Source organism: Trichosurus vulpecula, chromosome 9 (genome assembly GCF_011100635.1).
Source record: "Trichosurus vulpecula isolate mTriVul1 chromosome 9, mTriVul1.pri, whole genome shotgun sequence".
Lineage (NCBI taxonomy): Eukaryota > Metazoa > Chordata > Mammalia > Diprotodontia > Phalangeridae > Trichosurus > Trichosurus vulpecula.
Genome location: NC_050581.1, coordinates 154,290,244 through 154,431,261, shown reverse-complemented (window position 1 = coordinate 154,431,261; position 141,018 = coordinate 154,290,244). Strand labels below are relative to the sequence as shown.

Genomic DNA, 141,018 nt, shown 5'->3' with positions numbered 1-141,018 from the left:
TCCTTCTCCTCCTCTTCTTCCTCCTCCTTCTCCTCCTCCTCCTTCTCCTCCTCTTCTTCCTCCTCCTCCTTCTCCTTCTTCTTCTTCTTCTTCTTCTTCTTCTTCTTCTTCTTCTTCTTCTTCTTCTTCTTCTTCTTCTTCTTCTTCTTCTTCTTCCCTCTCTCTCTCCTTCAATATTCCATTATTTTCCCTTCAATTTACAAACTGAGCCAGATCTTCAATCTATAATCTTTTATGTCTTCTCTCTTTTAATAACTGAATTCTTAAAAATAATTGTCTATGCTTGTTGTCTCCATTTCTTCACCTCCCAGCCACTTCTCGGTCCCTTTTCGTCTGAGTCTTGGCTCCATCTTGCTACTGAAACTGTTCCCTTCAAGCTTACCAATGACCTCTTATCTGCTAGGTCCAACAACTTTTTTCCAATTTTTCAAGAGATTTTTAATTTTCCTTTTCAATATTATGAACTTAACTAACACAAACATTTCCATTTTGAAGAAGACTGCATATAAAACCATAAATGTTCACCAAATAGTGCTTGTTTTCATGGTACTTCCAACATTGGTTTTGCTTGTCTATATCCTTCTAAAATTCGTTCTGCTTTCTTCTATGGATTCTTAATAATCAGTGAGTTCAGCAGCCATTCCAACTCTCCGGGCACCCTTGCAGGCCACCTACAGCTTCAGAGATGTTGCCTACCTGTGCCTGCCTTCCTGTGCAGTCATTCTACCATTCTGCAGGCACCCTCGCAGGCCACCTACAACTTCAGAGATGCTGCCTACCTGTGCCTGCCTCCTTGTGCAGTCATTCTGCCATTCTTCAGGCACTCTCTCTGGCCACCTACAACCCCACCGCAGTTGCCTTACCCCTTCCCTGGCACCCTTCTCTCGCTACCCCAACAAATTCCAATTACGCACCTGACACCTGACACCCTAGGACAATTCTACACCAAGTCTGAATCCCTAGGGATAATGATAACCTACCTGAACTCATTCCTTAATGATTAACATACTTTCAACTCATCTTACATCCACCTCCCCATCCCTGGGATTCTGAATTCCTGGCTGCTATTGTTCAAACCCCATTCTTCATCCCCCACTGACTTCTCTCTTATCCTTATCCCCTTCAACGCAACCCTGCCAATGCCCATTTAAGATAAACTAGCGTTTATCTTAAAGCTTTTCCTTACTTACTCCCTCCATCTTCTTGTACTTGCTGAGACCTGGCTCCTTCCTGATGACATAGGTTCTCTGACTGCCCTTTTCAGCATTGATAATTGTCATGGAGGGGGAGTTGGAAGACTCTTTGCTCTCTATTGCCACCTTCATGCCTTCCCCCTACCACCATGACTCAATAACCTCTTCTCCCTTGACATTCAATCACTCCATGTTCATTACCCAATCAAGATTCTGGTGGTGGTTGTCTGTGAACCTCCAGGACACTCTCCTTTCCTCATTGATCCAATATCCAGTTTGCATTCTTTCTCCTCTCCCCAACATCTGCCTTCATAATAGGGGAATTCAACATACATACATTTCTTATCACCTGCTCCTCCAGCTCATGAGAGTGTCATACAGAAATGGTCATCCTCTTGATCTTGCTATCACCCCAAAGCATTCCACTTCCACTGTCATTCCACCTCTGACTCTGCCTTCCAACTCCAATCCCTGCTGTTTGTATTCACTTTGACCTTCAATCCCTCTGCCCCTCAGTTCTTTCCCAGACTATCATCCCTGCTCTAACTACAGTCTCTTCTCTTCTCCATTTTGGCCCCTTGGTGAACCAATTCAACTCTAAACTGTCCTGTTCTCTTGAATTCCTTGAATCTTTAAACTATCAAGGACCTTGCCCTAACAACAGCAACCTTGGATTACTTCTTCTATCCACTTTCTTTGTTCCTATTCATGTGTTTCTAAATGAAGCTAGAGAAAATCACAAAACTGTATTGACACAGTCTATTACAAATTTATTTTTTTCTCTCATTTCATTTTTCCTCAATTACATGTAAAAAAATTAACATTTTTTTTAATTTGACATTCCAAATTCTCATCCTCTCTTTTCTCTCCCCTCCTTGAGAAGGCAAGCAATTTGATAGAGGTTATTCATGTGCAGTCATGCAAAACATTTCCACATTAGCCATGTTGCAAGATAAAACACAGAGCCCCTGCCCACCCCCCAAAAAACAAGAAAAATAAAGTTTTTGAAAGTATGCTTTGATCTGCATTCAGACTCCAACAGTTCTTCCTCTGGAGATGGATAGAATTTTTCATAATAAGTTATTTGGAATTGTCTTAGATCTTTGTATTACTGAGAATAGCTAAGTCATTCGCAGTTGTTCATTGTACAGTATTACTATACAATGTATTACGTACAATGTACAATGTTCTCCTGGTTCTGTTTACTTCACTTTACATCCATTCATGTAAGTCTTTCTAGGTTTTTCTGAAACCATCCTTCTTGTCATTTCTTATAACACAATAGTATTCCATCATAATCATACACTACTACTTATTCAGCCATTTCCCAATTGATGGTCATCCTCTCAATTTCTAATTCTTTGCTACCAATAAAAGAGTTGCTATAAATCTTTGTGTACATATAGGTCCTTTTCCTTTTCCTTTTATCTTTTTGGGATACATACCTAGTAGTAGTATTGCTGGGTCAATAGCTATGCACAGTTTTACAGCCCTTCTAAGTTCCAAGGTGCTCTCCAAAATAGTTGGATCAGTTCACAACTCTACTATAGTGCATTAGTGTCCCAATTTTTCTATATCCCCTACAACCCTACAACATTTGTAATTTTCCTTTTATGTCATATTGGCCAATCTGATAGGTATGAGGTGGCACCTCAGAATTATTTTAATTTGCATTTCTTTAATCAGTAGAGTAAAGCATTTTTTCATATGGCCATATGTAGCCTCGATTTCTTCTTCTGAAAACTTCTTGTTCATATCCTTTGACCATTTATCAATTGTAGAATGACTTGTATTCTTATGAATTTGACTCAGTTCTCTATAAATTTGAGAAATCTTCTGTAAAAATTTCCCCCAGTTTCCTGCTTTCCTTCTAATCTTGGCAACATTGGTTTTGTTTGTGCAGAAATTTTTTAATTTAATGTAATCAAAATTATCCATTTTATATCCCACAATGCTTTCTGTCTCTTCTTTGCTCATAAATTCTTCCCTTATCCATAGATCTGACAGGTACAGTTTTCCACGTTCCCCTAATTTGCTTGTGATATCACCCTTTATGTCTAAATCATGTACCCTTTTGAACTTATCTTGGCATACAATGTGAGATGTTGTTCTATACTTAGTTTCTGCCAAACTGCTTTCCAATTTTCCCAGCAATTTTTGTCAGATAGTTAGTTCTTGTCCCAAAACCTTACCACTACAAATTTATGTTACATAATTCTAACTGGGCCCTTACTGTGGCAAGGAAATCCTTTCTATCTACCTAATTGATTCACTATCCCATTCACCACAGTGACTTTTACAAACCTTTTTGTCCCTCCTTAAACCTCTCATAACTCCCCAAACCCCGCCCCCAATCCTAAAGCTGAAAACCTTGCTTCATATTTCATTGAAAAAAAAAGAGGTCCTTCACTGAGAAGCTTCTTTTCTCCCCTCCTCCTCACCTCATATCATTCAGAAGCTTTCCATCATTCTGTCCCTCTTCATCCTTGTTTCACATGAAGAGATAACCAGACAAGGTAAACCCTTCCATATGCATAAGTGATCCTATTTCATCCTGTCTTCTCCAGTGGGATTGTCTCCTATTTTCTCAGTAATCTTTCATCTGTCCCTATCTACTGTCTGCTTCCCTACTGTCCACAAACACATCCATGTCCCCTCCATCCTCAAAAGACCATCACTTGATCCCTTCCATTCCCATTATCTATCATCCTATGTCTCTCCTGTCTTGGTGGCTAAGCTCTTTATGAAGGCCATCTGTAATCAGGGGCTCCACTTCCTTTCCCCTCACTGTCTTCTTCACTCTCCAGTCTGTCTTCTGACCTTGTCATTCAACTGAAAATACTTCTCTCCAAAATTACCAATGATCTTTTAATTGCATACTCCAATGACCTTTTCTCAAACCTCATCCTTTTTGACTTCTCTGCAGCCTTTAAAGCTGTTGACCACCTCTTTCTCCTGGAAACTTCAGGATGCTACTCTCCCCTGGTTCTCCTCCTACCTATCTGACCATTCCTCAGTCTTCTTTGTTGGGTCTTCAATCAGGTCACACCCACTAACCACAGATATCCCCCAAAGCTCTATCCTGGGCTGTCTTCTCTTGTTCTTCTAACTCATTTCACTTGTTGGTTTCATCATTGGATTCAGTTGTTTTTCTCTATGCAGATGATTTTTAGATCTATTTGTCCAGCCTTAACCTTTGTCCTGACCTCTAGTCTTGCAACTTTAATTGCCTATTAGTCATCTCAAACTGGATGTCCTGTAGACATCTTAAATTCAGTATGTCCAAAACTGAACTCATTATCTTTCCCCCCAAACCTTCCTCTGTCCGACTTTTCTGTTACTGTGGAAGGTACCACCATTTTCCCAGTCACCCAGGTGGCTCACAACCTAGGTATCATCATCAACTCCTCCCTCTTATCCTTTAGATCCAATCAATTGCCAGTTCTATTGTTTCTACTTTTGCAAAATATTTCACATTCCTCCACCTTCTCTCATTCTAACACTGACACTATCCTGGTGCAAAACCTCATCATCTAACACCTATAATTTTGTACCCTAAGGGTCTCTGGGTCTTTCCAGCTGTGCAACAGATGAAACCTCACATTCTACTGGGGAAGTGATAGATAGATAGGTAGGTAGATAGATAGATAGATAGATAGATAGATAGATAGATAGATAGATAGATAGGAGATAGAGATTGATATGGAGATAGAGATAGATACAGGGATACAGATATAGCTATAGATACAGATACAGATACAGACAGTGAGCTCCTTGAGAGCAAGGACTAACTTGCTATTTTATTTGTATTACCAGAATTTAATACAGTGGTTGGCACATAGTAAGCGCTTAATAAATGCTTTTCCATTTATTCATTCAACAAACATTACTCTGTCTACTATATGTAAAGTACCATGTTAGGAGTCAGGGGTACAAAGATAAAAATAAAGCAGTCTTTGCCACCAAGAAGTATTTTTTCCATATTAATTTTTTTAATGTTTCACCTAATTATATGAATTATCCTATTAGTATTTTGTTTGGTTCAACAAATCTATGGTTGTGGTTGTTGTCTTTTGTTCTCGAAGAGGACCAGAATGACATCACTAATGCTAAAGTCAAGTTTCAATGTGTCTGACTGTGGAGGATCAGACCAATATGAGCTCAGAATGCTCTACCACAGCGGGCACAAATAGTCCATGCGAATTTTGGGGGTAGATTCTCTAAATTGGTGCTTCTCATGTTTCTTTTGAGCTGCTTTATTCTGTTTTGCTCATAGAGCACAGCACTTTCTCTTATGTGAGCACACCATGCTGCATGGTCCTGTGCCAGTGTCTCCCATGTCACACAATCAATTCCAAAGTTCTTACGAGAGACCTTGAAAGTGTCCTTGTATTGCTTCTTCTGAGCACCATGTGAACCCTTATCCCGTGTGAGTTCTCCATAAAATAGTCTTTGCTCTATTAGCAACTGTCCCCATGTGTATTTAATATCTCCAGAATTACTCAGTTCTTTCATTTCTGTAAAAAGTATTTTGTAGTTGTATTTATAGAAATCCTGTCTGTATTGTTAGCTCCCAGATATTTCCTCTTTGTTAGCTATGTATAGAAATGATAATTTCTTTGCACTTATTTTATATCCTATTTTGGTTTTTAAAAAATCGTTGTCTTGACTAGCTTTTTCTTTTATTTTCTTAGATTTTACAAGTAAACCATCATAGCATCTGCAGAGATTTAAGTCTCCTCTTTGTCCATGCTTATTTCCTTTTATTTCTTTTTCATATCTTATTGCTAAAGCTAATATTTCTCAAATTATGTTGAGTAATATTGGTGAAAATAAGTGTCCTTGTTCCATCCCTGTTCTTAGTAGGAAATTTTCTAAGATTTCTCCATTAAAAATGCTCCCTCTTAGTTTTAGATTAATATGTTTTATCATGTTAGGGGAACTTTTAGTCTTTTAACATAGATGAGTATTATATTCCATTAAAGACTTTTTCTATATCTATTGTTTTAATCATGAGGTTTTCATGGATATGATTTATTAAGGTAATTATTTTCTTAATGTTGAAGTATGCTTACACTTCCAGCACACATCTAACTTGGTCATAATGAAAAAATTGTTTTATATACATATGTAATATATGTGTGTATGTATGTATGTGTGTATATATGTATGTATGTATATACCTCTGTGTGTGTATTTGAATTGTATTTGTCAACATAGTGCCCACTGCTCACAGTGGGCTGCCAGAAAAATTATTCCAGGTTTAAGGTACTTTGTGGGTCACCACCCACTCAAAACCACATGTACATAGATCATCACCTATTCCCAATAATATGTTTATTTTTATCAGACAGCCAGAGAAACACACTAATTCAAAACAACAACAAAAACATAGCAAATAAACTGAAAATAAATGATTCTCCTATGTACCCATGGGATACACATTCCCACAGGTTACCACACCCTCAGTACTTATAAAGGAAATATGACCAGTGAATAAGCATGGAGGGCACACATGTGAGAAACATGTATGACCAGGGAACGTAAAGAGGCATATAGCAGGAACCCATACAGTCAAGCCACATGCTTAGCCAACTCATGTCTTCAATGCTGAAGAGCTACTAATGTCCGCATTATGGGCTCTCTATTGTTTTTTTTCCTGGGCATTCTACCTCTACTATACACTAGGCATATTGTCTTTGGTGGTCTTAGGCCTTTGACCTGTGGCAGAGCATTCCAAGCTCATACTGGTCTGACAGCAACATTGAAATTTGACTTTAGCATGGTGTTGTCGTTTTGGTCCTCTTTAAGAACAAAGGACAATAAACAACCATATCCTTGCTAATGGTTGCATCATCTTTGGGGGGAATCTCCACTGGTATGGCCCCAAACCACTCCCTCCTCCCCTCCCCAGTGGTATAAGAGCTAGCTATAGCTCTACCTGCTAGAGAGGGCTATAACTCTTTTGATATATACCTAAGAGTTCCAAGGTACCACACCCAGGTAGGCAACAGCTAACCAAAACTAGTAAAAAGTCCTAGACTAAGTATTGCTTTTAGCTGCCTATTTTTGCTGATTTGAAGTCTTTAGTACATACAAAATCTGACAGGGTATAGAAATTCCTTTTAATCTTTGTTTCACCCCATCAGAAACCAGTTCCCTTAAACATATTCAGAGATTCTGGGGAAAAACTTCATAGGAACTTGGTAGAAGCTGAGAATCTAAGTTAAATATTAATCCTAATGTCCTCGATGATTGGCTTGTAAATGAATCTAGGGTCCAGAACTAAAGCTAACTGAAGGCCATAATCCCCTGGGCCACATTACCACATTTAATGTGCATATTTCTAGCAATAAAACCTTACTGTTCCCTTTTATTTACTTCTGACATGCAAAAAGGATACTCTTTCAATATTTTAATACTAATGTTTTTGCATTAATAACATTAGTGATACCAGTCTGTTTTTTGTTTTTGCTTTGTCCTTTCCTGGTTTGGGTATCAAGACTTCATCTTTTAAATATGATTAATTCATTGAAGTGTCATATTTACTTTTTAAAACTGTTTTATATAGCAAAGGGACTATTTGGTTTTTAAGTGTTAGGATTTGCTTGTGAATTCATCTGATGCTGGTGTTTTTGTATGTAGGCATCCTTGTAGGGTTTGTTTAATTTTGCTTTCTGGGGGGGGGGGGAAGGTTAATTTTAATTGCAAGATCCCAATTGTTTAAGGTAAAAACTCACTATTTGGCAAAAACTGTTGGGAAAACAGGAAAGCAATCTGGCAGAAACTAGGTATATAGACCAGTGTTGCATACCATTTATCAAGACAATCTCCAAATATTATATGATTTAGACATAAACATCTTAGGAGAACATGGAAGAAATCACTTGTCAGATCTATGATAATGGAAGTGTTTATGACCAAACAAGTGATAGATATTTTACCACACAAGAGGTAAAATAGACAGTTTGAATTATATAAAATTTAAAAGTTTTGCACAAGCAAAACCAATTCAGCCAAAATTAGAAGGGAAGCAGATAATTGAGGGAAAATCTTTGTGACAAGTTTCTCCGATAAAGATCTCATTTCAGTTTGTCAATCAATAAGTATTTATTAAACACCTACCATGTGCCAGACACAGCGGTAAGCCCAAGGGATACAAAGAAAGGCAAAAGATGGTCCCTATCCTCAAAAATATCCTTAAAAAGAAGCTGAAAAGATGTGTGTCCAAGAGAGCAGGATGAAATTGCAGTGCAGGTGGGAAATGATGAAACTGCCACCCTGGGCCCCTTCCCTAATAGAGGATGTGAGAGGCGCTTTCAGATGTCCATCCTCTACCCTTTTCAATCAGAGGAAGGAGTTCCAAGGGCTTTGAGTACTAAGGAGCTCTGTGGAATTTCAGAGCTGATTCCATCTTGCAGAATGATGAGTTTCTGGAGACCATGATGAAATCTAGGACAGCAGTCAGGTAGGAAATGATTTCTAAAATGTATAGGGAACTGATTCAAATATATAGGCACAAGAGCTATTCCTCAATTGATAAGTGGTGAAAGGATGTGAATAGTTACTTTTCAGAGGAAGTTAACTAAGCTAGCAATAGCTGTTTGGGGTGGGGGGAACAGTCCAAATCACTAATAATTTAGAGAAATTCAAATTAAAATAACTGTGAGGTATCATCTCATACATATCAGGTTGATAAAGTTAATCAAAAAAAGGAAAATGACAAATGCTGGCGGGGCTGTGGGAAAACAGGTACATTAATGTATTATTGGTGGAGCTATGCACTGGTCCAGCTGATCTGGAGATTAATTCAGAATTTGGGTATTTTATATTTGGGTAAGTATTCAGCCATTTTCTCTGAGTTATCCATTTTGTTGACATATAATTAGCAAAAATTATTTCTGATACTTTACTTCATTTGTTGTAAATTTTTTTTCATTTTTTATACTTTATCTTGTTTGGTTTTCTACTCTTTAAATCAGATTAACTATTTTAAAATTTTTATTAGTTTACTCAAAAAATCAGCTGATAGTTCCCTCTCATTAGGCTTTGAGCTTTTTGAGAGCAGTCATTATCTTTTGCCCCTTTTTTGTAGCCCCAGTGATTAACAGTACCTACCACATAGTAAGTGCTTAATAAATGTTTATTGATTTATTGAAATTATGGTATATGATTGAATGCTATTGTGCTATAAGAAATTATGAAAACTGGGAAGACTTATATGAACTGATGCAAAGTGAAGTGAGCTTAACCAGGAAAACAATTAACACAATAACAATAAAATCACAAAGACAAACAACTTTGAAAGACTTAGGAATTCTGATGACATAATGACTGACCACAGTTCCACTAGACTCATGATGAAACAGGCTACCCACCTCCAAACAGAGAGGTAATAGATTTGAAGTGCAAATTGAGGCATATATTTATAAAAACAAAAAAAGGGCTTGTTTAGATGATCTATTTCTGCCTTTATTGATGTGAATATTTTATATTGTATATTCATTTCATTTAAATTTTCAAATTAATACGGTTGTTTTTCTTTCGTCTTACCTTTAGTTTTCTTAATTACCTGTTTTGTGCTTGCTTTTGGTATATTTATTTCTGGATTTTCTAGATGCGTACTCAATTTATTAATCTTCTTCTTCCTCTTTTGTTATTATAAACAAAAATCCAGATATATGAACTTGCTTTTGCAAAGCACATACCTAGCACATAATAGATGCTTAATAAATGTTTTTTGGTTCTTAAATAAAGAACAGTTTAAGTAAGTGGAGAGCTATTCCAGTTCTCATGACCAGACCCCACAAGGATAATCAAAGTGATGATGCTACCCAAACTAAGTTATAGATTTAACGCTTCTCCAATCAAACTACCAAGGAGATATTTTGTGTAACTAGACAAAATAATAGCAAAATTCATTTGTAGGAACAAAGACCTAATATTTCAAGAGAAATAATTGGGGTAGGAATGGGGAGAGGAAGAATGAAGAATAGCACTTCCTCCTTCCTAAAATTATATTAAGCCAATAATCATCCAAATTATTTGGCACTATTTAAAGAATTGAAAAGTAGATCAATTTCACAGACTATGTAAGGAAGAAGCAGAAAAAAATATAATTTAATAAACTAGTGCTTGATCAACCTGAATACATAAGTTGCTTGGGGGAACATAACAAGAATTGATAGAAAAACTGGAAGATAGTTTGACATAAATGTGTTTTGGATCAGCATTTTACACAATAAAGCCCCTGTAGGGTGTATGATCTGGATATTAAAGGTGATACTATAAGAAAATTAGAAAAGAACTACCAGATAGCTTTTACAATTGTGACTAGAGAAAGAATTCTTAACTGAAGGAAGAATAGAGATGACCATAGAGATAAAATATATTATTTCAATTACATGGTTAATTTCATGGTCAAATGATATGAACAAACATTTCTCAAAAGAAGTGTAGACAACATGTTAATAACAATATGAAAGTCTGTTCCAATTCACTAATAAGAAAGTGCAAATAAAAGCATCTCTGAGGCTTGTTGTTATTCAGTCACTTCAGTCCTTTCTAGCTCTTCATGTGATCCTATTTGGGGTTTTCTTGGTAAAGATATTGGAGTGGTTTGCTTTTTCCTTCTCCATCTCATTTTTATGGACGAGGAAACTGAGGCAAACAGAGTTAAGTAACTTAAACAGAATCACACAGCTAATAAGTGTTTGGGGCCAGATTTTTGAATTCAGGAAGATGAATCTTCCTGAGTCCAGGCCCAGGACTCTAACCACTGCACCACCTAGCTTACAACCTTCAAACTGGCAAAGATGACAAAAGATGGGAAGAGTCCTGGAAGAGTTGTGGAAAAACTGGTAAAGTAATAAGCTAATGGTGAAGCTGTGAAAGCAATTTGGAATTACACTAATAGAGTGAATCAAATGCCCACGCTTTATTCCACTACTAAGTATATATCCCCAAGAAGGTAAATGATGAAAAGAAAGGTCTTGTGTACGCCAAAATATTTATAGGGCCACTTTATGTAATGGCAAAGAGCTAGGAACAAAATAGAAACTTATTGATTGGAGAATGGCTAAACAAATGGTGGCACACAGTGACTGATACATAGTAGGCGCTATATAAATGCTTATTGACTGAGTACAAGAATGTAATGTAATGTTATGCTATTAGAAACAATAAATATGAATACAAAGAAGCATGGGAAGACTTATGTGAACTAAAGATGAAAAGTGAAGTAAGCAGAAAGAGGAAAATAGTAATTGCAATACCTACAAATGACATTAATTGAAATAACACCAACCAAACGACTGAATGCTGTGAATTGTGGAAGAAGAGAGTTGAGAATGTACTTCCCTCCCTTCTTTGAAGAGGTGGAACACTATGGGTGGGGGACACTGCATATAAAATTGGTCATGGCTGATGTATTGGTTAATTTTGAAAAACTATTTTTTCTTCTTTGTTATAAGGAGTGGCTCCCTGGAGGAGGGGCAGAGATAAAGGATGTGCTATAAAATGCAAGTAAGGAAAAATAAAATATATTGATAAAAATTTAAAAGCACAGACAAATGCTGTTTGGCTTGATCTGGATTAGACCTGGTGAAGTTGAGTCAGAACCAAACAATCTGTAGAGGAGCTTAATAAAATGCTGTTTGGTTTAGATTGGATTGGATTGAACTGGTGGCTGTGGAGTTGAATAAAAAACAAAGCAGATGAGCACTTTCACCACCGTGAGCCCAACTACTTCATGCTTTCTCTTCTAGAGTTTATATTCCTCTCTGGCTTACATACAGAAGCTCTTTGTCCCACTTATCTGCAATTGTCTGGGTGCTGATTTTGTGCTGTCTCTCCATCTCCTCACTATCCAAAACATACACACAGACCTGGGAGCCTTGAAAGAGCTCTTGCCCCCTTCAATGAACTTCAGATATGTCATCCTGTTCTCTGCCTTAAACCCTCTTGACATTCCCCTAGGTCCCCACCACCATCAGACACCAAACTTTGAAATATTTTCTGCCTCTTTCAGTCTCAGACTTCCCTCCCTCTTCTTCTGACTCATACCTCCAGATTCTATGCTCCTACACACACACACACACACACACACACACACACACACACACACACACACAAACAGAACCATATACAAACCTCAGAGCTATCAATCAAAGGCACTAGGCAGACTTGGATTTCTTTTTTGGGATTAAAAAATGTATTTATTTTTAAAATATGCTCAGTTTTCCTGCATAAGTAATTTGGATGTTAGCATCAATTTCCCTTGATTATTGGCATATATTATTTCTGGTATATTATAATTAGCATAGATTATAACAATTACCTAAAGAACTTTAACCGAACCAGTGAGTCACTTACCTTAACAAGGAGACAAAAGGAGCCTAGAAACCAGCTCAAACCACAAATGCTAGATCTCCTTGATAAAGCAAGAAATATGTCAAAGATAACAATAGAACATAAACTTGTTTATATAATCTTATGGAGCACAGTGTAGTGTTGCATGCCTGTAATCCTTGCTAACTCTTGCTTACATCTTCTGCACCTCTTTCTAAAAAGTCTGAATTGGTTCATGAGTCCCCAGTGCATCCTCATTGGTCTCTTTGGTCACTTCCCATGTTTCTTCATCACTGGAATCCTTTCACTTTTAGCCTTCAGAATTTCATTCATGAAAATGTCCAAACACTCTTGGACTGACTTCTCCTGTAAAATTTTGGTGCATGGGATCCTACTCATCCTTCCTCTGAACTTTCCTAAAATCTAAGGTATATATCAGTCTGACTTTCCTCTCCTCTGTCACAAACCCTAGGAGGAAGTGGGCACTTCTACTCAGGTTCCCTTCATTTCCACCCCAGAAACCAATTTTCACTGATGGTGAGAATAAAATTAAGAAGTCATTAGCTGCTCTGCTTTCAGCAGAGAGAAAGCTCCAATAGAGGTCTGGGTCATTGAAATCTCTCATCACTTCTATAATATGTTCCTATACCAGGCCTACCAGCTACTTCCCAAACTCCTCAGTTATTTTCTCTTTCTGTCTGGGTGATCCATAGTATCCTACAGCTATCTTGTCCACATTGAGACTTTCCCCATTGAGGTTTGGATATATTTTGGGTCAGCATAAGAAATTAAATGGGAATTTTAGGGGATTTTGTGGAAGTCACAGACAAAATGTAAAGGCCAGCAGATGACAGAGCCTATGACCAAATACTTAACCCAAATTTTACAATAAGGTACTGTAAACACTCCATAAAGGAAAAAGAAAAAAAATCAGACTTCTTCTCATGTATGAATGGAGGGCCAAAAATTTTTACATAGATTTTCCAGGTTGTGGGGACACTGCACCCCTAACCCCAGCAATGCGGAAGGGATAACTATGCAATATTACTTCTGTTTCTTTCTCCATTGATATTCACGTAGATACTTTCCACCATGCTTATCCCCCTCTTATTCCTGAATTTCTTCACATGATTATAGCTTCTGAATAGCACAATGCTATCCCACCCCCAGCCTCCTCTTACGTATCTTGCTTTTTTGAAGGGCGGGTGGAGCCAAACGGGGTTAAGTGACTTGCCCAGGGTCACACAGCTAGTGTCTGAGTTCTAACTCAGGTTCTCCTGATTCCACGGCCAGTGCCTTATTCACTGGGACACCTAGCTGCCCCTATCTTGCTTCTGGTTTTTTTTTTTTTGAGCAGGGAAGGCAAAGTATTTGGTTTAAGTGACTTGCCCAAGGTCACACAGCTAGTAAGTGTGTCAAGTGTCTGAGACCACATTTGAATGCAGGTCCTCTTGACTCTAGGGCCAGTGCTTTACTCACTGCGCCATCTAGCCGCCCCTATCTTGCTTCTTTTGACAAGAGTACACCCAACCAGAGCCACATTCCAATTATGAATTCATCCCATCAAGTCTCAGTAATTGCTGAGGTCAAATTTGCCTCTTAGTTTTAGGATCATCTTCGTGCTGTGCTCTTCTTACTTGTTGCCTAAACTGTGGCCACTTATGTTTAAATATTTGAGATCATGAATTTTACCACTGGCTTCTTTCTTGAATTTTGTCTCCTATGAACTTCTAGGCATCTCATCTGGTATTCTCCTTCCTTCATTGTAAGTATTCTCTAGGGTGTCTAACTTGGTGGATATACAGATATGTGTGTATATATATGTGTGTGTATATGTATATATATATATGTGTGTGTGTGTGTGTGTATACACACACTATATATACATATATACATACACATATATATATATACACATCTATTTGTATATACATACACACACACACACACACACACACAGTGTTCTAAAAGTTTTAAGCTACTAAACCTCACTAAAGATGTCCTCCAAAAACCTTTCAGGTTACACTACCAACTGTGCCACCTAGTTCAACTGTGAATAAAGGCAGCTATATAAGAGATAAGACAATTCTGCCTTTTATGCTCTTACTCTCCCCGGTCCCAGGAATGTTTTCCTAATCACTGGGCCTCAGTAAAGTCCTTTGTAAAGTGAGAATTGGCCCAGATGATTTCTAAACTCCCTTCTAGCTTTAAACCCATAATCCATGGTCCTATGAGGCTCTTCCTCAGTTTCTCCCTCCTGCCATGAAGATTCCTCAGACTAGTTTTTCCACCTTGGATCCCAAGATCTCACAGTAATCTGCTTGGCCTTGATTATTCTCCCCATCCTACTCCCAGAATATATAGAGTCACTGTCCAGAATTAAGTCCATTATGGCATTTAAAGGTGAAGAGTCATGGTTTTCTCGTAATGTAGAGATAGGTGGAAGGGACTGAGTGAAGAGGGGAATGAGAGAAGGGAGAGGTCAGAAGAGTTTAGCTCAGAATGTGGAAGCCACACCAGCATGGTGTGATACTGAGCCCAGTTCCAACTCTAATACTAACCTACAGATCTCCAGAGGCAGCTTAACAAATTGGTGTCTTGTCCGAGGCTGGCTTCAGCTTCAAATAAGAACTAGCTATGTGACCCTGAGCAAGTCACTTAACCTCTGCTTCAGTTTCCTTGCATGCAAAATAAGAATAATACTAACACCTACCTCCCAGAGTTGTTGTGAGGTTAAAATAAAACAATATTTTCAAAGCACTTAACACAGTGCTTGGAATGTAATAGGTACTCAATAAATACTTATTTCCTTCCTTCTTTGGATGGTTTGATTAGAGACTCCAATAAATTACCTCCCCCATTAAAATATAGCTCCCACCCACACCTAAAATTCCACCATTAGAAATTTATTCCTTTAGGTTCATTTTTTTTTCCTCTCTCTCTTCTAGCTCTCATTTAAAAAACAAATCCTGGGGCAGAGCCAAGATGGCAGCTGGAAAGCAGGGAGTTGCCTAAACCTCTCCCCCAGGACCCTCCAAACACCTATAAAAAATGGCTCTGAACAAATTCTAGAACTGCAGAACCCACAAAATAGAAGAGGGAAGCAGGGCTCCAGCCCAGGACAGCCTGGACAGTTGCTGGGTAAGCTCTATCACACAGAGCTGGGAGCAGAAGGGAGCCCAGCGTGGGCTGCCCAGACCAACCAGACTGGGAGCCAGACAGAATAGGCCCTAGCGCCCTGAATCAGTGAGCTGTGGCAGTTACCAGACTTCTCAACTTACAAACACTAAAGACAACAAAGAAGGTTAGTGGGAAAAACTGCGGGGACAGAGTAAAAGAAGTTTGAGGTAGGCCACCACCCTGGGGGCTGCAGAGGTGGTGCAGCTCTGAGGCTGCTTACAGAGCTACAGCTCCAGTTGCTTCCAGCCCCAGGCCCACCTGGTGGGAAGAATTAAGTGGCAGATCAGAGCAGGAGTGCAGAGCCTGCTTAGATCTGAGTCATGGTCCAGGTTGGGGGTTCTTGGGGGAGGAGGAGTGCTGCTGTGGCAGAGCTTGGTGTGTAGAAATAGCTTTGAAAACAACAGTGCAGCCCCTTAAGCTTGGGACAAAGTACTCTCTACTCTACAAGCAGTCATACCCCGACCAAAAGCTCAAGGGTCAAGTAATTGGCTAGGAACATGAACAGGCAGCAAAAATGGACTCAGATTCAGACTCAGACTTTGGAATCTTTCTCTGGTGACAAAGAAAACCAAAACATACAGTCAGAAGAAGTCAGCAAAGTCAAAGAGTCTACATCAAAAGCCTCCATGGTCTCAGGCCATGGAAGAGCTCCAAAAGGATTTGGAAAAGCGAGTTAGAGAAGTAGAGGAAAAATTGGGAAGAGAAATGAGAAGGATGCAAGAAAACCATGAAGAACAAGTCAATGACTTGCTAAAGGAGATCCAAAAAATACTGGAGAAAATAACACCTTAAAAATAGACTAACTCAAATGGCAAAAGAGCTCCAAAAAGCCAATGAGGAGAAGAATGCCTTGAAAGGCAGAATTAGCCAAATGGAAAAGGAGGTCCAAAAGACCACTGAAGAAAATACTACCTTAAAAATGAGATTGGAGCAATTGGAAGCTAGTGACTTTAGGAGAAATCAAGATATTATAAAACAGAACCAAAGGAATGAAAAAGTGGAAGACAATGTGAAATATCTCATTGGAAAAACCACTGACCTGGAAAATAGATCCAGGAGAGATAATTTAAAAATTATTGGACTACCTGAAAGCCATGATCAAAAAAAGAGCCTAGATATCATCTTTCAAGAAATTATCAAGGAGAACTGCCCTGATATTCTAGAGCCACAGGGCAAAATAGAAATTGAAAGAATCCACAGATTGCCTCCTCAAATAGATCCCAAAAAGAAATCTCCTAGGAATATTGTCACCAAATTCCAGAGCTCCCAGATCAAGGAGAAAATACTGCAAGCAGCCAGAAAGAAACAATTTGAGTATTGTGGAAACACAATCAGAATAACCCAAGATCTAGCAGCTTCTACATTAAGGGATCAAAGGGCTTGGAATATGATATTCTGGTGGTCCATCCGGAGCTAGGATTAAAACCAAGAATCGCCTACCCAGCAAAACTGAGTAAAATGCTCCAAGGAAAAATATGGATTTTCAATAAAATAGAGTACTTTCAAGCTTTCTCAGTGAAAAGACCAGAGCTAAATAGAAAATTTGACTTTCAAACACAAGAATCAAGAGAAACATGAAAAGGTAAACAAGAAAGAGAAATCATAAGGGACTTACTAAAGTTGAACCGGTTTGTTTACACTCCTATATGGAAAGATGATGTGCATAATCCATGAGATCTTTCTCAGTATTAGGGTAGCTGAAGGGACAGAGGGCACAGGGTGAGTTGAATATGAAGGGATGATATCTAAAAAAATAAAATCAAATTAAGGGATGAGAGAGGAATATGTTGAGAGAGGGAGAAAGGGAGAGATAGAATGGGGTAAATTATCTCACATAAAAGTGGCAAGAAAAAGCAGTTCTGTAGGAAGGGAAGAGGGGGCAGATGAGGGAGAATGAGTGAATCTTGCTCTCCTCAGATTTGACCTGAGGAGGGAATACCATACACACTCAATTGGGTATCTTACCCCACAGGAAAGAAGGAGGAAGGAGATAAAAAAGGGGGGACGATAGAAGGGAGGGCAGATAGGGGGAGGAGGTAGTCAAAAGCAAACACTTTCAAAAAGGGACAGGGTCAAGAGAGAAAATTGAATAAAGGGGAATAGGATAGGAAGGAGCAAAATATAGTTAGTCTTTCACAACATGAGTATTGTGGAAGGGTTTTGCATAATGATACACATGTGGCCTATGTTGAATTGCTTGCCTTCTTAGGGAGGGTGAGTGGGGAGGGAAGAGGGGAGATAATTTAGAACCCATTTCTGCTTTTAAAAGCAGATGTTCCAAAAAAAAAAAAAACTTTTTACAGGCAAATAGGAGATAAGATATACAGGCAATGGGGCATGGAAATCTATCTTGCCCTACGAGAAAGTAAGGGAAAATGGGATGGGGGGAGTGGGGTATCAGAAGGGAGGGCTGACTGGGGAATGAGGGCACTCAGAATATATGCCATCTTGGAGTGGGGGGAGGATAGAAATGGGGAGAAAATTTGTAATTCAAACTCTTTTGGAAATCAATGCTGAAAACTAAAAATATTAAATAAATTTTTTAAAAAGTAAAAAAATAAAATAAAAACAATCCCATTGGGAGAAGGGAAATACATTAAGTCCCCAACATCTGTCATGGATTCATAGAATGTCAGTGCTGGAAAGGAACTTAGAAGTCTAGTCCAAATTCCTCATTTTATAGATATGATTTCAGGGACCCATATAGGTGACAAGATTTAGCCAGACCACACTGCAAGCTAATTGCTGAGCTGTGCTTAAGTATGAATGTATTTAGTAGCACCTTCTTGCCCTAAGAGGAAAGACTAAGGCTGGTAGAGAGAGGTCTGAGAAACAGGTCGGAAAGTAGGGAAAAGGCAAATAAGAGTACATTTTACTGGGGGTGGGTAATGGAGAGGAAAGGAGATGGGAGAAAAGCCGGATTTCCCTTGGCTCCACCACTGTTTTTGTTCTTTCTTCCTTACTTGTGTACATTGTAAATATTGAATCTATGTATTTATCCTAGGTTAGGAATAAATATTTGCAGAAAGAACTGATGAATGAATGGTCAGTGTGTTCTCTGTATAATCCTCAGTCCTTTGTTTCCCCCCCAATATTGTTACATCGTATACTGTGCAAAAGCAAACATTGAATCTTATCCCTTTGTGTTTTTCTTCACTGTTCATCAGTCCATTGTCTCAAGGAAGAGATTTCCAATTTGATCTCTTTCAGTGAAATCCTTGGATTCTGCAGAAATATTTTGCAGGGGGTGTTGAGTATCTTTAGGAAATTGCTGAGTTTTTCCACACTTTAAAGTTTGTGTAAGGCTAGGCAAACATGAGAAAGATCCGTGTGATTTTTGCCTTCCTGGGGACCTCCCTCCACCGGTCACAGTCCCTTAGTATGGAAGTACCAGGAATTTAAAAGTTAAGCAACTTACCCAGGATCACGTGTTAATAAGTGTCATACCAGCATCTAAACCTAGGTCTTCCTGACTTCAAATGCAGCACCCTAGTCAAATGCAGCACCAGGCTGCTTCCTGTATAAGGATATTCTTTTAAATCCAGCTGCCTCTGCTTCCAGGGATGTGGTGTGTCAGAAACATCCTAGGAGTGTAAATTAGGAACCTTGAGTTTCTAGCCCCAACTCTGCAGCTTGAATAGCCTTAGACAAATTGCTTCCATTCTCTGTAGTTAGATTCCTAGTCTGTAAAGAAGTCAATGGGACTTGATGATATAAAAGGTCCCTTCCAGTTCCAATAGTAATGCATTTACATATTCAATGCCATACCAATCAAACTACCAAAGGATTACTCTATAGAGCTAAAAATAGTAATGATGATGAAATTCACTGAGAGGAACAAAAAGTGAAAAAGCTCAAAGGAAATAATGGGGGGGTGGTGATTGGAAAAGGATGCCTTGTAGTGTCAGGGTACAAAGCCGTAATCATCAAAATAATTTAGTGCTAGTTAAGAAATAGAGAGGTTGGGGGGCGGAGCCAAGATGGCAGCTGGAAAGCAGGGACTAGCGTGAGCTCCCCCTCAAGTCCCTCCAAAAACCTGTAAAAAAATGGCTCTGAACCAATTCTAGAACTGCAGAACCCACAAAATAGCAGAGGGAAGCAGGGCTCCAGCCCAGGATAGCCTGGATGGTTGCTGGGTGAGGTCTTTTGCCCACGGACTGGGAGTGGAGCAGAGCCCAGCGTGGGTGGCACGGACCAACCAGACCAGGAGGCAGGCGGAGTGGGGCCCTAGCACCCTGAACCAGTGAGCTGTGGCAGTTGCCAGACTTCTCAACCCACAAACACCAAAGACAACAGAGAAGAACTGCAGAACCCACAAAATAGCGGAGGGAAGCAGGGCTCTAGCCCAGGACAGCCTGGATGGTCTCTGGGTAAGGTCTATCCCCCCACGGACTGGGAGCGGAGCAGAGCAGAGCAGAGCCCAGCATGGGCGGCGTGGACCAACCAGACCAGGAGCCGGGTGGAACAGGCCCTAGCGCCCTGAATCAGCAAGCTGTGGCAGTTACCAGACTTCACAACCCACAAACACCAAAGACAACAGAGAAGGTTAGTGGGAAAAGCTGAGGGGAGTGGAAGGAGTTCGAAGTTTGGCCACTGCCCCGGGGGCAGTGGAGTTGGGGCAGCTACAGAACTACAGCTGCAGTTGCTTCCAGCCCCAGGCCCACCTGGTGGGAGGAATTAAGTGGCAGATCAGAGCAGGAGTGCAGAGCCTGCTGAAGATCTAAGTCCAGTCTGGGTTGGGGGTTCTTGGGAAAGGAGGAGTGCTGGTGTGGCAGAGCTGGTGCATCCCCCCAAGTGTGGAACATAGTACTCTTCACTCTACAAGCAGTCATACGCCGCTGAAAAACTCAAGGGTCAAGTAAGTTGGCTGAGAACATGGCCAAGCAGTGAAAACGCACCCAGATTCAGTCTCAGACTTTGGAATCTTTCTCTGGTGACGAAGAAGACCAAAACATACAGCCAGAAGAAGTCAACAAAGTCAAAGAGCCTACAACAAAAGCCTCCAAAAAAAACATGAACTGGTCGCAGGCCATGGAAGAGCTCAAAAAGGATTTGGAAAAGCAAGTTAGAGAAGTAGAGGAAAAATTGGGAAGAGAAATGAGAAGTATGCAAGAAAACCATGAAAAACAAGTCAATGACTTGCTAAAGGAGATCCAAAAAAATACTGAAAAATATACTGAAGAAAACAACACCTTAAAAAATAGACTAACTCAAATGTCAAAAGAGCTCCAAAAAGCCAATGAGGAGAAGAATGCCTTGAAAGGCAGAATTAGCCAAATGGAAAAGGAGGTCCAAAAGACCACTGAAGAAAATACTACCTTAAAAATGAGATTGGAGCAATTGGAAGCTAGTGACTTTAGGAGAAATCAAGATATTATAAAATGGAACCAAAGGAATGAAAAAGTGGAAGACAATGTGAAATATCTCATTGGAAAAACCACTGACCTGGAAAATAGATCCAGGAGAGATAATTTAAAAATTATTGGACTACCTGAAAGCCATGATCAAAAAAAAAAGCCTAGATATCATCTTTCAAGAAATTATCAAGGAGAACTGCCCTGATATTCTAGAGCCACAGGGCAAAATAGAAATTGAAAGAATCCACAGATTGCCTCCTCAAATAGATCCCAAAAAGAAATCTCCTAGGAATATTGTCACCAAATTCCAGAGCTCCCAGATCAAGGAGAAAATATTGCAAGCAGCCAGAAAGAAACAATTTGAGTATCGTGGAAACACAATCAGAATAACCCAAGATCTAGCAGCTTCTACATTAAGGGATCAAAGGGCTTGGAATATGATATTCTGGTGGTCCATCCGGAGCTAGGATTAAAACCAAGAATCACCTACCCAGCAAAACTGAGTAAAATGCTCCAAGGAAAAATATGGATTTTCAATAAAATAGAGTACTTTCAAGCTTTCTCAGTGAAAAGACCAGAGCTAAATAGAAAATTTGACTTTCAAACACAAGAATCAAGAGAAACATGAAAAGGTAAACAAGAAAGAGAAATCATAAGGGACTTACTAAAGTTGAGCCGGTTTGTTTACACTCCTATATGGAAAGATGATGTGCATAATTCATGAGATCTTTCTCAGTATTAGGGTAGCTGAAGGGACAGAAGGCACAGGGTGAGTTGAATATGAAGGGATGATATCTAAAAAAATAAAATCAAATTAAGGGATGAGAGAGGAATATATTGAGAGAGGGAGAAAGGAGAGATAGAATGGGGTAAATTATCTCACATAAAAGTGGCAAGAAAAAGCAGTTATGTAGGAAGAGAAGAGAAGTCAGGTGAGGGGGAATGAGTGAATCTTGCTCTCCTCAGATTTGACCTGAGGAGGGAATACCATACACACTCAATTGGGCATCTTACCCCACAGGAAAGCAGGAGGAAGAAGATAAAAAGGGGGGATGATAGAAGGGAGGGCAGTTGGGGGAGGAGGTAGTCAAAAGCAAACACTTTTGAAAAGGGACAGGGTCAAGGGAGAAAATTGGATAAAGGGGGATAGGTTAGGAAGGAGCAAAATATAGTTAGTCTTTCACAACATGAGTATTGTGGAAGGGTGATACATAATGATACACAAGTGGCCTATGCTAAATTGCTTGCCTTCTTAGGGAGGGTGGGTGGGGAGGGAAGAGGGGAGAGAATTTGGAACTCAAAGTTTTAAAAACAGATGTTCAAAACAAACAAAAAAATGTTTTTGCATGCAACTAGAAAATAAAATACACAGGCAATGGGGCGTAGAAATGTATCTTGCCCTACAAGAAAGGAAGGGAAACGGGGATAGGAGAGGAGTGGGGTGACAGAAGGGAGGGCTGACTGGGGAACAGGGCAACCAGAATATACGCCATCTTGGAGTGGGGGGCGGGGTAGAAATGGGGAGAAAATTTGTAATTCAAACTCCTGCGAAAACCAATGCTGAAAACTAAATATATTAAATAAATTAAATTAAATTAAAAAAAAAGAAATAGAGAGGTTGATCAGTAGAACAGGGTAAGCATATAGCATACAGAAGCAAGTGAGCCATTAGTCTGGTGTTTGATAAACCTGAAGACCCCAATTACTGAGGTAAGAATTCACTATCGAAATTCCTGGGAAACCTGGAATGCAGTAAAAAGTAAGTATAGGCCAACATCTCGTGACATATACCAAGAAAAGATCCAAATGGGTACATGACAGATACAAAGGATGACATTACAAACAAATTAGAGAAGGAAGGGGATTCTGGGAAGATGGTGGGGTAGGTCAGAAATCTTTCCACTCTCCAAGTTTCCTCCACAGAAAAAGACAGAACATTGCCTCAGAGGGAATGTTGAGCGGCTAAAATAAACAAAAGTCAGGGTAAAGCAGTTGCTTTCCAAAGAAAACCTAAGAAGACCCCAGGAAAGACCTGACTTCCAGGGCAGACGTTAGGCCTGAGTGAAGTGCAAACACCTCCAGGCTGACTCTGCAGAATCAGCAAACAACAAGCTCTGGGGGCAGCTGGGGTTGGGAGGCAGTTGCAGCCTTGAAAACTTTCATCTCGCAGTGTGAAGGTCTGATGGCTGAGAAGAAGACTGAAGGACCTTCCACTGTCCAGTGATGCCAAGCACAGCTATGATGACCAGACACATCCTGGGTCAGGCTGTCACAGCCTGGGAAAAGGAGCTAACACACACCTGGTGAGTGCAGTAGCAGAGGGGCAGGAGCCTGCTGGCTGTGGAGAGCAGGAGAGGACAGCAGGAGAGCAGTCTCAGGTTTCAGTTTCAGAGAAGACAGGACAGCTGTACTTTGCAGCCATCAGAGGGAGACTGAGAGAAGTAAGATCATTTGTGGGACAGTGTGACCACAGCTCTACCTGTGGCTTAGGAATGGAGAGGAGAGCCCAAGGTTGAGCCCTGGGACAGATCTCAGTAAATAATAGTAAGAAAGACCTGAGGCTTGGGGCATTATTCCCCATACCTCAGGACTAGAACTTGAGCACACTAATAGTTGCTAAAAATAAAATAAAACAAACAAAAAAATGAGTAAGCAAAGAAGAAAGCACCCAACCATAGATAGCTACTTCTTGTTGCTTGCCCTTTCTTCTCAAAGAGACTATGACATCAGGAAGGTGATGCCATGACTTGCAAGTGAATTAGATTCAAGTGAGGGAGGGCTGTGCAAAGTCTCTAGCCTCACTTTCTCCTCCAGAGCCATCTGGATCCAGTGGCAAGATATAGATCAAGAAAACTGGAGATGGCCCCCAGATAGCTACTGTAGGGATAGAGAAAATCTGGTTTCATATTCAGAGGAAGTTAATGGAGCTTAAAAAGTCACTCCTTTTTCAATGAGAAATGTCAAGTGGTCCCAAGCGCAAAAACAGAACTTTAAAAGGACTTTAAAAATCAAATAAGAGAGATCGAGGAAAAATTAGGAAAAAAAAAGAGCAATCTAAGAAAATCAAGGAAATTATGAAAAGAAAGTCAACCAACTTGAAAAAGAGAACCAAAAACTTAAGGAAGAAGAGAATTCCTTGAAAACTCAAACTGGACAAAGGGAAGCTAATGACATTCTAAGACACCAAGAAATAATAAAACAAAATCAAAAGAATGAAAAAATAGAAGAAAATGTGAAACACCTCATCAGAAAAACAACTGATCTGGAGAACAGATCAGGGAGAAATAATATAAGAATAGTTGATAAAAATAGATATGATAAAAAAGAATCTTGATATGATATTACAAGAAATTATGAGGGAAAATTGCCCTGAAGTTCCAGAATAAAAAGGCAAAGCAGAATTTTTAAAAATCCACTGATCACCACCTGAAAGAGATCCCAGGAGGAAAACTTACAGGAATATCATAGCCAAGTTTCAGAGCTCCCAGGTTAAGGAGAAAATATTGCAAGCAACAAGAAAAAAAATTTAAATATCATGGAGCTACAATAAGGATTACACAAGACCTAGCAGCTACTATGTTGAAGGACCATAGGTCTTGGAATACTATATTTCATAGAGCAAAAGAGCTGAGATTACAACCAAGGGTAACTTACCCAGAAAAGTTGAGTATAATTCTGAATGGAAAAAAGAAATAGACATTTAACAAACTGATTTGTGGTATTTGTGACAAAAACAGCAGAAATAAAGGGAAAATTTGACATATAACATCCAAAAGAAATATAAAGTAAATGTTAAGGACCAATTATAAGGAATGCAATAAGTTCAAATCATTTACTTATATATGAAAATATTATCAATTCTTCTATGACATTTTTATTTAGGTAGTTTGAAAGAAAGGCTTGGGCTGAGATGAATATGATGGGATGATTCTAAAAAAATAAAACAGTTTAGGGAGAGATAATAAGGAGCAATTATCTCATACAAATGAGGCAAAAGAGGAAAAATTGATACAAAAGAAGCTAGTAAGGGGAGGACAGGTAGTGCTGAAATCTTACTCTCATTGCAGATGGGTTAAAGAGGTAATGACATATGTCTAGAAGGGCATAAAAGTCTTCTAAATTCAGAAATAAGTAAGAAGGCAAGGGAATAGGGTAAAGGCAGAAGATAAGGGAGGGATTCCTGGAGGGGTGGGCAGGTTAAAGAATAGAAGGGAAAGGTAACAGGTAGAAGTAAAGCAGAGGAGGGAGAGGGATAGGAATAGGGTGAGAAGAATAGTGAGGAAAAATAGGAAGGAGAAAAATATACAAGTAATTATAGTTTAAAATGTGAATGGAATGAATTTACCCACAAAATGGACACTGAGAGCAGATTAAAATTTTGAATTCAACAATGTATTGCTTCCAGGAAATGCTATTAAAATGAGAGATATACACAAACAAAATAAAGGATAGGAGTAGAATGAATTATATGGAAAAAGCAGGGATAGTGATTCTGATTTCAGACAAAGTTTAAACTAAAATAGATTTAATCAAAAGAGGAAAATAGGGAAACTATACTATGTGTGAGCCATATTATTCAATATTGTTTTAGATCATTTAAAATTACTAGACAGTATAAAAATAACTGCAAGTATACCTGCCAAAACAGGCCCAGGAACTATATAAATATAAACATAAAACACTTTTTATACAAATAAAGTTAGATCTAAATATCTGAAATAATATTTATTGTTCATGGGCAGGCAAAGCCAATATAATTTTTTTAAAAGACAATTTTACACAACTAATCTATTTAAGTAATGCCATCCCAATTAAATTACTAAAAAAAAACCTATCTTACCAAGTTAGAAAAAAATTAATAAGAAAGCTCATTTAGAAGAATAAAAGGTCAAGAACTTCAAAGAAACCAGGAGAAAAAAAAAAAGATGTAAAGGAAGCAGATTCAGTAGTATCAGACCTTAAATCATATTGTAAGGTGAGTGTTGTTGAAGTGTGAAATGGGTAATTTTGATTACTTTAAATTAAAATTTTCTTTATAAAAACATATGCATCCAAAAATAGAAAGAATGCAGTAAATCAGGGAAAGACTTTCATGGGCAGTCTCTCAGATAGAATGTGATTGGGTTGGAATATTGCTGTGATATAGGAAATGATGAGCTGGTTGACTTAGAAAAACACAGAAAGGCTTGGACTTATCAAAGAAAATGCTATCCACCTTCAGAGAAACAGGTGACAAGTGGAAATAAGCAATGGTCTCACATGTATGTATATGAGTGTATATGTGTATATATGGGTATGTTTATAGATGTTTGTGTGTGTGTGTGTGTGTGTAGCTTTCTTTGGGGGGTGGGGATGGGAAGGAGGGGAAAAAATAAAGTAAAAAGTGCACTGAAGAGAAAAAAAGAAAAGCTGGACAGCTTTGATAACAACATGTAGTATTTATTAAATAGGTTTTCTTGAAATGGAAATTTATTGCTTTATAATGAATCCTCTCTTATGTTCTGCTGTGTACATGGCAATGTTTTTTTCTTTTCTTATTTTGTACTTAAGTTTAAAACAAATTTTTAAAAATTAAAATTTAAAAAATCAAATTAGAATATATATAAGAAGTTGCCTTTCAGACCTATGAATAGAAGGAAAGTTCATGACAGAGAGAGAGAACACAGAAGATAAATCAAGCAATTTTGGCCATATGAATTTTTTTTTTAATTTTCACAAATAAAACCAGAACTAGAGAAGCAGGCAACCGAGAAAAAAGCCTTTTGCAGTAAGTTTCTCTGCTAAAAGTCTCATTTCTAAGATATATAGGAAATTGAATCAAACTTATAAGAATTAGAGCCATTCCACAACCGGTCAAAGGATATGACCAGGAAGGTTTTAGTAGAAGAAAGCCAGGTTGTCAATAGCCATATGAAAAAAAAACGCTCCAAATCACTAATAATTAGAAAAATGTAAATTAAGGTCCCTCTGATATTCCATCTTATACCCATGACATTGGCAAAGCTGACAAAAATGGAAAATGACAAATGTTGGAGAGGCTGTGGGAAAACAGGTACATTAATGCGCTGTTGGTGGAGTTATGAATTGATCCAGCCATCCTTGAAAGTAATTTGTAACTATGCTCCAAAAGTTACTAAACTATATATAACTTTGACCCAGAGATACCACTACTAAGTCTATACCCTAAAGGGATCAAAGAAAGAGGAAAAGGGCCCATATGTACAAAAATATTTATAGAAGCTTTGTTGTGGTGGCAAACAACTGAAAACTTTTTGTTTAGGCATGGATTAGACTAAATGACCCTTGAGGTCCCTTTTAACTCTAAAAGTCTATGATCTGTGATGTGGCTGTGGGAGGAAACAGACCTCAAGACAGGAAACAAGATCAAAAACAATCTGGGTCTTATGATCCACTTCTTCCCTAGAGCTGAACTGTGTTCACCCAGTGTCCTAGTATACTTGTCATCATTAGCACTAAATCAGTATGAAAAATAAAAGAAAAGGTTTTGCTGTGGGGAGGTATAAACAAATAGGTAGGAGACAGAAAGAAAAAACTGAGAGTGTTGGGGGGAAGAAAGAAGTGAAATAGCTCTGGATCTATAGATCTCTCTAACACAAGAGAAGTACTTCTCCCTGTCATGGCTGTGCTCACTAATTCCTCCCCATCACTGCCACCTCTGGGAGAATGCCCAGGACTCTCTCTCTTCTTTTCTCCATTTCCTTCTCTGATGCAGCCTTCCCTTCCTGCTGCTGTGTCTAGAACAAAATTCAGGGAGGGGGGAGTCCCTGACCCCATTGCCAAGGCTGTATCCAGAAAAAAAAAAAATGAGGCTTTCTTAGGTGAGAATTTTTTTAAAATCACAGTTTAAGAGGGGGAGTTAGGCCCTGAATAATTGACTTTCTTCAGCTAAGATATAATCACAAATTATGTAGTGCTAAAGTACTTTTTCCCCTCCCTTTTAATTTCTCATGGTTAGAAATTTTTTTGCTTGTGACTATTTCCTCACCAGGATTATCCTCCCTCTTAACTGTCCCCTACCCACCATGTATTTCTACACTAAATGGTTTGTATGGGTGGGTGTGTATATTCAACCCTCTTTTGTCCTTTTCGGATAAGAATGAGATTCATCTGATGACTGCTCCCCTCAGTCCTTCATGCCTAGTTGTATATTCTTCTTCTTATATACCCCATTCTAAGAAATAGCAAATTATCCTCTTTCTCCTTCTTTTACCTTTCCTTCTTTTTCTGTTTTTCAAACCCTTAAAACAGAACCAAACCAATCCCTAGGACTTTTGTTTTTTTCTTAACTCCCTTATTATCCTTTGAAGACATTAAGTTTCTGAAGAGACTATTCTCACCCATTAGAATGTTAGTACTACATCATCATACAATTCCTTCCAATCATTCAAATAAACTTATTCTTCTAAGTTTCTCTGGACTTTTTTATCTATATTTCAAAACTACTCAACCCTAGTCTTCTCATCAGAAAGGTATGAACATACTCTATTTTGTTTCCAATCCAATTTTTCCCCCTAAAGGATTATACAGTCCTCAGTTTTGCAAGGTATGTTCTTGGTTGTAAGCTTGTATCTTGTACCTTTTGGAATATTGTATTCGAAGATGTTCTTTGATTTTTAGTAGATGCTGCTAGGCCATGGACAATTCTTTTGTACTTGAACTGCTTCTCTCTGTATGCTTGCAGTATTTTTTTTACATGGGAGCTCTGGTGCCCTTTCCAATCTTATCTCCTATTATTCCCCTCCATGCACTGTGTTGCAGCAGAACTGGACAACTCTCTGAGCTCCCAACATGCTCAACATCTCTCCATGCCTTTGCTCACACTGTTACCTATATCCAGGATACACTTTGTCCACTTGTTGAAGTCCTGACCATCCTTCAAAGTCTAATTAAAATTCTACTTTCCCCAGGAAGTTTTCTGCAATTAATCCTGACTAGTAATCCCCCACTCCACCTCTTACAGCACTTTTTTGTGTAATTCTCCAATATATTTATCATGCTATATTGTGCATTATAACTCTCATGGGAAGCCTTCCTCAGTTCCACTTAGTTACTAGGGCTCACTGCCTCCTCAAATTATCTTGAATTCTATTTAACTCTCAAAGGGATAGAAAGTCCTTGAGGGAAGGAATCTTTTCATTTTTGTCTTCGTATCTTCAAGCATCCTTTGCATATAGGAATTGGCATTGAATAAATGTCCGAATTTAACAAAATCCCTTTTGGTATCTAATGACCCCTAAGGAGGGCAAAGACTGTGTTTTATTTAAATTTTCTATCTGCTTTAAAACCTAACAGTACTTTGCATGCAGTAGGCATTTAGTAAAATTTGGTTGAATGAACAAACCTAGAATTTCAGAGCTTGAAGGGACCTTAGATATCACCCAGTCCAAACTCCTCATTTTATAGAGAAGGATACTGAGGTCCAGAGAAGGGAAGTGACTTGCCTAAGATCTCACAGTTAACAGGACAACAATATTTCCCTTTGGAAGTCAGAATGAGTTTTCTCATAGAAACAGTGTTACAACTCATCCTTTGTTTTTCTGTTTCTACTGGCTTCCTGTGGGCTTCAACTACATAAATATGCTTTTGTGGGCTGGCCTGGGAGCTGAATCACTATCTCTATGGAAAAATGCATCTGTATATATCCGAATACATTCCAAAAAACTGACTTAAGAACTTTTGGAAGACAACTGATCTGTAAACTGAGGGCCACTCCACATAAATTTAAGTGCTTTAATACATGCTAAGTGGTGGAGAGTCAAGGAAGAAGTCAATTGGGTAAGGTTTCCTGGAGAAGATTAGCTCAAAAAAAAAATGTCCTAGCCAAATCCAGATCCTTGAAAGCCTGGGGAGAAGGGATCATAGTCATCCCAAGAAATGGGAATGAGAAGATCAAATGAAGCAGAATAGAAAGTAAGCAAATAAGTTTTCCTTGTGTATACAAGACAGGGAGGAGCTCACAATTCAACAGTCATTTCACCAAGCATTTATTAAGCACCTCTTATATGCGGGCACCAGAGATACAAGAGCAAAAACTGAACTAGACATAAGCAAATATGATGGATATACAAAGTAATTTCACTGGGGAGGGTTCAATAGGAGTCAGCAGCTGAACTGTGCTTTGTGAAGGAAGCTAAGGATTATATAAATCAGAGGTTGAGAAAAGCAGTGCATTTCAGACACGGGGGATGCCCACCCTGTGCAAAGGTAAAGAGTTGGAAGATGGAATGTTGACTATGGAGAATAATTAACAAGCTGATTTGACTGCTATAGAGAACGTATGAAGGGGAGTAATGTGAAATAAAACAGGAAAGGTAGGTCCACAGCTAGATTGTGGAAGGCTTTAAATGCCTCTTAAATAGACCCAGCTACCGCCCCAAGAGAATGTCCACTTCAATTGAGAAGATGGGAAGTACATACCAGGGAAATGTTTTAAATCCCTTAAAAGCACAAATAAATATTAATTTGGTATATATGAACATTAGTGCTGAGGAGATCTGAATAAATCATATTTTCATTTCTATATTTCATGATTTGCCAAATCTGTCACATTGTTGGTATTGGTACTTCTCTCCTGTGGAGCAGACAACAGCTCAAGCATACCTTTCCATCCTATTCAGGTCTTCGATCTCAAAGAGGACCATGACATCAGGAAGGTGATGTTATGACTTGCAAGTTAATGAACTGGTAAAGAAGAAGTTTGAAGTGGTAATACTGGTAAAGATAATGAATTGGGTAACTACAGAAGAAGCAAACAGGTAGAAGAACCAAGAGAAAAATGGTGTCCTGAAAGGTAAAGGAAGAGAAAGCGTCCAAGTAGGGGGAGATACTAACAATGCTAGAGGTGTTCTGGGATGGTCATTTGCACAGAGTATGAACACAGGTTGGGATTCTCAGTTAAGCTAGACAGCCTCAAAAGCCCCTTCCAATTGTAAGATTTTCTGGGTTGACAGAGTGCTGGGCCTGGAGTCAGGAAGACCTGAGTTTGAGTGTGGCCTTACCAGTTGAGGTGAGATGATTTGAGTTTGTAATGGCCCCACTCTGCATTTCTTCCAGCAACATGAGAATCCGATAACAGCCCTGTGATCTGGGCAGAAATCACGGTTATTTTCCTTCGGTAAATGGGGAAACAGAGGCACAGAGAAATTAAATCACTTACGGAAGCTGACCAAACAAATTTGTGGGAAAGTTGGGACTTGAAGCTGAAGCTAGGTCACTGGACTTAAGTGTGCTCTTTTTAAACACATCTCACCGCCTTCTGAACTCATAAGAGAGTTAGGGTTTGTTAAACCTGAAAATTTGGTTGAAGGAAACAACAGAGCTAGGTGATAGAAAAATCCATGTTGTTTATTATTTTCCCTTAAAGCATAGCGAAGCTAGCTTACTTGTACGTACAAGGAGTCAGAGTATAAACTCTGGCTGCCTGAACAAAGCAATGAGAAAACTTATATACGTTATTTTAGCAGAGCTAGCAAGCCTGTATGACCTCATTTTTATGACCCCCATGTATGTTTAACCATGATACAAGAAGAGGATTTTCCTTAATGGAATAGAGTTGTAAAGGATGTTGACAAAAGTCAGTTGAAACTACAGCCCAGCGTCTCTGTGTCTCATTACATTCCATAACATAGTATGTACCTGTAGAATATTAAGCAAGGTAATCTCTCTTGGGGTTAGGGTAATGTCCTTAATGATCTGGCCTTGTTGACAGAGGTAAGGGTATTGCCTGAGCAAACTTTTAGAGAGAACAAAGAAGCCCAGGTCCTGGATCTTCATCCAGTTACTCATTAATTCAGGCTCTGGGTCTGGTTGAAATTAGAAATATTATAAAATAGTATAATATTTTCCACAGGTTTTATGGGGCTAAGTAAGGAAGACTTTGGAATAGGTGAAGTAAGAGGTAGACATTCCTGAAAAGACAACTCCCTCGACCTTTGGACCCTTTCTGTCTGTCTCTCCCTCTGTATATGTACATGTCAGTGTATGTATGTATGTGTATGCATGCTCACACACACATACACACACACACACACACACACACACACAGAGGTCCTTTTCCTCTGTCTTTGATTTTGTTGCATTATAAGTTCATTACAGTATTCTTAGGTCAAAGGATATGCAAAGTTTAGTGACTTCCACCATACTGCTTCAAATTGCTTTTCAGAATGTCAGAACAACCCATGCTCCAGCATTAGCGCATTAATGGACCTGCATCTCATTTTCCATATCTCTAAAGTGATGGGGGTTGGTTTGGACTAGATGGCTCTGAGATCTCGTTTAGAGCTTTCTCTCCATCTTCCCAGCCTCCTTTCCCCTTCTTTCTGCCCCCCCCCCCCCGTCCCCCACCCCCACCCCAGTTTGCATACTGTCTCCCAGCTCATTACAGAGTGAATTCTTTGAGAGCACAGACTTATCTTTTGGGCTTTTTTTTTGGCATCTCCAGCACTTAGCACAGTGCCTGGCAAATAGGTAGCGCTTAATAAATGCTCCTTAATGGCTAATATATGTTTTGCTTGACTTCACAAGTTTAATGGATAGCCTATTGTTTTCCTTTTCAATGGGTGGGGGAGGGGCCAGAAGGAGGACTTTTAAACTCCAATTTTTAAATGAATGTTAAAAATAATTAAATAAATGACTATTAAAAAAAAAACTTGTTGATTGAGTGGCCCACTCCCAGCTCTGAAGTTTGTGCTGTTGCGACCCAAGCCAATACCCTGAGGGCACAGCTGCTCCACGTGTCAAGGATTAAAGTCTCCACGCCGGGGCTCACTCCAGATATGGGGAGCTCCTCCCTTCGGGCGCTTCCCCCCCTCTTCAGCTCCAAAGCGGCGTCGATGGTTTCGACCAATTTCCTTCAGTCCACCAACACGTGAAAATCATCCTGCCGCCTCTCCCCCGAACTCTCCACACGTGGTTTCTTCCACGGCGAGGGGCGGGGACAGGGACGAGGGCGGAGGTGGAAGGGGGCAGGCCGTCATGGGGCGGGGCGCGCGTTCGGGACGCCGATTGGTCGGGGCCGGAGTAAACATCCGGTGTGGGCGTCGGCGGAAGTGTGAGCCGTTCCTGGCTGGGACTGAGGCGGCGGAGGCGCGGCGGCCGGGGGGTGGGGGGGATCGAAGGCGGGGCTGGGTCGGTTCCGGTCTGGGTCCGGAGCGCGGGCTAGGCTTGGGCAGGACTGGGCTGGGCTGGGCCGGGCCGGGCGGGCTGGCGGGCGGGCAGGTAGCCCGGCGGCATGGGCTGGTGCGCGGCGCGCTGAGGTGGACGCGAGCCTGGGGCATGGCTGGCGCTCGGGCCGCCGCCGCCTCCTCGTCGCCCTCGTCCGGCTCCTCCTCTGCTTCCTCTTCGTCGTCGTCCTCGTCGTCGCCGCCGCAGGAGCCGGGGCTGGCCGAGCTGCTGGAGGAGTTCTCCCGGACCCAGTACCGGGCCAAGGACGGCGGCAGCGGCGCGGGCAACGCCAAGGTACGGCGAGGGATGGGGGCCCGGCCACAGTGCTCTCTTCCTCTTTCTGGCCTCTTTGTTTTCTCCCCAAGCTTCGTGCTGGCGGCTTCACTCCGCTCTCCAGCTTCTCGGTGGGCTCCAGGTCCGCCGTATTAGACACTCAGTTCCTCGAGGGCAGGGACTGGTTTCGCTTTAAGAGCTACGAACACAGTAGGTGCTTAATAAATGCTTGTTGACTCGGTGCCTGCGAGTTTTTCTCCCTTCTGGTTCCTAAAGACCCCTATGCCCACGCCACCCCACGACCCCAAGTCACTCTGGGAGATGATCAGAAGGGGTCTCCTAACTCGTTTGCATGCTGTCTCCCCCATCAGAAGCTCGGCATAGATATTAACTGTGAGATGACGGGGTATCCTGTCTGTGTCTTGTCTGTACAGGATCGTTTTGGCTGTCGGCTCTCCCATCAGACTATCAGCTACTTGAGGGCAGGGACGATCTTTTTGCTTTTCTGTGTATTTTCCCCGTAGCTTAGCCAAGTGCCAGGCCCCCTTAGACGCTTAATAATCAGTGTCTGTAAAATGAAGGGGTTAGACTAGAAAGGGCCGAAGCCTTCTTTAGTGCGTTTCCTCTGAAACAATACCCAATTTGTCCTGTCTGTGTCTTCATACTTTGGGGAGGGTGGGGGCAGCGTGTCTCCCCCATTACACTGAACTCCTGGTTGTCAGACACTGTCTTTTTCCTTTCTTTGTATCCCTAGCATGATGCCTGGCGGGTAGTAATGGTTTAATAAATGCCTGTTGCCTGTCAGACTGCATATGATAGTCAGGTGTACCAGTAGGTATTTCAGTGAGTGCTTTTGGGTGTTAGATGGGCAAGCTCTGGCTTGGGCCAGGTAGGCAGTCTATTTTCCATACCTGCCCAGACATGCTGTTAAAACCTTTTGGGGTTGCAGGTTATTCAGTGAAGGACTCCTTGGGGTAGGACAGTATTCTACATCCTTCTGTATCTCGGAATGTCCAAAGTGAATTTGATTTTCTGTTAACTCTGGGCTTCTATCTCTGTATTTAGTTTATGGAGGGTCAGTTTTATGTCCACAGAGCATCTGAGAGTTTTATCTACTTCTAGAAGGCTCAGCAATGGAAATACCTTTAATGTTTGCTATGGATCCTACTATTGACAACTTTTATGTAGGTGACAACACTTTCTTCAAAATCCTAGTACAAGTGCCATACCTTTCATTTTTACTGCTCAGAAAGGTTGTGACTTACCCTCCTAATTAAGATTTACTGAGGTCACATCTACTACTTACATGATTACTGTTTTGACATCTGTTTGAAGCAGAATCAGTTATTTCTTTCCTTGCAGTCTTTGACAGATATCATATATCATATAATTCATTCTCGGCAAGCCTTTACCTAGCTTGTAGACAAAACAAGTGATGATTTCCCTCCTATCAGTAAGCAATAGGTTATTAAAAACTGTGTGCTCACACTGCTGCCTCTGGGGATCTCCTTGACTAGATATTTGTCACTGCCAGTAGCCTGTCTGAAAAATCTAGGGCCAATGAGTTATGAATTAGGACAAATGTGATGACCTATAGCTGCAGTCCCGGCAAGGACTAGAAAGAGACTCAGGGTGGAATAATGTACACAAGCAAATGTATATTTCAGGTAAGTTAGCCTATTCTACAGTGACAAATTCTTCCAGGTAGCTTCAGCTATGTGCCCAGTAAAAACAGTACTGTGTGCTTAGTGAGGTTTTAATCTCTTTTCAGGTTGAACGAATTGAGAAGAGATGTCTAGAGTTGTTTGGCAGAGATTACTGTTACAGTGTGATCCAGAATGTGAATGGAGAAATCTGTGGCCACTATCCCCGGTACATTGTGTTCTTGGAGTATGAGAGCTCTGAGAAGGAGAAAGACACGTAAGTGGTTACTGACAATAGATATGTAAGACACTTTCTGAGTTTTAGCTTTGAGGCTGGAGCTGCATTTAGGCAGCTCTTATTATAGGCTAGCACCTTCACTGGGTTGTTGAGTACTTTAACTGCCTTGTTTTCTTGTTGATAGGAAGCTTTAGGAGTAGGAGTTACATAGTACCAAAGATTTTTTAAAAAATTATGATGTTATCCTTGTTCCACTTTGGGGCTTAAGCTGATTAAAGGAGAAAAAACCCCACCAATAATATGACTGAAAAACAGACCCATAAGACTTCATGAAGTCATCACCTTTGATGGGGAAACCCAGTCATCAGTTCCCCATTTGGGAATAATAGATGGAATCTTTTACCGAATTAGGGCCTAAAGAGCATTGATAAAGGTGTCCATGGTTCTTTGGGGAACCAAAACAGGGTTTATACAATTACTAGGAGTGTTCAGGCAAAGGAAGAATTATTGATGAGTCTATAAGGGCTATGTCTCACACATACTAACAGTCCAAGGGCCTTCCCTTTTCTCATAGTATTGTACTTTGTCATAGTTATGTTGGGCGACCTTTCCTTTTCCCCACTGTGGGGCATATAAATTTAAATTCCAGTCTCCTTACTTAAAGTTGAAAGAAGAGCCTTTCTTATCCTTTTAGTTGAAGGGTAATAGCAACATTGGTGGCATTCTCTTCCTAATCCCAGCCTTAGCCAGTTTGGGGGGAAAAGGTAGCTTCTTTTGGAGGCCCACAGCTACTAGATCATTTCCAAGAAAGGAGTAAGTTAGACATTTGACCCAATTCAGTTTTCTAAGGTTTAGCTTTGCCTTTTGTTGCCCTAATCCAACACAAAGGGCGGGGTTGTTGTAGCACATCAGTGCTACTCTGTCCATATCACTGGAAGTAGTGGTAGGGTTTCTGTGTTAAAGCCTTTATACAAGAAAAGCTTGTAAAGTTAGTTTTTACAAGACTGTGTAATAAGGTGCTTGAGGTGGCAGTGAGAGTGGGTGTTGCCCTTGAAGGGGAAATTAGGGGAAGAGATTGTGCATGTAAAAGCGAAGCAGTATGATTTTTGTTTCTTAGACAAGTCTGGCTTTGATCTTGTTAGCTGCATTTTCTTCAGACTAAGCTAATAGGCTCAAACTCGATCAATTTTAGGAATAGTCTAGGAAGAAGGATTGTATCATTGCCTGCAATAGAGAGACAGATTTCTAATCCCAAATGCAGTGGATAGAGTTGAGGGAAGAAAGCCAATCTACTCAGAGTAGAGGCCTAGACAACAGGTGATCCAACATGGGGAAAATTCAATTCTATATCCCAATTTCCCTATATCTTGGAGAAGAAAACCCCCATAAATGGGAATCTTCTGGGGAGAAAGGTTATGAAAGTTTGAAAACTGTGTGGCGAGTGAACCTCTTTATGTTTTTAAATCTTTACTTTTGCTGATAAAGTTGTGTGGAAGGGAAAAGGTTCTGGCTCACTCCTTTATTTAAAAAAAAAAAGTAAACTTGATTATATCCCACTCTTGACTGAAGGAAGCAGTCCTGTATGAGGAAATTACATAGTGACTTGGTTACCTCCCCCCCTTTTTTTTTAAAGTAGCTCATAGACATTAGAAAGAACAAGAGTTTATATTAAGGGTTGAGTCCTGGGTGATCTGAGCTTTTCTTGGTCAGAATTTAAAACCCGTTGGAAACAACTGGGGATAAAAATTAATAAAACTTTTATAATTCACTGAACCATTAACCTCTACAAGTGATTAAGAACACCACAATTGTATCCCTCCTCATTTCTCTATCCCACCTAATCTGTTTTAAAATATTTCTTGCAACTAGAAATTATTTTCTTCATTGTATTCTCAGGCCCTGACACATAGACTTAGTAAATACTCGTATGATTGTTCTGTTTAGAAGAAAGGGGGAAGGGATTTAGCTTCTTTTTTAAAAAAAAAATTTTTGATGGAGTAAGAGGGGAGACCACACTATTGCTTCTCTTTGGCCACCTCCTATTACTGGAAATGAGTAATGGCGGTCAGTATGGTATATTTACTGGGCAAAGATGTGTGAAAGCGAGCCTTTGTTTTGGGGAAGTGGCATTTGAGAGTGTGTTCTGCTTTCATTCAGTGCTGAAACTAGTTCCTAGGTATATTGAAGGACACCATTACTAAACTCAGCATCTAAGCCATCAGGCCAAAGGCTGCAAGTGCAGAGCACATCTTCCTGGTAACTTGACTGTCCCATTCTTCCTTCTATCCCTTTGCTGAGTCCCATTCTTTTTTTCTGATTTGAGCCAGTCTGTTGTCTGCCACTGGGCTCTGAGAAAAATGTTCTCATCAGAAATGGTCTTAGAATGCTGTAGGAGGCAATGTTCTCCTTTCATACATTCTTCTTTATTCACTCAGGCACTTGAAAGTTCAAAATGCAGCCAAATGACTGCTTCTAAGTCGGTCATATCTTTCCCTCCAGCCTTGGGGCCTGAGCATGGTCAGAGTACTAATTGCTCCCTTTCTGTTGAGCAGATTTGAAAGCACTGTGCAGGTGAGCAGACTTCAGGACCTCGTCAATCGAAGCAAGATGGCCCGGTGCCGAGGGCGCTTTGTCTGCCCAGTCATCCTCTACAAGGGCAAGGTAAATTTGTCCCCAGGAGCACCTAGAGTGTAACCAGGCTCCTCTGGCCGTAGTGCTGGCCACCTTAGGCTTCACTGCTCCCACATCTTCCGGGGTAATGATATGCATACAGCACTCAGACATTTAGTAACTAGTAGTGGGCCAATTAGGAATAAATTAATTACTAAATTAGGTAGCCCTGATTATTGGGGAGCAGGGGGAAGGAAGAAGCACTTATTTAAGTGCCTTCTAAGTGTCCAACACAGTGCTAATCAGCTTTACAAATAAATATGATCTCATTTGATTATAGGAGTGCAGAGAAGGGATTGAGCCAAATGGATTGGGGTACTTAAAGAAAAAATAGAAGGGAGTGTTCTCAGTGTGGTGGGGAGTAGCATGAGCTGAATCTAGAAGGTAGAAGGGATAGTGACTTGTAGAGGACAATATGATGACCAGTTTGATTTAGGGGAGAGGATACATGTTTAACATATTGGAAGATATAGTTGGGTCTGTGTTATGCACGACCTTAAAAAAGCTGGGTGAAAATTTTGGACTTGGTAGGCATTGAGGAGTCCTTGTAGGTTCTGGATTGGGAAAGTGACTTAATGAAACCATTTTTAGGAAAATTATTCTGGTAATAATGTGCAAGATGAATTGGAAGAAGTTAAAAGCATGGCGACTGGCATAGAGACTGTTAGAGTGATCTAGGTATGAGTACTTTGGTTAGGGTAGTCAAAGAGGGAAGTGTGAGAAGATTGCAGGGAGAAACAGCAGAACTCTGTGCTGGCTTCATTCTTTTTCTTTTATATGTAAAAGTGACCACAAGATTACCATCTTGAGGCTAGAAGAATGAAGAAATAGGATAGTTGGAAAGGGAAGCCAAGCCAATTTAGCTGGGGGAAAATAAATTCAGCTTTGAACAAATCTAGTGTTAGGTGATGGGGGTGGGGGGAAGGCTGGTACATTTAAGTTGAGAAATCATAGAGACAGGTGGAAATAGGAACTGGAGCCCAGCATCTGAGATGTAGACTTGGCAGTCTTCTGCATAGTAGTAACAGTCAAAGCCATAAAGAATAGATGAGCCTATGAAAAGAATATATATAGAACAGAGGTTCTTCACCTGGAGTCTGTGAATGTGTTTTTTTTTAACTTAATATTTTTTTCAATTAAGTGTAAAAATAATTTTAATATTTTTTTCAAATTTGGAATTCTAAAATCTCTCCTTCCCTCTCCTCCCCCCCTTGAGAAGGCAAGTGATTTTATGTACGTTATACATGTGTAATCATGCAAAACACATATTTTCATGTAAGTCATGCTGTGAAAGAAAACACAGACCAAAAAAAAACCAAGAAAAATAAAGAAAAAGTGTCTTCAGTCTGCAGTCAGACTCCATCAGTTCTTTCTCTGGAGATGGGCCAGACCTATCTTCATAAGTCCTTCAGGATGCCTTGGATCATTGCATTGCTGAGAATAGCTGAGTTATCCACAGTAGATCATCCTACAATATTGCTGTCACTGTGTATAATATTCTCCTGATTCTGCTCGTTTCACTTTGCATCAATTCATATACATCTTTTCCAGGTGTTTCTGAGAGTATCCTGCTTGTCATTTTTTATAGCACAATAGTATTCCATCATAATCATATATAACAACTTGTTCGGCCATTCCCCAATTGATAGATATCCCCTCAATTTCCAATTCTTTGCCACCATTAAAAGAGCTGCTATAAATATTTTTGTACATAGAGGTCCTTTTCCTTTTTGTTTTTTATCTCTTTGGGATAGACCTAGTAAGTAGTATTGCTTGGTCAAAGAGTATGCATGGTTTTATTGCCCTGTGGGCATAGTTCCACATAGCTCTCCAGAATGGTTGAATCGGTATACAACTTCACCAACAGTGCATTAGTATTTTAATTTTCTTACATATCCTTCAACATTTGTCATTTTCTTTTTCTGTCATATTAGCCAATCTGATAGGTGTGTAGTGGTAGCTCAGAATTGTTTTAATTTGCATTTCTCTATTCAGTGGTGATTTAGAGCATTTTTTCATATGACTACAGATATCTTTGATTACTTTGTCTAAAAACTGCCCATTCATATCCTTTGGCCATTTATGTGAATTTGGTTTTTAAACATTTTGCTAACTGTGTTTTAATAATAATTGGTTTCCAATGTATTCCATGTGTTCGAAAATCTTAGTTTGAGAAGGGGTAGTACTGCATCAGATTGCATCAGTCTGTTGAGTTCCAACAGACTGCCAAAGGGGTCCATGACACAAAGGTTAAGGACCCCTGGTATAGGAGGGAAGAGTTTTGGGAACTGTCTGAACATAATGAGCAGGATGAGAGAGAGCTAGCAAAGGAGTAGTTTCACTTCCAGACTGAACATTATACCCTGTTGTTTCTCAGGCACCCCTTATTCTAAGTCACTTCAGTGTATTGAATTTTAAACTGAAACCATCTATAAAATAAAGAAATAATTCATATTATAGACCTGTAAATTTTAAGCTTAAGGAATTTCATTCTGGAGGGCATATGTTAGGAAGTAGTGTCCTTTGGCACTAAAGAGTAATATCGAGGGGCAACACTGGGCACTCTTCTCCCCAATCCCTTTTGTTAGAAGGGAGAAATGTTCCGGAATTTGGAGATCTTTGACCACGTAGGGAATGCTTATGCACCCTAGGGTTGATGAGGTGTTTGGAAGAGAACTCTGATTTGGGCTAGGAGATAGGAAATACAGCTTCCTGAAGGCCTTACTTTGCTTGTGTCTTCCTGTACACTGTATGCTTTAGATCCATATCTTATCTTTTTGATTCATTTGCTGGGAGAAGAGAACTTATGTAGAAACTAATCTGACTTTGTTACGGGAATCAATGACAGAAAAAGATTTGCTTTGCAGCACAATGTTGTGGTTTGCTAATTTGACAAGAATATATGTTCTTTGTTGGAGATACCCCTGTGGACAGTGAGGGGCTTTAATTAGATGATCTCTAAGGTTACTCCTAGCATTAGCACTCGGGTGGATCATATCAAACTCCTCTTCACGTAGACACTTGTACTTTCTGTGCTTGGTCCTAATCTCTCCTTTTATTATCAGGGAGTTTGTTGAAAAGAATGTACATATTGGGATAAGAGGACTTCAATTTGAGTCATTTCCATTTGACAGATGTCAACTGAGCAAGTCATCTAATCTTAGCCTCAGTTTCCCCATTTATAGCTGGGAAGTATTAACACTTCCTGCCTCCCCAGGCCACGTTGAGGAGAGTGTTTTGTGGGTTGGGATTTGTTACTGCTATTGCTTCATTGGAGGTCTTCAAGCAGAGCTTGCATAGAATACATGTGAAGGAGACTGCAGAGATGATTATTCTTCAGATATAGACTGATGGCCTCTGAGGTTTTCTTCTGAAATGTCCAAGGGGAAGACAAGAAACCAGGGAACACAAGGCGGGTGGGGGAGGGGAGCGTATCAGTAAGGCAAATGTAAATTGCTATTACAGGGGGCTGCCCTTTTTTTTTTTTTTTTTTTTTTTTTAAAGGAGTAGGTCTTCATGTCATGCTTTAAGAAGTAGGAAGATAAGGAAAGGAGAACAGCTTAATTTGGCATGTAGTTTGATCACTGGTAAACTTAGAGCTTTCGAGAAGCCAAATTATCGGTCAATAAACATAAAGCACCTTCTTTGTGCCAGGTACTATACTAAGTGCTAATGGTACAAAAAGAGGCAGACGACAGACCTTGCCCTCAAGGAGCTCATAGTCTAATGATGGAAACAACATGCAAACAGTTGTGTACATACTGTACGTAAGGATAAATGGGAAATAATAAGAGAAGGCTCTAGAATTAACAGGGTTTAGGAAAGGCTTCCTGTAGAAGATGGAATTTTAGTTGGGCCTTGAAGCCAGGGAAATCAGTAGGCAGAAAAGAGGAGGGAGAATATTCCAGAAATGGGAGACAGCCAGAGAAAATGCCCAGACTGGAGAGATGGAGTGTCTTGTTCATGGAACAGCCTGGAAACCAGTGTCACTGGATTGAAGAGTACATGAAAGGGAGTAAGGTGTCAAGCCTGGAAAGGTGGGAGTGACAGGTTATGAAGGAATTGAATTGCGAAGCAGAATTTTGCTTGATCCTGGAAGCCATAGGGAGCCACTGAAGTTTATTGAATTAGGGTAGTGACATGGTCAGAGCTGGTCTTTAGGGGAATAACTTTGGCGGCTGAACAGAGGGTAGATAGAAGTGAAGAGAAATTTTGTGCAGGTAAACCCCCCAGCAAGCTATTGTAATAATCTGACAAATTGTGGTGGGGTAAGGGAATTTATGGATAGGATATAAAGAGAGCAGGAATAGACATACATTCCTGAAGATAATTAGCAAAAATCAAACAAGCTAGTACCTAAAAGGAAGAAAAGGGTTAATACAAAGGTTGGTTTGGTTTTTGAAGGTAAAAAGGGAAGGCCTGTTCTACCAAACATGCTCTGGGATCCTCCCTAACTCACACACTCACAGATGGTATGTAAGTGACTTGTTTGCATCCATTCGTCTCTGGTAGAACAGAAACTAAAATCCTGTTTCTTCTACCATGGTGATCCTAGAAACTTTCTGTTAGAGTGTGCTGCCGCCTTGTGTAAACTGGGCTGAAGTGCACCTTGTTCATGTCTGATTCACTGGAGGGTAGAGCCTGTGGCCAAGTGGCTGAGAACTTAAAGAAAAAAATGAATTTCATACTTTGCTAGGGTTTTGCTCAACAAGTTAGTTGCCCTTCCTGAGTTCAAGTTACTTCAACCAGATGAGCTGTGTTCTTGGATATCAGAAGAACTGGAAGATGTGATTGCTGAGCCGCTTTTGGCTGTCGCTGAAAGATCATGGAGAATGAAAGGTCTCTCACACAATTAGAGAAGGATGAATGTCAGATTAAAAAAAAAAAGGGAAGGGAACGGAATCTAGAAATTTTAGGCCGTTGAGTTTTACTTTCCTGGGAAAATTCTAGAAGTTATAAAAATAATCTTTTTATGTTGCCTTTATATCCATAGACATCCTTCCCCTTCTCATGCAGCCATTTCTTGTAACAAAGAAAAAATAGGAGGAAAATAAGGTAGTTCAGCAAAGCCAACATATCAATCTAGTCTGACAGTATATGCAGTGTCCCATACCTGTAGTCCTCTCACCTCTGCAAAAAAGGGAGGCAGTTTTTTTTCAACTTTCCTCTGAAATCAGGCTTGATTATTATAATTACACATGGCATTCACTTTTTTTATTTTCTATTTGCATTATAATTGTGTAGTTTTCCTAATTCTGTTTACTGTGTATCAGGCTTTCCATGTTTTATTTATATTCTTTGTTTCTTACTGCATAGTATAATATTCATTATGTTTGTGTTCCACCATTTGTTTATCCATTTCCTGATCATAGACTTAAAGCTGGAAAGAACTTTAGGGGTCCATCCCCATCATTACAGTTGAGGAAACTGAAGCACAGAGGATAAATGACTTTTAAGTTTCTGAAGCAAGATTTAAATCTACCTCCTCCTGACTCCCAGTTCCAGAGCTCTATCCACTCTATCATGCACCCTAAATCTGTAGCCATTTATCTACTCTTTTTAGTGCCTTATTACTACAGAAAGTGTTGCTATGAATATTTTAATGTGTGTGGGACATTTCTATCTTAGACTTCTTTGGGGGTATGTGACTAACAATGGAATCTCTTGTATCAAAATGTGTGGACATCTAGTTACTTACTGAGTATAATTCCAAGTTACTTTCTGTGTAGAACTTCAAGGGATGGTTAGTGAATATCTAGAAAACAGTGATCAAAAAGTAAGCATGGCTTGTCGAGAACAGGTCATGCCAAACTAACCTTCTGTCCTTTTTTTGGACAAGATCTCTAGACAGATTAATCAGGGGAATGCTGTGGCTATATTTTACCTTTAACAAAATATTTGATAAAGTTTCTTAGGCTATTTTGATAGGCTAGTTAGTGACATATGGGATGCATTATAGTGCAGTTGGATTCATAAGTGGTTAAATGACCAACCTCAAAAAGTCACCATTATTGGTTCAATGTGAACTTAAAGGAGGTGTCAGATAGATCTTCAGGACTCTGATTGACTCTGTGCTATTTAATATGTTTATCAACAACTTGGATAAAAGCATAGGTGGTATGCCTGTCAAATTTGCAAATGACACAAAAGGGATGGCTAACAGACTGGTTGAAAGAATCTGGGTCCAAAAAGTAGTCTTGACTGGCTGTGATAGTGAACCAAATTGAATAAGATCAAATTTAGTAATAATAAATTTTAAGTCTTTACATTTACCAAAAGAAAAAAAAATTGCATGTATGAGATGGGGAAAGTGTAGCTAGACAGCATTTTTCTACGAAAAAGACTTTGGATTTGAGAGTGAAATTGGATTTTTGTGGATAGAATGCTGTTTGGTGTGACTGTATCAAAGAATGCGCTGTACTCTGAGCAAAGCATAATTGCAGTAACTCAAAAGAAACATGAGATGCACAAATTTAGAGCCGCTCCACTCCCAATGTTCATATAGACTATTTGTGCCTGACCTGTGGTAGAGTTTTTTGAGCTCCTGTTGGTCTAATCAGTCAGTCTGGACACACTGTACCTTGACTCCAACATAGTGATGTCATTTTGCTCCTCTTTGAGAACAAAGGACAACAACCACCCAACTGTTGATTATAAATCAACAGTACAATATGGCAGCCAAAATAGCCGATGTGATCTTAGAGACTTTAAGAGCAGCTCATAGATTCCAGGAATAAGGAGGTGGTAGTCCATTCTGTTCTGTTTCCGTCAGACCATACATGAAATATTATGCTCACTTTCCACATGTTAAGAGGTCATTGATAACCTGAAGAGTACCCAGAGATAGGCAACTAGAATTGGGAAGGACCTCAAGATCATTCCATTTAAGGATCAGTTGAAGGAGCTAAGTATGTTTAATCTGGAGAAGAGAAGGTCAGTGGGTAACACATCTGTCTTTAAAAATGCAGTGAGCTCTCTTGGATAGAAACAGAGTTCTAAGTTTAGAGTAAGGTAAAACTTTTTTGGGGGTGGAGGGCTTCTTAGGGTTTGCATGTTCTCTCTCTTTAAAAAAAAAACCAGTGTTTTATATTCTTCCCCAATTACATGTCAAGACAATTTATAGCATTCGGTTTTTACAAGATTTTTGAGTTCCAAATTTTTCTCCTTCTCCTCTCCCTTCTGAAAATGGTAGGCAGTTTGATATAGGTTATACATGTGCTATTATAAAAAACATTTCCATATTAGTCAGAGTTGTGAAAGAAGAAACAGATCAAAAGGAAAAAACCCACAAAAAAGAATAAAGTAAAACAAATATACTTCAATCTATATTTACAATCCATCAGTTCTTTATGTGGATATGGACATCATTTTCCGTCTGAGTCCTTTGTACTAGTCGTTGCTGAGAAGGGCTGAGTCATTCATAGTTGATCATCATACAATGTTGCTGATACTATGCACAATATTTTCCTGGTTCTGCTCATTTCACTTTGCATCAGTTTGTACAAGTCTTTCCAGGTTTTTCTGAAATATGCCTATTCATCATTTCTTATTGCACAGTATTCCATTACATTCATATACCACAACTTGTTCAGCCATTCCCCAACTGACGGGCATCCCTTCAGTTTCCAGTATTTAGCCACCACAAAAAGAACTGCTATAAATATTTTTGTGTATATAGGTCCTTTTTTCTTTTTTATGTTCTCTTTAGGATACAGACCTAGTAGTGGTATTGCTGGATCAAAAGGTATGCACAGTTTGGTTGCCCTTTGGGCAGAGTTCCAAATTGTTCTCTAGAATGGTTGGATCAGTTCACAACTCCACCAACAGTGCATTAATGTCCCAATTTTCCCATATTTATTTCCAACATTTATCTTCCTTTTTTGTCATATTAGCCAGTCTGATAAGTGTGAGGTGGTACCTCAGAGTTGTATTAATTTGCATTTCTCTAATAAAAAAATGATTTAGAGCACTTCATATACCTTTCGATAGCTTTTATTTCTTCTGAAAACTGCCTGTTCATATCCTTTGACCATTTATCAATTGGGGAATGGCTTGTACTCTTATAGATTTGACTTTTTTCTCTATATATTTGAGAAACATGTCTTTTATCAAAGACACTTGCTATAGAGATTGTTTCCCAGCATTCTGCTTTCCTTCTAATCTTGGTTGCATTGGTTTTGTTTGTACAAAAGCTTTTTATTTTAATATAATCAAAATTATCTATTTTACATTTCATAATGCCTGTAACGCACTTAAGTTCTCCTTTAAGAATTTGGATGCTATACCAGTTGGTGGTGTAGGTGTTTAGTTTTAATATTATTTCATTGTCTATTTCCTTATTTCTTTTAATTAGGTCTGTTTTTGCTTTTGCTTTGTTTGAGATCAGGATTATTAACTCTGCTTTTTTTTTTTTTTTTTTTTTTTTTAATTTCAGCTGAAGCTTAATAGATTCTGCTCCAGCCCCTTACCTTTACTCTGTGCCTCTCTGCTTCAGGTGTGTTTCTTGTAAATAACATATTGTAGGATTCTGGGTTTTGATCCACTCTGCTATCTGCCTCTGTTTTAGGGGAGCATTCATTCATCCCATTCACATTCGCAATTATGAGTACTAACTGTATTTTCCTCCTCACCAGTGTTTTGCTTCTGTCTGCCACTTCTCCCGGTTTGCCCTACCTTTTGTCAGCCCCTCCCCTTTACCTAATTTTTCCCCTCCTACTTCCGTGTGGGGTAAGATAGATTTCTACATTCAGCTAATTGTGTATATTATTCTCTCTTTGAGCCAATCCTGATGAGAGTAAAGTTCAAGTGATGCCCATCACCCACCCTCCCATCTCTCCCTTCACTGTAATAGGTCTTTCACACCTCTTCATGTGAAATAATTTACCCCATTCTGCCTTTCCTATCCTTCTGCACCCAGTGTACTCCACTTTCTCATCCCTTAATTTTTTTATGTCATTCTCTCAAATTCACGTTGTGCCCGTACCGTCTGTCCATGTATATTCCTTCTAGCTATATTATTAGTGATACAATTTTCAAGAATTGCATTTCATCTTCCCATGTAGGGATGTAAACTGTGTAGCTCTGTTTAATCCCTTATGTTTTCTTTTCCTTTTTATCTATTTTTGCTTCTTTTGGGTCTTGATATTGGAGATCAAATTTTTGGTTTAATTCTGGTCTCCTCCTTATAAAAACTTGAAATCCTTTCTTTTCATTGAATGACCATTTTTTCTCCTGAAATATCATACTTAATTTTGCCAGGTAGGTGATTCTTGGTTGTAGTCCTAGGTCCTCTGCCTTCCGGAATGTCATGTTCCATGATCTCCATTGTTTTAATGTTGTAGCTTCTAAGTCCTGTGTAATCCTGATTGTGGCTCCCTGATATTGAATTTTTTCTTTCTGGCTGCTTGAAGTATGTTTTCCTTGACCTGATAGTTCTGAAATTTGGCTATAATTTTCCTTGGAGTTTTTATCTTGGGACCTTCTTTCAGTGTCTATTTTGCCCTCTGGTTCCATGATATCAGGGCATTTTTCTTGATAATTTCCTGAAAGATGCTATCCAGGTCCTCTTTTTGATTATGGCTTTCAGATAATCCAGTGATTCTGATATTGTCTGTCCTGGATCTATTTTCCAGGTCATTTGTTTTTCCCATGAGGTATTTTACATTTTCTTCTATTTTTTCCATTCTTGTGAATTTGTTTGACTGATTCTTGATGTTTCATGGAGTCATTAGCTTCCACTTCCCCAATTCTCACTTTTAAGGAGTTGTTTTCCTCAAATAGCTTTTGTACTTTCTTTTCTATTTGGCCAATTATACTTTTAAAAAAATTTTAGTATTTTATTTTTCCCCCAGTTACATTGTAAAAACATTTTTTTAACATTCATTTTTAAAACTTTGAGTTCAAAATTCTCTTCCTTCCTCCCTCCTCACCCCTCTCATTGAGAAAAGGCAAGCAATCTGGTATAAGTTATACATGTGTAGTCATGTAAAACATAATTCCATATTAGTCATGTTGTGAAAGGAAACACAGACAAAAAAAAAACTCAAGAAAAATAAAGATTAAAAAGTATGCTTCACTTGTTTTCAGGCACCATCAGTTCTTTGTCTGGGGATGCATAGTATTTTTCATCATAAGTTCTTCAGTTGTCTTGAATCATTGTATTGCTGAGAATAGCTGTCATTCACAGCCTGATCATCTTACAATATTGCTGTTACTTCGTACACTATACATTTAACTTTGCATCAGCCCGTGCAAGTCTTACCAGGTTTTTCCTAGAGCATCCTGATCATCATTTCTTATAGCACAATAAAATTCCATTACAGTCACATAGCATACTTGTTCAGCCATTCCCCAATTGATGGGCATCCTCCCAATTTCCAACTCTCTGCCCCCACAAAAGAGCTGTTTGGAATATTTCCATGCAAACTATGCCCAAAGGGTTATAAAACTGTTCATACTTTTTGACCCAGCAATACCACTTCTAGTTCTGTATCCCAAAGAGATCATAAAAACAGGAAAAGGACTTAACATGTACAAAAATATTTATAGCAGGTCTTTCTGTAGTGGCAAAGAATTATTAATTGGGGAATGGCTGAACAAGTTGTAGTACATGAATGTAATGGAATACTATTGTGCTATAAAAAATGATGAGCAGGCAGACTTCAAAAAAACCTGGAAAGACTTACATTAACTGATGCTGAGTGAAGTGAGCAGAACCAGGAGGACATGGTACACAGTAACCGCCACAGTGTGCGATGACTAACTTTCATAGATTTGGCTCTTCTCAGCAATGCATGAATCTAAGACAACTCCAAAAGACACATGACAGAAAACGCTGTTCATATTCAGAGAAAGAACTATGGAGTCTGAGTGTAGATCAAGGCATACTGTTTGCTCTCTTTTGTTGTTTTGTTTCTTCTTTCTTGTGGTTCCACCCATTGGTTCTAATTCTTCTTTACAACATGATTAATGTGAAAATATGTTTAATATGAATGTATACGTAGAGTCTATATCAGATTGCACACAGTCTTGGGCATGTGAGAGGGGAAGGAGGGGAGGGGGAGAAAATTTAAAACTCAAAAACTTAATGGAAGTAAATGTTGAAAACTAAAAATAAATGTTTTTAAAAAGAAAAAATATTTCTGTGCATATAGGTCCTTTTCCTTTTTGGTTTTTTATCTTTTTGGGGTTACAGACCTAGTAGTGGCACTGCTAGGTCAAAGGGTATGCATAGTTTTATAACCCTTTGGGCATAGTTCCATTTCCATTCTGTAGAGCTATCCTATACTCTATAGATGCTATCCATCTCCAGACAAAGAACTGATGCTGTTTGAAGACAGTTCAAAGCATACTTTTTTCACTTTCTTTAGTTTTCTTGAGGTTTTTTTTTGTCTGTTTTCTTTTACAACATTACTAATATGGAAATATGTTTTATATGACTGCACATGTATAACCTATATCGGATTTCTTGCCTTCTCAATGAGGGGGGTGGGGAGGGAGGAAGAAAGAGAATTTGGAACTCAGGGTTTTTAAAATGAATGTTAAAAATTATTTTTACATGTAACTGGGGGGAAAATATAATAATTACATAGAAAAAAAAGAATGGTTGAATCAGTTCACAACTCCACCAACAGTGCATTAATGTCTCATTTTTTTCCACAATCCCTCCAGCATTTGTATTCCTCCTTTCTTTCCTGTTAGCCAACCTAATGGTATGAGGTGGTACCTCAGAATTGTTTCAATTTGCATTCCACCAATCAATAGTGATTTAGAGCACCTTCTCATAATGCGATAAATGCTTTGATTGCTTCATCTGAAAACTCTTCCTGTCTCTTGATCATTTATCAGTTGGGGAATGGATTCTATTTTTATAAATTTGACTCAGTTTTCTGAATATTTGAGAAATGGTGCCTTCTTTAGAGAAACTTGCTTCAAAATTTTTTTCTCAGTTATGATTGCTAAATATATTTCCCTCCATTCTCCTTCCCCCAGCCCCATTCATTCTAATTCTCTATCCTTTCAACCTGTCCCTCCTCAAAAGTGTTTTGCTTCTGACTGCTGTCTCTTCCAGCCTATCCTCCCATCTATCACTACTCCCCCTTCTCTTACCCCTTCCCCTCCTACTTTCCTATAGGGTAGGATAGATTTCTATACCCAGTTGAGTATGTGTGTTATTCCCTCTTTGAGCCAATTCTGATAAGAGAGTTCACTCACTCCCCCTCACCTCTGCCATCTTCCCTTCCACTGTAAAAGCTTTTTCTTGCCTCTGTTAACCCCATTCTACTCCTCCCTTTCCTTTTCTCCCAGGGCATTCCTCTTTATTTTTTTTTAAATATTATCCCTTTATATTCAGCTCACACCTGTGTCCTCTTATATATAGTCCTTCTAACTTCTGTAATAATGAGAAGGTTTTTAATGAGTTACGAGTATCATCTTCCCATGTAGGAATGTAAACCTGATGAATTCCCTTTCCTGTTTACCTTTTTATGCTTCTCTTGAATCTTGTGTTTGAAGTCAAGTTTTCTATTCATTTCTGGTCTTTTCATCAAGAATGCTTGAAAATCCTCTATTTCATTGAATATCCATTTTTTTCCCCTGAAAGATTATACTTTGTTGAGTAGGTGATTCTTTGTTGTAATACTAACTCCTTTGCCCTGTGGAATATCATATTCTAAACCTTCCACTCCTTTAATGTAGAAGCTGCTAAATCTTGTGTTTTCCAGACTATGGCTCTGCAACACTTGAACTGTTTCTTTCTGGCTGCTTGCAGTATTCCCTTCTTGCCCTGGCAGCTCTGGTATTTGATTATAATATTCCTAGGAGTTTTCATTTTGGGATCTCTTTCAGGAGGTGATTGGTGGAATCTTTCAACTTCTACTGTCTGGTTCTAGAATATAAGGGCAGTTTTCCTTGATAATTTCTTGAAAGGTGATGTCTTTGCTCTTTTTTTGATCGTGGCTTTCAGGTAGTCCAATGATTTTTAAATTGTCTCTCGTGGATCTGTTTTCCAGCAGTTGTTTTTCCAGGGAGATAGTTCATGTTGTCTTCTATTTTTTCATTCTTTTGGTTTTGTTTTCTTGTTTATTGATTTCTCATAAAATCATTAGCTTCTATTTTCTCAATTCTAATTTTTGAGTAATTATTTTCTTCAGTGTACTTTGGTACCTCCTTTTCCATTTGGCCAATTCTACCTTTCAAGGTATTCTCCTCCTTGGATTTTGTACATCTTTTATCATTTGGCCTAGTCAGTTTTTTAAGGTGTTATTTTCTTCATTATTTTTTTGGTCTCCTTTATCAAGCTGTTTACTCTTTTTTCGTGATTTTCTTGCATCACTCTTATTTTTCTTCCCAGTTTTTCTTCTACCTCTCTTGCTTAATTTTTGAAATCCTTTTTGAGCTTTTCCATGGCCTGAGACCAATTCATATTTTTCTTGAAGCCTTTAGATGTTGGAGATTTGACTTTGTTTTCTTCTTCTGAGTGTATATTTTGATCTTCCTTCTCACTATAGTAACTTTCTGTGGTCAGAAGCATTTTCTGTTGTTTGCTAGTTGTTTTAATGTATTTCTTGACTTTTAATTCTTTGTTAAAGGTGGGGCTCTGCTTCCAGAGTGGAGGGTACACTGTCCCAAGCTTTAGGAATTTTGTGTAGCTATTTTCAGAGATACTTCTAGGGACCTGTAAGTTTTCAGTTCTTTTAAGTTGGTATGATCTAAGGAGAGGTGTGTTTACTGCTCTCCTGGCCTGTGCTCTGGTCTTTGAGTGACCACAAGTGCTCTTTTCTGCCCTGGAGCTGTGAAGGTCTCTACTCCACTGCAGCCCACAAGCTCTGCTGTGCTAGTGCTCCTCCTTGTCCTGGGACTGCCACCCAGGACTGTGACCCAGATCTGAGTATGGGCAAAGCAACAGAGTCCTGCCCTTTGCTAGCAGAGAGACCCCTAAAATCTCCTTCTGATCAGTTCAACCCCCTTACTGTCTGTGAGCTGAGAGCCCTGGAAACAGCCTCTGCCTCTGCTGATTCAGTGGCTCCCAAGGCCTGCTCCTGGTTTGCTAGAGCCCAGTCTGTGCTGGCCTGCACTCTACTCTAACCCTGGTGCGACAGACCTTTTCTGCTGACCTTCTAAGTTTCCTTTGTTTGGAAAATTATTTTAGCTTGTCCTTTTGTGTAGGTTCTGCCATTTTAGTGATTGTTTCATGGCATTATTTAAAGGTTTCCAGAGGGGTTTGAGGGAGAGCTCAGGTGAGAAACTGCCTTTTCTCTGCCATTTTGCCTCCACCTCCCACCATTTGTACTTTTTAAGGAGTTGTTTTCTTCATTGGATTTTTGTATCTCATTTTCCATTGGCCAATTCTACTTTTTAAGCAGTTGTTTTCTTTTTTCCAAGCTATTAACTCCTTTTTCATAATTCTCTTGCATCACTCATTCCTTTTCCCAATTTTTCCTCTACGAGGTCATGTGGTTTTTTTTAAAAGCTCCTTTTTAAGTTCTTCCATGGGTTTCTGGCCTTGAGACCACTTCCCATTTTCCTTTGGGGTTTTGCCCATAGGTGTGTGGACATGGCTGTCCTCTTCTGAGTGTGTGTCTTGATCTTCCCCATCACCATAATAACTTTATATGGTCGGATTCTTTTTTTGTTGTTGTTGTTTTTTTCTTATCTTTTTTGTCCTTTTTTTTTTTCTTTTAAAATTTGATCTTTGGATAGAAGGGGCACTGTCTCAACCTTCTTGTGTCAGAGCTTGCAGGCCCTGGCTGTTTACCTGGTGTTGCACTGATGTTGCCTTTTGGCCCATGGGGGTGGGGGGGGAACCTTGAATCCCATGCTGTACTGGGGCAGGGGGCACTGGAGCTGCTGAAAGCCCTAGGGGTCTGACAACTTACTTGATGCTGAGCCAGGGTCGTAGTGCTGGTGTCTGGGGTGGCTGAGGCTGATGGCGTGTTTCAGCATTTCCTCAGGGTTACAGCTGAAGCACATGGAGGGGTGGTTGTTGGAGATTGCCTGTTGCCAGGGGCTACAAAGCACATGGTGGTTCTTGGAGCTTGAGTCTGCCCAGTCCCCTGGCTGTTTTGAGGCATGTATTGGGGTCCTGGCGTTGGCTTGCTCCATGGCACTGGAACTCAGGATCTACCAGTGGTTTGCTGATGTGGGGCTTTCTGTTGGCTTGCTGGGATGCTTCCTGTCCTGGACTGCACTCCCCTTTTGCCTGAAAGAGATAGACCTTTCCTGTTGATCTTCCAAGTTTCTTGGGCTCGAAGATTGTTTCACCCTGTCTTTTTGTTGGTTCTGCTGTTCCAGGATTTGTTTGGGGGCATTATGGTTGTTTGGAGGTGAATATGGGAGAATTACAGCAATTTACTGCTTACTCTGCCAACTTCTAAAGATGAGAGCTGCCCCAGAATGAAATGGGTTATGACTGGAGGTAGTGAGTGGCCTTTCATTAGAGTAGGGCTAGATGGCCACTTTTGAGGGAGAAAAGTATGTGTTGACTAGATAGACAAGAAGGTCTCTTCCAGCTCTGAAATTCTGGGAATGTACATGTTGAATAAACCAGTTCTAGTCATTTCTTTCATTTTGTGGGCTTCTTGTGCTCTCATGTATGTCCCTGTGCTTGTTTGTGGGACTTAAACTTTATATTTTAAAGAAAAACATTATATGTTTTGATTCTCGGGTAGTGTTTGTAGAAGCATCCTCCATCCTGTATTATTTAACTTTGTTGGTCACAGTTTTTGAAGAGTCCTTCTTGATTGACCTTGGATTTGGGAAGTCTGAGTCTACACACCTTCCCCAATTACCTTAGCCTTGTACTTTTAGGATGAACCTTTAACTCTGAAAATGCTGTTTCTCTTCTAGCACATTTGCAGATCAGCAACCCTGGCTGGATGGGGGGAGCTGTATGGGCGCACCGGGTACAATTATATCTTCTCAGGTGAGTTCTCAACAACAGTCTCCTTGAATGAAAAGAAGAATATGGATTCTAAAAATTTCTATCTCAGCCTGTCTCTCCTCCTCTAGTGGTAGAGGAATGGGATAAAAGAAGAATTGTCTTAAACTAAAGGGGATATTGCCCTGGAAAGTGCTGGGTAAATAATGTTTATTTGGTGTGGAGCCATAGTTTGTGTATAGTCTCTGCCACTGCTGTGGGGAAGAACAGTGACAGAACATCCAGTCTTTGTCAATGGTACCTTGACTCTGACCGAATAATTTCTCTGACAGGGGGCTCAGATGATGCTTGGGCAGATTCAGAGGACATTACAGAGGATGACTGTACACTTCGGTCAGTATTGAGTTGGAGCTGGGAAGATTGGGGGAGGGATTAATTTACTCTCTGTACTGTTTTTCAAGGCTGGGTGCCCATGTGCAGGGCTTTGAGCTAGGTACTCTGGGAAGTGTGCTCAAGGACTACACTGGACTGAGACATGGGTCCTGCCTTTGAAGACATTGTTTAATAAGTAGGGAAGATGGTATAAGACTAGTATTTAAGTTAGAATGTAGTGTGTAAAATGTTTTGGAGTTCAGAATCCAGAAAAGATTCTTTCCAAGTAAGAACACATAATTCAAATGAAATTTTTCTTGATTTCCTACCTCTTCCTGCTCTCCTATAATAAATGACAGTTCTTAAAGTTAGATTCACTGCTTCTCACCCACAAATTCTTTTACCCTCAGACATGGGCTTATAAAGTCCTTATTGGGAAAAATCCTACCTGACAGAATAGTATAGAAAGCTGACTTCATTCCTTTGATTTCTTTGTCCTATTTAGAGGCATGGGGGGAGGGAAGAGAAGGAGAGGAGAAGAAATTGACTAGGTGATTTTCTATATGTCAAGTAAAACCTACTTTTTTCTAGGCAGAATTTTAATAGTTATTTGAAAGGCTATCACAGGACATAAAAACTTCTTAGAGGGAAGTTGGGAATGGGATGAGGGAGAAGCATTCCTTACCTAGAAGAAACAGTACAACTTCTGGTAAAATATGCTATTGTGAACATGTTGAACACTTTTGTGATCCTCTGGAGTCTGGGGAGGAACAGCCTGAGATGCCTGGAGCTATAGGAGGGAGCACCCCATACAAAGGCTCCGCACCTCCCCTACACTTCTGCCCTTGGGATGGGCAAAACTTTCCAGGACTCTGAGAAGTCCTACGGTAAACTTCTCCAGCATTGTCCAGCTTCCAGAGCACTTCCACATTGTCTTGTTTCAGCTCTTTTGCTCTGTGACCTTGGGCAAATCACTCCTCTAAGCCTCAATTTTCTTCATCTGCAGAAAAAGGAAATGGAACTCAAAAGACCCAAGATCCCTTTCAGCTTCCAAATCTGGTCCTGTTAGTAGACCGTAGAAACATGGACTATTGGTGCTAAAAGAGAATAAAGACATAACTTAGTCCTGCCATCTCACTTTATGACATGGGGAAGTTGGGGTGAAGTGAATTGTTTTAGTCTAGGAAATAGTGGTGCTGGGAGTGGAATACCTATCTTCTGTCTTAGGGTTCAGTGTTTCCACTATTCCATATTGTCTTTCTCAGAGCCTTTCTAACAAGTGCCCTTTCCTAGTCCTATCAGATTCCCAGTGGAGTTGTATTCTCATGAACTTAATGGCCTCCCCACAAGGTTATAGAGCTTCACTTGTCCTTGGGAGTGGCAGACATCTGGGATCATCAGGTCTAACCCGGGTCCTGATGATGTCTCCCACACTCTTCCTGAGCAGTATTTGGATGAGAGTAAAGAGAAAGAACAGTGGACACTGTGAAAAGAACATTTGTCATGGCTGCTTCATCTTCCCTGACTTGCCCAGCTTCATGGTGAATCAAAGGGATGATAAAATAAGCACTAGGAGCACAACTGCTCTGAGGTTTTAGACAGCCTAAGGATCAGACAAGTGTGATCTTTATCTTGTTCTGCAGAAGTATTAGGCAACATGAATTGCCTGCTGTTTTCACAAACAGCAGTCTCCTGATATACACTTCATTTAGTTTCTAAGTCACGTAGATTGAAAAATGACTTAAGGGCCATGAACAAAAGTGGAAGATAATCGTCAAATAGAAGTGAAAGTGTCATCCCCTAGCTTGGCTCAGCTTGCTGAGACTTATCTTGACTTGTCAGAAATAGCTTGCTTTCTCATTTCCGTGCTGCCCAATTTCTGTTCTTTGAAATGCATCCTTTTCAAAAGTCTCTCTTCCATCTTAGCACTCCCTAGAACCAATTGGTTACTTGTCCTTCAGTTTTTGGGTAAGTAGAAACTGCCGTCCTTTTCTTGTGAAACTTGTCCCCTTGGTGTTCTTTGTTTCAGAAGTGCTGACAATCAACTTTTTGATAAAGTTAGAGGACATGACATCAAACTGCTTCGATATTTGTCAGTCAGATACATCTGTGACCTGATGGTGGAGAACAAGAAGGTTAAGTTTGGCCTGAAGTGAGTATGTTGTGTGAGCCCACACTAAGATAAATGTGTGAGTAGTGACTTCATGGGATTATAGGGTTGAAAAAGGCTGCTTGAGACCATCTCCTGTCCCCTCAATCTTAAATCCTAAATCATCTCAGATGAGTTAGAATTTCTAATCTCTACAAGATTTAAAGAGAAACAGTGGATTTATTCAGAAGTGATAGATATTGAGACCAGTATGGCAGAGCAATGAGTAACTTGTTAACCTGGGATAGCCTTCTATTTGTCCTTTCCTCCTCTAATTCATTTAGTTTCTATTAAAAATATTACCAGATGCTCTCTCCCCTTTTCCTATTCTCTGTTTGTCTATACCTTGATGGTGATCTTCTGTAGTGTAACAAGGTGGTAGGGAGAAGGAGGTCAGACTTCACACGTGCAACTCCAACTATGTGCAGACTGCTGTATTTAAGCCATAAGATTGAAGTGGCCTGATACCCCGCTCGCCTTATATTCTGCCACCTATTGTTGTGGTATTAAAAAGGAATCACTCTGGTCCCTTCTGTTCTGTGTAAATCGGAGGGAGCAAAGCAGAAACTGAATCTGTTTCATGTTATCTTCCTGTCTTAGTGTAACTTCTTCTGAGAAGGTGGACAAGGCCCAGCGATATGCCGATTTCACACTTCTCTCCATCCCATATCCAGGTATAGTTCCTTTGAGACCATATAAATGATGGGCTCTGGGAGGCTAATGACTAGGCACTTTTTATTGGGTGTAAATGAAATGGGAAAACTCCCCTCTCTGGGTGGTAGCTGGCCTGTTGGGTGGATGGTGATGGTCAATGTTAGGCCATTTCTGGTCAGAGGTGACTTATTCTTGTGAACACTTAAGTGTGTCAGTGTTCTGGGATGGGGAGGAGGAGGGGAATGGCAATAACTAGTTGATATATTTATTTATTTAAGGGGGGGGGCAGGGCAATCAGGGTTAAGTGACTTGCCCAAGGTCATACAGATAGTACCTGTGTCAGGTGTCTGAGACCGGATTTGAGCTCAGGTCCTCCTGACTCCAGAGCCGGTGCTCTACTCACTGCGCCACCTAGCTGCCCCTAGTTGATATATTTAGGTTTTTGATTATGTATGTCTTGCTAAGCTGAGAATGATAGAAAGAAGGAACCAGAAAGGGAACAAAATTAATAAAGCAAGTTATCTTCTGCTGGGCACAACCACCTTTTAAGGGGATGTTTTTTGGTAGCTAGCCCTTTTAATTTGGACTGTCCAAGGAGTTTGGCATACATAAGAGCAGCTTTGGTACCATAAAAGGCACAGGACAGCATGAAAGTGAAATCTAGATAGCATGGTAAGGGAAGTAAAATACTTTCACAGACATTATCAGTATTGTGAGCACCTTGGGGCCCTTCAGTTCTTGAGAGAATATGCAAATAAGTCCTCGGTAATTTACACTCCACATAGTAAAACAATATTGGCCATGGACACCCATATCATAACTCCAGGATTGAGAGACTGACAATGTAATAAGTGTACCATGTTGCAACATTATTGCTTCCTAGCAAAATGTTTCATGGAAGGAATAGTGTCTCAGTATTGGGGTCAGTATATGCTTGAATCTCTCAGCTGATTGTACCTGCTTGGTATCTTAACTCCAAATTCCTACCTACACATTTTTTCCATCCTCCTGGCCTGTGTTGCTTGTGTAGTTGAGGCAAACTAGGCCCTATACCATAGGATTTCAGTACCCCTCATTTTATGAGACAGAAACAGGAGGTGGTCCAGGAAAGTTAAATAATGTAGCCAAGGCTACACATGTAAGTGGCAGACCTGGGATTTGCCCCCAGGTCTTCTCCAGTTACAATTCTAGCAAGCAAGAAGCATGACTTCTAGTGAAGGGAAAGTGTCTAGCAATTAGAGCTAGTTTAAGTTATTCTTACCAGGGTGAGGCTATTGCTGAGGGAGTTAGTTAGAAAGCACCCTAGGCCAGAGAATAGAGGAGGAATAATAACCAAACCACTGCCATGCCAATATTTACCAAATACCACCCAAAGGTCCTTTGAAATCTGAAGATTGATCGTGACTAACCCTCCTGTTTTCCCAATTGTCTGTATCACAGCAGGGTATATATAATCTGTGTGTACTTAAATGGAAGTCTCATCTCAGGCAGTTTTCAAGAAAAGATTGTTTTCTTGAAAGTGTTTGTTCTTGGTCTTTCCCCGGATCACTAACAGGTGTGCCCTTTCCAAAATAGGGTGATGAGCCAAGCAGGTAGCTCCAGAACATTGCTAAGGCCTTAATTGCATGATTGAAATTGCGTTCGTAGCTTTAGAAGGGGGTAGCTGACCCTGGTCAAAGAGGTCTGTGATTGTAAACTATTTTCCATGGTCTAGATTAGAACTACAGCATTGGTTCTGAGCTGTCTAATTTAGGCTGTAGTCCAAGTTTCCTCCAGATATTGGGGGGTGGGAGGGTGCAGAGAGGAAGAAACACTACAGTTGAATCAGCAGGAGGTTGAGAAGCATATCTGGGTTTATGTGTTTTTCCCCCTCTGATCATGTTGCAATTTCACACTTCTCACCTGGATAACTCACGTTTTTGTCTCTTGGTGGTTTTGAAAGACTGCTTGGTAATAAAAGTGCATTGCCCTGGGTCCTAAATCTATCTAATTTCTATTGATCCCTACTAGAGCTATTTTAGAAGTGTGACCCTGATCTGAGTTGAGCCTGAGTCCTTCTCTTTGTTGATGATTTGAGCTTCTAGAATTTGGGAAAACAGTGCATTTCACAAGAACTCCTAAGGTATAATTGACATCTCCTATGAATTTGGGCTTAATGCCTCAGTCTGATTTCCCAGTGAGGTTCCCCAAGAATAGCCTGAAGTGTAGCTGAAGATTGCTTTCTGAAATCTCAACCAGAAGCAATCAGAAGCAAGGCACAAGGGATTAAATGGGGAAGTTGGTGTGTAACCAAAACTGAAGAGTAAGTGAATTATATCAGTGTCCTGATGAAAGTGTTTCCCAGGCCAATCTTCTCCAGGCTCCCTTTTCAGCAGGGATCTTCCCTATAGAAGTCCTGAATATGAACTTGGCTTCTCGGCTTACTAGAGAATCTTTGTTCAGGGCACAGCAGCATCATTGCCTTCAGACTTTGTCTGGCTTGGACATGTAACAGCATCCTCAGAAAGCAGTATGGTGTGGTGCAAAGAGTAGGGTGCTGGATTTGGGCTCAGAGACCTGAGTTAAAGTTCCAGCTGTGTAACATTGGATGAGTCACTTGTATGAGCTTTAGGTAATGGAAATTTTTTACTACTTACCCTCACAGGGTGTTTGAGGGCCAAATGAGTTAATGTATGTATTTTCTGACTCTAAAATGCTATTTTATGTAATCTGCTGTTACTAAGATTATTTGAGGAACTGAAAGTAGACTCTAACTATCTAGTTCAAAAGTGTTCTCTCTAGCACTGGGTGTTGGTGAGGTTTCCCCTAGATTTAGCACAACAAATGTTATGCATTCCTCATTCTATCAACTACAAAGTGCAGGCCTTGGGAGCAGTAGTTTTTAATTTCCCTACAGTAGTGTAGTGTGTAGGGTATCCGAGCATCCAACCTATCCAAGATCCCTTTGAGCAAAATATCTGTAGCTTGTCTTTTCCTTCACTACACCCTGTTCTGATTCAGAGGACTACTCTGAAGGCTACCTCGTATGTGCCGCTACTACCTCCACCCTTTGTAAAGTGTAAGTGTAAAGGGGGAAGGGAGGAACAGTCAGTGTTGTTGAAGTTAAGGTCCTAGCTTTAGAAGTGTTGACTCTCTCCTGAATAGCTGAATGATCCAGAGTGGGGAGACATTGAGTTGGAGGCTGAAGTTAACCACACTTGATCCTCCAGGGCTAAGAATCTTGGCTTTTAGTCCGAGTGAATGCTAGAAGAATGCACTTCCTCAAAGGGCATCTTGCTTATTCTCTCTTCCTCTTTCAGGCTGTGAGTTTTTCAAGGAGTATAAGGATCGGGATTACACAGCTGAAGGGCTTGTTTTTAACTGGAAACAGGTACAGGAAATAATTTGTAACTAATTTGGGATTTGTGTGGAGGAGGGTTTAGTGGAGGCCAAGAACAGCCAAGGGAATTTATTTAAGAGGAAAAATCTGCCCTCTCTCTCTTCTCCCCCCACCCCATTCTCTCTCTTCTTATCTATTTCTTTCCCTAATTCATTCATTCTTTTCCATTTTTGACCTTCTCATCCTTGAGTCCCACCTCTTATGTGATTATTAGAGAATACTTGGCTCCAGCATCCTTGCCCATTCTCAGGCTGATGTGGGCATTAAGAAGGAATTATCCTCAACATCCAACATGACATTTAGGGGTAGGATTTGGTTTCTTGCCCGTTCACTGAGGAAGGAGTTCAAGAGATTACACTGTAAGTTGGAGGCTTAGTGGGAGCTGATTTTTGCCTTTAGCAAGTCATGTGGCAGCCTGAAAATGGTTCATCATTAATAATTAACCAACTCTACTTTTTAAGCTATCACTGGATCTCAAGTATCTATCCTATGTAATACTTGGATAAGAGAAGATAAGGGTCTGTTCTCATACCAGCTGAAGATGGTTCCTGTGAATGACCACTCCATCCCTTCATGTACATTCTTGTGCTTCTCACAAGTGTCTCTCTATTCTCAGGATTATGTTGATGCACCATTAAGTATTCCTGTCACTCTGACTCGCTCTTTGAACATTGACTGGAGTGAGTACCAGGTAAGGGAAGGATTTGGGGGATACAGGAAACAGATGAGAGTAACTCATGAACACTTCTGGTAATCTGAACCAAATTGGTCCCTCAGAGGGGAGGAGGAGGCAGAGACAGATGGTACAAAATGGGTTTGTGCCTGACCTGCTTAGGATTCTGTTCCTCATTTGCCTTTGGTACTAATAAAAGTTTTTCAAGTAGATTTTCCACCCCCACGCCCCCAGGAGACTCCATTTCCACCATCTATAAGACACTGGACTTTAACATTATTCCACTTTTGTATTCTGGTTGTTCACGTGTCTTCTCAACTAGATTGTCTGGGAATGACCATGGCTTATTCATCTTTGTGCATCTGGCATTTACAGGATAAGCATTGGATGAATGAATAGAGCTAACCTTCCTAAGCCTCTGCTCAAGGACTAGCCTTGGTGGCATGCTCCTCTAGGGTAAAACACAAACTCCTTTACTGGTCTGAAGCCCTTCACAGTCATGTTCCAAGCTTATTTCATGTTCTACTTCACACATGCTATGGGCCAGCCATCTAGTAGACTTGCTGCTTCAACTCCACATGATATCTCCTGCCTCCCTGCCTTAGGCTGTGCCTCATGCCTGGGATTGACTTCTTCCTGTCTTTCACCTTTTACTAATCCTTAACTCTTCAACATTCAATTAAAATGCTATATCTTTTCCTAAGCTACTTTGTTAATAGTACCTCCTCTCGCTCAGGCTATATATATGTATATATCTTTGCTTGCTGTCTTCTTACCCACTCAGTAGAATATAAGCTTAAGGGCCGGGACTGTGTCTCATTTTTGTCTTGATATTTCTATCCCTTATACGTAGTAAGAGCTTAATAAATGATTGCAGGCTTGAATTCAAAACCTCTCCTTCCCCCCAAAAAGGGAAGGGTAGAGGACTAATGTACTTTGTGGCTAGGAACAGTGAAAAACTGCTTGAGCTAATTAGATTATATGGGCTTTGAAATCATTCCTGCTCCATTACCTCTTATTGAGGACACCTGATGTGCAAGTACACCAGAAATCTTACCATATGCATGGTTATGGCATACAGCCCATGTTGGCCTGACTGTGATCAGGATTAAACACGGAGCAGCAGTATTGGCCTTACCCTTGCAACCAGCAGTCATCAGTGTTCCTCTTCTTCCTCCTGCCTTATATCTGCTATATTAGGAGGTAGGAAAGGAGTAGTTACTAATACAAAGTGTTTCACATAGAGCTTATTCTCCCCTGTTATGGAAAAGGATGAAGGCAAGTGTGCATATAGCATCACTGGCCAGCTGCTTTGTTCCCCTCTAGAAGGGCAACAGTGGTTGCCAAGTAAAAAATAGGGATTGGTTGGAGTAGGGGTTGAGGTCCAAAGTTGAGGATTTTCTCTAGCCAAAGCTCCAAAGTAGTACATGGATACCTTTCCAAATCTTTCTGGACTACATCCTGAATTATTCTTCCCAATCAGAACCCTTTCCCTCAGTGACCTAAGTAGAAATCAGATCCAGTGGTTATATACTAAGGTTTGCATAACTACTAACCATTTCTGGAAAAAGTCACATCTTTAAAAGACTGATAGCCCAAAAAACAGATGTCTAGTATGGTAGTCCCTTCCCTCCAAAATGATCTGCAATTTATCCTGTGTATCTCTCGTTTGTATTTAGTTGCTTGCATGTTGTATACCCTGATTAGGTATGAGTTTTTGGAGAGCTGGGACTGTTTTTTGCCTTTCTTTGCATACCCAGTACTTAGCACAGCACCTGGAACATAGTAGGCACTTAAATAAGTAGTTAGGGAAAGCTGTCTTCTCATCTCTCAAATCCTGATATGTGTTCGAGAGACACTGGGAAGGTCAGTATTAAGGCCTTCCATGGCCCTTTAATCTTCAGTCTTTTGTCACAAGCTTAAATTTTCTAGTCTGTCTCGGTTTGTTCCCATTGGTATGCCTGGAGGCAAGGTGTAGGAAAGGAGCAGTTGAACCTGAATCCTCACTACTTCTGCAAGGTAGCATGCCCAAGTGTAGAGACCTGTGGACTCCCAAGTCAGGAAGACCTAAGGTTAAATCTCTAGTCAAAAGCTTAATACTTACATGACCTTCATCAAGTCACTCAGCCTCAGTTTCCTAACCTGTAAGATGGCAATAATAGCACCCACTTCACAAGACTTTTATGAGGACTAAATGCGAACATGCGTAAAGTGCTTTTTGTCAACCATAATATTCTGTATAAATGGTATTTCTTATTAGTGTGTCCTTAGAAAGGTCACTTACTGTCTCTGGATCTCTGCTTCCTTTTCTGTAAAATGAGGATTAAATAGAATGATCCTTAGCTATCTTATGACCCCAAAACAGATACTTTGTTCCTGCAGAACTGCTTATCTGCAGCACTGACTCACCCATGCCATATGGGCTTCCTTCTCTTCCAAGGGTCCCTGGGCAGAAGAACTAATTCTAGCTACAAGTAAATGCTGTCTCCTCTAGATATTTGTCCACTCCGGTAGATAGGCTCTTCTTAGGGTGATCAGCATCTCACTGCTGCAGTGAACGTCAATAGAAGGGGACCTTTTCAGAGGAGATATAATTTTAAGGAGAAGCCTACCCTTTTGTCCTTTCCTGGCTATCAGATTGAACAGTGACATCAACCAGTTGCTTTGTTCTCCATCCTCCTGGTGACCTTGAGCAGCCCAGCTGCAGAGAAGCAATAGAGTTTCATTCTGTGAGAGCTGTTTCTCTTCCTGCACAGGCATTGTGTGAAGATGCTTAAGAATATATATTCTGGCTAGATTGTCCTTTTGGTTCATTCACCATCAGGACTCGTACCCTAGTCAGAAATAGGTACATTTCAGTGTCTAGTTTTAGATTATGTTATTCTTACTCTGGCATAATAACAGCAATACCGTTTGGACAGCACTCGAGGGCTGAGCACCGTGCTAAATAAGCACTGCACAAATATGATCTCAGTTGATCCGTCTATGACCAGTGAATAAGCTCCTTTCTTCCTTCCAGTGGGGCAGCCTGTTGGTTGGTGTTGAATCCTAGCCTGTGTCCCCGATGCACTCTGTTGTCTTGCTGAGCTCTGTTACCAAGAAGCACTGCTTTTGTCCTGCCCTATAACCGTACAGTGCCTCCAGATGTTCTCTACGAGGTTAGAAGCTTCCAATTCTCCAATCTTTGTCTAGCCCTGAGCCTCAGCTTCTCACAATCTCCCATCTTTCTTGACCTACCTTCAGCAATGATGAAACCATACCTTCTTCCCTTCCCCAGTTCTCTGAAAAATTGCAGCTCAGGAGATAGCTAGCTGTTCACAGGGGTGTGTCTGGCATGTTGAGCTGGAGCAGTTGTGAGACCCCTGTGTGTTACTGCGGGTAATGACTTTATTAGCTCAGAGCTGCAGTGTCTGTCTCTGGAGCTGCTGAAAGTGGGTCAGACCTCTCCAGGGGCCAGGGAGGGTCAGGTAGATGAGCCTGCTTTAAATTCCTGGGAAAGCCATTCCAATTACAGGTGGTGCATTCATTCTGGCCCCCCTTGGGAGGCTCTCCTCTTCCTGGTATTCACCTCACTATCCATGCAGCTGCCTAGCTCTGATAAGCAGTTGTCAGGAGCTTGCTTCTGGGAGGGAGAAGGACTAGTAAAACTGGGTCAGAAGCCCTGAGGAATTGGGGATTCTGAGCAGACAGTGTCTGAGAGGTTGGGGTAGGGCACTCGATCAGGGGAAACTACCTCAATGATTCTGCTCAGTTCCACATCTGCTGATAGAAGTTAGGGGTTGTCTAGGCCTTTACTTCTCATTCTTCCCCATGCCCATTACCTTTTTCTGGTTAAAAGGGGTCAGACAAATAAGGGGATGCTGCAGTCTGTTCATCCCATTTGAGCAGCCCTATTAAAGGATGTGGGGCCTTGGGAGAGTTAGGATTAGTGATTTCTTCTTTTTTTGGTTTGGGTTTTTTTAAGCTAAGAACATTTTGGATTGTTAACTATAATTTATGGTAATAAGCACAGTGAGTCGATCTGATCGAGAACAAGATCATTTGTATGTTTGTACATTTTGTTCAGAATGTAAGAATCTCCTTTCCCAGATTTCCCACCATCTCTAACCACAAGCCTCGTGTCTCCTTTCTTCCTCTTCAGAGCTGGGACCTGGTGCAACAAACTCAGAACTACCTGAAACTGCTGCTTTATATCATCAACAGTGAGGGTAAGGCCCAGTCTACCGAATGCCACTCTTTTGGTCCAATGCCCCTTCTTTTTCTCATGCATGCAACCCACTCATGCGGTTGTTGGGGCAAGGTGTACACACACAGCTTGAACTTTGAGGCCGTTGAGTGCTTTCCCACGGCGTCCTGTGAGCAAGCTAATGGCTGTAGGCATTCTCCACGGAGTTATTTAATGCCCTTGAAAACTGTGGTTGGTACACAGAGCTTCTTTTAAACTCTTAACAAAGTATCAATCTGCTAAGGTAAACTGGTCATCCTTAGGTCATGAGTATTAGCATTGTAATAAGTTAAATTCTCTTCCCATCCCCACTCAGCATCCTCTCATCATTTGGCTAGGAAAGACAATTTGGAAGGGGTGGAAGTAAAATGAACTTTAAAGCAAAAGCCTTTGTGATATGTAATGCCTGGTTTTTAAATTTGTTTTATTTTTACATCAGTCCTTTCCAGGTATTAACATCAGACATCCCCCTCCCCCGCCCCCAGTGAGTCTTCCCTTGTAAAGAAAAAGAAAAGCTTAACAAAACCAAAGCAAGGTGTATCAGCTGCACCCAATAGATAATGACCTTCCATTAATGTAGTCCTCTTTTTTTTTTCCCAGCAAAGAAAGGGTGTTGCATTTCCTTCTCTCTTTCCTGAGGCCAAGATTCCTGCCTATTGTTTCATGTAATTAGTTCCATAGGTGATTAGAATTGGTTTAGATTTAGCCTTTGTCATATTTGCCTTGCTAGGAGAGTATCTTCCCTGAATTGTTGCAGTGAAATCTTTAAGACTTCTATAAGAGGTGGGATTCTAGGGATGACTGACATTCCTACCAACTGGTCAATATGACAACAGATTCCATTTTTATTACTGCCTGTTCTTTGGTTCTCTTTTGGGCCTAATTTCCCTTGCCTCTTGATCAGATGACAGCGGGCTGTTGGTGCACTGTATTTCAGGCTGGGATCGGACACCTCTCTTCATCTCCCTCCTACGCCTTTCCTTGTGGGCAGTAAGTATAGACTTAGGAAGCCTCATAAAGTATAAAGTGCCTAGCATTCAGTACCTTGGGAGAGTTCAGATGATTGATTTCTTCCCCCCACCTCACTCCCTTTTCTTTTCCCCTAGAAAAGGTAGATATTTGGTGGGATAGAGAACTCCCTATTTAAGCCATTATGAAAGAACCTGTGCCTCTATTTCTGGGGACGTTGATCTCTGTTCACTTATGCTCTAGACCTCTGGGTTGATTCACTGGGACCTTGTGATTTCTATTCTAGTGAAAGTGGGTGACCTTCATCTGCTATCCAGGTCGTAGCTGCATACACCCTCATGGGAAGGCTATTTTCTGATATCTTCACTCTATTCCCAGGATGGGCTGATCCATGCAACCCTGAAGCCTGCTGAGATCCTCTATCTGACTGTGGCCTATGACTGGTTTCTCTTTGGGTAGGTCCCACATGAGCATATGGGAGGATATGGGGCCTGCTTCCGGTTGTCCCTATGTTTGTTTAGAGGTCATGTTTCTCTGACCCTGTGAGTGGAGAAAGCATCTTGGAAGAAGTCCCCTCGGAATAGGGTGCTGAGACATACCCAGCCCTCATCATAGGGTACTACCTAGAATGACTAGCATTTACCCTTGGCTTATTAGTTTGGACCCTTTTGTGAGTGGCCTCATTTCCCTTTCTTTCTTCAGACACATGTTGGTAGATCGACTCAGCAAAGGAGAGGAGGTGAGTGTTACTTTTTTGTGTATCCACTGAATGGGGCAGCTTTAGCCAAGGAGGAATAGAGTCCAGTGATTCTTTCCCCACCGCACCCTCCTTCCCTCTTTGGTAGAGAGGCTTCTGGCTTGGCCCATGTTAGCAGAACTGGGATTTGGTATCAGGGCTTCCCATCCCAGAGCAGTCTTCCTTTTTCTTCTACTCCTTTAACTTCTACAGGGATCTTTTTATCTCACTCTGTGGTGTTGTGTGTATGTGATCTCATCCCGTCTTGAACCCAGCTGTTTGATTTCTCAATTCCTGGCTCCCATTATTCCAACTTCATACTTGCTCCCTTAGAATCTTCTTGTCCCCAATTCACTTGTCTTACCATTATTCCTACTTCCTAATTTTTTAACAACAAATAGCGATTCTAATCACGTTCTTTGAACAACAGCCACAGTGATAGGATTAGGACTTCTCACCAAAGTCACATGGCTTCATCTGCAACTACTTCAGGATCTGAAGACCTTGCCTGTTCTCTGATTACTTCCAGTTTGGACTCCATTTCCTCTTCCTCCTGAAATGTTAATCAGCAGCAATATCAGGCCAATCAACATCACATCATCCTCCCCTGATGACGACCTTGGTTCCTTTTTAGTATTTGAGATATATGTGTGGGTGTGATGTTCTCCAAGTTCCTCTCTAGTTGTTCCTCCTTTGCTATTTGTCCTTTCTTTTGGTTTTTCTGTTGTTTTTTTAACTCCCTTCTCCTTAAGCCCTCTTGAGGCTTTCTGCTCTCATTCTGCCTTTCATGTTATCTTTTCAACTCTTCCAAACTTGCTTACATCTCTTGATTGGTAAAGGACTCTTATACTTTGTGATTCACAGGCCTCTGCCACTGGCCAATGTCTAGGACTTCATTAAAAAGATTCTGTTGTTTTAAATGTTCTGTTCTGATTTCCTTCCATTTTCGATACACCTGAGAATACAGGGTCACTCCACGTTATACCCATTCTCACTTTGCCCAGAAGAACTTAGTATGAAATGGGGTGACCTGCTTTTGTACACACAGTTCAGCTGTTACACCAAATAATTTCTGTACCTTCCATCCCAAGCAGTATCTCAGGGAAGGGCCTCTTTTGCTGGGCATCCAACCCTTCTGGTGTAAGTTGGCCCCCAAGAGAAGCCTGGGAAGTTAGGGTGGGGGAAGACAGGAAGAGGCTGAGGGGGGGCGGGTATTTTTCATCCAAATGGTGAAAGGGAAGAATCTGGAGCTGCTTCTACTGAAACATTTGGTTAAACACTTATTAACACTTCTAGCTGTAGACCACTTCTCAGCATTGGGGAGAGCCACAGAAAGTTTAGATGAGGTACCTGCCCTTGTGGCACTTATTATGGTTTAGTAGGGGAATGGAATACAGAAGAGGAGACATGGTGGAGTTGTTTGCTAGATTTGGAGCTAGGAAGAGCTGACTTGACATATTACCTCTGATGTATGTGACCTCTGTGACTATGTGACCTCTGAACCTCAGTTTCCTCATCTGGAGATAGGTTAGGGTTAATCCTACCTCTCAGGATTGTTGTGAGGTGTAGTGAGAATCTATAAAGATCACTTGACGAATCTTTAAGCAGTATTTGAAAGCCAATTATTGTATAGATATTGCAGAGGTAACTAATAACCAAATAATGGTATTGGGTATAAAACACAATGCTATGGCAGGGGGTGGGGGATCAGGAAAAGCTTTGTAAAGGAGGTGGCCATTTCTGTCCACTCCCAGCCTCAGAACCAGGCCCGCTATTCATGTTGACAGTTTAGCCTAACTCTCAGAGAACTTTCATATGACTCTGGCTCTAGGCGTTAATTCATTCCTCTTAGACGCTGTGACCTACATACATCCTTTATTTATCTCTGCAACAAGGTCTCTTGTTTGGGAATTTGGAGGGACCCTGTGGAACCATGCTGTGACTCTAGGCCTGATTCTCCTTCCCCCATGTTCTGAGGGGGCTGCAAACCAGCAATGGGTCAAACTGATTATTTCCTCCTTTCCACCATCACCATAAAAGCCCCTCTGTCCTCCTCCCCCTTGTCAGCAGTCCTGCTGTGTTTGTTAATCCCCCCATTATCTCCTTCTCCAGCTGTTCTTCCCTGGTAGCCTCCTTTCCTGAGATTAAAAAAAAAAAAAGCTAATCCTCCTACCCTTCTCAACAGCACAGAAATCATGTGGCCCTTTTTGGTGGCAGGGAATGTGAAACCTGGGGAGTTGACAGGTGGAGCTTGAGAAACAGTGGCCCAACCTCTTGGGCTGTTGGGAGAGGAAAATAAACTACCTTTCTCCTTCCTCCTGCCACCTCTTCTTTCCATTCCTGCCCTCCAGTCCCTAGGTCTCTCTTCCTGACTTTATTCTATGAATTCCATAGACTGTGTACCTTCTTAGTAAGTCTGTCTGGAGACTGGCTTGCATCACTTTGTGTCAGTCATTCTCCTAGAGGACTGACAGGTCATTTTCCTTCCATACTTGAGTCTAGCTGGTTTTAGAGGCAAAGGGTGGGAGTGGCGACAGGGAAGGAGAGGCTGCTTGTGAACAGGAAGAGGCCCTCCTCTCTTCAGAGCCTTTCTCACTCCATGGACTGATTTTGTGTTTCCTTCAGATTTTCTTCTTCTGCTTCAGTTTTTTGAAGCACATCACCTCTGAGGAGTTCTCTGCTCTGAAGTCACAGAGGTAAGGAGCCTGCTACATACTCTGTCCTTGCCTTCAAGGTCCTGGCCATTTGTACTTCTGTGGGCAAGGGGAAGGACCCCAGTGGCCTGGCCCAATTCTTCCTTAATTTATTGCAAATTCAGGAGACTGAGAAGTGGGACAGACTCCAGAAGCATCCACTTAAAGGGCTCTTGGATTCTCTTGTCATCAGAAGGATCTCTGGAGTAAGCAGAGCTCAGGAAATGGCTTGAGATCCCGTAAGGGAATTTTTGATGTTGAGGGCCATGTGCTAATGAAGAGACAGGAGTTGGTCCTTAGACCCATTGTCATGTTGGTTTTCATTTGCACTGTTACCATGAGGAAACATGAGCCAAATCTTCATCAGTCTCTTGCAGTTCTTACCGGTGAATTAGTTTTAATATTGTGATAACTATATTTAAACATAATTGATTTATTTTATAGTCCTATTATGTTTTTATCAAAACATTCAGAGAAGGGGGCCATAGGCCTCCCCACACTGCCAAAGAAGTCATGCATAAGGTTAAGAACCCATCTTTAGTTAAATTGAAGTAGTTATTAAAATATCAAAAAACAAGTTCACAGATCCCAAGTTAAGAACTACTGGTTGAAGGCCTATAGAAGTCATATTCTCTCTGCTGTCTCTTTTTTCAAGAGCCATAATCCTACATTTCCTATTAGAAGGTATTACGTTACTCAGAATAGTATCCCAACATAAGCTTTATTCATAAAAACCTCAGTAGCCAGAAGGAGTCAAAAGAACTTTTACATGACTGTAGCCACATTAACTTCTAACCATACACAAGTACGTATTATCATTCTACTTTATAATTGGGGGAATGGCTTCCAGCTTGGGAATCTGGGACATGGTAAAGGGTGATCATCATGTGGCTTTCACATAGTGGGTTACTAAGCACCTTTAAATACGTTATCTCACTTGGTTAAGGAATCTTGACTCCTCAGTTGATGACTGCTACAGAATTCCCACCTAGATAGGCTGAGGTATGTTAGCTCACCTCCTCTAAGTCCAGTCTCCCAGGAAATATATTTAGATACTCTGTCTGGCTCTGGAATCCAGACATCTTGGAATTAGAAGGTATGCTTTCTATACCTGAAATCCAAGGGGTTCAGCAAGCATTAGTGCTAGCCTACTTTGTACCAGCTCGGAATACAAATACAGAAAATGAAAATGATCTTTGCTTTCAAAGCATTCGCATTCTAATGGGGAAGACTTGTATATGTTAGCATTTATATAGTGCTTTAAGGTACATGTAGAACAAATATGCAAAAAATAAATACAAAGTAGTTAGGGATGGAAGGCAGTAGCAGTTGGAGAAAGACGTTGGGAAATGCTTCATGTGGTGCTTGAACCTCATCTTGAAGAGAGGTATTTTCTAAGATAGTTGAATGAAAAAGTGCATTCCAGGCATGGGGGACAGCTTCAAAAAGATATAGAGACAGGAGTTGAGTGTTGTAGGTAAGCAATAGAGAAGGTAGCTATAGCAAGATTTGGCAACTGATGGGATGAGGGAGAATTAAGGGGGGCTGAGGATAAAGCCAAGCTTATAAGCTTGGAAGGATGGTGGTGCCTTTGACAGGACTGGACAGTTCAGAACAGAAGTGAGTTTGAGGGTGAGAAAAGGCATAATGAGTTAAGTTTTAGATGACAAATTTGAGGTCTCCGAGACACCTGTTTTGGACTGTTCAGGAGACATTAGGCTGCAGCCCAATTACCATGGCACACAGTACAAGTCAATATTAGACCTAGAGGATGCCCAGGGGTTGCCTGGTTACAGAGAAAGGTTAGCCAAAGAACCGATAGCTTGAAGGACTTGTCATCAAGTCAGCCACTCTTATTTCATCGGGCACTTGGCAGTTTCAGGATCTGCTCATATTCTGAAGAGTTAACTGGGAAAGGAGCAACTAGGCTTTGGCCTTAAAACTTGCTGATTCTCCCATCTGTGCTGTAGATCCCTGTCTCTTTTTCTCTGCAGAAGGAAGAGCCTTCCAGCCAGGGACACAGGCTTCACTGTAGACGACCTTTGTACCATGAGTGAGTTGTGGGGCCCCTGTCCTGTCACTATTTCCAGGCTGAAGTCCCTATGCCTAGCGGTAGCAGCAAGGGTAGAGATGGTACAGGGTCCCTGGTGCCTGGCACTGTTAGTTTTCTCCTCTCAAAAATGACTTCTTTTTTTCCGTTGGCCTCGTCCAGAAAGGAGAGATCGGGGTAGCACAACCAGCCTAAGTAGTGACTTCTCCCTCGTCACTGAGAGTTCCCCGGGAGCAACTGGGAGCTTCCCTTATGAACCTGTGGACTCAGGCTCAACGGCAGCACAGACACAGGCAGCTTGGTAAGATGCCAACCTGGAGCTAGCCCCAAGTGTGGCAGTAGCCATAACTAGCACAGCTGGGGACTCAGCTGGAGTACCAAGAATAAAGGGGACCACCTGTGGGTAATAGACAAAATGAAGCTTTGTTCCCTGAGTGACTTGCTGCCCCCTCTAAAGCTAGCCATCTGCTGAGGGCCACCACTGTGGTCAAGTGCATACCACACAAAAGATAAGGAGTCTCTTTGTATGGTGCTATCGACTCCTGTGAGCCTGCTATACCTGCTGGGAGTCGTTGGGTAGACAATACACTTCCCCTTCAGGGAAAAGGGGGAGTAAAGACATGTCAAGCAGTCTGTATTAAAAGGCTTGATTCTTTACTCCCTTCCATCAGGAAATAAGGAAAAGGGAAAAGGTGGTTGAAAGGACAGGTTTGGGGGGATCAAGAAGAGGGAACAAATGGAATAGTACTGCAGGAGAAGAGGGAAGCAGGTCGTGACTGGGGTTTAGAGGAGATGGAAGACATTTGGTCAGCGTTTCCTCTGATTCAGTAGTCATTCCCTGTATGTGTATGGGTGAAAGGCAGTCCATGTTCTAGTATGTCTCTTCCTTAATGTTGAAGGCTAACTTCTCCCTCTAAACCCAGTGGCTGACTGGGTTTGACTGCATTTGGTATTCTGTGAGGCACAAGTCATGCTGAATGCGCAAACTTCTCCCAAGTTGTTTTCTTTTGGGGACTTAATTCTGACACTTTGAAACCAGAGAGGTAGAATTGGAAGAGCATCTCCAGGTGACTGCTTCTTGATCTGCAGGAGGAAGAGTCATACATCTTCTCCCCAGACTGTGCCCTGGAATCGTCCCCAGCAATCAGAAGACAGACAGCCTTCCTATCAAGGGATTGTGGAAGCCAAGTTTTCCAGTTCCTCATCCTCTAACCATTCTGACAGCTTTTTCCGAACAGGAAGCAGTCCCTTGGAAGTCCCCAAAACCAGGTGAGGTGTTTGAAGGCAGCAGAGTAACTGCTGGTGGAGCCATCTGTGTGCTGCCTCTTTGGTCCCAAGTCTAGGAAGTGCCAGGAGCATGCAGCATCCTTCCCCTCTTAGCTTCAGCTACTAATCTTATTCTGCTGTTTAGGTGGTTTTTGAGAAGCGCATATTTTTTCATCTCAGAGAAGTCCCATTGGTGTGAAAACCAAATAAACAACTGGAAGGCAGTCATGACTAGATAATTTCATAAGTGATGTCCTCAGAAAAAGGCATTGGTGTGGGTGTCTGTCTCCTTCCCTCAGGGACAGAGATCTAATAATGTGCTGATCATGGCTTGAGGTCTAAGAATCTAAAAAAACAAGCCTCCTGTGATGAAATAGTGTCTTCATGGTCTGGAGACCTAGTTTCAGCTCTGCCTTGGGCAAGTTATTTCTCTCAGGGCTTCCACCTTCTTAATTTTGAGAGGAAGGAGTTGAACTAAATTCCTCTGTTCCCTCCCAGTAGAGGGAAGGTAAATCCAAGACTAGACCTAGTCAAAGAACTGAATAGTGTAGATGTGGCCCCCTGGTGAAGGAGCACAGGCAGTGATGGGAAAACAATGGGTTAAGGAACTTGTTAGCTGGATACGAGAAGGGACAACTAGAAACACTGGAATGGGCATGGGAATGAGAACTTAAAGTGTTTCCCAAGGAAATGATTTATATGGTTAGAGCCTAATTTAATCTTGAAGGGGTTGAAGAGCATTTGACTCTTGCCAGCTTCTTATCCTGCTTGCCATTCTGAATTCCTTCTTTCCCTTCATGCTTTTCCCTAACATGATCAATTTGAGAAGTCATTAGGGCATTCCTATACACTTTACTACCCTGACTTTAATGGACATTCAACCAAAGTAGGTACATTCCCCATCCTGGCTTTTCTTTGGACCCTGCATGGGTACAGTGGACAAACTTTCAAATACATAACCCCTGACTTCAGATTTCAGAAAATTAGTGTGATTAGTGCCTCTAGATTGGACTCTACAGAGGGATCCTGTGTACTTACAGCTAAGGATTAATTTTTAACACAGGATACTAATGTGGATTAGGGAACTGGATAATCTTGGTCGCCTTATGTTCTCTGTAAGTCTATTAAACTTATCCTGGCTAGCCTCCCTTCCTATAGAAGGCTTAGGGTCAGGATGGCTGGACAGGAGGGAATTAGGACTAGAATGAAAAGAGAGCCAAGATCGGGCAAACAAAGTAGCCACTGCAACTTTCGCCTTCTTCCCAGGTTGTCCTAGGTATAGAACTAGGGTCTTGGATCAGCCCTGTCTGGGAGCACCTTTAGAGATTGCTAATGTGTTGTCTCTGATTTTCGATTGGAATGCCATGCAGTAGAGCCAGAATCTTTTAGGAGCTCTGTTGACCGAGGTAACAGTGGGAATGGGTCTTGTAAGACTGAGTTTAATAAGATTTTATTCATTTAAATCATAGTAATATTATGTCAGGGGAAAATCAAATCAAATCTTGATTCTTCATCAGTTGGCATGGTTCCTCCTCATCAGTAAACATTTATTTTTCCCTAATGCCTTAATTTAAAAAAAAAAATCCATCAGAGACCTTTAGTGAATCCATTCATTAAAGTAAAGAACCCTTTTGTAATATGACAATGCTATATATAGTTTTATGTTACATGATAATACATATATACTTATGTGTGTGTATACATATATGGGGGGAGATAGTAAATCCATCAGATTCCTCTATCCCTAGTTTTCTTAAAATGGAGCCCACTTTGTATAATCAAAATAAAGCTTTTTATTCATTTATCTACTGGAAGAGAAGCGCATGCTGTTCTCCTCCGATCATCCTGTTAGTAACAGTCACTGTAGCAGCATCATTGGAGCCCACGTTCAGGAGTGTGACTGAATCTATAATCAAGGCCCCAACGATTGGAATGAAATATAGCTGCTGACTCTTAGGCTGTATCCTGAGGAGAGGAGTCCCTGTGCACTCATTCTGATACAGGAACTTTTGCCCTATGTTTTGTGTTGTGCTTGTTGGTCTCTTCTGTCAGGCTCTTCTCAGTGACCACCATGGTGTCTACTGTGACGAGGGGGAGACAGCTTTGTAACAGACCCCTGCCAGAAATCTGGGCTGCCATCTCCAGCTGGGGTCCGAGGGTTGTTGGCCTGGCATTGTAGGTAGTCATGGTGATCTGGATCTTGTGTGTTTTTGCCAGTGCCCTTTGACTAATTTGTTTTTATAGACAGAGGTTAGTTTCTCCTGGCCTTTCTGGGAGCATCTTTTACCCTCTCCAAGCAGACAGCCTCGCTGCCCTGATTACTAGGCTGGATTAGATGGTCAGAAATGTCCTTTGATTAGGAAAGACCTGGAGACTTTGCTGGCTATAAAAACCTCTTAGAGAATGCCAAAGAATCTTTCAGGCCCTGTCCTTAGTTTGATGCCTATGTTATTCTGGTCCTGGGAAATTGATTTTGTGCCTCTCACATGTTTGCACAGAGTTGGAAGGGATCCCAGCAGTCATATTGCCCAACCAGATCAAGAGTTCCTGTGACAATGCACCCAACAAGGGCTCTCCAGGCTGTGGTTGAAGGCCATTAGGGCTGCAGTGGCCACCACCTCCCACTGGGGGGTTGCTGGAACTGCCAGACAGTCCTTCCTTCTCTCTGGCCTAAGTTTGCCTCCTTTCAGCTGGCACCCTTTGCTCCTGCTTCTGCTCAAACAGAACAAGTCTAAATGTGGAAGTACTTGAAGAGATCTAGCGTCCCTCCCCCCTCCCCCACCCCCATCTTGTCCAGGCTAAATCATCATCCTGAGTCACCTTAGCCTGTCCTCATTTGACACAGACTAAATTCTTAGGCTCACGGTATAACTTGGATAACAATTGTTATAATAGTTAACACTTAGATAGTTCTTACTATGTGCCAAGCACTCTGCTAAGAGTTTTGCAATTATGTCATTTGATCTCCACAACAACCCTGGGAGGTAGGTGCTTTTATTATCATCCCCGTTTTACAGATGAGGATACTGAGGCAAATAAAACTTAAGTGAGTTGCCAAGGGGCAGCTAATTAGTGGCTGAGGCCAGATTTGAACTCAGGTCTTCTGACTCCAGGCCCAGTGCTCCATCCTGCCCCTGGAGAGGGGCTGCTGGAAAGAGGGAGATACTCATGTGACCTTGGGTGAGTCACAGCCTTCTTGGCCTTTAGTTTTACTGATCTTAGGATTTGAATTAGAGACTATAGGGTTCTTTCTAAACCTGTGATCCTACTTCTACAGTAGGATGATTTTTTTTTTAATCTTCTCCTAGCCTGCCTTATGAATGCATGACAGTGAGGGAGAGTTCAAATGCCATTCTGTTCAACACCTTTGATCTGAATTTAGAAGGTTCTTCTCCAGCTGTCACTGGAAGCCGTCAAGCAGAGCCTCAGTGATCACTGATCGTCAGGGCCAGTTCTGGAGACTCTTACTTTGGGTGGGAGGTTTGATTGGATACTTCTGAGGTGCCTCCTCCCAAGGTGCCTCCACCTGGCTCTACATGAGACCCAAGTTGTAGAAGGAACTCTGCTACTAAGTCAGGGATCTGTCTGAGACTCCTATTTCCTCCTCTGTAAAATGGGGGAGAGAGGAGGAGTGAAGATTGGACCAGATCTGATTGCTTTTTTCTTTTCCAACTCTGATACTTTATGATTTGGTGTTTTTACAAGCATAGTCTTATCAGGATCAATGTACTAGCATTGAGGTCCTTGTCACAAATACTTGCCTGCCTATAGATGCAGCATTGTCCTAACCAAGCAATTGGGAAGTATATATTTTGTAAATAAACCTTTGTCTGTATATTAGAAAGCAATTTTGCTGTATGCCTTCAAAGGTGTAATGCTTCACATTTGAAAGCTGTGAACCATCAACAATCTTTATTTGCAGCTCTGATAAAAGTTGCTAGGAGGGAAAGTTTAGGCTTTTGTTAAAATGAGGTTATTTGGACTTCATTCACTCTGTAGGCTTTCCGTTACTCTGGCTAATCAACGGCTGGCTGCACTTACAGGTAAGAAGTGCCTCCCTGAGCTCTGCTGCCAAGAAGGTGGAGGCAAAGAAGAGCTTTTTTCTCCTGAGAAGTTTGTTTTTCTGTTCTAATAACATAAAGCTTTTCGGTGCAAACAATAGAGGGTTTCCAGAACCCAAAGGTCAGGACCTGTCCCAAAGATGTTCACAATTTCTGGACTAGAACATTGTGACCTTGTTTAAACAGCACCACTTGGAGTTTGGATGATCTGGAGTTCCATGATCCATCTTGCCAGTAGCTAGAACAGTTCTTTTCATCCTCTTGTGGGTGAGATCTCCTTTTTATCTTCAGACTGGCTGCTGTAATCCAATGTGACACTTTAGCTCTGTGCTAGGGAAGCACTGTATCTTGGAACTCCGGCAGAACAAATTGAAACCAATTTGTGATCCTCCATAAAGAAATGGCTAGAAGAACTCATTTGGAATTCTCATTAGCAGTATGACTTGGAAATCAGAAGTTTATCTGTTAAGCAACTTTTTAAAAAAAGGGAGCAGGTGAAATTTGGCCTTCTGAGGTCACATCACCCTCTTGCTCACCTCCCAATGCAGGCTCATCTCCACAGATGTCAAATTTTTGCTCTTCTTTCCTTTCTGTTTTACCTGTTGTATTACTAATGACTGCTTTGATGCCAGGGGAACAGAAGACAAGCTGTTGATGGGGCAAGTGACACTGGTCACTATGGAGAGTAGGTGTAAGCTAGATTGAGTTCACCATCTTTTTCCTCAGCGTCCCTCTGATTCATGTAGAATTTGCATTGTCTTGGAATATAATTTGACTCAAACATTGAAGTATGGTGCACAGTAGTTACGCTGGGCATAATACACAGGTAACGTGTTTACCTGTTCAAGAAGCTGATTCTGTATGTGCTAATTTTGATGTGTTTGAAGTTTCAGATTTTTTCACTGGCAGTTAAAAATAGCTAAAATTCCTAAGTATTCCAGCCTCCAAATTTACCTAATCTGACTTTGCTTCTGTCATTTTGTTTCTTATTTTTTTGTATTTATTTAATATTTAATTTTTTCCCACTTCCATGTAAACAACAATTTTTAACAACTGTTTTTAAAACTTCGAGTTCCAAATTCTCTCCCTCGCTCCCCCGCCATTGAGAAGGTGAGCAATTCCATATAGGTTTTTTATATATTTTTTTATACACACACACACACAGACATACATACATACATACATATACACACACATATATGTATACACATATATATGTAGTCATGCAAAACATATCCATAATGGTCATGTTGTGAAAGAAAACAGAGATTAAAAAACTCAAGAAAAACAAAGTAGAAAAGAAAACAACAGTTGCTTCAATCTGTGTTCAGACCCCATCAGTTCTTTCTCTTGGGTTGGAGAGCATTTTTCATCCTAAGTCCTTCAGAGTTGTCGTGGATCATTGTATTGCTGAGAACAGTCTAGTCGTTTGTAGCTGATCATCTCGCAGTATTGCTGTTACTTTGCACACAGTACATTTCACTTTGCATTATCTCATATCCGTCTTTTTAGGTTTTTCTGAGAGCATCTTGCTCATCATTTCTTATAGCACAGTAGTATTCCATCACAATCACATCCCAGAATTTGTGCAGCCATTCCCCAATTGATGTGCATCCCCTCAATTTCCAGTTCTTTACCCCCCAGAAAAAAGCTGCTATAAATTTTTTTTGTACATATAGGCCCTTTTCCTTTCTGTTTTTTCTCCCTTTTGGGATACAGACCTAGTAGTGGTATTGCCATGTCAAAGGGTTTGCATGGTGTTATAGCCCTTTGGGCAGAGTTCTGAATTGCTCTATAGAATGGTTATATCATTTCACAACTTCAACAACAGTACGTTAATGTCTCGTTTTTCCCATATCCCCTCCAACATTTGTCATTTACCTTTTCTGTCCTATTAGCTGTTCTAATCGGTATAAGGCAGTACCTCAGAATTGTTTTAACTTGCATTTCTCCAATCAGTAATGAGTTAGAATAGTTTTTCGTGTGGTTATAGGTAGTTTTAATTACTTCATCTGAAAACTGATTATTATCTTTTGATCATTTTTCAATTGGAGAATGGCTTTTATTTTTATAAATTTGACACAGTTCTCTATATGTTAGAGAAATGAGGCCTTTATCAGAGAAGCTTGCTTCAAAATTTTTTTTTCCACAGTTACTAACTGTGCTAACTGTATTTCCCTCCATCATTCCCCCTACCCCTGTTTATTCTATTCTCTCTCTTCTTTCACCCTGTCCCTCCTCAAAAGTGTTTTGCTTCTGATTACCCCTTCCCCCAATATGCCCTCCCTTCTATCACCCCCCCCATTCCCTTTCCCTTCCATTTTCCTGTAGGGTAAGGTAGATTTCTGTACCCCATTACCTGTGTATCTTATTTCCCAGTTACATGTAAAAACAGTTTTTAACATTTGTTTTTAAAACTTTGAGTTCCAAAGTCTCATCCTCCCTCCCTCATTGAGAAAGCAAGCAATTCGATACAGTTGTACATGTGTAGTCATGCAAAACACTTCCATAATAGTCATGTTGTTTCCTTTCATCCTGTCCCTCCTCAAAGGTGTTTGCTTCTGAATACCTCCTCCCCAATCTGCTGTCCCTTCTATCACACTCCTACCATATCCCCTTCACCCCTGCTTTCCTGTAGGGAAATATAGATCTCCATACCCAATTGAGTGTGTATGTTATTCCTTCCTTAAACTAATTCCCTCTCACCTCCCCTCTCTTCCCCTCCATTGTAAAAGCTTTCTCTTGCTTCTTTTATGTGAGATATTTTACCCCATTCTACCTCTCCCTTTCTCCTTCACCCAGTACATTCCTCTCACTCCTTAATTTTATTTTTTAGATAGCGTCCCTTCATGTTCAATTTACCCTGTGCCCTCTGTCTATATATATTCCCTCCAACTGCCCTAATAATGAGAAAGATCTCATGAGTCACAAATATCATGTTTTTCTGTAGGAATGTAATGTCAATTTTTTCCCTTCATGGATTATACTCAGTTTTGCTGAGTAGGTGATTCTTGGTTTTAATCTGCTTCCAGTGTGAAGGGCATACTGTCCCAAGCTTCAGAGGTTTTGTGCAGCTGTTTTCAGCTGCCACAGCTGCCAGTGATTCAGTGCCCTGAAGGGCCTGCTCCTGGTTTGCTGGGGCCTAGTTTTCACTGGACTGCACTCCTCTCTCAGCCTGGTGCAAACAGACCTTCCTTTCCACCTTCCAGGTTGCCTTGGCTGGAGATTTGTTTCACTCTATTTTTTTATGGGTTCTGCTGCTCCAGAATTTGTTTAGAGTCTTTTTTTTTACAGGTATTTGGAGAGGTTTGGGGGGAGAGCCCCAGCATGTCCCTGCATTTACTCTGCCGTCTTGGCTCCACCCCTGTGTTCTTATTTTTAGCAACTAGCACTTCCCTCAAGAAGACTGAGGCTAACAAACCAACTTTGTTTCCAGATCTTCTATGATGGTGAAGGAGGAATGCTTGTATCAGAAAGCACTTAACCAAAGACTGACCCTTCTTTTAGCAGCACTGAAAACCAACCCAGCCACATTGGTGCTGGACTTCTTTACTTGGAGAAAAATCAGTGTTCTCAAGAAACTTATTGGCTTACAAAATTATGGCCGAAGTCCCTTGTCAAATCTCTGGCATCTGCCAAGTTTCTCAAAACCAAAGACTTGAGTGTTTTTTGTGACTCCATAGAGAATCACCATGATGAGCATACCTTCAGTTGGAGAATCATAGGGAATTGGTAGTAACAGAGCAGTCTTGCCACAGGGGTGGAGAAGATCTGTTAATTCTGCACCAGCTTAATGAAAGTTATATTTGAACTCTTACCTTTAGGTCTTGATCAGACAGTGTTCACTAGTTCCTCACTTGGCATGGATGTTTGTCTGTGCCAAATGGCCCAAATTTAGGTACTTTTCTGTTTAAGTGGATTTTTCTTTTCTTTTTCTTAATTTTTTTTTGTAATTACCTTACCTTTATTACCAGTGTCTAAAATTAGGCACTTCTGCCTCCTCAAAGATGGTGAACTGGTGTAGCATAGGTTGCCTGCCATATCAGGCTACAGAACATAGTATCTCCTAGCTTATTCTTAACAGCTGTCTCCCCAACCCTGCACAGATCACTTCTAGACCTGTGCGAAAGTAGAGTATTCCAGAACTGAGGCAGGTGTGTGTGTGTGTATACCAGGTGTAAGGGAATATATCCTTTCTCATTCGGGCTTCTGAATTGTTTTATGTTGTAAGTGGGTTCTGTGTTGCCAGCCTCTTAGGATTAGAATGGTCACAAGGAAAACACAGACTATCCATGTGACATTTATTCAGCAATTGTGGGCCAAGGGCAAATGCAACTCTGCCAAGCTTGTTCTCCATCCTTATTTCTGAGGCCCAGAAAACCTTTCCACAGTTCTTGTTCTCTTAGTATACAAGAGAACAGTATACATCAAAGAATCCCCTCTCTGGAGACCTGGAACTACATTGGTAAGGCTGGGCCCAGATGGCACAGACCTTGTTTGAATTCTGCCCATACATACCAGCCACACCTGCCTGCATTGGGTTTCACCTAGGAGGTAGATAGTAAAGAGGGCTGCCCTAGTGGTTTCAGTGAGGGGTAAACTGATCTGGGGAGGGGCTACTTGTTTATCGTAACAATCTTCTTCCTCTTCCCCTAGCTCCCCAAAATAAAGTTGTCTCTCAGCCTCCCTGATTAGGAATATCCTTGCAAATGGGCCAACCCAGATGCTGGGGTTACTGCTTCTAAATATGAACTAGCTTTTGGAAGGGCTGGTAGGTTGCCCGTGCAAACGAACAATAGTCAAGTCTTAGGAAGAACATCAAGTCATGTTTTCTGCCTTTCTTCTTTGTTTTCTTGGACACACAGAGGGAAGCATCCCTCTCTCAGTAGGATTTTCTGTGGGCCCTAAGTCTCTGGATCACTCCCATGCTCTTTGCCATATGGCTTCACACCTTGTGTCCAAGGATGGTGAAAACCATTCCTCAGGTGAAAAAGAGTTCAGCTTGCTTCCTTCTGATGCTGTTGAAAGATCTCCGAATCACAGAATGCCAGATCTCCCTCCTTGATTCTGCCTGAGTCTGTGATGTGCCATTCTGCTGCCAAATCAGCCAGGAGTTTCTCTGACTTGCTAGTGCAATCTTTTTCAGTCATCCAGTCAGGATGCCAGCCACCTCTTGTATCCATGTAGCCATTGATCTGGGCCTTGGTGTTTCTGCTTTCATGGGTGATCTGTCCTGTTATGTTCCACCAGGCTTCTCTATGTCAGAATCCCTTGCATGAGGCCTTTATTTAAGCCCTTCCTATACGATCAGCTTTCTCAGCTCTTACCCATCTGGCTTCTTTTCACTTTGATGGAGATATTATTGGACTTGCTCTGACCTTTCCAGAGCCTTGATGCCCAGAACTGATTTAACATTCTCCCCCTTGCTCTGTCTAACCTTGGCCACCCTGATGGGGCTTGGAAGAAGCAGGCATGTGACTGATTGGCACTGATTGCACCATCTCCCCTCTCTCTCTTTCTCTCTCGTTTCTCTGCCCCAGATCAGAGGACCACTCCTTGCCCGGATCCTCCATCTCTACAGACTATGGCAGCTGGCAGATGGTAACGGGCTGTGGCAGTATTCAGGAGCGGGCAGTCCTGACCACAGACTGCTGTCTCCCTTTCAGCTTCTCGGATGAGCTCCCTAACAGTTGTCTGTAAGTGCGTTGAGAAGGCAGGATGCTGCTATACCTGTGCTGGAGCTAGCGTATGTAGAAAGAGCTTATTTATCTGGGGATTCAGAAATTACCTGAATCTCACCTGCTTCTCAGCAAAGTGTGTTCTCTTCCTCACTCCTCTTTGGTACCTGCCTGCAAAGTGTTTTTGTGTAATGTTAAATTCCCCCTCCCAGCTTCTGAAGCCTATCAGCAGCCTTCTCAGTGGGGGTGTTCCCCAAGGGAAATTTCTGTAGGCTACAACTATAGAGAGTTCTATTTCTGTTCAAGCCTTTGCATGATAGAATCTTTTGAAGGAAAGGAATGTGGGAGAGTGAAGGCAAGCATGTGGCTTAGGCCAGACATGAGAGGAAGCTAATTTGGAGCTTGGGCTAGATGTTTTTTCCTGACTTGCAATTAGATTAATTTTGCCTCCAAATTCATATTTGGAGAAGACAGTCCAAGAAACATACTGGTTCTGTTATCTAGAACATAGGTCACTTAGTTTAAAGGGCCTAATGTTTCCAGACTCCTTATAGTTCCTGGATTTCGGGAGCCTAGGTAAGGCTGACCAAGAGCAGCAAAAATAACCTCCTCTTCCTAGTAGACCTCCTTATTAATTGGGAGTGTAGCTAGTGACTCTTATCTTTGGCACTTCGCTCACAGCAAAAACCTCTCTGATACTAAGGCTGTGGCAGTTGATCTGGAGCTTTTCTTAAGGTTGTATAGCTATTATAACCTGTCCTCATGCCACTGAGGGCTGAGCGTCTTCTAGAAGAGATTGTCTTCCTATTTGGGGAAGCTGGAAAAGGAAGCGTGATCTCTTAGCCAGCCTTATAGGCCCTTCCTGTCGCCAATTTGGCACTCACTCATCCAGTCACATCCCTTTGCCCTTCAAAGAAAGGGGTATCTGCTTAACTGCCGTGTCTTTGTAAGATTTAAATCTGTCCTGGGGAAGGCTTGGAAAGTCTTTGGAAAGACTTTTTCTGCCAGTGTATCAGTCTAACAAAGGAATCAGAGACCCTCTAGATGGCTGCCTTTTAGCCAACATTTTCCTCTTTTTCCTACCCCTACCTCTTTCAGGGGAGAGGAGCAGCTCCCCTGGTGTGTGGAGCAGGGGCTGCCCAGATGCTTGCTGATGGAAATGTCAGCAGAGAAAGGATTCCTCACTACCAGAAGATAGGCCTAGTAAGATTCTGGTCACTAGGAGTTTGCACCTTGCCCTAATTTAGGAGCTCATACTTTTAGAAGGGCTTGAGTCAGGTTGTTTTTGAGAGGCAAAAAGAAGTGGACATTTGGGGCTGCCCTCCAGCTACTGGACATGGAATTGTCCCGGAAGGAGAGTCAGCACATTTCCTCCATACCTTTAATAGGGGAGTCCTTTCCTAAGTCCTTCAGAGCTTTTCCTCTTCTGTAGCAGAATCTTGCAGCTGTTGAACAGAAAAGGGTCACCTCCAATTCAGCAGCCTTAAAAGGGGGGAAATCTTTGGAACTAACAGAAGGCATCTATGTACCTCAGATGAGATCTGGGGCTCTGGTCTTTAAAAACAAATAAGCCATTATTAATCTGCTTAAGCCTTTTAAAGGGAGTGCCTTGTTTCTTGACTAGAATAGAGCAGTTTCTGAGATTTCCTGAGGAAGTTATATAAAATTTTCTTTTCCCTATCCCAGTTTCTAAATGGAAGAGAATGCTCAGTAGTACTGTACTTTCCTCCCATGTTTGCCCTCAGTAAATTGTCAATAGACAGCCTGCTTCCTCTATCTTCGGGCTTTGTTTTCTGATTGGAGAGCTAATAGGCCTTGAGGTTTAAATGGGATGAGACACCTCATGAGTGCTCGGTGCGCATGAGACTTCTGTGATGAATCAAATGGAGACTGAACAATGACTACCTGGTTTGTCTTAGCCTGCCTTTTAAGAGGCTCGCGTGGCAGTTTCATCATTGACCTGCTGTGTATACTTGAGCAAACACTTAAAATTTGGTGGGAACAAGAAAAGTCATCCCCTTCTTGTCATATAGGAGGAGGACAAAAATAATACATGTGTGCGCACCTTTTGAAATTGTCATGGAATTGGGAGTAACCTTTTTCTACCTCTTCAGTAATGTGCTAAGTATCTTGCAGATAAGCCAATTTGCCCTAAGTGAGGCAGTTCTATGGGAGAGAGTTTCGATTCCTAAGTAGCCATCCACTGGAGGGGAAAAGTGCCTTTCAGAGTGTGTCTTAATTTGTCCTTGTTCTCTTCTTTCAGTACAGCTAGAAGTGCCAAGCAGTAGAGATTTTTCTCTTCTCATAACCTGGGCCTCTTTTTTCCTCCCTCACTGTAATGCCCATCTCAAACATCTTGAAACATGATCTGCCTGCCATCTTGTAGGGTGGGCACTCTTCTAGCTGGAGAGTTCCATTTATATGGAAGCTAGGACATAGCATGTGATTGCTTATAGTCTTTTCTCTTGGGTATTCTGTTTGCCAGGGCATAGTGTGTTGTTCCTAATTCCCTTATTTCTTCGTAGAAGGGACTTGAAAAGCTTGGTATTATTGTGATGAAATTTTCATATCCCCAGTGAGACGGTGCCTGAGGATGGAGTTTGCATATCACAAGCTGACGTAAAATGAAATTTCCATGCAAAGCTTGCTCTTTGTAGAAGTCTGAATTCTGGATACGTGTTTTACCCTCTTGAATTGGGAATGTGGTGATGAAAGAAGAACTGCCTGCTCTTCCATTAACAACAAGAAAGCTATACTCCTTCCTCCGAAGGGGCCTGCCTTGAGGCTGTCACAGGAAAGCCTGGAGACAGACAGAGGTGGCAGAAGCTTGCCTGTCATTCTCTTCAACCTTTGTACCAGCAGACTTGTGACCCGTACTTAATCCATCAGCCACATAGCAGCAGTGGCCTTATGAAAAGGCAGCCTCCAGATTTCTGCTGCCTTATCTCTTGATCTCAGTCCTTGGTAGCTGAGGATGATCTGTTTTTCCTCATCCTTCTGACAAATAAAAGGCCAGAACACAGGGCAGGAGAGTATTTAAGAGGCAGGTCTGATCTTAAGCAATTTGGTCTCTGCCTTCCTTACAGGGTGGTTGTGAGGAAACACAAATCTCGAATAAGGGAGAGGAGTTGTTGATGGTGCAATGTGTGAGCCTTAAATCATCGAGGTGGAATATGGACAGTCCTAGGCAAGCAGGGATATAAACTCTGTTCCTGCCTTGCCTCTTCCCCTTCTTCCCCCATCACCCTATCACCCAAAGTAATGGCTTCTTCTAGCCTTGAAATAACTACAGTTTGAGGATATAAGCCCCACCATCTGAGCCAGAAATGACTTGAGCACTGAATTGGAAAACCAGTTTTGTAGAGAAAGGTCAGTGTGCTAAAAGTACAGTGTGAATGCCCTGTTTCTAGAGGAGAGGGCTTGGAAAGCTGTCAGGAGCAGCCCTCAGGGGTCTGCAGGTAAATGCTCAGTAAGTACCCATAGCTAACTCAGTCTCTGCTGTGGGAAAGGGAATTGGTAACAATCCCAAATAATTCACAACATGAGGGTTATCCCAGGGGCCTTTGGACCTAGGTTTGGGGCAAATCCTGATACCTCCCATTGGTTGGGGTCCTGTGCCTTAGTCTTCTGGTGCCTAATATTTGTATTTATTTACCATGAGGTAAGAAGTCTTTTCCTGAATAAATAGCATCTCCTAAAGAAGAAACGATTGAGGTCCAGGGTCATACCAGCTCAAGAAGGCTGGAAAAGGATTGTGACCTAGGCCATTTGTCCCTAGTTTTTGTTAGTGCAGATCTGGGATGACTGTGAGAGACTTTATAGCAATTCCTTCCCCCTCAAGATATGGAAAAGAAGCCACCTAAAGTAGCTCATGTCCCACTTCTGCTGAAAGGTTGGGTAGTTGGGGGTGGCACTGAAGTAGGTGGATATGTATGCTTGGGCAGGGGGCACTGGTAGACAGGAAGAAACATTTTTCCTGATCACATGGATCCTCAAGTGTGACTGGCCCAGTATAATCTATATTCCTCTTTCCAACTCTTCCTCTCCCTGCCTCCTCCAGGTTTACTGCACCAACTGAACGGGAATCCAAGCTGGAAGAAGTCCGTTCAACCTTCCTGGCTACCTACAGCAGCACAGTGGGCCTCAAGTCAGTGACACCCAGCTCCTCGGGGGCCATCGGGGGCCTCCTTGAGCAGTTTGCACGGGGAGTAGGACTCAGAGTATCCAGCAGCACTCTGTGAAGCCCCTCCCCAGCTGAGCCACTGGAGGAATCAAAGCCATGAGAGCCCTGAAGTAGTGGGATTTCCCTCCAGATCCTCTTTTAGGGAGTCTCTTGCCACCATTTGGCAGCCCACAGGAATGTGCCCAAGCTGTGGGCTGTCTCTGCAAAACTGTAAACTTCTGACTGTGACCATTATCCTCTATTCCCTTTTTTTGGTCTTCCTTAGCCCTGTCTGCAAAGCCTACCTGCCCCCGCCCCCCCAACACACCTCTGGTTGTGTCCAGTCTCAGCCTGGCTGATCCCTTCACCACCGAAAACTGCAGTGCTCTGAGAAGCCCTGTAGAGGCAGCGTTTCTGGGAGGAGTCTCTTGGTTTTTATTGCTGGGGGGAGGGGACCGGGGAGGGGGGAGAGGTCATCTGCACTGAGAAGAAAATGATTGTGACACAAATAATAAAAATGTTGGAATCAAATACTTGACTTCAAGGGTTTTCCCCTCACCTTGTTCATGCTCCTGTTTTGCGGTAAGTCCCCCCTCATCCTTCCGCTTCCATCCTAGATTAACCACTAGCTGGCTTGGAGATCCCCAGCTGCCTCAGCCTTAGCATCGAGTTTAATTTGAATAAAACATTTGGACTTGGGAAGAGAAAAGAGAGCTCTTCCTGTTGAGGTGCAGCTGGAGAGCTCTGGGCAAGTGACTTTCCATCTCTGGGCCCCATATCCTCCCAGGTGAAACAAAAATGCTGAGCTAGATTGCTGAGACTCCTTCCACCTTTCATGTCCTGTCGTTTTCCTGACTCAACTGGGGAGTGTGTGCTGGGTGGGCAGGCCAGGACCTGGATCCCTTCTGATTTCCAGGATCACGATGCTGACTCCTCAAAACTGGCCTTCCTAAAGGAGGGGTGGGGGTGTGGGCGGAGACCTAGGACTGCCTAGGTGTGCTAGTGCCTGCCTTTGGGAACTTGGAGGAGCAACTAGGTTACAACTCCAGCACTGCCTAGAAAGGAAGCAAGGGCCTGTCCTAAGACTGAGGACTTGTGAAGTCTCTGCCACTAATTAAAAGTGTGGCTTTTGGCAAGTGCACTTCACCTGTGCCAATTTCCTCATCTGTAAGGAATTGGGAGAAACTTTCTCAGGTCCCTTCTAGCTCAACAATCCAGGAATCCCCCAGAGATGCAAAGATCACTAAGGAAAACCTAGACTTGATGCTGCCCAATGGGCATCTGTACCATTCAGTACCAGAGACAGCGTCTGGGACAGCTTTGCTCTGCAATTGCGGGAGGAGGGAAGAGGTGGGGCAGGATATCAAGTTGCCTCTTGGACCCTAGCAAAACCCCCGAGAAGGAGCTAGAGGGAGTCAGCGAGGTCACCGACCTTCGCAAGGACTTGGACTGCTGGATGGGGCGAGGGCTGTGCTAGCAAATTGATTAAAGTCTGGCCCCCGGGGAGAGCAACCTGCTCCTGTTCATTGAGGGAGAGGGTGTTCCCGGCCCTCCTCTGGGCGCCCCTGCGTGCATCCCCAGCTGGGGGGCTGGTACTCCAACGGGGCTCGGGGCTGCCTGCCGCGGGGCCGGGCGGGGCCTGTACTGCCATCTGGAGACCGCAGTGGCTTCCACAGGCACAGTCTGGGCGCGGGAGCGGGCGCAGCAGCAACGCGGGCGTGAGCGCATGCCGGGACTGACTGGAGTGAGCGCTGGGGTGGCCGCCTCCGCGCTGCCCCTGCACATGGCTCTGGCCCACGGGACCCTCTAGGCCCGCAGCGGGGGTCACCCAGAGCCCACGGGAGCTGTCTGTCCACCTCCTTCCCCCCGCTCCAAGCCATGTCGTTCACTGGAGCCTCAGACCGCAGCGTCCCGGCCACCAAGATCGAGATCACCGTGTCTTGCCGGTGAGCTGGGGGCCCTAATGCCTGTATGGGTGGGCTGGCAAGCGGGCAGGGGCAACTGTGAGGTTCCATGGTGGGGGGTGATAAGCTGAGTCTCTTTCCGAGCTGCAACTGGGAGAGAGAAAGGAGCTGGTTGGGGCGGAGAGAATAGAGAAGCCCAAGACAAGGGTATGGGCTGAGACGGAGAAGAGAAATCCAAGGGAAGGGGCTAGATGGAGAAAAGTAAGGGGATTAGGGTTGTGGGCAGGAAGAGGAGCAGAGGGAGAAGTGGCTGAGAGGAAAGATGGGGGTGGAGGAGACTCGAGGGGAAGGAAAGAGTAGAGGAGGAAGGGAGAGGAGCAAAGGGGTAAAGATGGGGGGAAGGAACTGAGGTCGGCAAAGGCTGGGGGAGACAAACAGGTAGGGTTAAGGAAGAGGAAGAGTGGATAGAGGCAGGGGAAGGAGCAGAAATGTAGGGGCTGAGCGGGAAGCAAAGGAGAATGGGGAGGGGCGGGAGAGAAAGCCCAGCTACAGAAAGGGGGGCAGAGAAAGTGGCGGGGAGAAGGAGAAAAAAGGGAGCGAGGATCATGAAGCAGCTGGCCGAGTTCCCAGTGCCTCTGGCGCTGCCTCTCTGCCTCCCCCGGATCTCGGGTTCAGGCTCTAACCCCCCCCCCCGCCCCAGCCCCTGGGGTATCTCAGGAATGGGGTCCCGAGGTGAATACAGAGCCTCTGGGTGGGAAATAAAGTGGGAGGCCCGAGGTGTGTTTAGGGCGAGGGCACGGATTGGGGGTGGTGGAAGGAGCCAAGAAAGGACTGGGGAAGAGAAAGTTGTAGACCCCGCCTCCGATCCCTGCTATCCAGAACCGTCTTTCCCACATCCCCAAGGCAGGCTCCAAGACAGCTGGGGTGTGGGTAAGAGGGGCTCCAAGGAACAGGAGCGCTGTCCAGGGTACTGAGGAAAGGGCGATGAAAGGGGCCAGAAACCCCAGAGTCTGGGGTCCCGCTCCCAAAGTACCGCTCCACCCTAAGACCCTTTGTGTGGTCAAGCCTCTCCATCCCATCACCACCACTACCATCACGCCTCTGGGGAGCCCCGGGGGAGGGAGAGAGCAGCTGACCCGCAACTAGTCTATCTCGGTCTTTTTCCCGTTGGTCTGTTCTTTTGTCTGTCTGCATGTCCATATACCTCTTTCTCCAGGAATCTGCTGGATCTCGACACCTTTTCCAAGTCCGACCCCAGTAGGCAGCTGGCCGAGATTGGGGGCAAAGGGGCAGGAGGAAGCGGATCCAAAATGGGGGGCGTGGGGGGAGGAGCCGAATTGGGGCGGGTCAGGATCAGGGTGGAGGGAAATGGGGTAGTGGGGGGAGGTCAAAAGGGGATGAGGACCATATGTGGAGGGGCCCTTATCCTAATGGCGCTCTGCCCACCGGGGTGGGGCGGTAAGAGGATCCCAGGTTGCTGGAGAGATGGGTAGAACTAACAGCCTGTCTCCGCAGTGGTGGTGCTGTTCACTCAAACTAGAGCCAGCCAGGAGTGGCGGGAGGTGAGTGTGTGGGCGTGAAGGCAAGAGGGTGTGAAGGAACTCCTCCCCACCCCTCACCTCTGAGGGACTGGCCCCGATACAACTGACAGATCGAGGCTTAACCCTTGGTTCCCACACACACGCCCCCCCCCCCCCAGTTCGGACGCACCGAGGTAATCGACAACACGCTGAACCCGGACTTCCTACGCAAATTTGTGCTGGATTACTTCTTTGAAGAGAAACAGAACCTACGCTTCGACGTGTGAGTATCCCGACCTAGAGCCGGCCCTCTGCCCCTCACCACTACCCCGGACCATCTCCCTCATCAGTCCAGCCAAATGAGCCTAGTTCCCCTTGACTTTCTCCCCAGGTACAATGTGGACTCCAAAACCAACATTTCCAAACCGGTGAGTGATGCCCGAGACCCCGCCCTTTGAACTCTCGTCCCCACTCCCAGCTTTCCTCCCCATGTCAGTTCCCCTCCTTTCTCTTTCTGGTCCTTCTTAGACCCCACTCCGTCCTTGCACCCCTTCAGGCTGTAGGACCTGAGGTTCTATACCATGAGACTCCTCAAGGTTCCCACCTCTATCCTGGCCCATCGCTGGTTCTCTCTCCTCTCCTCTGGGCTGGACAGGGCCCTGCCAACCCAGACACTGGGTGACTCTGTTGGCCCCATGTACCCCTGTTCACTACCCCCGTTCACTACCGGTGTTTCCTTTTTCCTCTGCTGCTGCTGGGACCCTGCAGAAGGTGAGGATTAACAGAGCCTGGGGTCCCAAAGGGAACGGGGGACAGATTTTTCCCTGGGATCACCCTTTCCAACCAGCTGCTCCTATCTCTCACCCTTGGCCAAGGTCTCCAGAGCAAAACCTGGCCTTGGTATTCCTGGAGCTTGTCACTCCTTGCTCAAAGCACCCTTTTGGCTTTCCTTTCCACATCTGTCAAACGTGGGGTTGTGGCAACTCCATGAGAGCTGCCCAAACTAATTTGGCTAGGGGTACACATGTGACCCCCAACTGTATTCCTGGAATCCCCAAATGCTGCTCCCTGGAGGCGTTCCAGAGACATGGGGACAAAAGCCAGGCAATTAAGCCTATTTCCATACAGGTCAGCTGCTGTATGTAGTACCTATTAGGGACAATATTTTATTTTCGAGGCAGCTTGGTGTCTCCCAGGTTTAAGTAATGACACATCCTAGCTTTGGTAAGGGGGGCAAGTCACTTATCTTTGTCCCCACTCCAGGAAACTATCTAAGCCTATAAAGTTACAAAGAATGTGCTGTTAGAGGGAAAACATTTCCAAAACTGCATTTTCCTCACAGAACACCAGGGTTCCTCAAAACAGTCTGGGAAATACTGAACTCAATTATTTCCAAGGTCCCATCCAGCTCTGACTTGGTGATTCCAGGATTCTCTAAAAGGTCCCAGCTGTTGGGACTGACCCAACCTGCAGGAACTAGTAGTTGGGCACCACCAGAAAGGGGACCCAACTCCAGCCCTCAACACTCACTTCTTCCTCCAGAAGTCCTCGATCCATTTCCCTTTCTCCTCCTGGCTTTTCTAGTCCTGAGAATCAAAGGCATACTTCACATTGACCTTGAATCTATGTCCTTTCTACAGGATTTCTTGGGACAGGCATTCCTAGCATTGGGAGAAGTGATTGGAGGGCAGGGCAGTCGTGTGGAACGACCACTCACGTAAGCCCAGCCCTGTGGAATGGGGAGGGTAAAATCTGCATGCTCTAGGAACCCTGGGCCTGGGTCCTCTGTTGTTATTATCTAAGAGTGGGCCAGCGAGCAGGGAAAGGTTTGTGACAAGGGAGACAGTTCAGTTCCACCAAAGAAAATCTAAACACCTCCTCCTCCCTGCTCTTCATTCTGGTCTTTTATAGTCTGCTGTCAACCAACCTTTCCAGATTACTCCCTTACAGAAACTCTGCTCCAGCCTATGTTCCACTTGTCCCCTGAACTCATGACAAGCTTTTCCATCTTTACACCTTTGTCCATGCCATCACCCCCAGCCTGGAATAAGCTCTAGCCTTCTTCATAAATTCTACCCATTCCTTGAAGACCAACTCAAGCCCTACCTATTCCATGAAGCCTGTCCACATTGCTGAAGCCCTCAATGATCTCTCCCTTCCTTGAACTGTCCTAGCCCTCCTACAACCCAAGGTGACCCCATCCCATCTCCAATGGGCCATTAAGAAACCCAAAAGCTCTTAGACCTTAGCCACTTGTTACTTGATCAACCTGAGGCAAATCACTTTAGTTTAGCCCATATCTTCTGCTGTAAAATATGAGATTTGGACTAGATGGCGACTCATAATGTTTTCTCCAGCAATAAATTTGGATCCTATGACCCAGGGAGACTTAAAGGAACCATGACATGACCCAACCATTTTAAGGGCTGTCATATGGAGAAGAGATTATTCTTATTCTGGCCTGACCACAGAGAACAGAACTACCAATGAGGAGAAATTATAGGAAGACTGGTTTTGGCTCAAGCTATGAAAGAATTTCTTAACAACTGGCGCTTCCCAATAGAATGGGAAGACTTGGAAGGTGGCGGATTGCTCATTATTGGCAATAATTAAGCAATATGGGCTAGGACTTGTTTGGTATGTGTTAAAGAGAATTGGGCTAAAGATGGGGCCCCTTCCAGCTCAGAGAAACTGACCCCACAATAGGAAGGAGCTCCTGAGGAGTGACATGAATCGATTCAAAGGAGTTGGCCCATTTGCTCATCTCTCAGAATGGTCCCCTCTCCCTTCCTCACACATAACCCTCCACTTCCGACTCTGATCAAAGCTTCGTTTCCGTGTCTAGAGGTGTCCCTGGGAAAAAGTGTGGAACCATTCTGCTGACTGCAGAGGAGCTCAGTAACTGCCGGGTCAGTAGTTCATCCTTCTGCTTCCTATCTTTTGTTTGCCTTCCCTCCTGTGGCCCTTCCTAGCCCTGTTATCCCAGCTTCCCTCCCGTCCCTTTAAAGGATGCAAAACAGCAGGTGTCTGGGGGCAAATCGTGCTCCCCTTCCCCCAGCTCTGTCTCCCATTCCCAGGACATTGCCACAATGCAGCTCTGTGCCAACAAGCTGGACAAGAAGGATTTCTTTGGGAAGTCTGATCCTTTCCTCGTCTTCTACCGGAGCAATGAGGATGGCACGTGAGTTGCCCACCATGGCCAAGGAACAGAGTCAGGGATGGAAGCTCCAAATCCCCCTTTTACCTGAGTGCAAAGAGAATCAAGGCCCATTGTCCACTCATCATCAGGGCCCCAGCTTGTGTCATTCCCTACATCCCAGGAGCCCTGGGCCTCCCTTGGGTCCAGCTCCACCTCTAGTGTGTCATTTCCCACACAGATTCACTATTTGCCATAAGACTGAGGTAGTGAAGAACACACTGAATCCTGTGTGGCAACCCTTCACCATCCCTGTGCGGGCACTATGCAATGGAGACTACGACAGGTGGGGCCACTGCCCATGGCCTATGCAGGAGAGATGGAGGGAAAGGGTTGAGGGGTAGGGAGGGGCTGGGTGGTGGGCTGCTTCAGTCCAATATGGAGGCACCAATCTCTCTCAAAGGGAAGTGGGTTCTAGACCTCAAGGTTGGAAGGAAGGGGATTTTGCCCAAGAGAAACCTCCTGAATCACACAAATTCTTCTGTGTTTTAGGACTGTGAAGATAGATGTATATGACTGGGACCGGGATGGAAGGTGAAGTTAGCCCATGTTCCTTCTTCCCAAATATAAATATTCAAATATAAAAGCAAAAAGTTTCCCATCTGTTATCTCATTCGATGCTCACCATGGCCCAGTGAGGTTATCATCACTCTCATCTGACAGATTAGAAGACTGAGACCCAAGAAGGTTACCTGACCACATTTTCTAACTCCTAGGCCAATATTTTTCCAACATACTATGCTGCCTTTTCATTTGCCTTCCCATTAACTGAAATTCTTTTCTCCTGGGAGACTTGTTCTTGAAACCCAGAGGCTGGGGAGTCATGGAAGGGCTTGGACCCTGACAGAGTGAGCCTCCCCACCCAATCCTGGTTCATCTCTTGTTGCAGCCATGACTTCATTGGGGAATTTACCACGAGTTACAGGGAGCTAACAAAGGCCCAAAGCCAGTTCACAGTGTATGAGGTGAGATGCTCCCACTGCAGACTGGGGACAGCCCAGAATCTGGCAATAGTTCTGTGATTCCCCCACCCCCACACATACAACTTGATCTTGTCCTCTGTCTTCATCTCATGTCTCCCTCTCCCCATCTCTTCCATTGCTCCTCTCCCCCTTCTACCACTGACATCCTTGGCCCATCACTGATTCCCCTGAGCCAGTCTGATTGGTGGCATGTGCACATTCCAATCCAATTTCTATTTGCCTACCCCCATCACAGGTTCTCAACCCTAGGAAGAAATGTAAGAAAAAGAAATATGTCAATTCAGGGACGGTGAGTGCTATCTGGAGCTCTACCACTGGTCATCCCTTTCCTCTTCCTCTTCCTGTAACACCCCCTTCTCCTCCTTCATACCATCCCTAGACCTTTCTTTCTTCTTCCCAGGTTACACTGCTCTCCTTCACTGTGGATTCGGAATTCACTTTTGTGGATTATATCAAGGGCGGGTGAGTCACTGCTCCTGGGGTAGCTGCATGGTACTGCCCCCAGGAGAAAAAGTCTTGGGGCTTTTCTCCCATAAGGATAGATCCAACCACCCTCTTCCAGTGCCAGGGCTCCCTTAGGACCTAGGCCAAACCAACAGTCTCCTAAAATGGTACCCATAGCTTGGCTATGTAACATCTGCATAATGTGTGTGGGGAAGGGGGCATGGCAAAACCTGGAAAGGGAAGCCAGTCGACTCATAGCTTCCTCTTCCCCCTGTCCTTCCAACAGGACACAGCTCAACTTCACGGTGGCCATAGACTTCACGGCCTCCAATGGTGAGTATTGGGATGAAAGGGGGAATTTTGGAGGGACCAGCAGGGCTCATCCTCCACCCATTTGGCTGGAAGAGCCTGACCCACTGCCCACTGTGCAGTCTTAAAAGAGGATCTTAAAGGATGATTCTTTCCATCTCTTCCATCTTCACCACCACCACTGCCCCCCAAGAGGCCCAAAAGAAAGGCTTAGCAAGATCCTTTCCATCCCTTCCATCTCCCTCCCTCCCACCCCCCACCCCCTGAGAGGCCCAATGGGAGGGACTTAGCAGGGGGCCAGAATGTGTGACTGTGGACCTGGGGATGCTATGTCCTGACAGGGAACCCACTGCAGCCCACATCTCTACACTACATGAGCCCCTACCAACTCAGTGCTTATGCCATGGCACTCAAGGCTGTGGGAGAAATCATCCAGGACTACGACAGCGACAAGCTCTTCCCTGCCTATGGTTTTGGAGCCAAGGTGCCCCCCGAGGGACGCATCTCCCACCAGTTCCCTCTGGTATGGGCTAGGAGGACCTGAGCAAGGGCCCTCTGGCCCCCTGGCCTCTTCCCCCAGGTGACGACTAGGATTGCATGCTGCCCCCCTTTGCCATAGGACCAGAGCTGGAAGGGACACTGGAGGCCACTGAGTCTGACCCCCTCATTTTGCTGATGAGGAAAACTTGGGAACAACAAAGGCTAAGTGATCTGTCCAAGACTGCCCTTCCTTCCCCTTCCCCCAAGGCCCAGCCAGGGGCCTAAGCCTTGGAGGTCTAGCTGCCACAGCCTTTCTGGACCCCAGAGAGGCAAGGTCCCATCGCCCCACAGTATTACCTCTCCCAGCGATCCACAAGAGTGACCTTCTTGAGCTAAGCCTCCCCTGGCATTTTCACTGGCAGAACAACAACTCTGAGGACCCAAACTGCGCGGGCATTGAGGGTGTCCTGGAGAGTTACTTCCAGAGCCTTCGGACTGTCCAGCTCTATGGTCCCACCTACTTTGCACCAGTTATTAACCAGGTGGCCCGGTATGCAAGGGGAGGCCGGGGATGGGGACTGGGGAAGGAGCAGTGGGTGGGCAAAGGAGCAGCTGGGGAATGCTGACTCCTGGAGGCAACATGGTGGGCAGTGGGAAGAGAATTCTTAGGAGTTAGGGGGTAGGAGGAGGATTGTGGAGATGAGTGGGGATCCCCAAGGTCTTGTCTAAGGCCAGCATTCTGTGACAGTGACTCTGCACTCTACTCTAACTCAGGGCTGCGGCCAAGGTCTCTGACGGCTCCCAGTATTATGTGCTGCTCATCATCACAGATGGGGTGATCTCAGACATGACACAGACCAAGGAGGCCATTGTCAGTGTGAGTTGGGGAAAAGAAAGAATGATTCGGAAAGGGGTGGGGTTTCTCTTCAGTTTGCTCCCTCTCCTAATGGCCTACCCCGCCTCAATTCCCTGTAGGCCTCCTCCTTGCCCATGTCCATCATCATTGTCGGGGTGGGGCCAGCCATGTTTGAAGGTGAGTATGGGGGGAGAGGCAGGCTGGAGTAGGTGGGGAGGGGGAGGGAGTGGGAGTGTCCAGGCAACGTGTTCCACAGTCATGAAGGGAGGCCATGAAGATACAGAGCCATTCTTTGGGACCAGCCAGTGGCTCTCCCAAAATGAAAAGGGGTAGAGGCTGGGGCTGGTCTGGGCCTCAACTTTGTGAGACCCTAGCCAAGGCTGGGGATGATGGGGAGGAGCCACCCCAGCCCCAGTGAGAAGAGGGATGTCTTTTGTCTAGCGATGGAAGAACTCGATGGCGATGATGTCCGTGTGTCCTCTCGTGGGCGCTATGCAGAGAGGGACATTGTACAGGTAGGTCCAGGCAGTGCATCATGATGCATGTGTATTTGTGCAGAGGAGCGAGGCATGGAGAGAGCTAAACCCACCTCCTTTCCTCCCTCCCCCACCCTGCTCATCCCCTCACCTCCTTTATTTGACTCTTCACTGTCTCCATGGCCAAGCCTGCCCTTCCCCTTGCCTATAATGGTCCCAAATTCTCATCCTCCTAATGATTTCACCCTATCATCTTTCCTCCTCTCTGTCTAACATGCCCACCTTCTTTCCCCATCACCACTCCTACCTTCTATTCTAGTTTGTCCCATTCCGAGACTACATTGACCGCTCTGGGAACCAGGTGCTGAGCATGGCGAGATTGGCAAAAGATGTGCTGGCTGAGATCCCGGAACAACTGCTGTCTTACATGCGCACCCATGATATCCAGCCTCGGCCTGCCCCCAATGCCAACCCAAGCCCCACCTCCTTGCAGCCTTGAGGGGCTGGCCTGCCTGCCCTATCGCTTCCTGCATAGTCACTTAGAAGGCTGGAGTGAGCTGGGCTGGGCCCAGCTCCAGATCCCAGAGCTGAAAGGGTCAGCCTCATATCAAGCTGCCCTCAGAGAAACCTGCCTCCAGATGGTGGGTGGGGATGACTGAGAAAGGCATGCCACACCCTTCCCCCAATCCCAACCCATGCCAAGCAAGAAGGGTCCTGTGCCCTCAGCTGAGTCCAGCTACCACCAAGTCCTTATGCCAATAATAAAGCTGAGCTTTACCCTCACACCTGTCTCCTAAGCTTGGTGGGCAGGGGGAAGGGTCCAACTAGGAAGCTGAATCTGGAGGCCCGGGAATTGGGTGCTGCAGCAGCAGATATTGACTAAATTATCAGATGGGAATCTGGGAAGGAGAAACCAAGTTTCCTTGGGAATTGGGAGCTAAGGAACGATAAGGGTTAGAATCAAATAGATCTCATTTTGAAAATCAAAAAGATCCCAGACTGCCCTGGGGGGAGAATCGTTAGTTACTTCTCTATACTTGGCATGTGAAACAGGATATTTCCTCTTCTAGTAAACTGCAAATGGGTGCCCAAGTCTAGCCCCCATTAGCTCTGTTAAACCTAGGCAAAGAGATCACTTCTGCCCCTCCATCTTCTCCATTCCATTCCTCTTGTTTTATAAGGCTTAGCCACCCAAAGGGAAGAACCTACCTCTAGCAGATCCTAAGAAATGAGTTGGTCTGGCCCCTATGTATGTGTAGTGGGGGGGTGGGGGCAGGACAGGAAGAAGTAAGGTTAGAAATGGGGGTAGAAAGGGAGGGCTGGTACTGGCCCTAACCACAACCCAAACGGAACCAGAAATCAGAATAGAGCAAGTTGAGTAAACAGGGCCATCTCAATAGCACAGGTCACTTCTTACACTGAACCCATGCCTATCTCCTCCCCCATTACACACATACATACATTTCATCCAGGTAAAATAAAGTTCAAATGAACTTTCTTGGCAGCCTAGGTGGAAAAATAAGGGGATTCTAAGGGAGAAGAATACACATGTAGCCTATGAGCTGATTGTATCCGTGAAGACCCAGGGCCCTAACACTCCAGATGGTTCATTTTCTGCCAAAAAAAAAAAAAAAAAAGCTTTCCTCCCATCCTTAAAGCAGCATCTGCATAAATTCTGGAGGGTCTGGGGGATAGCACTTCTCCATCCCATGTTCCCAAGCACAGCAGGGTAGAAGATAATAGCACCAATCACTAATCCTAGGGGACCGTGTCCCCCCCCCCCATTCCTTCCCTCCTCATTAAACCTGTACCATAAGGTGATGGGGAGTACAAAATCACAATAAACTGTTCCTGCCCTCAAGAAGCTCCATTCTTCTCCATACATACAGATAAATAAACATAAGATAATATGAGGAGAAAAAGAACCATGAAGGAAGCCCAGGATCCTAAGAAGAAGAGAGTGCATTCCAGGGCAAGAGGGAGAGCCTATGCCAAGTCATAGGAATAAGAGAATTCTGAATGCAGAATGCATAAAGAGAAGTATTGTGAACAGTCTGGAAGGTTAGGATGGAGACATATCGTAAAGGCCTAAATGCTGCACAAAAGAGTTTAGAGTTTATCCTATTGGTCATAGGGAGCCAAAGAAGATTTTTGAGCAGGAAAGGGATATGGTCAGACCCATGCTTTAGGAAAATTACTCTGATATGGAGAGTAGATTGGAGGAAGGAAGAGTTGGAAATGGGAAGACCAATGTGGAGGTGATTAGAGTAGTTCACGCAGGAGGTGAGAAAGGCTTGAACTTGAATGATAATTAAATGATCAAAAGAAGGGGTAAAAGGTGATGGATATTGTGGAGACAAAACTAAAAGAGTAGACAGCTGAATGGACATGGCATAGGGAAGAATGAAATGTAGAGGCCCCCAATAACTAAGGAAGTGTGGAAGAGGGAAAGGGCCAAGAAGAAAGGTTAAATTCAGTTTCGAACATACTGAGGGGTCTTCCAGAAGCATAATGACAAGAATAATAACTAGCATTCACATAGCATTTTATATCAAAAAAATTTAATACAACAACCCTGTGAAGCATGTGCTATTTTTACCCCCATTTTACAGATGAGGAAACTGAGGCAGACTGAAAGTAAGTGACTTGACCAGTCATATGACTAGTAAGTGGCTACAGCAGAATCTGAACTCCTTTCTTTTAGAATCTCAATTAGCAGGTCTGCCCAAGTCACTCCCCTATTCAGCAAAATCCAGCAACTTCCTATTACCCTCCTTCCCCTCGGGATCAAATATCAAGTCTTCTGTTGGGCCTTTAAAGCTCTTCATAAGCCGGCACCTTCCTACCTCTCTAGTCTTCTTCCATTTGACTCCCTTCCACTGATGATCCAGGTACCGGGGCCTCCAGGTGCCAGGGCCTCCAGCCTCTGGGCCTTGGGGCTGCCTGGTGGCCTGTTCCTGGAACATCCTCCCTCCTCCCCTCTGCCTCTGACTTTCCATGGTTTCTCCTGAGACAGCTCAAATTCCACATTCTACAGGAGGCTTCCCAGGTCCCCAGCAGCTGGCACCTTCCTCCTGCAGTTTGTCTTCCATCTATGCTGCATACATCTTGTTAAGTACATGGTTATTTATGGATTGCCCCGCCTTGCCCCACCCCCCACCTTAGACTGTAAGTTCCCTGAGAGAAGGAACTGTTTTTGCCTTGTTTTTGCTCTTTTTTGTACCCCAAGGGCTTAGAATAGTATTTGGTACACTGTAAGTAGTGCCTTAATAAGTATCTATTAATAGTAATAATAATAGCTTGAATTTATATAGTGCTCTAAGGTGTGCAAAGCACTTTACAAACATCTCATTTTACCTCACACCCATCCTGGGGGGGTAGGTGGTTGATGCTCTCATTATCCCCCATTTTACAGATAAGGAAACTGAGGCAGAGTGACTTGCCCAAGGTCACACAGGCAGTGAATGTCTCAGGCCATATCTGAACTCAGATCTTCCTGACATCAGGTCCACTGCTTTACTCACTGAGTAATCTAGTTCAGTAAGGACTGGGTAGTAGATGCCTACCACATATCCAGATGGAGCTGTCCAGCAGGAAGCTGAAGAAACCCCATTCATGTGGCAAGATCCAGTGCTCAGCTTTCTGACTCCAGTAAAAAAAAAAAAAAAAAAACAACTCACACCTAATGTAAATTCAAACAGCAAATTCAAGGGACCAAATTCAGAGAGATCCATGACCAGGAGTCTGACCTCCTGGTAGTGGACTTCTTGAGCTGTAGCGATAAGCCCTGAGAGGTGGGACTGCTATCTTCCCACTGCCTCAAATCTTGAATCTCTCTCTGAAGCAATGAAGTAAGCATTGTCCTTGAGACTGTATCATCTACTTCAGCTACTGTAATCTTTCTCCATGACTCAAATATCTCCCTCCCTCCAGCCAAAACAGAGGCTGCTATTGGAGGAGTCTTTTCCACTGGTCCATCTCATGACCTGTGTTGTTACCCAGAAGCAATGAGGTCCCTGTCCCCCAGGAACCACCCTTCTCCAGCATCCCAAATCCAACTTCTCCCATCCTATCTGCCCTTTGTTGATCAAATGCAATCTGTTTGGCAAATCTACCTGTGTTGGTAAGCAAAATGGCCTTTGTTTTCTTTGAGTAACTCAGTGTATTTCATTAAGCCTTACTAGGTGCTAAGCCCCAGGCCGAAGCCCTATTAGGTGTGGAACCTATGTGGGTGTGGATTGGTGACTGGGGTGGGGCCCAAGGTAGGGCTGGCTAAGGGGAGGTGTTAACTCCAGAGCCATGCCCTATTAGGTGTTAACCTAATCTATCTGGATGTGAGCCTCCCAGGGTCCTAATTCAGATGATGCTTGATGACGTCAAAAACTCTATAAGAGGAGAGAAGACAGCTTGAAGATTGATTTTTGTTGGAGCCAGAGACAGATACAGCTGAAGCTGATGATAAAGCCGAAGCAGGAGCTCCTGGTAGCAGAGCCGACCTGCGTGCAGACCAAGGAGTGCTGAGCAAGGACTTGAGGCCAGTGGGTAATCTTCTTACCAGAGAGGGGAAGCATGAATATGGTTTGGTTTAATGCCATCATGTTTTTCTGTGGCCTCCTGGTTACTCTTGTGAGGCAGACTTATTGGGCCTGGAAGCTTTTGATCGAAATATCAAAATGGGGACACTGGTTCGTGGGTCTGTTACTTTGGAGCTTGAATAAATGCTTTAATTCTTCTGCCTTCTACTTAGAGAATTCCTTATATCCTGCGGTTCTGAACCGTTCAGACATATATATGATTCTCTTTGAAATCATAAATTCTGCCTTCATAATACACTGCCCCAGCCTAGTTCCTCTTGCCCTGTTCCTAAGGCTCTCTCTCCCCAAACCTTTCTAAACCCTGGTTTTTAACCATTTTTCTACACTAATTCCCATCGTATTCAAAGTCCTACCCCCAGGTCTCCTGCCTCTCTTTGTTCCCTCCTCCCTCTCTTAGCCAGTCAACAAGCATTTGTTAAGCACCTACTATGTGCCAGGAACTGTGTTAACGCCACAGAAAGACAAAGTGTCTGCTCTAGAGGAGCTCAGTCTAACAGGAGAGAGACAACATGCAAACTATGTACAAAAACAAGACATAGATGAGACAAACTGGAGTGAATCTGTCTTCCTCTTTCAGGTTTGCAAAGCACTTTAAGATGCAGACCCGACCTAGAAACAACCCTGTGAGATGATTCTATTACAAAGCACCCCATCTTGCGCCTCCACTCTCCCTTCTTACTCAAAGCTTTCCCCGAGTTAAGATACTGTGGCATCATAAGCCTTTCCACATGCCTTCATGTCCCCAGACCCGTCCGGATTTTCCCTTTTTATCCCTAACTGCACAGTGAGCAGGGACTTGTAGTTCAATCCCAAGACCTGGATTCAAGTTCTCCTGGCAGACTGACAAGTCGACCTCAGTTTCCTCCTCCGCAAAACGAAGGGGTTGGACTCTAAGGTCCCTTTCAGCTCTAGATCTATGACCTGTTATGATCCTGGACAAGTCACAGTACCTTCGAGTGTTTTTTGTTTCCTCCTCTGTAAACTCAATGACTTTGAAGGCCCCTTGCAGCTCTAGGTCCGTGGTCCCATGACCCTCATCCGCACCTACGGAATGCCCCCAATCGAGCGCCTGGCACAAGTGGGCACTCCCTAGGAGAAGCGACTTAGGACGGACAGAGATGGCCGAGGAGGGATTCGAACCAATGTCGCCGCCGCAGCTTCGAGCTCCGAGGTCAGCGCGCTGTCCCTACTCCACGCCGGCGGGCCCGCGGCCCCCGCGCGGGTCCAGGGTCGGGCCCGCCCCCTGTCCCAAGCCCCGCCCCGCCCCCCATCTCGGCGCTCCCTCCCGGCTCCCGGCCCCTCCCGGCCCGGGGGGGAGGGAGCCAGAGCTCAGCCCTAGCACAGCCCAGCAGGGAGGGCGGGCAGGCGGGCGGGCAGGCACGGAGGGAGGGAGGTTCTCCGGCCTCGCGCTCCCCATTCGCGTCGGCAGATTCGCTGCAAACGGCCCGAGGCATCCACCCCACCCCCTCCCAGTCCCCGCGGAGCGCCCCCATCTCCGCCCCCCGCCCCACCCCCGCGGCGGCGCTGGGAGCGGGCGGCGGCGGCGGCTCCGGCGGGCTCTGGCCTGGCCCCACGTGGGGCGGACGGGAGTTGTCGGGGGAGCCGTGTCGAAAGTGCTACTCGGCGCGGCCGCGGCCTCGCGTTTACTCTGCACTGCTGCTGCTGCCGCCGCCGCCGCCGCCGCCACCACCACCACCGCCGCCGCAGCCGCTGCCTCCCCGAGCCGCTGCCGCCTCCGCCACCGCCGTGCCCCCCACCGCCTCCTCCTCCTCCGCTCCCCCCCTCCACTGCCGTCCCTCCTTCCCCTCTCCCCCATCCCCCTCCTCCGCTCTCTCCCTCCCCCTCCCAGGAGCCTCTATTGTTCCGCCGCCGGCGGCGCGGCCCGAGTCCAGCCCAGCCCGCCCGGGAGGCAGCGAGCAGCCTCAGGACGAGCGGGACCAGGGCGGCCGGGCGCCCGGCCGGGCTCGACGGAGGCTCCTGCGCGCCCCCGGCGGCCCGCCCCGGCCCGGGGGCCCCGCCTGGACACCGGCTATGAGCCCGTACTGGCGGCAGCCGGTGAGTACGCGCCCGCCCGAAGGGGGACTATGCGGGGGGGCGGCGGGGTCCCGGGCACTGATCGCGGGCGGTTTCCACGCCAACGGTCTGGCCCTTTAAGAGAGCCCCCCCCTCCCGCCCGGTCTGGTTGTCCCGAGCCCCACCCCCGCTCGGTCCGCTTGTCCGGGAACCCCTCCCCTCCACCCGGTCCGGTTGTCCGGGACTCCCCCATCGGCCTGGTCCGGTTGTGCAGACCTTCCCAGCCCTGGGCTGCTGCGAGGAGAGAGCGCCCAGGAGCGCAGTCCCTTCTCAGCCGGCCCGGATGTCCCCTTGCTACAAAGTATCCTTCGGGGGCGTGAGCCAATGGCAACTGGGAATTGTTGTTTAACTTGTTACATTTGGATAAAGAGGAAACTGCGGGCGGTTTCCTGGATGGGGGCCCGGGAGCGGGGAGGGCCCGGCTCAGCCGCCCCCCAGCCCGGGGCTTTGCGGGGGATTAAGCGGATGCCCCCCATCCACTATTGGGTGGCCATCCTCAGCTCCTGGTGCTCCTCCCCGCTTGTTTCTGGCCCCTGGGAGGGCTTCTCAAGGGGCAGCTGTCACACTCTCAGGCCCCCATTCATTCTTCAGGCTTTAACATCTATTGATTTGTTTTTTGGTTTTTTTTTCCCCACTGACACACTCCATCCACCGTCACCACCACTGTCCCCCAACCAAGCCATAATTGGGGGTCCAGTGTGACAGCCACAGGAGCAGAGGCAGGAAAGCTACGGGGAGGAGTGCAGCCTTTTGTAGAAAGGGTAAGGGTTGGGTTTGGTGGGTAGTTTGGGGTTGTTGGTAGGTACTTGGTTTTTCTTTTTTTTTTTTTCTTCAAAAGAGAAAGATGTGGGAAGTTAATCTAACTTCTTAGAGTTCATTCGGTATATGGCCTTTCTCAGTAGAGGTCAGAATGTTGTCGCCTTAGCAGGAGACTGTGAACTTATTTTTTAATGTTTTACTGTATTTTGGCATACTTGGTTTCCTTTGTCACCCTGTGCGATTTTGTTTTATATATTTAAAAACATCAGTCTGAGAAGGGGTCCATATGCTTCACCAGACTGCCCAAAGAGGCCCATGACACAAAAAAAGGTCAGAAGGCGTTCTCTCACAGAGCCTCCAAAGGTCTTCTGGCTCAGGTTTGACTGAGAGCAATAAGCCTCGTTTCTGAAGTTATTGACAGATACAAGAATTTGAGGTAACTTTTGCCTAAAGGGCTTGACTTGTATGACTTTTCTGATACCCCGTCAACATAGCCTGGGAAAAGGGTCTTGGAACAGCCGACAGTGGGGAGGAGTCTGGACCATCTTCCTCAGGCCCAGGTTGCCATTGGTGCTTGCCGCTGCTTCCTGTCCCTGAGGACCTAACACAGAGGTGTCTCTGAGGGCTTGAGGACTCAGTTGTTTTCAGTAGCGACAATCTCTATAGAGACTGAGAGTTTAAAGAGCTCAAATATAAAACACAAACTACTTTGTTCCCCATAAGTCAAAACCCAGGATCTGGATTTGGCTGTAAAGTTCTCTGTTCTCAGTCCATAGGCCATCACTGAAGTCTTTACTCTAAAATTCCTAGTGACTGGGGACCAGTGGCTGATCAGACCCATGTCAGAGCAGGAAATGAGGTCAGTGGGTGCAAATTCAATTCAGTAAACATTTATTAAATGCCTACTATATGCCAGGAGCTGTGCTAAGTACCACACTGAGATTTAATAGGGCCTGAATATCCACTGCAGACTCAACCTGTAGGTGGTCATTTTAGCCCTGCTGCTTATTCAGCAGCTCCGAGCCATTCCTTTCCTGGGTCTCAGTTTCTGCACCTGAAAAACAGACACGCTGATACTGACTTGTGCCTCATAGGGAATATGTGAATTACTTAATAGAGTATCTGATGGTCTGCTGTTCTTGGTAGGGATTGGGATGCCTAAGGGTTCACAGTTGGAGAACCCAAGCTCTGAGGCTAGTTGGAGGCTGTTTCTCCTAAGTCCCCTTTAAGTGCCAAGAGGACCGGAATTTTGGTCGAGTGTTACTGTAACATCCAGTGGGGCTCTAGTAAAGAATGGCCTGCCTTGTGAGGAAATGCTCAGGGTGGGCTTTGGGGGGAGGATACCTAGACTAACATAGATAGAAGTCACTTACATGTTATGCCATAATTATATGTTTAGCATTGAGCTCCTTCATCCAATAATCTCTCATGAGCCCTGATACCTGGTGTCCTGAAAGAAGGAGTTAAAGACACCACCTATGTGGGGAGCCCAGGGGTCAGGACTCAGTCGGTCAGCCAAACATTTATACCAAAACATGTGCTGGGTACTAAGGATACAGATACCGAAGTGAGCCCTCCAGAGGCTTACGTTCTAATGAGGGAATACAGTAGTGGCCCAGGAGGGTCTAAGTGTAGTCATGAGAGACCATGAATGGAGCCATACCCGTCTAGTATCCATGGTGGAATTGATTTAACTGTTGTTCATAGGACAAGAGGTAGAAGGGGGAAGAGAAAAGGCAGATGGTAATCCATCTCCTAGTGAGTACCCGCTGGTAGCCTGGTGATGACTCAGTGGGATGAACAGCATAGTCTGAAGCACCTAGGTTTATGGAGTTCAGTGAGTTTTTACTGATCACCCCAATCTGTGGTAGAGGCCTGAAGCAGAGGGAGTGGAGGGGAGGGCAATGTTTTCTGAGGGTCTGGGTGGGAGGTTCCCTGTCCTTGGTAGGGAGAAGGGAGGCAGCAGCAGGGCAGATAGCAAGATACTCCTGCTGGTGCCCTAAGGATAGCTGAATGAGACAAGTGCTCTTGTCTCCTTCCTTCCTTCCATCTACCTGTGTTGGGAGATTTTGGGAGCCTTCTTTCTTGGGTTCTTTCTTCCTGTAGTGTGGGTGTGGTTGTCAGGCCTCCCACTCAGCTTCTCACAGCTGTCTGTCTGCATTCCAGATGTGACAGAATGGGGGTGGATTTTGATGTGAAGACTTTCTGCCACAACCTACGGGCTACAAAGCCCCCCTACGAGTGTCCCATAGAGACGTGCCGCAAGATCTATAAAAGTTACAGTGGCATTGAGTACCACCTGTACCACTATGACCACGATAGCCCACCTCCACCACAGCAGACTCCCCTTCGAAAGCACAAGAAAAAGGGGCGCCAGTCCCGCTCAGCCAACAAGCAGTCACCCAACCCTTCTGAAGTGTCACAGTCCCCCAGCCGAGAGGTGATGACCTATGCCCAAGCCCAGCGCATGGTCGAGGTGGATCTACATGGCCGAGTCCACCGAATAAGCATTTTTGACAACCTGGATGTTGTATCTGAGGATGAGGAGGCCCCAGAGGAGAACCCAGAGAACGGCAGCAACAAGGAGAACACTGAGACCCCGGCCACTACACCCAAGGCAGGCAAGCATAAGAACAAGGACAAGCGGAAGGATTCTAACCACCACCACCACCACCACCACCACAATGCCTCAGCCAACACCACCCCCAAGCTGCCGGAGGTGGTGTACCGGGAGCTGGAGCAGGACACCCCCGACGCCCCACCTCGCCCCACCTCGTACTACCGGTAAGGCCAGTCCTGCCCTTCCTCCTTCCTCCAGCATGCCACTGCCCCTGACCTGAAGACCAGCTACACAGGAGCAGGGGCTAAAAGGGCTGAGAGCCCAGGCAGGGATCATGTCTGCTTTGTCCTCATCCTCATCCTTCCCCCAGTACAGTGGGGGATGCTGCAAGTCATCCGAGCCCCTCACATTTCTATAGCACCCCAAAGCTTAAAAGGTGCTCTCCTCACAACCACCCTGTCAGGTAGGTGGTACACATAGATCATCATTCTTATTTGTCCTCAGGACTTGAGGCTTCTCAGATTTCATGGTGGGGGGAGGGGGCAGGGATCCCTCCACCGATGTGACACTTGACCCTTCTGTGAATTTATGGATGGAGGGACTGGCACACTTGCCACAGAGCAGCCAACCTGATCAGGAGCCTTTCTGGACTGAGCTGGGTTCTCTGGATGGCCTGTCACCTGGTCAGTCCATGAGGCCTTGGGTTTGGTGGGACCTGCCAAGGCTTGTGTCTTTCTGGTACAGTTTTCAAGAGCCCAGAATTGCCTTTGTACTTAGAGGAAGCATCAGGGGAGACCTGTAGTCAAAGGTCTCCCTTCTCTAAATAAGAAAACTGACACAGAGATGATTTGCTTGTTTGTGACCACACAGGGTATGGGAGAACTGGAATATTGGGTGGATGGATGGATGGATAGATGGAAGGAAGGAAGGAAGGTTGGTTTAAGGAGCATGGGCAGATAAGGGAGAGTAGATTACCCTGGGCCCTAGCCCATCCTGGGTCTAGGTAATTCTGCCCCAGTTCATGGTGTTTTCAACCTTACTCCCTGTTGAGTTTTTAAGCCAGTTCTTTGTTCTTTTTGCACATCCTGGCTTCTTCCTTTTGTATTCCTGCCATCTCTCTCTTTCCTACTGACCTCCTTTGCCCCTTGTGGGCCTCCTTCTGCCTGGTTGATTTCTGTATCTCCCCACTGTGACTGGGGCCCAGCCCAAAAGCAACAGGTCCTGATCTTGTTGGGCTTGCCTCTGGGATACTTGAGCCACACTGTAGAAAGTTGGGGCCCAAGGCCAGGGAGGGGAGCTCATTCACTCAGACCCTACTCTAAGGTCATTTTCAGAGCCTTTGGGGAGGGAGGTTGCAAGCACTGAGAGAAAAGAAAGGATAGGAGAAAATTAGACCCTGTGGGTTGCTTCTCTCCCACCCTCTAAATACCGTCTTACCCTTCTACAACAATGTTAGTTCATAGAGTCCTCACTCTTGAGCTAGAAGTCATCTAGGCAAGCCACCTTATTTTATAAGTAGGGAAACTGAGATGCAGAGAATTAAGCAACTTGCCCAAGGTCACACAACTAGTAAGCATCAGAGGTGCATTTCACACCCAGGTTATGTAACTTGCAGTTTTGTCTGCTGTACCATGCTACTTCCCTTTGTGGTTGCTTCCCATTGGGCTGTGCTAGGGTTCATTTGATCACAAAATACAGAAAGCTTGACTCTGGGGTTCATGTGAGAAGTCTGGGAGACCCTTGGAGACCTGTAGCCTCCCCAAAGCCTGCTGAGGGTCTGCTGAGTCAGGGCAGGCTCCAAGGGCTTTTTACATTTCCCTGGAGTTCCGTGATGACTCAAGGCAGAAACAGGTTGCCAAGTCGCCTGCCACCTACTACCAAACAATAGCCCAGGGTTCTCTCCAGTCAGCTGTGAGCCTCCTGCTCCTAGTGACGGACCAGGCAGCGGCACATTTTTCCTTTCCTCCTGCCTTCTGACTCTTCCCATTCCCTACGTGGCTCCTTTGTGAAGTTTCTTCCCCTTGGAACGGCTTTCTTCTGCTCAGACGTAACCTCCTGGAGGGGGGATCGTATCTTTATATTTGTAACTCCCCCAGTCCCTCACACAGTGAATTACACATAGTAGGTGTTTGAAGTTTGTTGAATGTTTTCCCTTGAAACATAACTAGGTGTCCCTACTGTTTATATTCTCAGTTCTATTTATCATATTTGCCTCTGCTGTTCTTTTTAACAAGATCCCACCTAAATAAAAACCTTAGAGAAAGTAGAACCCACACTGAATGATTCTTCCTGAGTCTCCAGATCCCTTATAGAGATAGCCCTAAATGTCCTCATATAGCAGCTTGTCCCTCCCTTCATGTGCTCAGCAGAGGCTCTGAGGGATGGGGGGAAGGGCAAGGCCAAACCTGAGACACTGTGCTCCCTACAGGTACATTGAGAAATCAGCGGAGGAGCTAGATGAGGAGGTGGAGTATGACATGGATGAGGAGGACTATATCTGGCTGGACATCATGAATGAGCGCCGGAAGACAGAGGGAGTGAGCCCCATCCCCCAGGAGATCTTTGAGTACCTGATGGACCGGTTAGAGAAGGAGTCCTATTTCGAGAGCCACCACAAGGGGGACCCCAACGCCCTGGTGGACGAGGACGCCGTGTGCTGCATCTGTAATGACGGTGAGTGTCAGAACAGCAATGTGATTCTCTTCTGCGATATGTGCAACCTGGCTGTTCACCAAGAATGTTATGGCGTCCCCTACATCCCCGAAGGCCAGTGGCTTTGTCGCCGCTGCCTCCAATCCCCATCCAGGGCAGTGGACTGTGCCCTTTGCCCGAATAAGGGCGGGGCCTTCAAGCAGACGGACGATGGCCGGTGGGCTCACGTAGTGTGTGCCCTGTGGATCCCTGAGGTCTGCTTCGCCAACACAGTGTTTCTGGAGCCCATTGACAGCATTGAGCACATCCCACCTGCCCGATGGAAGCTCACATGTTATATCTGCAAGCAGAGGGGTTCAGGGGCCTGCATTCAGTGCCACAAGGCCAACTGCTACACAGCCTTCCATGTGACCTGCGCCCAGCAGGCCGGCCTCTATATGAAGATGGAGCCAGTCCGGGAAACAGGCGCCAATGGCACCTCCTTCAGCGTGCGCAAAACCGCCTACTGTGATATTCACACACCTCCGGGCTCAGTGCGCCGCCTGCCCGCCCTGTCACACAGCGAGGGAGAAGAAGAGGAAGAGGAAGAGGAAGAAGAGGGAAAAGGTTGGAGTTCAGAGAAGGTAAAGAAAGCAAAGGCCAAGTCAAGGATAAAGATGAAAAAGGCTCGGAAGATCTTGGCAGAAAAGCGGGCGGCGGCACCTGTGGTATCAGTCCCCTGCATCCCACCGCACAGGTAGGCAGGGCCCCAGATGATTGAGAATGGGGACCCTCTGATTTCCCCTTTGGCAAAGAAGGTCGTAGGTCATTAAGAGCTGGAAGGGAACTTACCTATCACCTAGTAAATCCTTCTGTTTTACAGCTAGGGAAACTGAGGGCCAAAGAGATGAAGGAAGTTGCCCCGGGTTACCTAGTTAATCACTAACCGAGCCAGGAATAGGATGCAGGTCTCCAGTGTTCATTCTTTTACATCAAGACTTGGCAGAGCCACAATGGAGAGCAGAGATTGGTGAACTTTTTCTATCCCACAAGAAAAAAATCATGAGTCCATACCCTAATTTAAAAGTAACTTGATTTAGGACAATAAAGCTTTCCTCCATAAATAATTTTAAAGTAGCCATCATTTTCATTTTTTGGCTGCTTAAAATGGGGGGTGAGTAGGAAGAAAAGAAGAAATGGAAGAAACTTTAACAAAGGGAGAAAAGGGGGTGAAACAGGGAAAGCTGTGAAGACACCTTTTAGTGAGTTTCTGGAGTGTAAACTGTTCACCCCATGTTGTTTACTGGGCCTATAACATCTTTTTATCCTTTGACATGCTAATTAGTCTGTTGCTTACAGTTCTTTATCCTTATACCCTTCAAGGTTACTCTGAACGGTTTTAGTCCTCTGGGGGAAGTTGCTGTGGGCATAGGGACCACACGCAGCACCATTATCATGGGCTAAGGGCCACCCGTGGGCCCAGAGGTTCCCTCCCCTGCTGTAGATCTGGCTGTTAGGGGCTTGGAGCCCTGCCTGCTCAAGGTTTCATCTGTCTGGGGATGCTGACGCTGCTTCACAGGTTAAGCAGAGTCTCCATGGTGTTTACAGCTGGAGGAGAGGTTTCTAAAGACCCTTTGTTCTGCTCCAGTGAGGATGGGGCAGGGGTACAGTCTGTGTATCCTGTGGAGGACACAATCCCACCTCTGCACCCTCCAGATGTTGAAGGGATGGGATATGGAAGAGTCTTATCCCTGAACCCACATGCCCTCCTCAGAGGCTCTTCCTGGCCCAGGAGCCTGTAAGAATGCTTGCCTGAGGCTCACTAGCCAAGTTGAGAAGAGACTAGCTGAGAGCCAAGACTCTGGTGAGAGTAGGTACCAGTTGGCCTGTACAAATTACTGCAAGTGCTCCCCCCTCCTCCCTCTGTCCTTCCCATCTTCTCAGGCTCAGCAAGATTACTAATCGCTTAACCATTCAGAGGAAGAGCCAATTTATGCAAAGGCTGCACAGCTATTGGACGCTGAAGCGCCAGTCCAGGAATGGGGTCCCCCTGCTTCGCCGTCTGCAGACCCACTTGCAGTCCCAGAGGAATTGTGATCAAGTTGGGCCACCACGGCCCACTCCCCCAGGAGGACTGGGTGCTGGGGTAAGCTGTTCTTTTTGTTGGGAGTGGAGCTTGGCGTGGTGGAAGGTGGGGAAAGGAATTGGGATTCGGACCACTTGTGTTCTCATGCCTGCCTCTCGTCTGGGATATGGAGGATGGCAACCATTTGGACAGTGGCCAGGGACGAGAGGAGATCTTGCGCCCGCTTTTGCCCTCGATGGCTGCTCCCTCCTCCATTTCTAGCTTTGTTTTCCTTGTTTCCTCCTCAGAGAGACTCAGAGGACAAGAATTGGGCCCTGAAAGAGCAGCTGAAGTCATGGCAGCGGCTGCGCCATGACCTGGAGCGCGCCCGGCTGCTGGTAGAGCTGATTCGGAAACGAGAGAAGCTCAAGAGAGAGACGGTAATTCCCACTCTGTCCCTGGGCAGGATGCCTGCCTGCTTTGGCCAACGCCCTGAGGGGTCAGTCTGCAGGGAGAAAGCCAGTGGCCAGAAGCCTGAGCTCTGAAGCTCTGCCCCTCTGGGCCTGCTTTTTGATGCATGTCTTCAGTGAGGTTAAGACTTAGCCATAGTAATCTAGGGACAGTGTATGGCAAGATAGAATTAAGCACTAAATTGTGAACTTTAATTTCCTGGAGGAAAACTGTAAATACATTCAGTCATTCACAATCATTTGCCATGTGCCAGGCACATAGGGATACAAAATGAAACAGCCCCTGTCCTCAAAAGCTTATATTCCTCAGTTGGGTTAAGAACTAGGACCAGGATGAGAAGGTTAGTATGTTTCTCCTCTCTCTTCATAGCCAGCTCCAAGCAGCCAATTGGAAGAGAAGGAAAATCTGCAGACCGTATCTCAAACTTTGCCCATCCCTGAAACACTTTTTCCTGGAAGGGCATTACCTGGGACTGTGATGTGGATCTATTTGAGCACCCCTTGTCTTATGTTTCAGATCAAGGTCCAGCAGGTGGCCTTAGAGATGCAACTGACCCCTTTCCTCATCCTCCTCCGTAAGACCTTAGAGCAGCTCCAAGAGAAGGACACGGGCAACATCTTCAGCGAGCCGGTCCCTCTGTCTGAGGTAACAGAAATCTACGAAGTAAGAACCCCTTCTCCCTCTCCCCCAGCCCTCCCCCTATCCCCATCCCAGTTCTTACATGCTGAGTTGGATCCCTGATGTCAATTCAAGGGCATTCGCTTGGAGTGGGTGGGACCCTGGTTGTTGAGTAGCAAAGTAAAAGTCCATCACCCGAGTCAGTCTGCCCTCCTTGGGGACCAGGTCTTTGTCGGATAGGGAGATCCTTCCCACAGCTAAAGCTCATTGGCTTTAGTTGTAGGTTGGTTTTTTGTTGGGGTTTTTTTTGCCCTGAAGGCTATAATAGTTATTCTGGAGAGGTGACATACTTAGAGGATGGTATTGAGTAACAAAAAAAGAATTTTTTTTTTGGTGGGGAAATGGAATTGGTTCTAATGTCAGGAAATAGCACTTTGGAAGTGCTGACTGTTGGAGAGCTCTGAAGTGCTAGGCCCCAGTGTCACCAACGCCTCATGACTCTTGAAATACTTTCTCTAATAGAATAGCAGGCCCATAATACTAAGCATAAAGGGATATCCAAATGCAGGATATCTTCCAAGCCTTCTCCCCATCTCTTGACTTACTGAATCCTTACATCTTTGTAAAGTTGCGCAGGTTGGATTGTTGCCATTTTCTAGGTGGGAGAACCCAAGGCCTGGAGAGCTTCCCTGGCTCAGGGTCACCCAGTAGGTTGGCTGCCTGGCTGGAAGTAGAGTCCAGGTCTCCTAAGCCCAGTCCAGTGCTCGCTCTGCTCTGCCTCGCACATGTTCTTGGTGTCCTGAATCTCTAGATTTCCCTGTATGGTATCTTTGGAGGGGACTCGAGCCTGTGGTTTGGAGCAGGGCCCTAGCGGGTGGGGAGGTCAGTGGGCCTGCTCTGTCCCTTCCCGGCAGGTACCTGACTACCTCGAGCACATCAAGAAGCCCATGGACTTTTCTACAATGAAGCAGAACCTGGAGGCCTATCGATATCTGAACTTCGATGACTTTGAGGAGGATTTCCACCTCATAGTCAGCAACTGCCTCAAGTACAATGCCAAGGACACCATCTTTTACCGGGCAGCAGTGCGGCTTCGAGAGCAAGGGGGCAGTGTGCTCCGGCAGGCCCGGCGGCAGGCTGACAAGATGGGCATTGACTTTGAGACGGGCATGCACTTCCCCCACAGCCTGGCTGGGGATGAGTCCCTGCTCCATGCAGACGAAGGTGGGTGCATGATTCCCCTAAACCCTTCCCTCTCTTATCCCAACAAGATCATAGGTTGACATTGCTCATGTCACCAGGGAGTGGCCTTCCCTATCTTGGTGACAAGGACACCTGGGTGGGACTGGGGAGGACTTGATTTTATCATGCCCCTGGGATCATGAGGCTTTCAGGGGCTCTCCCTGGCCTCGATCTTCACATCCCTGTCCAACCTCCCTTCCCCCTCCTCACCCCCCTCAGAGGAAGAGCGGTTTCTGCTGTCCGAGAATCAGAAACACCTGCCGCCAGAGGAGCAGCTGAAGCTCTTGTTGGAGCAGTTGGATGAGGTTAATGCCAGCAAGCAAAGTGTCAACCGCTCCCGCCGCGCTAAGATGATCAAGAAGGAAATGACTGCATTACGCAGGAAATTGGCACACCAGAGAGAGGCTGGCCGAGATGGACCAGATCGGCACAGCTCAGCAGGGCGGGGTACCCTACAGGCCCACACCCCTTGCGACAAGGATGGACAGACGGACAGTGCAGCCGAGGAGAGCAGCAGCCAAGAGACGGGCAAAGGTCTGCGCGTCCATGGGGGCCTGGGCCTCAGGGCCCTGAGCAAGGGACCCCTACAGGCTGGCCCTCACTTCCAGGGAGGACATTCAGGCTTGGTCCCTCCTGGCAGCTGTGGCCTCACACTTCCATGGAGACCTCCTGGACCCATCCCTTATTCCAGGGTTTCTCAGCTACCCAACTAGCTGTAGCTGCCAGAGGAAAAGGGGTCCCTAAGTCACTACTTACTGGGCAGTGATAGCAAGCCTAGGTTCTTTCTTCCCATGGCACTGAAACAAGTTGCTGAGTAGAAGGGAAACTTGATTCCCCTATATTTCAAAGTTATTCCCTTTGCCCTACTTAGAATCCTGGGCCAAGACATTAGAGCATGAACCTGGCCCTCTATAACCCTTACCAATATTATATCCCTTCTGTCTCTGCTCTAGGTCTGGGCCCCAACTTGTCCTCAACCCCTGCCCATGAGGTGGGCAGAAGGACGTCTGTCTTATTCTCAAAGAAAAACCCGAAGACAGCTGGCCCCCCCAAGCGGCCAGGACGGCCGCCAAAGAATCGGGAGAGCCAGCTGACCCCAGGTCATGGAAGCAGCCCTGTGGGGCCTCCCCAGCTCCCAATCATGGGCTCTCAGAGACAGCGAAAACGAGGGAGGAGTCCCCGGCCTAGCTCGAGCTCTGACAGTGACAGTGATAAGTCCACCGAAGATGCTCCCATAGGTGAGTCAACCTTTCCATTATCAAAGTCACAGTTCTTCCCTATGAACCTCATGGTAGCTGCTGAGCATTATAGACTTAGAACTGGAAGGGACCTGAGAGGTCACTGAGTCCACCACACTTCTGAGGCACAGAGAGGTTAAGTGATTTGCTCAGGGTCACACAGCTTATAGCCTCTTGTAGGTGTCTGAGATGGGATTTGAACCCAGGTCTTCCTGACTCCAAGTCTGATACCCTGTTCACTGTACCAGGTCCCAGAGAAGTTCAATGATTTGCTTAGAATCACACAACTAAACAATTGGCAGTTCCAGAACTAATCCCTAGTTCTCCTTCTGTTTACTATGAGCAGCACCAGTTATAGGCATTATAGATACAGGTCATGCCAGACCCCTGGAATCATTCCCAGAAGCTTTTTGCTGAGGACTGGAAGAAGATTCCAGTCCAGGATAGAGATAGGAATAAAACCTGATGTTCCTCCTGCTAAGACAGACCAACCTGCTCCTTATCTCTAAACCAGATTTACCAGCAAATGGCTTCAGCAGCGGGAGCCAGCCTGTGAAAAAGAGCTTTCTCGTATATCGGAATGACTGCAGCCTCCCCCGGAGCAGCTCTGACTCGGAGTCCAGCAGCAGCAGCAGCAGCAGTGCTGCTTCAGACCGAACCAGGTACTTGACTCCTCTGTCCGAACTCACATTCCAAGGTGTCCCAGGGAGATGTCCTCGAGGGCAGCCAAAGTGTCCTTAGCTGCAGCATAAGCAGCCTTCTCAGTGTGACTGGTGAAGGAGCCAGGGTGGACTCCCTGCCAGCCTCAGCAGTGAAGGCAAAGGACTGGATTCTGTTCTTCCCTGAAGGTGTCAGTCCCACCTTTCCTTCACTATCAACCTATATGGTTTCTGCTTCCTTGAAAGCTGACCCGAGCTTCTGACTATTCCTCACAGCACAACCCCCTCGAAACAAGGCCGAGGCAAGCCTTCCTTCTCCCGGGGGACCTTCCCAGAGGACAGCAGTGAGGATACATCTGGCACTGAGAATGAGTCCTACTCTGTGGGCACGGGGCGTGGTGTGGGGCACAGCAGTAAGTACCCATGTATAGAGTCAGGGGACTTGGTCTTGAAGCTGTCTCCCTTCTGCAACCCTTGATTCAATCTTCTCTTCCATTTCTGTGTAGTGGTGAGGAAGAGTCTGGGCCGGGGACCTGGCTGGCTATCTGAGGATGAGGATTCCCCGCTGGATGCCCTGGACCTGGTGTGGGCAAAGTGCCGAGGGTACCCCTCGTACCCAGCTCTGGTAGGATCCTGCTTCTCCTACCTTGCCCCATGCCTTCTGCCCTCACCCCACACCAGCCCCAGCTACAAGGCCAGGAAAGTGATCCAGAATACAAACTCGAGATTAACAAAGAGTTTCCGAAGCCCCACTGGAGCTACAGAGAGCCCAGTGAGCGTGAGGGGTTCTTGGCAGGCAGACAGATGGACAGGTGCAGCTCAGGGACCTGTCTCCCCAGCTTTGATGTGGTATACATTTCCACCCTTGTGTATCACATAGGTACTCTGAACGGTCTCATTCAGTCTCCCAGGCATTGTGGCTACCCAATGCAGCTATGGCCCAGGGGTCATAAGGTCTCTGGGGCCTCGTAGCCCCTCGATTATCAACAATGATCAGTTTCTCTTTGGCCACAAACAATGGCTAGACTGGCCAGAGTATTAGGCAGGAGGTTCTGGGGGGAGGGAGAGGACTGAACCAAGCTGTGCCCCCAATCCGTCAGATCATCGACCCAAAGATGCCTCGGGAGGGCATGTTCCACCACGGGGTACCCATTCCCGTGCCCCCGCTGGAGGTGTTGAAACTTGGGGAGCAGATGACCCAGGAAGCTCGTGAGCATCTCTACCTCGTCCTCTTCTTTGACAACAAGAGAACCTGGTAAGGGGAAAGGGGAGGAAGTGATGGGCTAGGGAGGGGAATTAACCCAATCTTTAAGGATAGCTCTCATTGTTGCACAGAAGTGGGGTCTGGTAGCAGACAGCCTGGCAAACTGTCTGGTAGAGACCAGCCTGAGATTGATCAGAGCACAGCGGCTCCAGCCAGAAATCAGGAGAGCTTTCATTTGTATCAGGGAGAAGACTTGGTCACTGTGATTAAATACAGGGGATCTGATAATATAATATGTGCTTGCAGACTGATATCCTGGTACATGCCAGATAGGATTAGAAAGATGGAAGGGACTTTAGTCCATCTGGCCTTCCTGAATTCATTTTACAGATGAGCAAACTGGGCTTACTCACACATACAAGTAATAAATAACAGAGCTGGGAGTTGGATCCAGGCCCAATGGTTCCAGAGCTAGGGCTCTCCCCACTGGACCAGGCTTTTTCTTCCAAGATGCCGACTTGTCACGTCTGACAAAGCTAGTGCTTTCTAAGGCCTGGTTGTGGATTTTACAGATTTTTACCCCAGGAAGGGACTTCAGAAGTCACCTAGTTCAACCCCCTCATTTTACAGACTGGGAAGCCAACAGTGGCTTGTCTAGAGGTCACACGCAGTTCAGTGATGGAACTGGCATTGAGACCCAGATCTCTTTAACTTACAAGGTTTTTTTTTCCCCCCACTATATCACCTTGATGCTGCCTACCACCATTGGAGACAAGGGCGGGGAGGACCTAGGGAGAGGACGGTGGGGTCCCAGATCCCAATTCTACCACCTCCACGTTTACTTTCTAGGCGATCTGTGGAGGGTGATTGGGATAGTCATCTTGAAAACTAGATTTATGGGTGGGTGGACGTGGAAAAGGTTCCTGGTGCTCAGTGTTCCCGCCTCTCACTTTGTCACTTTCCACAGGCAGTGGCTCCCCAGGACCAAGCTAGTTCCTCTGGGAGTGAACCAGGACCTAGACAAGGAAAAGATGCTGGAGGGCCGCAAGTCTAACATCCGAAAGTCCGTGCAGATCGCCTATCACCGGGCCCTGCAGCACCGCAGCAAGGTGCAGGGCGAGCAGAGCAGCGAGACAAGCGACAGCGATTGAAGCTGCCTGGCCTAGCCACCCTCCCTCCCTGGCTCCGGGGGGCACTCATCAGCCTCTGCACTGACTTATTCCTGGTCTTGGGGCCAGTCTCAGGGGAAGCTGGGCGGGGGTGGTCCCGCTCCAAGTGCAGCTGGACTGTACAGGACGCTCCAGGGGGCCGAGGGAATGTCCTCAAGCCAAAAAGGAGCCCCGGGAGCATTCACCGAATGGGAGGGAGCAGACCTTGGCCGGACCCCGATAGGTCTGGCGCTCCCGCGTCTCCCACCCTGCCTCTGTGCAGCGCGGGGTCCCTTTGGCCGCTGGAGGCCTCGAGGCCATTGGGGGCTATGGATTCGGGGCCAGCCGGGTCCTGCATTGGGAAATGAGCCTACGTCTGTCTGTCCCGCCCTGAAAGGGGGGGCTCCGAGGGGGTGCCTGATGACCCTTCTGCTACTGTACATACTGTAAATTAGCGGAGAATTTAAATTATTCTCGTTTGTAACTGCGTTTCCGGGTCGCGCCAGAATCCTTTGGCACTAAAAAGCCTGGGGCTTGTCCCCAAACCCGCTCCCGCCTCCCCCACAGGTCCCTGCCCTTCAAATTGGTTTGTATTTATTTCGGAGGAAGAAAATATATTGATTCTTAGAAAATAAACGGTCTATTTGAAATCCCGCTTCCTGCCAAAGGGGGGGGTACCTCTGGCGGGCCCAGTTGCTGGGCGGGAAGAAGGGGGAGGAGCTCCGGCTAGAGCCCGCCGCCCGCGCCCGCGAGACCACGGCCTAGCTTCCCCAGCCCCGAGCCCTTCATTGGAGCCCTCCCTCCCTCTCTGCTCAGGATAGGCTCACGTCCTTTTCGAGTGGGCGAGGACTCTTTCCGGTAGTGGAGAGTCTCGGATTACAGAAGTATCACGTGAGCGGAACGCCTCGCGCGCTTTTGCAGCGACTTCCGGCTTTGTGCAGCAAACCGCTACCCCGATGTGAAAAAGAGACTGGGCAGTGAAGTGGGGCGGGTGGGGCGGGGCCTGCGTGCTACGGGGGAACAGTGCGAGGCTTTGATAGGAAAGGACGTTGGCCAATCATGAGCCGGGGAAAGTAAGCGCTCTTCCCAGAGCAGTGGGCAGGACGAATCCAGAGTAGGCGGGGCTTTGCGTGTACGCTGTCTTTAATGGACAGGCCTTTGCCCAGTGAAATTCAGAGTGGGTGGAACGTTAGGGAGAGGCGGGGCCGGGGGGGGGCAGGTAGAGGCGGTCTTTAAAGGGCCGGTGCTCCAACCTCGCCTTATCGGGCGGTACAGTGGGTGTCCCTCGGTCTCACCTCTCTGGGCATGCAGCATCGCACCCTCGCCTCGGCCCCTGGCCTGTGGGCCTCCATCCCCTGTCCCCGCTCCGAGCTGGACCTGGACCTGGTACTGTCCTCGGGCCAGTCCTTCAGGTGAGCAAGGGCCTGGTAGGGCGCCTTCGCAGTCCCACGTGCGCCGGGGGTCACCTGGAGTCTCGGGAGTGGGGAGCCGTCGGGGAGGGACCCCCCCACACACACCAGGTGCTGGAGGTGAGCCTCGGACTCAGCGGGCGGCCTTCATCCTCTCCTTGGCCCAGGTGGAGAGAGCAGAGCCCGGGGTACTGGACGGGGGTCCTGGACGAGCGGCTGTGGAGTCTGACCCAGGCGGACGGCCGGCTGCACTACACCGTGTATGGGGAGCCGGCCGGGCCCGGGGCCCCAGAGACCCTGCGCCGGTTCTTCCAGCTCCACATCCGCCTGGCCAACCTGTACCGGCACTGGGCCTCCGTGGACCCTCACTTCCGGGAAGTGGCTCCGAGGTTCCCCGGTAAGCGGGGGCCGGGGCGCCGGGAGAGCGGCAACCGAGGACGGCTCAGCCCTGGTGAAGACCCTCCCTCCTTCCCTCCCCCGCAGGAGTGCGACTGCTCAGACAAGACCCCGTGGAATGTCTGTTCTCCTTCATTTGCTCCTCCAACAACCACATCTCGAGGATCACCGGCATGGTGCAGCGGCTGTGCCAGCACCTGGGGCCGCTGCTGGGACGGCTGGACGGCGTCTCCTACCACGGCTTCCCCAGCCTTCAGGCTTTGGCCAGTGAGCCCGCTTGAAGCCCCCTTCGCTCCCCACTCCGTGGATCCAGGCTTCCCGGCTAGAGCACCTCTCACCACTACTGCTGCTGCTGCAGCCCCCTAGGCTGAGCTGCCCACTTCAGTGCCCTGTACCCATCCTGGCACCCATTAGGCACACATCCACAATCCAGGCACCCTGTCCACCTCCAGAGCCTGGCGCTGTGGAAGAGCCCCTGTGGTGGGGAACCTGCGGCCTTGAGCCCACTCGTGGCCTTCTAGGTCCTCAGGTTTTTTGACCGAGTCCAAGTTTTACAGAACAAATCCTTTTATTAAGGGGATTTGTTCTGAGAAGTTTGGATTCAGTCAAAGGGCCGCACCTGAGCACCTTAGAGGGTCACATGCAGCCTCCAAGCTGCAAAGCTTGGGTTTAAATCCTGGCTCTGCTCCTTACTATCTGCCTGACTTTAGTCATTTTGCCTTTCTATACCTTGTTTGTCATTTATGAGAGGAAGGAGCTGAGCTAAATGATCTCTAAATCTGAGGCTTTGATTTTCCCCAAGCCTTCCCAGACTAGGCCCTCCCACTCCATCACCCTTAACCCACTACTTCTCGCTTTTAACTTGTCTCTTGAAGGCCTTGTGTCTTTTCATACCCTTGTTCCCCTTTGAGGCTGTAAATTCCCTAGTCACAGATGGAGGGAAGGAGAAATGGGGGTGATGTGATGTGAGGCATTTGTTTCCCATTTGGGCATCCGTCAAGCCCAGGATGTGGGGTATTAAGCTCATCATGTTGCCCAACTCTACCTGCAGAAACTGAGGTGGAGCCTCAACTTCGGGAGCTGGGTTTTGGGTACCGTGCCCGCTTTGTGAGTGAGAGTGCCCGTGCCATCCTGAACAAATGGGGAGGACCCAGCTGGCTACAGCAGCTACGTTCAGCATCCTACGAGGAAGCCCAACAGAACCTCTGCTCACTGCCTGGGGTTGGGGTAAAGGTAAGGCCTGGAAAGATCACCAGTGTCCATCACCTCCCTGGCGCCACACATACGCTCTGCCGGACTAGGGCATGGCCTAGAGAAAAATAGAGCTCATAGGCGAGAGATTTGGGGTAAGGTGAGGAGTCATGAGGAGCAGACTGGATCCTGAACTGCTGTGTTAAAGGTGGCAGACTGTGTGTGTCTCATGGCCCTGGACAAGCCCCAAGCTGTGCCTGTGGATGTCCATGTCTGGCACATCGCCCACCGGGACTATGGCTGGCAGCCCACTTCCAAGGGTCAGAAGAGCCTGAGCCAGAAGGCCAGCAAAGAACTGGGTGAGCAGAGTCTCAGGGCTGGGTGAGGAGGAAGGCAGAGGGACCAGGGAGGGCATCATCAACAGGAAAGGGGCAGATTCAGCAGCATTCCTTCTACTTCAGGAGACTTCTTCCGGAGCCTGTGGGGTCCATATGCTGGCTGGACTCAAGCGGTTAGTGTCTTATTCCCCCTGAGTTCCCCCAGCCTTTATTCCATCAAACCACACACACCCTCACACCCTCATTGCATTTTTCCTCCACCCCCTACAACTCTGAGCCCGATGGGCTTGCCCTTCAGAGAGAAGACCCTCTACCCCACCTCCTTTCCTCAGGTGCTGTTCTGTGCAGATTTGCGACAGGTCCCCAAACCACAGATCCTCCAGGCAAAGGCAAAGCCTCAAAAGCGCAAAAGGGGGGCCTCTGAGGAGAACAGGGGCCCAGTGTCAAGGCAAGAGGACTCTGGAGACCCAAGGTGACAGGAAACTGTCTCCCTCTTCAGTAGCATCAGAGATCCTAGCCCCTCACCAGGGAAAGATCCCTTCCTCCCCTCTCCCCTGCCCTACCCACCCTTGGGTTTGGGGGTTCCCTGACTTCCAGCATCTACCTCAGGGCACTTTAGTTCCCCACAGCAGATGGTCAGTTGTGCACTTTTGGGGAAAGGTAAGGATTGGGAGGTGCCCACCAAGCTGAAGGCATGAAACAATCAAATGGTTTTAACCTCTTCCCTTTAATAAAAGAATGAACAATAAAATAGAAATATTTGTTTGGAAAATGGTTGGATATCTTGACCAGAGCATGGGGAGAAATGAGGAGCACTGAAAGAGGAAGATGGCCAAGTGATTTCCACCTTCAGCACCCCCATGTCTCTTCTTAGGGCCTGGCTCCTGCTACAACTTCCCTGCTTTGCTCCCTGCCCTTCCCAGAGGTCAGGGGGACCAGGGTGAGATGCTAGAAGGAGGATCAGGAAAAGGATCCAAAGCTAGGACAGACAGGGTTACAGAAGAGGCCAGTCTTGCCCTTCAGGGGAGGCATCAGCTGAAGTGGGCTCATGAAGAGCCCTGGGAAGGGAGAAGAGGAGGCAGCTTCCCTGGGGAAAGGACAGGAGGGGAGAGCAGAGGGTGTCTTGCCCCTTCCCAAACAGTGAGCAGCTCGAAGCCCTACTGCCCTGCAGCATCCTTTGAGGCATGATGGCTTCTCTTTGGCAGGTTCCACCAGAGCCCCTTGCCCAGGAGCTCATCATCCACTACCACTACTGCCCTCTCCAATTGCCCAGCCCCCAGCAGCTGTGGTGAAGGCTGCTCAGAGCTGAGGTGGGTGAGTGGCCAACAACTTCAGGGAAGACCCTGCACAGCAGTCCCTGCAGTAGCCAATGTGGGGACCTCTCAGGGGGTAGGGAGGTGTCAGTAATGGAAGGTGCCTCTGGGACAGTCAGCCTCCCTTCCCCACACTGTTGCCTCACCCCTGCCTGTCTCAGGTGCCAGCAGCTCCCCGTGGCTGGTGGTTTGGCCAGGGCCAGGTCCATCCTGGCTGGTACCCAGCTGAAGCCTCCTCATGTGCCGCACCACTGCTGTGGCATTGAAGGCTTGCTGAAAGGGAATAAGCCATGGAGGAGGTTAGGGGACTGACCCCAAAGGTCCACCAGCCTGGGCTGGGTGCCCAAGGAGGAGTGAGGGAAGAATATGGGGAGCATTAGATAAGACTATAGACTGAGAGGTGGCACTCTAGTCTGAGGAGGCCCAGAGAGGTGGGGGGACCCCAGATCCCTTGGCTCTAGGGCTGACCCTGTTTCCACTGTGCCATGCTGTTTCCCCAGTGTGGGTTGGGAGGCTAGAGGGAATGGGAATGAGGAGGGACTTATGCTGCAGCATAAGATGACCTTGGACTGGCAGAAGAACACATAAGATAGGCAGAGGATGAGGCTGATGTAACAAAGAAGGAAGCTGGGGCAGAGGGAAGGGCCACAACTGGAGGTGTAGAGAGGCCAAGGATTTGAGAGGAGGGGTTGCAGCCTCACCTTCCATTTGCTCTTGGCAAAGTTCTTCTTGATCTGCTCACTGACAGACTGGTGGATGTTCTTGTCCAGTGCCGTGTCCCCTGCAATCCTGAGAGAAGATGGGGGAGGGGAGCTGGTGAAGGAGGCTCCAGAGGTTTGGGGGCAGAGCCTGGAGACAGGGTTGGGACCTTCCTCACCATGGGTGCTGCAGGGCTTGCTCACAGGTGAACCTCTTCTCAGGATCTTTTTCCATCAAATGTCGGATAAAGTCCTTGGCTTGGACCCCGAAGCAGGACAGAGACAGAGAACGCAATTCAATTTAAATTGCCCACTACAGACAGAGCACTCACAATGAGACAGAGACCATAAGGGTCAGTGAGTTCTGATCATGACCCCAGGCCCAGTCTGGGCTCCTCTCTGCACTCTCCCCTGTCCACCCACCAGTTGATCAGTCAATAAACAGGACCAGATACGGGGCAAAACCACAAAGGGGAAATTGTCAGTGGCCCTTACTCTTGCCCATCCAAATGACCATCTCCTCCTGCTCTTCTGAAAGGTTTAGAGACGCTTCTCCAGACGAGGGAGAAAGATGCCCAAGAATAGTTTAATGTATTGTCCCCTTTCGGTGACATTTGAATTTTAAGAGGGCAAAGATTGGAACTGAACGTTTCACATATCAGACCAGCAGGAAAGGGTGGGTTTTTTTTTTTTTCTGGATTTTAAATTCAGAGGTGGAGTGAAGCAACTGGGGATATTTATACTAAAGAAGACTGAGGGAGGAGGGGAATGGTAGGGGTCTTTGAGTATTGGAAGGACTGTTAATTAGATTTGCTCTTCATCACCCAGAGAACCAGGTGGAAAATGCAAGAGGAAAATTTAGGCTGAATGTCAGGAAAAGCTTTCTAATAATTAACCTTATCTCAACGTGAAATGGGATGCCTTGAGAAGTGGTAGGTGCCACTTCCTTGGAGATAGTCCAAGTAGAGGCTAGATGACTGACTGTATGTCAGGTATGTTCTGGAAGGGATTTCCTTCCTGTGCAGTTTAGACTAGATGGTTACTGATGGTCAATGATACGATTGGGGGACAGGGGTTAGGAAGCCTCTCCCACCAACAGCTGCAGGGGGTCTGAGATTTCTTGTGGACAGTGTCTACAATGCATGGCAGGGAGAGGCAGTCCCACCAGAGCTTTAGCAAGGTGCACAGGGGCAACATGTCTGGGCCTGAGAGTAGACCCAAGAGGCAGGTTGGGATGGCAGCGAAATGGAGAAGAGAAAACAGGACAGGAGGGAGGTGTGAAGCAAAAATGGAAGGTCAGGGGAGAAGGACCTGTTCCCAGCATCAGTACCAGAGTCGGAGATATCATCCCAGTAAGGAGAATCAAACTCATACTCGGCCTTCAGTATCTGCTCAAAGAGTTTGGCATCATTCTCATCATAGAAAGGAGGGTAACCGCAGAGTCTGATGGGGGAGGAGGAGGAAGAAGGAAGAACGATATGAATCCCTGACATTCCTTTACACTTCTCCCTTTTTCTTTATCCCATTCGACCCTCTCAACTGTGAAGCAAGGTAGGCACAAAATATCATCGTACCCATTAAACAGGTTGTGAAATAGGACTAGAGAGACCACTAAGTCTTGTCCAGTAAGTTATAAGCAAAGCTAGAATTAGAGCAAGTTTTCTTAACTCCCAAGTCTAGTGTTGGAAAAAAAGGAGGAACCACATTGGCACTGCCGCCATGCTCCCTTCCCCACCCCTCAACCCGTACCTGGGCCCTTCACTCACAGGATGTAGGCGATAACACCAATGGACCAGCAATCCACAGCCTTGCTATAAGGTTTCTGGGCCAAGACTTCAGGGGCTGCAAAGGTGGAAGAGATGGCAGTCATGATAGGGTGAGGGCGGAGGGGAGCCCCGCCACGAGAGCTGCACCCATTCCTCCAACCTTTGGATACAGGATTTATAGCTCCCCTCAAATCACGCTCCCTTTCTACCCTGATCTCCGCCCTTAGACTGCTTCATTCCTACCTACGTATCCTGGTGTGCCACAGGCGGTGGAAAGCACACTGCCTGAGCCTTCCATCTTGGACAGCCCAAAGTCCGAGATCATGATCTTGGAATCTTCCTCCAGGCTGTAGTAAAGCAAGTTCTCTGGCTTTGGGAGGAGAATAACAATAGGACATTTGCATATGGCTTTCTCATCCATGCTTTTGCCTATGTTATCTCACAGAATCTGATTTGGAAAGGACTTCAGATAACAAGAGCCCCCACCTATAGCATTGCTAAAATATATTCATACCCCTAGTGATGGGGTGCTTACTAGCATCTAAAGCAGCCCCCCATTTTAGTCTGCCCATGACTGTAGCCTGTTGAGATCTTTTTGCATCCTGAATCCTCCATATTAACTCTCCTTCCTAGATGATGTCATTTGCAAATCTGATAAGCATGCCATTTATATCTTTATATAAGACACTGACAAAATGATCTCATTCCATCTTCACAATAACCCTGTGAGGTAGGGCAGGCACATATTATCCCCACTCTACAAATAAAGAAACAAGCCCTCAAAGGTCACATCATGGCCAAGCCAGGACTAGAGCCCAGGCCCCCTGATTCCCTGTTCAATACCCTTCTCACTACCTTATTCTTTCCCCCAACTTTCCCCGCTCTGATCCTCTTATCCCTTCCCCCGGTCCATTTCCCTGTCACCCCTTTCCTTCAAACTCCCCCATGGTCTTTCTTTTTAAATTAATTACATTTTAATTTATTAATTTTAAATCAAGTAGTTTTTTTCTTTTTAAATTAATGTTTTAGTGATGACTTCTGTTTTTACATCAAAGTTATTTCCAGATATACCCCCACTACCCTCCACCCACGTACCTACTAAATAAGCCTTTCTCCTTAACAAAGAAAAATAAATTAAGCAAAACCAACTAACACAGCAATGATACCTGATATCAAAGGAAACATCCACATCTCCCACCACCACCATCACCATCACCTCTCTAGTGAAAGGAGGTGGGGCAAGAATTTCCCCAACTCTTCTCCAAGGCCATGATTGGTCATAATTATACATCATTCAAGCTTCCTCACTTCTCTAACCCTTCCTCACTGTGCCCCCCAAAACACACAAAAAACCCTCTCTCACCTTGAGATCTCTGTGTACAATGCCCATGTCATGGAGGTACTTGACAGCATTAAGCACCTGGCAGATGAGTCGGCTGGCATCCCGTTCTGTGTAGAAACCCTTCTCCACAATTCGGTCAAAGAGCTCACCCCCAGACACCCTGAAGCAAAAGGAGCAGGGTAGAGGCAATGCCTTCCCCAGCTCTCCATGACACTCCCCTCCCCAGGGTTCATTGGGCCCTCCTCTCTCTCTAAGTGCCCTTGGAATCTCTTAGAACGCTAATGAGAGGAGGGCACCATCAGAAGGTTAGAGGGAAAAGGGAAGAGGCAGGATAAGGACAATGCCAAAGATGCTCAGGTCTGAACTGAGGCAAGATTGGGGCCAAAGAGAAGATAGGGCAGGAATGGGGTCATGGAAAGATGTGGGATCTGTGGCAGCAGTGACAATGTGGGTGTCCAGAAGCTGAGAAGGAAGGGACAGATGTCCTGGTCAGGAGTGATGCCAGGAAGGAAGGTGGAAATGTCTGAGACGAGAATGGGGTCAGGAAAGGGGGGAGTCACTAGAGCAGGAATGAGGCTGAAAAGGAAGTAGGGGGAGGGTCAGGGGAGGGCTGGGTCCTCACAGCTGCATGATGAGGTAGAGGTGCCCACCACATTCATAGATGTCATCCAGGGCCACAATATTGGGATGTTTGATCCTAGAAGAAGAAATGAAAGGGAAGGGAAGGTTCAGAACGGAGCGAAGGCCCAGAGGCCTCTCTCCACCCCCTACCCAAACTTGGAGCTAAGGACCATGCCACTCCAGGAAACAGGAACAGGGTGATACTACCCACTACCAATTACATCAACATGTTTGAGGACCTACAAATTTTGGTGATGTGAGTGTTGCTTCTGCCAACTCAGGTCACAACCCTAGTTGACTTGGGAGACGAGCTTTGAAGAGTTGCTGGGGCCAAAAAATGAAGACATTGCCTGGCTGGCCAGACAACAGACATACATAAAAACCTACATGCAAACAGTATGTTGCTGGGCTTGCATTCAAAGCTTCTCCAATTTGGTGGGATCTGCCAGTTTATACTCAGCAGGCTCAGCCTTGGATGACCCAGGACCTCTTCATGCCACCATGAAGAGGCATGGAGGTCACTAGTGGAGAATAATGCTTAAAACCAGTATTTAAGATCACTTTGGCACTTAAAAATGTGATTTAATTGAAATTGTTTCAAGTTAGGCATCCCCTTCTAGGCAAGAAGGAAACAAGCCTGTATGAAGCACCTACTATGTGCCAGGCTTTGTGCTAAGCACTTTGCAAACATGATCTCATCTGATTCTCACAGCAACCCCGAGAGGCAGGTGCCGTTCTTCTTCTAACTTTATGGCTGAGGAAACTGAGGCCAACAGAGGTTAAGTGGCTTACCCAGAGTCACACAACTAGGAAGTGTCTGAAGCAGGATATGACCCCAGGTGTTCTTGATTCCAGACCCAGCCCTTCTGTCCACTGTGCCCCCTAGCTGCCTCTACCAATGCAGATGGCAGTTGTCCTGCAGTTCACAAGTTTGGAGAGCTGCCTGTGGCAATGAGGGGTTGTACCTTTGCCAAGATGATATAGCTGGGATGTGTCAGAGATGAGACCAAGGCTAGCTCTGTATCAACCATACCACAATGCCTGGGATCCTCTGGATTGCCTCTCAAATACTTTATTTTATAGTCCGGCAATAATACACTAGGCAAACATCTGAGGCTGCTGGAGCTTATTCTCCTTCCCCAGCACTGTGTGACTATTGAGTCCAGAATTAGGGATTCAGCCAGCCTTAGACAGGGGTTTGACTCAAGGAACACCAGGACTGCTAGCCTATTTACCTGACTGTGTTGTAACATCAAGTTAAGGAGACCAGATTAATCTGGGCAACAGTGGAGGAAATGATCCCAGTGCTGGCTTCATCATCAGCACCATCAGAGAGGATGAAGCCCAGATGGGCTCAGGGCAGAAGCCGAGGTACGGGGCCTGCCTCATGGTCTGATGTCTGATGAGCAGGACACCCAGAGAGAAAACCTGGGGACTACCAGGAAATGCAGGGCCCTGGCACAGGGCCTGAAACCACAGGCCAGAAACCCAATGATGGGAAAGCTAAGCCAGGAGTCGGCCCTCCTGGGATTCTCAGGCAGCAGACAAAGTCAGGATAATCAATCAATCTAAAGAAACCCAAACAAAATCCTTCTTCCATTTACTAGCTTTGTAACTCGGAGCCAAGTCCCAAACTCACTGAGTCTCAGTTTCCTTCTCTGTAAAATGGGGACAATAGCAGCCACTTCACAGAGAAGCTTCAAGGTGATAATACACAGTAAGTACTTGGCATACTTTGAAGCCCTCTATAAATGCCAGTTATTATTGTTGTATTTGCTATTCACGGAAGCCGTCAACTACTTGATCGACAACTGGGTCCTCGGTTCAGACCCCAGCATTACTGACATCCTTCAGGCCCAGAATGGTCAGGGCAATGATGATAAATAAGGCATTGCTGGGTTTGGGCAAAGTTTGTCCACGAGAGGACAAATATGGAGTGGCCAGACTCAGGCAGAGCCAGCCCAGGGATGGAGAAAGGCACAGGGGTAGGGGTGGGGGCGAGTCCCCATATGAGGCAGCCCATCTCCCACCTACTTGTGCAGCACGGCAATCTCATTCTCAATGCTGCTCTCCTTGCCCTCCAAGGCTTTCTTGGCAATACATTTGATGGCCACGAGTTTCTGGGTGGTCTTTTCTTCAGCCAGTATCACCTCAGAGAATGCTCCCCTGTCAGGGAAAAGAGGGGTGAATGGTGAGGTAGGGTAGGGAGAGAGGAAGTGAGGAATACTTCCAAAAAATCTGGGCCATTGGCATAGCCTGGCTCCCAAGCTCATGTAGGTACCTCCTTCTAGACAACCCTCTAAGTCATGGGACCTCAGGGCCATGAGCCTCCCCACCCTGCCCCAGTATCCAAGAGGCCAAGGGAAGCCTCAGCAAGGGGAGACAGAGAGAGGGACAGTCTTGTCCTAAGGCCATACTTTTAACCTTCCCTGGCTGGGGCTGGACAGTTTCCCAAGGTCCTTGTGAATAGTAAGTCTTAGCACACAGGACCTGGAATCAGGAGGCTTGGGTTCTAATTCTGGAGCTTGGCCAGCTTGCTGAGCTTCTCAGACTCTCATTTTTATGTTACATAAAATCGGGGTAATGATTTATACGGGCCCTATCTGCCAGGAGAGAAAGAATGGGCAGAAACTTTGAAATGCATTTTGGGAATGTGAGCGACTATAATCATTATCCTCTCCTTCCCAAAATTCAAAGGCCCCAACCCTTTCTTCCCTTCAGCATGCTCTCTGTACCCCCCTGCTGGGGAAAAAAAACCCAACCCTGCTATCAGCACAGACTCTGAGAACATCATTCATACTAAGAAGTAAAGGACTTACAACATCTTTAATGTGTGACCCTTCTGAGGGGAAAAAGGCATTATAACAGGAGACAAGAGGACCAAAGAATTAATGTCTATCAATGCAACAAGAATGTAGAATGAGGAATTTAGGGGTTATGGGGAGGATCTTGGCTGCCCTGAAATCATATCTCAGGCTGCCTTTGTGGATGAAGCAGAAAGGGGAAGATCTTACAGCTTCCTCATCTTGTCTCCCCCCGCCACACACTGCCCCAAACCCCCGCTACTATTCTTGCCTGGCTTGCACAGAGTAACAACTGAAGAGCAAGGTGATGGAAGAAGGTAGGGGCACCCAGGGGGTGGGGGCAGCTAAGAGCCTCAGAAAGTTCTGAAAAGACTTGGAGGCAGTAGAAATCAATCCTTACACACAAGAGAATCATTTCTGGGAACGAAGCTGGACTAAGGAAGGGGAGGCTGGAGACCATCTGAGACTTGGGGGCCACAGCTGAGTTAAACAGAGATGACAAGACCTAAGGTTTCTTTTCTCTTACCAGCCCAAATTAGACAGCATCACTTGTGGTCCTCATGCCTCAGGAACAGGCAGATCCACTCATCTGCCACCAGCCAAAGGCCATTTGCTAGCCTAGCCAGACAGGACAAGTGCCTATTCCACATTTCCCATCTCTCAGTACAAGACTGAAGCTGTCACAAGCCAGGCTCAATGTACTTTGAGCACTGGCTCTTCCCACTGTCCCTACAGGGGAAGCCAGAAGGCAGTCACCCCTACCCTCAATCTTCCCACTCCTCCCCCACTTCCTCTTTCCTTCCATTCTCGGACTGATACCAAGAGCTGTTGCAAGAACTTCTGAAGGCTTCTCTCTTCCACTCATTTCTCCCTTCTAACCAACTCTAGCCTTAAAGCTCTTCCCAGACCCTAGCACAGAAAGGGCCTGGAGTGGAGAGGAGAGCCTGGATTTAAAGGGGGAAGGGGCTACACTGGCTGCTTGGTAGGGATGGGAATGGAAAGCAGCCCTGACCTGGCATTCTCTATGGTCCCTTCTAATACCTTGTAAAGAACCTTCATTTGGATTCTTCATTTTCCTCTCTCCCCTCTCTCAATCCCCACCCCCACACCAGTCGGGCAGGACAAGGAGTGAGGTCTCCCACTGGCCTACAGATGTGTCCATGGGCAGTTCCATGGGCGGAAGCTAGCAGGAAACAGCTGAGGGGCTGGTCCAGAGAAAAACTCTGTTTTCACTTCCGGACAGCCTAATTCTGATGCCCAAGGCTCAGGCTGGGGGAGGTAAGCCCCCTTAGCTCTTCCCCTAGGTTTCTGATGCATCCCTTGCAGGCCTACCTAGGGATGAGTTTGAGATTTCATCCCAGCCCCTCTCTGTCTCCCTGCCTGCTCTTAGCACCAGCCCTGCTTCATCTGAAAGAGAAGGGGTGGGGGGCAAACGGGAGGCATCACTTACGTGCCCAGGACATCCCGGAATTCATAAATGTCCCGAATGTCATCCGCATGCTTTTTCCAGGTGGGTCCTTCCACTTCCCGAGGCATTGCCCACTGCCCACTAGCTGCAGCCAGGGTTCCTGGGGGTGGGACAGCTTGGGCTCAGGGGGAGCATGGCCCCTCCAAGCCCCAACTCCTGCTTTCTCTTTTCTAATTCTAGACCAACCTCCTTCCCATTCCTTTCACCTCTTCATCCCTTGAATAACAGGAACTCATTTCTTCCTCTAAAAAACCAGGGGCCCAGATCAGAGCTCCTAATGTCACACACACACACACACACACACACACACACACACACCCCACTCCATAATTCACAATGTAATGATGGGAACATTCGGAAGGGGCCAGAGAGATGACTGGTGAAGTTCTGCTGGGGTGGGAGGGTCCTTGATCACAACACTGATCCCCTGGGGGTATGTCTGGGGTATCCCCTCCTCCTCTCTCAGAAAACAGGTTCCCTGCTCCCTCTGCCTCCAGCAATATTCTCAGCCACATTTTTAAATAGCTCCAGTTGCACTGTTGCCATGACAACAGCAGCCACATCTGGAGCAGCTGGTACTCCCTCATCCTCCCACCTCTTCTGACCATCATCCCCTACTCCTGCCCCACCCATGGCAGATTCCTGGACCTCTGGGCCTTGTCCCCAACCCCTGCTCTTAGATTCTGGCCTAGAAGAGCCCCTCACCCCTCCTTGATTTCCACTCCCACCCCATCCCCGATGCACAGCTTCCAGCTCAGACTGGCATGAGATTTGAGGTTCCAGGGTCCTCTTGCATCACGCCAGGCTGGGTTCCTGCACTTAATACTTGATCTAATGCCCTACCCTCCCTTCCCCAGCAAGGGGCAGAGGATCTTTATCTCCATCAGCTTCCACCCAACCATCTCAAATTCATCCTGAGCCCCCACCCAATGCACATCCCAAATCTAGGAGTCCTCCTAAGTAAGATCCATGGAGGATAGAAAGTGAGTAGTAAATTCAATTCTCTAGTTGGGGAAACTGAGACCCTGCACTATATAAAAGTTTAATTCAGTGTTTCCCCAGGAGGTTCGATAATGAGTCTCAGTTCTGCTCCCTGAGCCAGAAGGGGACTGACCTGAGAAAATATAAGATGGAAGGGTGACACCCCATGATAATATGAGAACTCTAGGGAAGCAGCAAAAAGAACTCTGCACCTCAGCTTTCTCACCTGTAAAATGAAGGGGTTGGACTAAATGATCTCTAGGGCCCCTCCTCTCTTTTCCATTCTCTGAATCTATGCGAAACAGGAGACCTATCACTAGATCTCAGTTTCCTCATTAAGAAAAGGAAGTTGGATTGTATGATCTGTAAAGTCAAAGACCAGAATTTTACAAACCTCCCAGAATTAACACTTTGATTCTACAGGGGACCCCTGGACACCCAGGGATCCAAATATCTTTTCCCAAGAGAAAAGGGGCCAGGAAGAATAGGGTAAAAAAGAAGTGTAAAGGGTGGAGCTTCCCGGACTCTGGTCCCACCCTCAGCCCCTCTGGCCACAACTTGATTCTCTCAGGCATCAGGCAGGCTTCATAGTGCAGGCCAGGCCAGAACCTAAGTTTGGGTGGCACTATTGGGCTGACCACCGCCCAGGGAAGCCCAGATGTTCAAGTATCAGGAACCACAAGACCGACACAAAAGCAAGGTCCTTCCTGAAGTCAAGGCATTATCCATGCCTTCCTCACAACCTTCCACTGCTACCCCTCTGTATGGCCAACTTTTCAACAGACTCCCCAAAGCCCAGAACATCTCTAACGCAGAGAAAGCCCAGCCCTGGTGGAAGTTCTGGCAATAAAGAAGTCCTTTTCCCTTGCCATGCAAAGTCCCGCTCCCCATCCCAGGCTCCACAGCCAGAAAGGGGAGGATGAAACTTTTCAAAGATGAATGATGGCCAAATCATTGAGCTCTGTGAAAAGTCTTCTAATACACAGAGATGCCCTTCCACAGGACAGAGCCACAAATCTAGGCACATAGCCTAACCCCTCAACACCTGCACACTCAGATATGACCCCAAATCTAGATATACCCTTGTACTCCAACACCCACACAGACACACACACACACCTCCAACAAGAGATGTACATCCCTATACTCCAACACTCACATACTCTTCCAGTTGGACACACCCTAACACTCCTATAAAAGAGGGGGAGGGGTACACTATATGATAGCTCATCTCATCTATCTGGACACCCTATGATCCTCCTGTAACCCAGACACACATACCTTCAATAACCATATACCTTCCCTTGCAAACATCCCACTAACACATACAATCTGACACACATTGAATCTTATCCATCCCTTAGGTCTTACACACAATACAAACATAGAGCAATATTCGTGCAAAATGCTGACTCTTGTCTAGGGAAAGGGAGCAGCTACCCCAGGCCCAGAGATCAGCACACTCATCCAAGGGAGAACCAACTACCTAGTGCAGCCCTGCCAGAGAGCAGATTGACCCTGTGGGTTTGAATCCAGAGGCAGAAGTGTGCCAGGGCCGGCACACCTACCCCTACCCCTACCCCACTTCAGTTTGTCATTAGATAAAACATCACAGTCACTCCTTCCTTGGGGATTCAGACTAGGTCCTCGGGGGATCTCTTGGGAAAGGCTAAGGAACTACAGTCCTCTCACCTTCAACCCAGAGACACACCCTACCTCCCCACCCCCCAAGCCCCAACCTCTGCTGGGACTAAGAACAGGGCCTTTGTTCGGAAGGGAAGGCTAGAGGCAGGGCCGATAGCTGACAAGCGGCAAAGTGCCACACAGGTGGCCCTAGACTGAACAGGTGTATATGTTTGGGAGCCCCTGAAGTAGAGGTGGAGGGAGGGGCAGCTGTGGAGGAGGGAGGGTACCACCTGCAAGGAAACTTCCCCGATCCCTCACTCAGGGACTCGGAGCCTAAGTCTCCTTTCTGCCGCATAACCCCTTCCTCAGCAATTCAGGGATGGGGCTCAATTCAGGGCATAGGAGGGGAAATGAGGGTCGAGTCTCCCCTCGGAGCCTCAGGGGAGGGGCCAGGTGAGGCCAGAGCGCAGGCTCCCTCAGACCTTGCCCCGGACTGGGGGTACCCAGGCTGACCCCCTCCCTCTTACCTGAGGCTGCCCAGCAATGGGAGGGGGGGAGGTGGGGGAGCGGCTCCTTGGGTCGCTCGGGCCCCCACCCCCACCGCCTCCCGAGGCCGCCGCTGGCCCTGGCCCCGATCTCCGAGCCGCGCTGCTCCCGCTTGCCCGCCTTGGCGCTCGCCCTACGCTCCTTGCCGCCGCCGCCTCCTCCTTCTCCTCTTCGCTCTGGTCCGGGGTGCTCACAATCAGCGGCAGTGGTGGCTTCTCCTCCGCCTCCGTCGGCGGCCGGACGCTCGGCGGGTTTGCTCTGATGTCAACCGGGCGGAGGAGGAGTTTGTGCGGCCGCAGGAGGGGAGAGGAGAGGAGGGAGGAGAGAGGGAGAGGAAAAGAGAGGAGAGGGGAGGGCAGAGGAGGGAGCCGAGGGGAGGCGGGGCGCGGAGAAGCCCCTTTAGAACGTCAGGCCGGGAGTGGGTACAGGTGGGATGCGCAGCGAGAGCCGAGGACCTCGAAACATGATTGGGGGCGAAAGAAGGGGTAACTGCCTCTCCAAAGCGTGGAACGGGCAGCTCTGCAGGGGAGCTCCTGGGGCTCAGAGAAGGGAAGAGACTTGTCCAAGGTCGCACAGGTGATAAGTGGCAGAGCGCCCCTTCATACTCGAACTCTGGCTCCAAATCCACTGAGCATATGCAGTCTGCTGTTGCCAGTTACTTTTCCTGCTTATTGGTGTTGCCATGTGATGGATGTCGATGCCAAGGGTTTCATGGATTAAGGCCAGGTTGGGCAGAGGAAGAGAGGCACCAAGTCTCAAGCTTTTCCCCAGAAAGGAGTAAGGAGAGGTGCAGCCTTTGAACCCGAAAGACAGGGGTTCAAGGCCTGCCTCTGAAACAAACCAGCTAGGTGATCAGTTTGATCAGTAGCGAGCCACGTAACCTCCCAATGCCCTGGCCAATCCTCTGGGATTCTAAGTTACAGAGGAGTTACCTGTCTCTATCAGTGGACAGATTCCCACACCAAGTGTTGACTCACCAACTGTGAGATCCCTCAAGAGATGGGGCCATATCCTGAACTTCTTCAGACTTCCATAGTGTCAATTGCAGAGTAGGACACAACAGTAGATATATATTTATTGGTGCATTGGTGCACAGATTTAGAGTTAGAAGAGGCTTACATCTTTTTTTGTTGTCGTTTTTCAGTTGTGGTCCCACTCTTCAGGTGGTTTTCTTGGCAAAGATACTAGAGTGGTTTGCCATTTCCTTCTCCAGCTCATTTTACAGATGAAGAAACTGGGGCAAACAGGGTTAGATGACTTGTACTGGGTCACATAGCTAGTAAAGGTCTGAGGCCAGATTTGAACTCAAGATGAGTTTTCCTGACTCCAGGATGGGCACTCTATCCACTTTGACACCTAGCTGCCCCTAACCTCTCTCCTGACCCCCGGTCTAACAGCTCCACCTCCCCATTGGACATCTCCAACTGAATGTCCCATCCCCCCCCCCGCCAAATCTTCCATTCTTTCAGTCACCTGGGCTAGCAACCTTGGAATAATGCTCGTCTTCTCACTTTTACCCATTTATCTAGTCTGTTGCCAAGTCTTGTTTCTATCTTTGTAACATCTCTCCTCTACATCCCCTTCTCTCTTCTGACACAGCAACCCCTGGTTCAGGTCCTCCTCACCTCACTTTCTGGACTGTCACAAAAACCTTCAGGCTGGTCTCCCTGCCTCATCTCTCCTCACTCCAGTCCATCCTCCAAATGATCCTTCTAAAATTCAGATCTGACCATATCAGTAAACTCAGGAAACTCCAATGGCTTCTTGTTACCTCCAGGATCAAACATAAAATCCTCTGTTTGACTTTTAAAGTCCTTCACGACCTGGCTCCCTTCCAACCTTTCCAGTCTTCTACACCTTACTCCCCTACCCATACTCTGTGACCTAGTGACACTAGTTTCTATGCACTGGCTGTACCTCTAACATAATGCTCCAACCCCCAATTCATGCCTTTTCCCTGGCTGTCCGCTGTATCTGGAATGCTCTCCTTTCTCTTCTCTGCCTCCTAGCTTCCTTGAAGTCTCAGCTAAAACCCCACCTTTTGCAAAAAGCCTTTCCTGGTTCCTCCTCAATTCTAGTGCCTTCCCCCTCAGATTACCTCTAATTTACTCTGCATATATTTTGTCTACGTAGTTGTTTGTATGTTGTTTCCTCATTAGAATGAGAACTTCTCGAGGGCAGGGGCTGTTTTTGCCTGTCTCCCCATCGCCTAGCACAACAGCTGGCACAAAGTTGGCACTTAGCAAATGCTAGTTGATTTGATTTGCTGACTAGCTGATCAAGTGAATAAAGAAAAAAAGGAGCTCGGGTTCAGTGGAGTTCATAGAAGGACCAAGAAGGAATGATAAGCTATTTAGGAGTTGTTCTCTAGGCTTGTCATTAATTATCTGTGTCATATGTTTCACGGACAGTAAAAGGTTGAGTGGTCCAGATCATGGCAGGCAGCGAGAAGCTGACCCATTTCCAAAGGACTCTGAAGTAGGGAAAGGAGAGCTGTGAAATACTCTCTTTCCTTTCCCTTCCCTAGTCAGCAAGTGGCCTTCAGGACTGTGCTTCTAGGGGTATAAAGCAGAGGATGGGTAGAGGTCACTGAGGAAAGAGCTACAGGAGGGACAGGGCATGTGGGAGGAAGGATCTGGAGCTTGTTGGAATAAGGTGAAAGAGAAGAGCAGGTTACCATGTGATAGGTGTCTAAGCCAAGGGTTTCATGGACTGTGGCCACATTAGGTAGGAGTGGGTGAGGGGCACCAAACCTCCAGCTTATTTTGTTCCTCCCTGCCAAAGAACAGAGTGCTTCCTGAGATTATGGGAAAAACAGGCCAGAAGCCAGCGGAACAAGACTGAAGCAAGGTTATCCAAATGAGTGTCCCAGGAAGAAAACTGAGGAAATAGCAGGGGTAGAGAAGGGAGAAGGTTGCTTAGAAAGATTGAGAGACTCAGCCTTTAGAAAAATTAACAATTTTCTTCCTTTGCAACTCCATCCTATATCTGGCCTACTTGCCCATTCTGATTCTTCCTCCTCTTTGCCCAGGGCTGAGTGCTAGGAGAATATAAAGATTTGTCAAACACTTATTGAACACCTACTTCTTAGTACAATGCATCCTACTTGGAGGGTGGGGGGGGTGGGGAGGGTGCGGTTAAGGATAGGAGAATAGAGAATGCATCCTGGATCTTGGGAATGTGGCACCCTCCAGTGGCCAGGGTCTTATCCCACAACCTATGAAGACATAGGACCCTTCCATCCTCAGTTTTTCAGGAATAGGTCCTCTATTCCTAGAAAAGCTCTATGAACTGGGTGTTCCTTCCATTGGCTTGAGACCAGGACACTACAGGCGGGTTCAAGAGGACTGGAAATCTCCCTTCCATGAGACTGGCCCTTAAGAACGCCTTAAGCCCAATCTGAATTTTTCTGGAGCTCCCAGACACTGGGGAGAACAGATGAAGGGCTCTAATGAGACAGAAAAAGCTAAGACTCTTAGAGAAAAGAAAAATAACTTACATATATCTTCTGTGGTTTATGATTTACAAAGAACTTTTCTCCTCATACCAGGTTTGTGAGGTAGGTAATATAAAAATTTTATGAAGAAACTGAAGCAAATAGGTTAAGTGATTTATAGAACAATAGGTTTTGGAGGAAGAAGAGACCTTACAGATTTAGTTCAACTCTTTCATTTCACTGATGAGGAAACAGAAAAGGGAAATGATTTACCCAAGGTCACACAGAAAGTGAAACAGCACAGTTCCAATTCAAATCGACCTCCCTTTAATTTCTAATGTAGTGCTTGGTTTCTAGTTTCCATTCTTGCCTTACACAGCCAGTAGAACTTGGATCTCAGTCTTCTGACCTCTCATTAGGCCCCCAATCTAGTCTTTCCACTACCTGATTACCCAGGGGAAGCCCTCCTCCCTAGCCTGGAATGCTCTCCTTCTCACCTCTACCTCTTGCAATTCCTAACTTCCTTTAAGAGCCTTCTCTGGTTCTCAGTTATGTTTACCCCACCCACCCCAGAACTTTATTTATTTTGCGTTTATATGACTGTGCATAATTTTTTACCAGCAAAATTTAAATTCTTTGAGGGCAAGGACTGTTTTTCCTTTGTCTTTGTCTTTCTAGCACCTAGGCAGGCATAATGTCTGACACATTAATAAATACTTTATAAACGTTTGCTGAATTGAAGAAAAGCTAACAGATCATGAGGGCACAAAATTGTCTCCCTGAATCAAGCTTGCCCCACCTTAATAGCGGGCCCAGCAGGTATCAGCCCTTCCAACTTTCCTCATATCCCCTGGAAGTTAAGGGTGGTTAGTCTGAGACAAAGTTCTCTTCAGAGATGTTGGTATCAGAGAAATAGCCCACCATTTAGTGTTATTCTTTTAATAATTCTCTAATTTATATAGCCTTTCTGCTAGTTTGTTTTAATCATAAAATTCCAAAGTTTGGTTTTTAAAGTAAAGCTTTATTCTCCCTAAAGATTCAGAAGGGTTTAACTCACACATATGAAGAAATGACATTATTTCAGAAATTTACTTGGGAACCTTAAATGTTGCTAATTTGATAAGACATCTTCAGGTCCCCTTAATGTTCAAAACTTATCCAGATTTCTTTATCTCAGTTGAAAGATCAGAGCCACCAAATCCTACAATGTCTGAAGATGACATTTGTAACTATCAGTTGCATAATGAGAAATCAGAGTTTGGATGGGGTAAGGGGAGTCAGACCTCACAACCAGTGAAATCCAGGGATGTTGTTATGTGCTACTAGAAATTAAGACAAACTAAAAACATCCCCCACAGAAACAGTTTAACTACTATTCATAAACCTTCAATCTCACCAAGGTAATTTATGCTAGGAGAATAATTATTAACTTTTTGTAGGAGTGGATGAAATTAAGCAAAAGTTCCCCACTAATGACTTTTGCTTAATTTTATCTAGCTGAATAAAAGTCCAATTTTCCACCCCCGACATTTTCTGGTTTCTTCACTGCTGTCTATAAGCATACCTAGGTCTCCTCTCTCCTTAAAAACAACAAAAAAACCCTTACTTGAACCTATTACTACTTCAAGCTGACATCTCCTACCTTTGATAGTCGTGGGATAGGGACTAGACCTGGGATTTTTCTTCTTTCTGGCAGCTGCTCAGTCTCCTTTCCTAGACCACCATCTACTTCCCCTTAACTGCAGGTGTACCTTTCCAGGGGTGGGGAACTTGCAGCCTCGAAGCCACATGTAGCCTTTTAGGTCCTTGGGTGCTGCCTTTTGACTGAGTCCAAGTTTTACAGAACAAATCCTTTTATCAAGGGGTTTTGTTCTGTGAAGCTTAGATTCGGCCAAAGGGCTGAACATGAGGACCTAGAGGGCCAAGTGTGGCCTCAGGTTACAGGGGCTACAGGTTCTCCACCCCCGTGCCCTTTATAATCTGTCTCCAGCCTACCTCTGTAGACATTACACATTGCTCTTTTTCAGAGACTCTTGGCCCAAACTGGCTGACTTGCTGTCTTTCCCACACCACACGCCATCTCTGGCCTCTGCCCATGCCCTGGCAGTACTCCCCACCTGGACTAACTCCTTTTTCACTCTCACCTCTTGGAATCCTTGGCTCTTTTGGGCCCTCTGCTAAAGGGACACCTTCTACACTAATCCTTTCCTGACTTCCCAGGACTCTGCATTTCCTTTGGATGCATTCAGTATCTACTTCTAAAAGTCTACATTGTCCATTTCCTGTCCCCACGTAGGATGGAAACTCCTTGAGGGCAGGGGTTGTCTTGGTTTTATCTTTATACCTGCTAGTGCCTGACACATACTAGTCATTCAACAAACATTTATGAAGCACTTATTGTGTGCCAAAGACCGCACTAAGCGCTGCGGACATAAACAAAGGCCAAAGATGGTCCTTGCTCTCAAGGGGTGTATTCTAATGGAGGGCATTATTTACATGGCTGGTTCAGCTTAACAACAAAGAAAAGGTTCATAAACACAGTATAGATTAACTGTCTACCACTGCATGAAATGTAGCTGTTTCCTAGAGGCAGCTTGGTGGTACAGAGCATAGATCACCGGG

General features: G+C 45.1%; 5 protein-coding genes across 11 annotated transcripts; 4 read left to right on the top strand and 1 right to left on the bottom strand.

Annotated features, from left to right (window-relative positions):
• The first annotated feature begins 33,208 nt into the window (after nt 1-33,208).
• Nucleotides 33,209-87,587, top strand: MTMR14 (myotubularin related protein 14). Of its 3 annotated transcripts, none has more exons than XM_036738730.1 (19): nt 33,211-33,556; nt 35,307-35,455; nt 37,969-38,077; nt 53,933-54,008; nt 54,296-54,356; nt 56,365-56,487; nt 57,085-57,158; nt 60,438-60,508; nt 61,134-61,208; nt 65,332-65,398; nt 66,320-66,405; nt 66,763-66,839; nt 67,087-67,123; nt 69,746-69,816; nt 71,808-71,866; nt 72,026-72,164; nt 72,953-73,132; nt 82,731-82,886; nt 86,929-87,587. In XM_036738730.1, the coding sequence occupies exons 1-19, from the start codon at nt 33,374-33,376 to the stop codon at nt 87,107-87,109; spliced, it is 1,974 nt and encodes a 657-aa protein (XP_036594625.1). In that variant the 5' UTR covers nt 33,211-33,373; the 3' UTR covers nt 87,110-87,587. The 3 variants fall into 3 exon arrangements, with proteins under 3 accessions (XP_036594628.1, XP_036594625.1, XP_036594626.1); XM_036738731.1 differs by having other exon boundaries at nt 33,284-33,556; nt 56,368-56,487; XM_036738733.1 differs by lacking the exon at nt 82,731-82,886 and having other exon boundaries at nt 33,209-33,556; nt 86,929-87,558.
• A 1,247-nt stretch (nt 87,588-88,834) lies between these two features.
• Nucleotides 88,835-97,981, top strand: CPNE9 (copine family member 9). Its single transcript, XM_036738484.1, has 21 exons — nt 88,835-88,976; nt 90,151-90,191; nt 90,450-90,496; nt 90,634-90,737; nt 90,846-90,882; nt 91,223-91,225; nt 92,095-92,171; nt 93,300-93,363; nt 93,532-93,635; nt 93,832-93,936; nt 94,143-94,184; nt 94,540-94,615; nt 94,869-94,922; nt 95,034-95,095; nt 95,364-95,410; nt 95,728-95,909; nt 96,289-96,416; nt 96,641-96,743; nt 96,842-96,899; nt 97,164-97,237; nt 97,518-97,981. Exons 1-21 carry the CDS (start codon nt 88,909-88,911, stop codon nt 97,695-97,697), a joined length of 1,656 nt encoding a protein of 551 aa, XP_036594379.1. The 5' UTR covers nt 88,835-88,908; the 3' UTR covers nt 97,698-97,981.
• Nucleotides 97,982-104,597: 6,616 nt separating this feature from the next.
• BRPF1 (bromodomain and PHD finger containing 1) lies at nt 104,598-119,111 on the top strand. Of its 3 annotated transcripts, none has more exons than XM_036739044.1 (14): nt 104,598-104,627; nt 106,792-107,409; nt 109,614-110,573; nt 111,761-111,962; nt 112,190-112,321; nt 112,869-112,997; nt 113,885-114,194; nt 114,432-114,746; nt 115,166-115,450; nt 115,965-116,112; nt 116,386-116,522; nt 116,616-116,734; nt 117,210-117,364; nt 118,281-119,111. In XM_036739044.1, the coding sequence occupies exons 2-14, from the start codon at nt 106,802-106,804 to the stop codon at nt 118,462-118,464; spliced, it is 3,684 nt and encodes a 1,227-aa protein (XP_036594939.1). In that variant the 5' UTR covers nt 104,598-104,627; nt 106,792-106,801; the 3' UTR covers nt 118,465-119,111. The 3 variants fall into 3 exon arrangements, with proteins under 3 accessions (XP_036594939.1, XP_036594938.1, XP_036594940.1); XM_036739043.1 differs by having other exon boundaries at nt 112,869-113,015; XM_036739045.1 differs by having other exon boundaries at nt 112,869-113,015; nt 118,285-118,396.
• Nucleotides 119,112-119,715: 604 nt separating this feature from the next.
• Nucleotides 119,716-122,552, top strand: OGG1 (8-oxoguanine DNA glycosylase). 2 transcript variants are annotated; one of them, XR_005009143.1, is made up of 6 exons: nt 119,716-119,873; nt 120,038-120,267; nt 120,354-120,533; nt 121,318-121,499; nt 121,666-121,968; nt 122,128-122,177. XR_005009143.1 is itself a non-coding variant. In XM_036738811.1 (6 exons), exons 1-6 carry the CDS (start codon nt 119,767-119,769, stop codon nt 122,269-122,271), a joined length of 1,203 nt encoding a protein of 400 aa, XP_036594706.1. In that variant the 5' UTR covers nt 119,716-119,766; the 3' UTR covers nt 122,272-122,552. The 2 variants fall into 2 exon arrangements, 1 of the variants encoding a protein (XP_036594706.1); XM_036738811.1 differs by having other exon boundaries at nt 121,666-121,816; nt 121,919-122,552.
• CAMK1 (calcium/calmodulin dependent protein kinase I) lies at nt 122,504-135,571 on the bottom strand. Of its 2 annotated transcripts, XM_036738813.1 has the most exons (12): nt 134,942-135,571; nt 131,790-131,907; nt 129,570-129,701; nt 127,537-127,611; nt 126,936-127,074; nt 125,816-125,942; nt 125,573-125,648; nt 125,137-125,249; nt 123,986-124,064; nt 123,810-123,897; nt 123,255-123,381; nt 122,504-123,174 (listed from the first exon to the last, which is right to left on the bottom strand). In XM_036738813.1, exons 2-12 carry the CDS (start codon nt 131,873-131,875, stop codon nt 123,095-123,097), a joined length of 1,122 nt encoding a protein of 373 aa, XP_036594708.1. In that variant the 5' UTR covers nt 131,876-131,907; nt 134,942-135,571; the 3' UTR covers nt 122,504-123,094. The 2 variants fall into 2 exon arrangements, with proteins under 2 accessions (XP_036594708.1, XP_036594707.1); XM_036738812.1 differs by having other exon boundaries at nt 122,504-123,381.
• Nucleotides 135,572-141,018: the final 5,447 nt, after the last annotated feature.

Coding starts and splice junctions, on each gene's coding strand:
- CPNE9 (XM_036738484.1), top strand. CDS start 88,909: ATGTCGTTCACTGGAGCCTCAGACCGCAGCGTCCCGGCCACCAAGATC. Junction 93,937..94,142: donor TGCAATGGAGACTACGACAG/GTGGGGCCACTG, acceptor TCTGTGTTTTAG/GACTGTGAAGATAGATGTAT. Junction 95,096..95,363: donor GTGGATTATATCAAGGGCGG/GTGAGTCACTGC, acceptor TCCTTCCAACAG/GACACAGCTCAACTTCACGG.
- MTMR14 (XM_036738730.1), top strand. CDS start 33,374: ATGGCTGGCGCTCGGGCCGCCGCCGCCTCCTCGTCGCCCTCGTCCGGC. Junction 54,357..56,364: donor GAGGATGACTGTACACTTCG/GTCAGTATTGAG, acceptor TCTTTGTTTCAG/AAGTGCTGACAATCAACTTT. Junction 69,817..71,807: donor TCTGCTCTGAAGTCACAGAG/GTAAGGAGCCTG, acceptor TTTTCTCTGCAG/AAGGAAGAGCCTTCCAGCCA.
- BRPF1 (XM_036739043.1), top strand. CDS start 106,802: ATGGGGGTGGATTTTGATGTGAAGACTTTCTGCCACAACCTACGGGCT. Junction 111,963..112,189: donor CAGGAGGACTGGGTGCTGGG/GTAAGCTGTTCT, acceptor TTTCCTCCTCAG/AGAGACTCAGAGGACAAGAA. Junction 114,195..114,431: donor CCTGCTCCATGCAGACGAAG/GTGGGTGCATGA, acceptor CACCCCCCTCAG/AGGAAGAGCGGTTTCTGCTG.
- CAMK1 (XM_036738813.1), bottom strand. CDS start 131,875: ATGCCTCGGGAAGTGGAAGGACCCACCTGGAAAAAGCATGCGGATGAC. Junction 125,943..126,935: donor TTGTACACAGAGATCTCAAG/GTGAGAGAGGGT, acceptor CTCCTCCCAAAG/CCAGAGAACTTGCTTTACTA. Junction 123,382..123,809: donor TTGCCAAGAGCAAATGGAAG/GTGAGGCTGCAA, acceptor ATTCCCTTTCAG/CAAGCCTTCAATGCCACAGC.
- OGG1 (XM_036738811.1), top strand. CDS start 119,767: ATGCAGCATCGCACCCTCGCCTCGGCCCCTGGCCTGTGGGCCTCCATC. Junction 119,874..120,037: donor TCCTCGGGCCAGTCCTTCAG/GTGAGCAAGGGC, acceptor TCCTTGGCCCAG/GTGGAGAGAGCAGAGCCCGG. Junction 121,817..121,918: donor GAAGGCCAGCAAAGAACTGG/GTGAGCAGAGTC, acceptor CTTCTACTTCAG/GAGACTTCTTCCGGAGCCTG.